The sequence below is a fragment of the Mesoplodon mirus genome, assembly GCF_964341445.2.
Source record: "Mesoplodon mirus genome assembly, chromosome: 11".
In the NCBI taxonomy this organism is placed as follows: Eukaryota; Metazoa; Chordata; class Mammalia; order Artiodactyla; family Ziphiidae; genus Mesoplodon; species Mesoplodon mirus.
The window spans coordinates 61,198,259-61,300,283 of NC_138987.1; the positions used below are offsets into that span (position 1 = coordinate 61,198,259).

Below are 102,025 nucleotides of genomic sequence, written 5' to 3' on the forward strand. Positions count from 1 at the left end.
ATGTCTTTTGTTATGCTACCGAGTGACTTTGAGACTGCACCTAAAGATGGGGACTGGTCGCCAGGAGAACCAACTTTATGATTAAAAGGTTGGAACTTTCAGTCCTAAGCCCCTGACCTCCAGGGAGGGAAGAGGGCCTGGAGGTTGAATCAATTATCGTTGGTCAATGGTTTAATCAATCATACCTATGTAATAAAGCTTCCATAAAATCCTAAAAGAACTGGGTTTGGAGAGCTTCCAGGTTGGTGAAAATGTAGAGATTCAAGGAGAGGAGGGTGGCATGCTCAGAGAGACCATGGAAGCTCCACACCCCTTTCCCCATGCCTTGCCTTATGCATCTCTTCCATCTGGTGTTCCTAAGTTATATCCTTTTATAATAAACTGATGATCTAGTGAGTAAACAGGTTTTCCGAGTTCTGTGAACCACACTAGCAAATTAATGGAACTCAAGGAGAGGGTTGTGGGAACCTCCAGTCTGTAGAGAGTTAACAACCTGGGTTTAAGATTGGCATCTGAAGGGGGGGTGGGGGTGGGGGACGTCTTGTAGGACTGAGCCCTCAACCTGTGGAATCTGATACTATCTCCAGGTAGATAATGTCGGAGCACTGCTTGTTGGTGTGGGAAATCTCCCCCTCCACACACACTGAATTGGGTCTAGAACCTTTAATACCGAAGTCTTTAAAATAAATCATCATGTAATAACAATAACACACATATGCAAAGCTAAATGGAGAAGGGCCAGGAATTCAGCCCAAGGTCTTTTTGACCAGGTCCCCTTAGGCATCAACCTCTTTACAACAGGAAGAGGAAGGCCAGGATTCCTTCACACATTCTCCAAGCACAAAAACAGATATCCGATTTAGTTTGTCTTCATTTTGCCTGGAATGCCCAGTACTGCAATTTTCATTAGTCCCACCAGAGAGCAACCTTTCTACACTTCTGCTCCTACTTGGCAAGAACAGAACCACCTGGTGAAGCTTTCATGACCCAAATAAATTCCCTAGACTCTGCAAAATTACCCCACTTTTAAACCGTCTAGGTAGATCATTTTGAAAAGCCAACAAGATAACGCATTGGAGAAAGGCTTGAGGATTTGGGGTGAGGGTATTCTTTGACCTCTAGCAATAAACCTGACACCAGAGATACTGAGGTGAGTGCCCGCACCATAGAGCTGTGGGTCCAAAGTTGCCCCAGTCAGGTTCTGGGAAGAGAGCACTTTCACTGGGGTGAAGGACCTGCAGTAAGTGGTCTCTGGCTCCATGGCCCTGTCTTTACACAGCCTTGGGAGAACTGAGTGTTGACTTTGTATCAGGGTGGTTCAGGGGCATGGCCAAGTCCCCTGCACCGGGGTAAGACAGGGAGCCTGAGGACTTCCCAGGCTGTTCCATTAGGGTACAGAACTCCCCTTGGGATCAGTGGGCTGTGATAGTTAGCACATCAGATTAATAAAAGACACCCCCACACACCTCATTTAAGTGCCTTATGTACACTGCAGACTACTAGACCAGCATTACAGGGGCTGGTAAGAGTTGCACTACAGAAGAGTAGGAAATAAATGTTTTCCCTTTACAACTGGCCACTAAGGTGGCCAGTTAACACTAAAAAGATCTGCTCTCCTCTTTCTCAGCCCCTATAGTAACTTCCCTGTCTATGCCCCACCTAGCAAGATCAAGTGCTGTTTGCTTGTCTAAAGCCCTGCTACAATGTAAACTCTGTTTATGGATCACCATCTTATCCACATGACCTGTTGCAGGACCCAAGTTCAATATTCGGGGACAGAAAAATAGTACAGTGCTTGGATGCACCCTCCTCTGGGCTGGATCTTCGCACAGCCTTGATCCCCACTTTTCTTCTTTGAGTAGGATTCAGGGACTGATGTCTCCCAGGCCCATCCTGGAAATACAGACAAGCCATTCAGAATATCTGTATTTCTTTATCTAAATCTGGTCTGCAAAAGTCTTTGAGTGCTAGAAACCATCTTCCAAATTCATTTCTTCTTTTAATCACTAAATAAATCTTCTGATACTAATTGTATGAAGCAAGGAGTAAGACACCGTTGGGGAAACCGATATGTGTACAAAATAAAGATACTTCCATTTGTATATGATATATGTGTGTGTATCATATATATATATGTGTGTGTATGTGTGTGTGATGTAGCTGCAAGAGTCAAGAAAGGAAAACCCACCCACCAACCCACCAACCAAATACATCACTCTAGGTCATAATATGTAAAAATCCTTTATTGTTGAGGCGTGGAGAGAGACATCATATTTTTAGGATGCTACAGAAACTCCAGGGCAATCTATAGTCAATGGCTGCAGGGACTGGGGAGACTCACTAGGCAGTTTCTACAGCGGGTGGGGTAGAGGGTTGGAGAAGGGGTCAAAGCACAGGAGTGTTACAAGGATGTGGGAGAGGAAGGGAAATAGGAGTGCGTGCACCTGGGGATTGGGAGAGGGTGACAGGTGTCTTCATGATGCAGCCCAGGAGTCCAGAAGTGGAGTGCTGAGGACCAAAAAAAGAAGAAATCACATCTCTGTCCTGTAAAACTCCCACCAACCACCCACTGGGGAGGCGGGGGAGAAAGGGAGGAGCATCTGTAAGGGAGAAGTGGAGAGAATGGAAGCCTTAACCCTCAGCTATCCCTGTAGCCTTTGAACTAGAGGACTGAACTCTCCTAGCCACAGGTGCATGCGTCTTCCCAGCTTCCATGTTTATCACGCTATGGTCTGAGGGGCCCATGCAGAAAGAAGTACTGGCAAAGTTCATAGCATCCTGGCATCCCTATGAGCCAGGCATACCCACCGCCCTGTCCAATGCACCCTGGCACTAATGCTCCCCTGGCCTCACCCAGTCCCTCCTCCTCTTTCCAGAAACCTCCCAGAGGAAGGACAGGCCCAGGGATCACTTCCTTTTTCAGCAGTTTCACATGAATGAGATAAGATGGCACAATGATCTATGTTGATCCATCTCATCTAACCTCCTTTAAATGCCAGCCCCCAGGGACCTAGTGTCTATTCTTTCCGGCACCTAACAGGTTGAGAATGCACCATCAGTGGTGAGATTATGAGGGCTGCAATTATGGGCCTGGTACCTCTGAAAGAGCCTAGGTTCATCAGAAAGCATTAAAAGTAGATTTCCACAATGCACTTGTTTCTGCCATTTGTATAAAATACTATGGCAAAATTGCACTGTAATTATCTTTATGGCCGATGCATAACGTTGAGGAGTGTATGTCATCCAGATATAGCTGCCCGTATAATTATCTGACCCTCAGCGGGACTGAAATAACAATCAAATGAGAGCAAAATGATACAGTAAGTACCATGTAATCAGTGAGTTATGGTTATTACGGCTTTTTGTACCCTCTCGCCCAACACTGAATGGGGGGCCAGACCCAGTCTCTGGGCCCGAGGAGTCACACACAGGCAGTTTCATTGAGAGCCTGCTCCTGGTCCTTGGGGCTCCCTTGAGACCAATGAGTGTGGGTAACAGGGCCACAGAGAGAGGGGCAGGAGTCTCTGTGAAGACTGAGCCTTCCTGATCCCTCTGACACCTTCAGTGGAAGCCAGTGCAAAGAAAGCCATCAGGGAGCTGCTATTGCTGTGTGTGGGAAGATGGTGTCGAGGCGGACGGTTCCGTGTTTTGACAAGACACTTCCCCGGGGGACTCACACTTGCATACCAAGTGGAAGAGCTGTCAGCCCACTCGGGCCCAGGGTCCAGCCCAGACAGCTCCACGCAGACAGACCAGAGCCCGCCAGGGGCAACACTGGGACCTTCCCCACACCTCCCAGACTGCAACAATCACAATAAAGCCAACACACAGCACTGTGTGCCAGGCACTGTTCTGAACACTTTACCTAGACTCAAAACCACAGCCCTGCAAGATAATACTGTGACCCCTGTTGTTCAGATGAGGAAATTGAGGCACAGAAGGGTTTTGTAACCTGGCCAAGGGACACAGCTAGTGAGTGGCAGATCCAGGATTCAAACTCAGGCCATGCTCATATTCATTACACTGCACAGAGCGATTAAGATATAGTTTCCAGCTACTCCTCATTAGATTTCAGAGTTTGTTGCATTTCTTCCTAAATCACCCTTGCAAATAACTATATAGCGGACCCAGTAACCCGAGATTCTGAATGATCTGAATGGTTTCAGCCTGCCTGGGAAGCAAAATGCTTCACCTGTGAATAGATGTGGTACCTGTAATTATCAGATGATGATCTCTCCACCTTTTGCACAAATCGCAAGAATGGAGTCCAAACAAGAGAAGCTGCTCATCAAAGAAACCCCAGGGGAGGGCTTCCCTGGTGGCGCAGTGGTTGAGAGCCTGCCTGCTGATGCAGGGGACACGGGTTCGTGCCCCGGTCCGGGAAGATCCCACATGCCGTGGAGCGGCTGGGCCCGTGAGCCATGGCCGCTGAGCCCGTGCGTCCGGAGCCTGTGCTCCGCAACGGGAGAGGCCACTACAGTGAGAGGCCCGCGGACCGCAAAAAAAAAAAAAAAAGAATAATTAAAAAAAAAGAAACCCAAGGGGAAACCCCTCCCTTGCCATTTCCTACCACTCAGTCATAAGCGGGGGTCCATGAGACTGGAAAGAGATGAGAAACTCTGTGTGTGTGTGTGTGTGTGTGTGTGTGTGTGTGATCACAGGCAAGCACATACTTCTAAGTGTCAGGCACTGTATTTAGGCCATTAATTATGAGCATTAATACACATAGCATCAGAGGAAATGCTCCAGTGCTCCTCTGGCAACCTACCCCCACACACACGTACACACACACAGTCCCCTCTCCTCTCCCTAAGTCCTTACCTCATTCCACATTGGAGGGATACTTGAAGGTTCCAAAGCTGGGGACGTTCTCTTGGTTCATATCAACAGGAGTGTCTGGGGTGAAGTAAACAGTGTAGTTAGGAGGGAATTTTCTGCATACGACCTTCACCCTGACCCAATAGCAAAGGGCTGGCTATGAAGGACAGCATTGGAAGACAGAGTTGGGAAGTAGAGGGATGCTCTGTTTGGGAGATGGGGGCGGGGGGCGGGGGAGAAGCAGAGCTTGCCTGACCCCCTCCCAGCTGCAGCAGGACTATCTTATAAAGGTCTCCGTCCTGTGCTCCCGGAGAGGGCTGGACTGTGGACCCAAGCCGATCGGGTAGAAGGGGCGGAGGAACCCTCACTGTAGCTAAGAAAAGTCCTGTCTTTCCCTCTGGTGACAAATATGAAGCAGTTGACTTCTGCTACATCTTTGCCAGCACCCTAGCCCTTCCACCGACCTCCATATGTTCCTACCTGGCTGGATGTTCCTCTTGCCCATGAGACCCACAAAGAAGTCATGCATGTCACCTGCAGAAACAGGGCCAACATTTTCAGCAGTGATAGTGAGGGGCTGATACTTTTCCCCAGACATGTGTCAAGACTTCTGAGGTTGGGCTTCTGGTCTCTGTTTCGGTGTCTCACCACAGCTTACTCCCCGCAGTTAGCAGGCTGTCCCCTAGGCCCACCCTCTCTGTCTACCTCTCCCTCCCCCGCATTTCGAGAACTCTCTAAAATTCTCCCACCCAGCAGGTGCCTGGCTTAGAATCTTCACAGCCACCAAGAGACCCTCTTGGTTTCCACTAACCTACCAGTGGAGGGAGACTCCACCATGCCCCGCACACCTGCTTCCTCTGGCTCTCAGTGGCCTCTCCCATTCAGGAAAGGCTGGCTGAGCAGTTGCAGCTGGCATGTTGTTTGCGCCAGCTGAGCCGGGGCCAGCCGAAATAGTCACTGGGCCCTGTGCCCATGGAGCTCTAGGCAAGTGGTCAGCAGAGATCGGGAGGGAGAAGAGGCTACTCACGTTTCTGGGGAAGTGACGACTCCTTAGGACCTGTGAAGCAAGAACAGGCATGTAACTGGGGAAAGGAATCTGCAAAGTGATGATTAGAGGGGGTTCAGATCACAGCCCTCAATAATTCACTAAGCCATCTCCAGTCTCCTTCCCACTCGAAGGGGTCTCCCAGGTCTATTTAATCTTCAGAATCCTGCCCCACACGCCCCTCTGCCCGGGCCTGCTTCCTACCCACGCTAGCCTTGCTCAGCATTTTGAGCAATCCATCCAGGGAGACTGAGCGGCTGTCATAGAGTCTCCGGAGCAACGACGGGGGCAGCTGGTAGAGATTCGAGTCCTTCTGGGGAGAGAAACAAAGAGGGCTGAGGAGGAGGCTCACACCCAATCCACTCACTCTTTCCCCACAAGAAATGGCCTCTTCTTGAGCTCATCACAGCTGAACTTAACATCCTATTTCTTTCAGGATTTCCTCTGGTTTACACTAGAAGAGAAGTAGGTTCTCAAAGTGTGGTCCATGGACCAGCAGCATCGCCGCTGGGAGCTTGCTAAAAATACATAATCTTGGTCCTATGCCAGACCTACTGAGACAGAATCTGCATCTTAACCAGGCCCCCAGGTGATTCATAGGCACAGCAGGGTTTGGGAAGCACGTGTAAAGGGAACACGTTGGGCATCCCTGTAGGCCGACCAACTGTCCCAGTTTGCCCAGGTATGTGGGGCTTTCAGTGTTCAAGCTGGGACAGTCCCAGGAAAGCTGGGAGTTGGTCATGCTATATCCCAAGCTCAAAGGGGACTGACCCTTGGGGCCCCCTCGCAGCTCCTGCCACCTCTCAGTGAGAAGGGTCATTGGTTCTTTTCTCCCTGGCATACCCAGAACCGGTTTGACCAACAATGTGGCTGCCCCACTAAGTGAATGAGCCAGGAATTCCCGCACTCCCAAGAAAGGCTCATCAGACAGAGCTAGTGTCCTCTGGTCTGTGCTCCATGATTGAGTCACAGACAGGACTCGGTCCTGGGGACGGGTGGGGGTAGGCAGTCCGGGCCACCAGCAATCCTGAAATTGCCCCCCCTCTGCACTGTGTCCGTGGATGTTCCTCTCCCTGCGTTTCCCACCACCTCGCCCTCTCTTTTCTTCTCCATCAGCTCTCTGCCTCTGGTTTTCTCTCCCTCTCTCCTCTCTCCCCTGGATTTAGAATTTCACAAAGGCAGCATGCTCAGAATGAAGCCTCTTCTTCCCCTCCACAGATGAACCCCATTCTAGACCTGCTGCCAAACAGGGGTTCTTTCTCATCTTGGTGGTTTCTTTTTTAGCAACTTGGGCACAGCAGGATGGTTGGTGGGCACACATCATACACCCAGTTTATTGCAGCTGCCGAGAGATAATGCCAATTGATCATGTTTGGAGATTTTCACCTTGAATCTCAGCGGTGCCTCTCTCTCCAGAGCCTAGGGGTCCTTGGGCGGCTGAGCACACGCAGATGGGCATTTACCCAGGATGCCCCCACACACATGCCAACCTGGCTGCCCAGGCACACATACATCCTACTCCTGTTCCGTCCCAATTTCCCTCATCCTCTTGGACCTGCAGGGAGAAGGGGCAGGATGGCAATCTCTATTTTATTGACCAAGAGGGGCAAGGTCTCAAAGCAAGTTTGTCTCCGAGGAACAGATCCAGATATTCTGACTGTCTCCAGCTGGAACTTTGGGCTCCAAACACAGTGTCCAGCCCATATCTGGCACTCGCTGTGTGTTTTTTGAACTGGTTCTGGTCTTTTGGAGCTGGTGCAACTACTGCAAGGATGCCAGCCTATCATGCCTTGGGACACCTCACCAGCTGGATGAAGGCTGGTGATCTCTCTCTTCGCCCAGCCCACATCTTCCCACACAGCCACTTCCCCAAATTGTTCAAATACTCTGCGCACCTCCTGTAATGAGATGCTAAACAGATCTGAGCTGGAGAGGCAGTTAGACTTCACACACTGAATATGAAGTAAGTTCCACCTGTAATCATCTTAAAAGTATTCGTACCAATGTAACTGCTGTCTTTTCAAAACCTTGAGAAGACTTCCTCCCTGCTCTCCCCCAGTACCACTACCCTGATAACTCCTACTCTTTTTCTTAGATGAACTTTGGAAATTGGGGCCCAACCTGTTTTGTGGGTTTTTTTCCTATCCTGACTAAGCAGAGGCTAGAGGGGGACATGGGAGAGGAGGGAAGAAAGGGTTGGAATGTTAGGAGCACCTGAGGTTATTGGAGGTGGATGAGCAGGGGATACGGGAATTTCTTTGAATTTTGAAAAAAAAATAATACATATAGCTGATAGGTAAAAGAGCACACAAATGACTATTGGGGAGAGAAGTTTTGACTGTGTCTCATACCATCCAGGAAGTGGAGAGGATCTGCCCCCCTGCAAAGGGACAGAACCTGAGCTGGACCATAGGGAACCTGAGACCACACTACCCTACCCCTCACAGTACCATCCAATCACCAGGTCACCGGACAATCAGCCAACCAAACAACATATTAGTGCCGCACATTTCATGTACAAGGTGTCAAAGGCATGCAGAGGGACAGAGACACTGATGGACATACTGGGAGAACATGAGGCCACTGGAGAGGCTGGGCTGTCCAACCCTCTGATGGGTAACTCCCAACCCGCCCGTCCCACCTTCCTCCCTACCACGGTGGGACAGGCAGAGTGCAGCCTTATGATGCTGCCCAGTACTCTGCCAGGCTGGGTGAGCCAGAGGGGGTGCCTTACCTTGCCGAGGCTCCCACCAGGCACCACCTGTTCCTGTGACTCCTCACAGACCGCCTCAAAGCTCCGAGCCAAGCTGAGGGTCAGGATAACTGCAAACAGCAGGGCACTCATGATGCCTAGGAGTGCAGACAGGACAGAGGGAAGGCAAGGAGGAGGAGGACACAACACAGGTGCAAACACGGGAGACATTCATGACTAGCAGCCTGGCTTGACCCTGCTTCCCCAGCCCCCAACTCTCCCGCCCAAGCCTTAGTCTGGGAGAGTCTCCGAGCTGGGAGGCGCTCAGTGTCCCTGCTTCCCCATCACATATTTCCCCAGGATATGCACCTGACAATGAGCAATGGCGCAATAATGTGGGGGACTCTAGCCTCCCAGGGAAGATAATAGATTTATAGGACGTGCATGGGTCTATTTCCTTAGCCAGCTTGAGGAGGGATCCTGGATGCTATTTTCCAGCCCTAGGTACCCCAAGACTTAGGCAAAAACTTTCTAATATAGGAAGAATCAGTCTGTACCCACAGGCTCCAAACACTCCATCAACCCCCACTGACTCCTTCTGTTCACCTTCCCAGTATCCTGCTCCCCGATCAAAGGCTGCCACCTTTATTCCCTCCTGACTCGGCCCCTGTCCTTTGGTGCCAGCTCCTGTCCATCCAACATTCTGCCGCTTGTGCCTACCTGTGGAGCAGCTCTGAGCCTGGGGCAGATGGTCTGGCAGGATCGGGGAGCTGGCCAGGAGCACTGTCCACTCCCCACACACGCTGCTGGTGCTGCCGTGAAGAGAGAAACAGGGAGTGGAGGGCCTTGGGGAATGTGGCAGGAGCTCTGGCCCAGCTCCCAGATAAAGGCTCTGGGAGGGTCTGGGGGAGCCGGGGGAGGGGCTGAGAATCACCAATCCCAGGGTGGCTGGAGGGGAGGGGGAGGCTGGTGGGGGGAAGAGGGATATAGGCTGCAGCCACACACACACACACACACACACACACACACACAGAGAGCACAAACCCAGCAGTGAGCGGGGGTTATCCAGCAGCCCCACAGTCCAATAGCCCCTGAGCTGTGCATGCTAAGGGATGATGTTGTGTACGGTTTGTCACAAAATTTCCATGCCGGAGCCACCTCAACAGGTGCAGTCCCTGGGCTCTTTCTCCTCCTTGTCCACACACCAGCTCTTTGCCCTTTAAACTTCCAGCCTCAACTGCCTGGCCAAAACAATTTCCGCCAGGTGCTGCTCTGGCCCTTCCACCACCAGGATGAGCAGGCTCAGGTCCCTGACGATTGGGAGGTGAGTCTGGCACACCCTCCAGTCCTCAGTTCTCCCTCTGTCCTCCCAGCTGGAGCTGACCCATCACGTTGGTCCTCAGACCAGTAGGCTTTGTACTTCTCCCCACTAGTGAATGCAGACAACTCCAGGGTCTGCCCCCCTCCACCTCCCCAGTGCCAGAGCCTCTCCCCATGGCCTCCCACCCCACTCTTGACCCCTGAATCAGCCTGACGTCGTGGCATCCTTCCAGGGTTCTGACTTCTATCCTTCCCGCTGTCATCTCTGAAAGGAGGGACGGAGCACCACAGCTGGGCTGTTCCCCTACCCTCACCCCCGCTCCAGCACTGACCTCTTAACTGTTTCTTTTTCTCCTCACAGTTGCATTTTTTTCCACTCTAATCTGTCTCCTGACAGCTCAGGCATCTTCTCCTCTGAACTTTCAAGCCTCTAGTTCACGCCCCACAGTCGAGGGGCCTTATTCTGCTCACTTCACACCCAAGGTAAGAGAATCCCAGGGGAGAGGCAGAGTCAGGATCTGACCCAGATCCAGAGAGAAAAGACCCAGAGAGAAAAACGTACTGCTGTAGGAGATGAGGGGAGGGAAAGTGAAAGCCGGCTCCAGAGCAATCATCACTCTTAGCGTTTATAACGGGTGCAGAATTTGAACATTTGCAAGATGCTTCGGCAGAGAGCAATCCAACTGATTTTCATCACCTCCACCGTGTGAGTAGGAAATACTCCTATTTTTCAGATGAGAGAACTGAGGCTCAAAGAATTCAGTCACATGCTCTAGGACATATAGCTATTGGAGAACAGCCTCAAATTCAGGTTTTTCTCACTCCAAACCTCCCCTTCATTTTACTGCACTGGTCTGTACTTTGACCAGTAAGGGAACAGTTAAGTCTCCCAGAGGGAGTTGGGGGTCCACCTCTCCAAAAGACCTGGAAATTTGGGACCTTGTACTCTTCTACATCTTGGGATTGGGAAGAGAATCATAGCTCTGTTGCATATTTACTACAAAGACTTCCGCTTACCAGCACCTTCCCCAATCACCCTATTTAAAATTACTACCACTCCATTCTCCATATCCCTTCATTTCTTTTCATACATTACATTAAACATACTACAATTTAACTTATAGTCTGTCTACCCCACATCTCACCAGAATGTCAGCATTATAAGGGCAAGGACTTCCGTCGCTTTACTGTTGGATTCCTAGCTCTATAGTGCTTGGCATATAATAGGTGCTCAATAAAAACTTATTTATAAAACAAAAAAGCAAGTCTGAGCCCAGTTTCTTGCATTGCGGCCCGCAATGTGGATCCTCCACAGAGCCTCTCAAGCACTGCTAGGGTCCTGAAATGTTTCTCTCCCTAACCTACCCACCCTGGGGTTTGGGCCATACTGAGAAGTCATTCCGGCTTCACGGGGCCCCATGTTTATCCCCGAGTGAGGGCAGCAGCTAGGTCTCAAGGCCCCTTAATTATGTGAGAGGCCAATGGGGCCTCATTAAAGGCTTCCCATTACCCAGCTAATTACAGGGCTCTGTGGGGCAACCAGGGCCCAGGACTCAGGGCTGGGAGCCTTTAGTGGAATAAAAGGTAGAAGTGGAAGGCTCTTTACATGTTAATGGCATGACTGGTTCATGCCTTTGAGAAGCTCAGATGCTATTCCTAATTGGACCAGGCCATCGCCCACCTCCTCCTCTTCTCCTCACCAATCTGGAAAAGGAGGTCCAAGCTGGGCAGGCTGGAGGAAATTGGGGGTGCAGTAGGAAGAATGTGTTAGACTGAGGGCTAAGAACAAAAGCCTCCTGGGTCCCATCTCTATATCAGCTTCCCTCCCCCACCAACCCATCCATCCCTGCCCCCAGCCCTGGGACTAGGGAAGCAAGGATTCAGCAAAGGTCCGTCATGAATAATGTCCTTTGATGATGAGGCATCTCACAGAGGATGGCAGGAGCCAAGGATGGGGGGAGCAAGGGAATGGCAGGGAGAATTGATCACCTCTTGATCTCTGGGATTAGCAAAGACTTGAAAGAGCTGATGCTAAGTCAGAGAGGTGATGAAGGAGGGAGGCTTCGGAGGGCTAAGGCAGGCTGGGCTTCACTTTGCCCACAAATCAAATGCTAACGGCATGTAAAGCAGGTACTGCAGCTACAGAGAACCTAGGTGTTTTTCCTTTGAACACTTACTCTTTAAGCCACACCTCAGACACTAACTGTCCCTGGCCTAGCGGAGCAGGATCCCTAGCAGATCATCCGTCTGGAGCCCACCCTCTTTATTGCTGGTGCAGGTTGGGGGTGAAGCCAGTAAAACACTGAGCTGAGATGCTTTAATCGGCCATTCCCAGGGGTCAAGGTGGGGCACGTGCCTGTGCGCGCGAGCTGGCCTGCGTTATGTCCACCACATGCACAGCTTGGGCGCAACATGTGGACCCCTTCGACATCCTGGAGGGGTGCCGCGGGCTCCTGGGGGAGGGGTTGGGCCATATGTGACACTGGGTGGAGATATCAGTGAGGAATGGAAGGATGCCGAGTCCTGTGGCCAGGACACAGCCGGGAGACAAGCCACGGCACAAGGAGAAGAGTCCCTCAGAGCCTGGGGAAGAAATGGGCTGAGCCAAGAGGCTGAGCTAGAGCTGGTTTGTGCTGTGAGATGCTCGAATGGCCCCTCTTGGGGGTTAGGGGACTCCAGGATGGCTTGTGCCCCCCAGAGGCTCAAACAGCCTAGACTTTGAGAGAGCTGGACTGACTGTGAGCAGGGGTGGGCAGCAGAACTTCAGCTTTTCCCATCATGATGGAGCCAATTCAAGCCCTATAACACAGGTGGGGAAACTGAGCTCCTATAGGCTTCAGGGGACAAAAACACACACTCCTGAGCTCCAGAAGAGAAGAGAAGCAGAGACAGGAAAGAGGAGGAGGGAGAGAGAGATGGGAGAGTAAAGAAGAGAGGACCCCCCACACACACACCTCCCTCAGCCTAGCATCTATCCACATGACTGACGGGGGGAGGACAGGAAAGAGAGCAGGGGCCCCAGCCCTCCGCCCTCCTACCATTCCCAGCCCGGAGAGCTGACAGTGCCTTCAGCCCTGGGAAAGGAAAAGCAGGATAGGGAGCAGCAGCTGCATATTCTCCTGAAATTGCTTCTGAAAATGACCAGACACTTCACTGTGAAAGTGACGACAATTTGGGCCCTGGGAGCAGGAGATGAGGCGAGAGCGGGGGCGGTCAGGCTCTGGTCACCACCACCCTCTCGGCCTGGTTCTGAGAAGTAAAGGACGGGGGAACTGTTGGGGGTGGCGGCAGGGTGGCAAGAGCCCGAACTCTGGACATGGCTCCCCACGACAGCTCTAACCCCTCACCCACTGGGAAGAGCTGCCTCCCTGGGCCCCATCTCAGCTCAGAGCAGGGTGTGCCAGAACACGGGGCTGGCTTGTGCTCTGAGGGCTAGATTAATCTGCAGGCAAGAGGATGAGCTCATCAGGTCTCCCGCCAGCATGATTACCTGGGGACTGAGCTGCCTGCCAGTGGAAGCTGAGGTGGAGGGAGACCCCAGCCTCAAGGCACAGTGAACTCAGCGGGGACAGGGAAGAGGCAGGGAAGGTAGAGGTCCGAAAGGAGGCAGAGGCGTCCAGACAGAAACCAAAGGCAGCCATTTGTGTGCTCGCATAGAGCGCAGTCTACAGTTTACTGCAAACCCAGGAGCTGCTTGTTCCCCAAAGGTAGAGAGCAGAGTGGGAGAGGCTTAGACAAGACAGAATCTATGAGGAAATAGCCATGAAGGAAGTGGGGGAGGGTGATATTTAAAGCATTACACAAACTCTTACGTGTTAACATTAGTCAGAGCCCACAGCAACGGGGACAACGAGATGGTGTGAGACAGTTGGAAACCAAGAAAGAAATAATGACGATGACACATGGAAAATAAATGAAGATGAGAGGGAAGAGGTCAGTCATAGAGATGGGAGAGTCTGGGTGGGGGGCGTGTCCTCCTGTCAAGTGCCACCAGCTGCAGGCCTCAGCTGTGGGGCAGTGATTAGTAAGATAACTGTTGGCAGCAGCCTGGCATCTCTGGTGTATGGAAAGGAAAGGGGTGCCAGGGGGCAGGTGTGACAAAGCCCAGTGCTGAGCTTGGGGTGGAGGGGGCTATGAAGCCGGGGACCCTGCATTCCCCAGCTCACCTCAGCTCGCATGAGCCCTCCAGCCTTGGGCCTCTTTCCGGGCTAAATCTCCAGAGAATCCCAGTTTCTGCCAAGACAGGGATCCTCACTTCTTCCCTCCAGGGACACACTTAATGAACCAGCTCATTGGCCACCTGCGACCTGAGCCCCATCCCCGACTGCCCCACCCCCACCCCAGTCTCTCCAAACCCCGCCAGAGCTCAGCCGGTCAAGGAGCCCGGAGACAATTTCCCTTCTTTTTCATTCTTATTATCTGCATTAGCTGGCTCCAAGGAGCCTGAGGAGAGGAAAGGGAGGGGGGCAGAGGGTCTAAGTACAAGCCAGTGAAAGGATGGGGGAACAGGGACCCACCCACATGACCAAACGTTTGCAAAGCCTCTTGTTTTATTAGTGGGCAAAGAGGCTGAGGGCGGGAGGAAGCTAAGTTTGGAGAGAGGATTGGAAAGGATTGGGAGAAGCAAGGTCCTCTTCAAGGGTTCTGCACTCTCTGAGCCCCACCTCCCATCAGAAGGTTCAGGCACGGGAGCCTCCCACGAAGGTGGGTGGGTGGGAGTCGGGCTGGTGCTGGTCCAGGAAGAAGAAACTGCTGCACCTCCTCATGGTACAGTCACCTGCAGGCAACGACTCCCCTTCTTCTTGCAGCTCAGCTTGCCATTCCCACCACCCCCAGGGCCCTGGATGACCTTGACAGCCAAGCTGCTCTCCTTGAACCTCACTGAGAACCTGGAGGGGGAACAGACAGAAAGACAAAGCTAGTGCCCTCATCCCCTCACCCCTACTCCTGTATTTTCATGGTGGCTTCCCCTCCCCTTCTTGAGGCAAGTACATCCCCCCACCAGCCCCCTATGTCAGAAGACTCAAGGCCGCAGAGAACTTGGGTGGCCCTGACCTGACACAGTATGCTTCACTTTCTGACAGGACAAATTTTCCCGGTCACAATGACCGCCAGCTTGGTCATCTGCCCCAAGCCATCCCTCACCCCCAGCTCATGGCCTTACTCCTCAGTCACGGTGACTGGAAGCTGCCTCTGCGTGGCATCCAGCACAGCCCGGTACATTTTGGTCAGCAGTTCAATCACATGCTCGCTGACCAGCAGGAAGTCCCCCTTGGAGCCCACTGATGATATCTTAGGAAGGAGAGAAACAGCAGGGAAGGGATTCATTTTTTTCTCCTCAGGAGCACCCTGGGAGATATCAAAGGCCCAGAGTGAGAGGTCTGCTCTCCATGGCCTCCAGCTCGCCCCAGCCCTGTGATGCCCACCACCTTCTCCAGTCTGGGGCCCTGTCCCCACCCAGCTCTGATACCTCACTCAGATGCAAGCTAAAAAGCCCATCCTTGAAGCTGGTGACTGACACCCCGGCCACACTGCTCAGTGCCACGACAGCCTTGGCCTGGTAATTCTTGGTGTCTGAGATAATCACATGCCCCTTGGTCAGAAGGAGAATTCGAGAGGAAGTCTAAAGACAGAACAGGAAAGGGTGAGGAAGGGTTGTGATGCATCCCCACCCTTCCAGCTACCAGCCGAGGCTCTGGATCAGGCTGGGGGAGGAGTTCAGGATATGGGCCTTCACCTTGCCATTGCCACGGTTGACCTTCATCACAGTCTCAGCCACCAGAACAGGCCCTTCCTCCCTGCCCTTCAGCTTCTGTAGCTTGGGGTTTCCTTGCAGCCCAATGTAGTCACCGTGGAATGGAATAGGGACGCTGAGGACACACGGGAGGTACGCAGTGGAGATAAGGTCCTTACCTCCGACCTCCAAGGTCCTTGTACCGCCCCACCTGAGTTCCCATCTTGGTCCTCCCGTGCTCCATCCCCCATCCTCTGCCATACCCTGTGTCTCAGTGGTTCTCAGAGCATGGTCCAGGACCAACATCAGCATCCCCTAGGACCTTGTTAGAAAGGCAAATTCTTTGGCCCCACCCCAGACCTCCTAAAACAGAAACTCTGAGGAGGGCATGCAGCAACCTGGCTGTTATCCAGCCTGCCAGGTGATTCTGAGGCACACTAAAGTTTGAGAACCACAGCTCTGTTCCACCTGGGGAATCTTCTCTTTGCTATTGATGAAACTGCACAGGGTCTGGGAGGCACTCACCTCTGGGGGTATGAAGCCTTCTTGCCCTTGAACAGTTCGCTGGCACAGAGCTTCTCCCTTAGGACCTCTACCTGCTTCGGGGACAGCTGATCCCGGAATCTCTTGCACTGTGACAGGGGAGGGGAAGGAGGACACTTCAGAGAGGGCAGGGGCTGGAGGAGCACTGGGGAGGGGAAGGGGGACTGAGGGATGCTGGGGGAGGGGGATGGAAGCAGTCAAATACAAGCCCCAGGAGGGCTGTGTGCCCACAGCACAGCACAAGGCCTACTCCCAGACAGGTGCTCTAAAGTATTTCTTGAGTAGAAGAACTCTGTGCTAAGTGAAATAAGCCAGACAAAAGGACAAATGTGGCATGAGTTCACTTATATGAGGTACCTAGAATAGTTAAATTCGTAGAGGCAGAAAGTAGATCATACTTCCTGGGGGCTGAGGGACAGAGGAATGGGGAGTTATTGCTTAATGTGTACAGAGTTTCAGTTTGGGATGATGAAAAATAGTATGGAGACAGATGGCGGTGATGGTGGCACAACAATGCGAATGTGCTTAATGCCACTGAACTGTTTACTTAAAAATGGTTAAAATGGACTTCCCTGGTGGTGCAGTGGTTGAGAGTCCGCCTGCCGATGCAGGGGACACGGGTTCATGCCCTGGTCCGGGAAGATCCCACATGCCGCAGAGCGGCTGGGCCCGTGAGCCATGGCCGCTGAGCCTGTGCGTCCGGAGCCTGTGCTCCGCAACGGGAGAGGCCACAACAGTGAGAGGCCCGTGTAGTGCAAAAAAAAAAAAAAAAAAAAAAAGGTTAAAATGGTAAATTTTATGTATTACCACAATAAAAAAAAAAATTTAAGTGGCAGAGGGAGGCAGAAGAGGAAAATCAGGAGGAGGAGAAAAAAAAAAGAAGACAAATGAGAGAGGAGTTGCCTGAGCACCAGGAGAGGCTGCCCAGGCCCCGCTCACCTTCCATTGGTAGAAGAGCTTCTGAAGCTCCTGGTTAGCTGCGTTGAAGTACTTGTAAGGGGCAGCTGGCCACCTTTTGTCCAAGACATTGGTAGACGGCAAATTGTTCTTCAGCCCCAGTAGGAATTTCCGTGCCTGGGTTGGGAGCAGGGGGGTTGGGAGTGGGATGACGAGAAGGCCTCCTGACAGGCAAACTGGCACCCAGATCCCACCACTTTCAGGGAGAAGGCCACCCACAGGGAGAAGCAACAAGTGGCGCTAAGGAGATGGAAGGGAGTCCCCTCCTGATCTCTTTCAGTGTGAATGTAGACTTGAGGTTGGGCAGTAAGAGCGTGAACGGGAGATGGAGGGGAGAGAAGGAGTAGTTCCAAGCAGATACCTTCTACACAGGGTAGTGAGGTGGGAGGAGCAATATGAAAACTGGCCTTAATATTTTGCTTCTGTAGCTTCCTATTCTCGAGGCTCATAATTGCCTACAGATGGCTGCCCCACTGTCTGTGTTAGCTATTGGACAGGTACCAAATCTTCCCTCCTCTCTGCTCAGTCAAGGCCAACACCTCAACCTGGCATTCAGAGTCTTCTACTTAGAGCCCAACCTCATGTCACAGGATCCCCTGCATTATCTCATCCTGGCACACCAACCAGACTGGACTCCCTGACTTGCCCTCTGCCCAGCCCATTCATTATCACTCTGTGCCTTAGCTCATGCTGCTCTCAGCTCAACCCTTCCAACCCAGATTCTACCTATCCTTTGAGATGCAGCTCAAAGCCCTCCCAGATTCCCTGGGCCAGTGGTGTTTCTCCTTTCTTTGAAGCCCCATAGCACTTTGTCTATACACTTGTTTTCGTACTACCGTTATTTGCATGGAAATCTCCCTCTTCTACAGGGTGAGTCTTTGGGAGTCAGGATGCTAGGTCCTGAGTTTTTTCACCATTCAACATCATTGAGCATCTGTTCTGTGCCTGGCACTGTTCTAGGTATGGGGACACAGCAGTGAACAGAGTAAACAAAGTCTCTTCTCACTGAGTTTACATTCTACTGTGGGTGGAGAAGGAGACAGCCCACAAGCAAATAAACATAGACTGTAGCTTCCAATAATTATATATGCTATGATGCAAAAAAAAGCAGAACTGAGACAGGAATGAGTGGTAGCATATTCCAGACAAGAAGGAAAGCTAGTGTGACTGGCTTAAATTGAGCAAGAGAGGAAAAGATCAGAGAGTAGGTTAGCGAATGAGAGATCATGAAGGGACTTGTAGGCTGTGGTAAGGACATTTGGCTTTATGTGGAGTGAAATGGAACACCTTTAGAGGGTCTTAGGGGAAGAGTGACATAATCTGACTTAAGGTTTTACTTTTTACTTTTTAAAATGTAATACAACTTATTTTGAAATTTTTTTAATTTGAGTGAAAGTTGAAACAACATTGCAATGAACATCTGAATAACATATACTTCTCACCTAAATTCACCAGCTGATAATGTTAACATCTTACCCTATCTTTGTGCTCTTTCTAACACACGCACACATAAATACAAATGCATGTAAGTATAGAAATACACACATATGTACAAATCTTGGCTACTATAGCATCCTAAAGTAGTTACAGTTATCATAACATTTTCCTCTAAAGCTTAAGCACGCATTGCCCAAGAACCAGGATATTTTCCTACACAATCATGATTCTATCACCATACCTAAGAAAATTAACATTAATTGGACACACTCACCCAAGAGTAATGTATATGCAAATCTCTTCTAGTGTCCTTTATAAACTTTAAAAAGGTACTCTTTGACTTTGTTTTTATTTTTCTTGATCCAGGATCCAATCAAGTTTCACCCATGGCATCTGACTGTTTAGTCTCCCCCAATCTAGAACAAGGACTCTTAAGTCTTTATATCTCAGGGAGCACCTAGAACCCTGTTTATTTATGGGATAGAATTACTGAAGGTATAGAAAATAACTGGACCTTGAACACTTCCAAATTTTTGGAATTTTTGTGAAAACTTTTTACTGAGATATTAGGTTAAAAAACTAAAATAGAAAAAGGCAGAACACACAGTGTATTGCTGTAACTCTCCAGGAACTATCCAAGCTCTTTGTATCTTCCCCAACAAAGATCTAGTGGGCTTGGTCTAATCACCCTGGAGTCCCCAGTCCTTGGCCTGGTTTGATTTAATTCAATAAACATTCCTTAGCATGTCCCATAATCCCCCATGTTCCAATTGATGTGGAGATTCTGAGGTTTTTCTTTTTTGTTTGTTTTTTTTAGATCTAGAAAGTTCTGCTTTTCCCTATGCAGCCCTCCTGTGTGCAGGTCTACCCAGAGCCATGGGTACCTGGGTTGCCCAGGCCTCTGTGAGTGTGTTGGGAGTGGTGAGGCAGGAAGGGGAGGGGAACAGTCATAGGTGGTGGTTAAAACTAGAGTCAAATAGCTTGTATCCCAGCTCTACCACATACCAGCTATGGAACTCCTACAAGTTATTCAACCTCTCTGGGCCTTAGTTTTTACCAATAAAATGAGGGAAAGAGTATATTTTATTTTAAAAAAACATATACTTTGAATAACAATTTTCTGGGCATGTTTAACTAACCTAGGTAAGAAAACCATGGTGCTGTTTAATTGACTGTAAATAGATTGATATAAGATTGGACCAATACTTGATGTGTACAATTTTAGTATATAGGGTTTTGTGCTTTAAAAAAAAAAAGGTCGGGACTTCCCTGGTGGTGCAGTGGTTAAGAATCCACCTGCCAATGCAGGTGACACAGGTTCGATCCCTGGTCCAGGAAGATCCCACATGCTGCGGAGCAACTAAGCCCATGCACCACAACTACTGAGCCCGCTTGCCACAGTTATTGAATCCCACAAGCCTGGAGCCCCGTGCTCTGCAACAAGAGAAGCCACCACAATGAGAAGCCAGTGCACCGCAACGAAGAGTAGCCCCTGCTCGCCACAACTAGAGAAAAGCCCACGTGCAGCGACGAAGACCCAAAGCGGCCAAAAAAAAAAAAAAGTTCAATTAATTAATTAATTATAAAATAAAATGAGAAATATAAGGGCCTACCTCAGAGGGTTGTTGAAAGCATTAGAGTTAATGCATGTAAAGGGCTTAGCACATCGTAAGTGAGTTATAGGCAAGGCAATGGCAAAATATGGACTAGTCAGAAACACTGGGGCAATCAATGCCCTGTGGTCCCCTATACGCAGACTTCCAGAGTGGGTTTGATTTATTGAAATACTGGTTTAAAGGCAACAGCTCCTGCGGTGACATTCAGCAGATGCCTGATGATATACAGGTGAAAGAGAAGGCAGACTAGAGGTCATTCAGGAGATAAGAGCAAAATCAGATTACAGGTCTCAGGTGTGCAGCAAGAGAGCACGTACTCCGGTAAGGCAGACACCCTGGAGCCTGCCTGAGGAGAGCCCTGGCAATGGAAGAGGCCTAGGACAATGGAGCTTCCCCAGGGAGGGGGAGGAGGACACAGGGAAGACTCAGGGAGGTGGGAAAGAGGCCCAGAGCCTCCATTCCTCAACTTAGCCAAGGGAACAGAGAGGAGCTCCAATGCATCTCGTGTCTTTACGAGCAAAGTCAGTAAGAGTCCTAACAACCATCAAAAATCAAATCAGCCAAGGTCAGTTCTAATTCACTCCAGCCCTCTGTCCAAGATCTCCCACTCTTCTCTCTGGTCTTTCCCAAGGTTTCAATGGAGTGCTGCTCTCCCCCATCTGGTTTCCCTCCAACACTTCTCAGAAGCACTATTGCTATCGGATATATGTCTCTGGAAATCACCCCTCTCTGTCCCTGTTTTCCTCTCACTGGAAACTGTCCATAGTTTGAACGTCCAAGCCTGCTCTTGGCTTCTTCCTGCCCACCCTGACCCAAGTCCTCCAGAATTAAGGTCCTTCCTGAGATTCAGTTTCAGCCTGGCCTGCTACAGTGTCAGAAGAGATAGAAGGAAGATATGATTCCTCCACCTTCATCCCCAACCCTAAAATGAATCTCGGGAGGTTGGGTTACTTAACCCTATGTGTGTCCTCTCTCTGCTCTTCAATGAGGCGCAGCCTCTTCAACTGTTGTTAACCACCTAGCCCCCCCCCCCAGTCTCTTCTCCAGCCTACTCACCATGGACTAGTTGGTGGGTGTGCTGGGACCCCTTCCTGCCACAAGGTTGCCTGCAGTGTCTATTCATGCCAAAATGTGCTCTGATTCTGCCCCGAGGCCCCTAGGCGCTGGGGCCCTCCCCGTGCAGGCTGCTGCCCCGTCCCCTCTGCTCCCAGGGTTTAAGTACATCAGATAGAGGAGGCTCTTGGGGAAAAGCTTTGAGTCACCTCCTCTCAAACCCCACATACTTCCTCTTCACAACCTGTCCCTCCCTCCTCAATGCCCCGTTTCCACCCTCAATCCCCACCACTTACTATGCTCTTGTAGATGAAATTTGACAAGGTGAGGGCAGCCCCTGACCGGAAGTACTTTCGATAATTCTTGCGGGCCTGGCAGGGACATACAAGAAAAGGGCCAAAGTAAAGATAGAGAGTTACACCTGGAAGACAGAAGACAGGCCTAGAAGAGGTTCTACTATTTTTCAACCACACAAAGAACAGAGTAAGATAAAGAGCTGAGACTATACCTGGAGGGAGAGAGTAAAGTCAGACAAGCTGGCAATCAGGAGGACACTCAAAGCAGAAGGCAGAGCTCTGCTGCTAAGTCAGAAACACACCCAAGCATATATTCAGATCTCCCCAAGATGCATCCACACTCCCAGACACACACAGAGCATACCCAGAAACACACCAAGACACAGACATACCATCACACAGAGATGTGTCCTGGGTGTGGGCAGGACCTTCTCTCTGCTACTCTTCCCCACCAGCAGCAGCTGGCATGACCCGGAGGAGCCACGTGAGGGGAGGAAACCCCTCTCCCTTCCCCATTACCTTCCAACCTCTCACAAAAGCCTGGATCAACAATGCTGATGCCTTCATCTTCCCATAGCGTTTCTTTTGCTGTAGAAAACAGTGGGCCTGTTAGAAAAACTCCACCTCCTGAACCACCTCTCCACTTCCCACTCTCCTATTAGAGTAAGGGGGATAGGACTTTGGGGATAACAGGTACCATGTTGCCCCGAAACCAAGAGGAAATGAGGATCTGACTCTTGCGCATGAGCTGGTAGTGGATGCGGCAGCGCCAGCCTCGGTACGTCTTCTGTATGAGTGTGGCCAGCTGCTGGATTCGTAGGCGCCTCTGATCTTCCAGGTAGAAAAGCTGTGGAGAGGTGGAAGGGGGGCACAGAGAGGCTCACCTAGGGGAACCCCACGGCACCAAAGGCTTCCCAGCCAGTGTTTTATTCAATCGTTCCTTAGTCCTCTTATTCATTTATGCATTCATTCATTTAATAAGCAGCTACTGAGCTCTGACTCTTTAGCAGGCATTGTGCTAAGACTTGGAAACTCAGACACCCTGACTCTCAAGGAGTCCTGCTTCAGGCAGAGGCGTTCAGACCAGCAATGCAAGCACACCTAATTCCAGGGCTCAGGGCAGGTAGGGCAGGAACCCAAGAACTCAGTTCCCAGAGATAAAGTCCCTGCAGGGAGACTTCCTCATCCACTATTCATTCCAGGTTCTAGAAGCTCCCGTCGCCCAGCCTCTCACTCAGGTGGGCTCTCCAACTCTTCCACCTTCCAGGCCCACCAAATGCAAATGCACCCTCCAACTCACAGTCTTGGGGCTTCTGATGAAGATCTTTGTCTTCCCAAAGGCCAGCTCCTCTGAGGACATATTCAGCTCCCCCAGGAGCTTCTCGACCCCCTCCCTACAGGAACAGGTGGGGAAAGCTGCCAAAGGGCATCCCAGGGGAGGGTCCTCTCCCACCTTTCCTCTACCCCCTTTCACCCCAGGAGAAGAGTTCAGGGTTCAAACAGACTTCAGAGCCTCTGAAAAGTGATCATTCAATTCATTTCCCCGAGAATCCCTTCACTGAGCTTCAGCGATACACATGGCACCACCTGGTCTCTTCCCCCACAGAGGTTCCCTGCACTGCCCTTTCCTTCTCCCCAGTCTCCCACTGAGTCTTACCGGTCTCCACCGTCCCAGTGAGGCCAAGTGCTCCGGCTCAGCAATCGGTACCTTTCCAGGAAGGACCCGTAGGCCTGGCGGAAGGCATAGCCTGCTCGTCGCACCCGCACATTCTCCAGCAGCCCCAGGTACCGAGCCTGGACGGCCACCAGCTCCGAGGAGAACTCACCTCGCCGCTGATGCTCATTGGGCTTTATACACCTGGTGGGAGGTGAGGCAAGGCCCGGGCTACAGGAGCTACACCCTTGCCAGTGTCACCCATCCTGGTCTCTACACCTCTATTCTGTACACATTCCCGTTAGCTGAAAACTTTCAGAGGAAGCAGACACACTGGCCTTCCCAGTTTCACTCACTATAGCATGGTCCTATTTGACCATGATGCTCTCCCCACTACAGGACTCTCAGCTCCTCAGCTGCCTCTGTTTTTCATGAGGAAAAGGGCTCTGGTATCCTATTCCAGAGACAACCAGCCCCCCACCCCCGCACGGACATGTTCTACCATGCATGGACCCTGCAAGTGTCATCACAAATGCAGCATGTTCCCCTATGTGCCCAGCATGTCACCTGATGTAGTTGGGTTTCTTGGAATACAGGTTCTTCATGAGAATGGCCACAGAACCCTTGAACTGGACCCCAGCAGTTGGGGGGCGTTTGAGAGACGCCTGCTTTGGATCACCCTCAGGAAACAAGGACCGAAGGAGGGAGTGCTGGGCCTTCCACATGGCCTGGGACAAGTCCCGGAAGAGTAGGTCGTTATTCTTGTCGATGAAGCCGTTCACGTTGTAGGTCACCTGTACAGGAACCGCTCTTGGTCTGGAGAGCCCACCACATTGTCTGTCGTGCGCGTGGCCCCCCCAGTCTCACTGCGAAGTGTTCCTGGTTCTCATCTCCCCCCAGTGCCTCCCCCCATTGCCTTCAGCCTGTGCCCAGGCCCTAGTCTTCACCCTCCAGCCCCGCGACATCACCTTGCCCGCATAGTGGCAGATGCGGAAGCAGCTGAGGCCCATGCTGTGGTCATACTGGTGCTGGGCGTTCTGGGTGACTTTGCTCTCATAGTGGCCATGCTTGGAGAAGACTTGGTTCAGCTTTGCTAGGAAGGTGGAGTCACTGACCACCCCAGGCCGCAGGCACTCCTCGTCCAGCATGGCCAGGATGCCTCGTTGATTCTGGCCAGGGGAACAAGATCAGCCCAACCTAGACCTGGTCCTTCCAGACGTCCACATCCTCACTGCCGCCCCTCTGCCCCCTCATCCTTTGCCCTCTTTACCATCCTTAACAAGTGGGGGGGAGGGGAGAGAGAGACAGGGGAAGGGTGTTCAGGCAGTCTGGAGGGAGAGGTCCCAGAGATGAGAGAAAGATAACTTACATGCTCAATGAGGTTACAGATAATGCCATTATCAAAGTAGTCCACCTTCACCCACGGTATGCCCTGGCAACGGGAGATGACAAATTACATGGAGCAGGTCCAAGACAAGTCTCCAACGGTCTCACCAGAACCAGGCCCCCTTTCACCCACCCCACCAAGGACCATCAGAAAGCGGTGTAGTTCAGAGGGGTCCTTGGTGTGGTTTCTATCAATCACATCCTTATCCCTCCAAGGTTGATGGAGAATTTGTGGGATGGGTGGGCAGACGTGTGGGAGGACCCAGAGCAGTTGTGAGAGAGGGCGAGACAGTGCAGAAAGCCATGTAGGTGCTGTAGGTTGGAGAAGGAAGTGGAATATGTTGAGATTACCCCACTGTGGGAGTGGGGAAGGGTCCTTGAGTATGTAGAAGAGCAAATGGCCATACTGTTCTGGCAACAAGCTATGGAACCAAAGCACATAGGTGAGTTTATCATCAAACAACAAAGCTAATTTGATACATCTTCAAAGACCTTCATCAGTGATTCCCAAACTCAAGTGTGCGTCACAATCACCTGGAGGGCTTGTTAAAATACAGATTGCTGGGCCCCACCCCCAGGTTCTGATTCAGCAGGTCTAGGATAGGGCCTGGGAATTTGTCTTTCCAACATGTCCCCAGGGGATACTCCTGCTGCTAGTCCAGGACCACACTTTCAGAACCACTGATCTACATGATACTTTGGGGCTGTATAATTTGTTTTTTAAAAAGCAAGAATGGTATAGAAGCAGAAGACCCATAAGACCATGCATCTCTAATTTAGAGCTTTGCTGGGTATCAGGTATATAGACAGGAGAGCTCTGGACCAGCCAAGGGCCAGACCTCCCAGGCTCAGGCCATTCCCAGGTGTGGTTGGGGAACACGAGCCTTTCTCTTCCTCCTCCCTCACAGGTCTTCAGGAAATGCAGAGCGGAATTAAGTAAAGTTGCCCTCCCACTTCATCCCCAAAATACCTTCCCCAACTGGCTAAATGAACAATCCTATGCAGCTATAGAAAAGCATCTTCATGTACTGATACAGAAAGGTCTCTTGTTAACTGGTGAAAGCAAGATGCAGAACAGAGTGTATTCATTGCCACTTGAATAAATTTTGAGGGAAAATATATTTACAGATTTTTTTGATTACACATAGAAGTCCTCTGGAAGGAGGCTGACTTCAGTTGCCTCTGGATGCGGGGGGAGAACTAGGAAGCTGGGATGGGGTGGGAAGTAGACCTTTCTTTTTTTTTTGCTGTACGCGGGCCTCTCACTGTTGTGGCCTCTCCCGTTGCGGAGCACAGGCTCCGGACGCACAGGCTCAGCGGCCATGGCTCACGGGCCCAGCCGCTCCGCGGCATATGGGATCCTCCCAGACCGGGGCACGAACCCGTATCCCCTGCATCGGCAGGCGGACTCTCAACCACTGCGCCACCAGGGAGGCCCTAGACCTTTCTTTATACACCTTTTTAAGCTTTTTGAATCTTGAAGCATGGGAATGTATATCTATTTGATAATTTAAATTTTTAAAGTAAAAACATACAAAACTAAAAAAAACTTTTAGTTGTGACCACATTGTCTGGAATTCTGCCACAGCAGGTTCCTGAGAGCTCACAGGGAACATCCCTGGGAGGGTTTTGATGACTGAGACTCAGCCATTCACACTTTGGAGTGAATTAGCTCAATCAGAGAGTTTTTCTAACACTTAGCCATAGAAAATGGGCGGTGGGGTGGGGATGGGGTGCGGGTTTTCGCTGACCAGGGGAAGGAGTATGGAAACTTTGAGCCACGGGGCATTTCTGGTGAGGAAGTCTGGGTCATACAAGAGGGGACGGCAACATCAGTCCAGCCCAGAGGAGACAAAAGATTCTGAGACGTCAGAGAAGGGCACCGAAAGGGATGTGGTAGGGTGCCAAGCCCAGGAGAAATGCCCCTTCTAGATTCGGCTCACAGCCTGCCCTGGGCCAAGCACAGCTGTCACTTCACTCTTGTCAGGCCTCTCCCCCACCCCTACCCACCCCGACACCCTTCCATCAATCTGCTCCCTTCCTCTCCTGGCCTGGAGGGCAGGATGGGGAACTGGGGGTGGAAAGCAGAGAATTAGGGCTTCTTGGCAATGCTGGAATATTCAGCTGTGCAAGGGAAACTTTTTGTCCTTAGTGTTCTCATCTGGGGACAATTGAGAGGAAGCTGTGATGAAGGAGAAAGATCTGGCACACGCCTAGAAGTCATCTGAGAGAGGGGAAGCAGGAAGTCCTCGTTTACCTCTCTCTTATATTCCTCTTGCTCCTCTTTCAGCGTTATCTCTGTGAACACCTGCTGTAGCTTCTCATTGCAGTAGTTGATCACAAATTGCTCAAAGCTATTATCCTGTGGTGGGTACACAGGTTAGAGAGTGAGACCAGCTCAGCCCAAGACACTTCCTCCGTCTCAGCCCCACCTCCCCTCTCTCACACCCCGCTTTGAGCCTGCTGCTCCTAACCCTCAGGAAGCAGGGTGCTGAGGTTGCTGAAGCTCTCTCACCTCTAATATTTCAAAGCCATAGATATCCAGGACCCCCATGACCTTCCTTTTCTCCCCAGTGCTCACCTGAAGAGGAGGAAAAGATAAATCTGAGGACTGGCCCTCTACACACCAGGCCAGGCCCCTCTGGGATGTGAGTAAAGCAGGGAGCAAACAGAATTTGGGTGAGCTTGACCAAGCTGGAAAGGAATTGGTGTAATTTTACTCTCCCTCTTCCTCTGTATGCTGAAGGACAAGCAAAGAGTGAGGAAAGGAGGAAAAGGAAGATGTAATAGATTCCAGGAAAATGCTCCCATGGTACAAAGTAGAAAGACGTTAAAATCTTCTCGGAAAAATAACCATCCCTTATATTTGTAGAGCATTTTACAAAAAAATCCTATGATCTTATTTCATTAATCCATCTATCCCTGTAAGGTGTGATTATTCCCATTCTACAGATGAAAAAAAATCGAACTTCAAAAGAGCTAAGCATTTACCCAAATCTAGATTCAAATCCTATGTTACCCTGCTGCCTTCTGGTAACAGATTCTAAATTGATGGCACTTTCACATACGAATTTTTTAATAATAGCTCTATTTTGACCTAATTTGCACACCATAAAATTTACCCTTTAAAAGTATACAACTCAGTGGGATTTTTTTTCCAGTATATTCAAAAGGTATACAACCACCACCACCACTAAATTCCAGAGCATTTTCATCATCCTCAGGTGAAATCTTATATACGTAACCCATTAGCAGTCACTCCCTATTCCCCTGGCAACCATTGACCTACTTCCCATCCCGATGGATTGCTTACTCTGGACATTTCATATAAATGGAATTATACAAAATGTGACCATTTGTGTCTGGCTTCTTTCACTCAACATGTTTCCAAGGTTCATCCACGGTGAGCATGTATCAGCACTTCATGCCTTTTGATGGCCAAATAATATCCCACTGTATGGATATACCACATTTTGTTTATCCATTCATTAGTTGATGTACACTGGGGTTGTTTCCACTTCTTGGCTATTATGAATAATGCCTCTATGAACATTTATGCACAGGTTTTTATGTGGACATCTGTTTTCAGTTCTTTTGGATATATACTTAGGAGTAGAATTGCTGGGTTATATGGTAACCATGTACACAATTTCATCTGATCCTCACTAAATCCTGTGAAACAAGTAGGCATTAGTGTGTCTCATTTCCCAAATCGGGAAACTGAGGTTCAGAATCTCTGTGAAACTGAAAGACCACACAGTTGGTAAGTAGGGAACCCAAATAGATGAACTCAAAAAAACAGAGATGTTTCCAAAACTCTACATTATCGTAAATAAATAAATACACCCTATCCTCCTTACTCCGTTCATCTCAGAACCCAAGGCATGGGGCGGGCAGAGGAGAGTGCTGAGGGAGGAGGGCAGTCTCTCACCTGGATACTCTCATTGATTCGATTCACTAGCCAGTTGAAAAGGCGGCTGTAGATGTTCTTAGCCAGAGCATCCCGAGCGTACTGAGCCTGCAGGGCAGTGCCAACTGGTTAGTGTGGCAGCCACAGAACAGACTCAAAACACAGCCTCCTCCCACAGGGCCCCTCACCTGGACGACATTCAGTGCAGTGACCACTTTTTCTTTGGCCGTTTCCATGGTCCTTGAGCACAAAGCTCTCTCTAGTTCCACTGAATTCAAACCCACCATTTCCCCAATCTCTTGAATACCTGGAGTGATGAGGAAATACAACATGGCCTGAGAGAGGGCTTGCTCCCAGGGGAGGGAGGGAGGGCTGAAAAGTGAAACTGCTGAGAGCCTGCTGTTCCTGGGTCTTACTGGGGAAGTCCTTACAGCCAATCCAGAACATGGCTCTGGAGGAATCTCTGGGGAGGAGGAGGAAAGGGAGATCTTGACAGGCATTATCTCCTTTAATATGAGAATCTCCTGAAATGAGTGTAATTGTCCCCATTTCTGCAAAGAATCCACTGAGACTCAGAGAGGTCCCAGAACCTAGGTCTACCAAACATCAAAACCTCATTCCAATATGCCTCACAGGGAGTTCTAAATGAGTATGTTTGGGGAAGAACTCCTGAGTGGGCAGAGGGGGACTGAATCAGAGTGAGGTCTATTATGCTGGAGATGGTGGAAGAACAGAAATTGTAGCAGGAGATTCAGGGAGCTGGTTGGGTGCAGACCTCTCCCATCACGGATGCCACTTGCTGGTACCCCATTGGCCTGGAACTCGTCTGCCAGTTCCACATTCCCCAGCTTCAACACCAGGGCCACCACCTCTAGCACCTGCCGAATCTCCTCCTTGGAGAACCCAATCACAGTCATCGCACTCTTGGAGAGAAAGGAGAAGTCCAAAGCTGAACTGCGGTGCCAGTCCAATGCCTCCCTTCTCAAAGCCAGAGCCTGGGCTCAGGGCATGGCCTAATGGCCCATCCCAGGTACTCACCTGAAGGGCCTTGAAGTTGGCAGTGTCGTCCATGCCATCCACCCTGGATGCCCCCGGGTTCAGGTAGGCATAGCCATTTGTGTCCCGCTCAAGCTTCAGGGCCTCTGGGAGGGCCAGCATGAGGGAAAAGGGTCAGTACACATGCTTTCTGGAGTCCTCCAGCCTTGACCCTCATGGTCCTTGTCCTAGAGGTTGGTTCATTCATTTATTCAGAGGAGCCATTTTTGTTTTAGGTTCTTCCCCTGCCTCTTTTGTTTTGGGATCACTAATTCCTGTGATGATAGACTACATTTTTAAGTGGTATTTAGGGTTTGGGTGTTCATAATTGTTGAGGTTTTCCCCAACTTTTATGAAAGAAAAGCCTCATTCTACTCTTTTCCCCGCCCTCAGGGTTCCAAACAATAAAAACAAACAAGAAACCTCTCTGTCCTGCTCAGTTCTCAATGGTTCTGGGAGGATGAAGGTGAGGAAAGAAGGGTGAGCACACATCTCCCACCCACCCCCAGCCTCGAGGCCTCGCCCTAGGCCCAGGTTGGCGCACCCATTATTTGTTCACAAAGCACCAACCAAGTGACAGATACTACGTTCCCCAACCCTGACTCCCTTCGGGAAGGTTTTCTCTGCGTGTAGCTGAGCCAAATGGCCCTCTTGTGTTCCCCCATTGTGCATCTCTACCCCAGACCACATCACATGGGCTGGGCTTTGGGGTTTTTTCTGTCCCTCCTACAAATGAATAACTTGTGTGTTGGGACTGTGTTTTTCATCTTCATATTCTGTGTGCCTGGCTGGCATGCAGGAACTTTTTTCTTTTTAATAAATGAATCAAGGGAATGGTCAAAGCCGTTCACCTGAGATGGGAAGGAATGGGTTAATCATGGAGCTTGAAGGGTATCAGTTATCTGCTATTCAAATGATCTGAGAATCAGGGAGTGACCCTCAAACTAGAGTTTAATGGCAGTTTCCCCTGAGACACAAATTTTGAAACAAGAGCCTGCTAAATAGGGGTGTCTGGAAGGAGAAGAGTCAGAAAGGCCCTGGGATGATGACACCAGGGAGGGAGGCCCCACCCAGACTCAACTTAAATCAGTGAGTGAGAATCAGCTAGAGCACAACTCTAGTACCTATGATTCAGACAAATGGAATACAATCAAGACAATTAAGCCAGGAGGGAGGATGAGACCTGTGGGGGCTCTTGAACCATAGAGATCTCTAGGAGGGGGAAAGGAGACAGGCACAAGTCCAGCATAGAATAACCAGAAACCAAAGGGACAGGTTTTTGGGGGCCAGATACCCACAGTGCCCACAGTTAGAGGGGGGATTGAGAGGGGAAGCTCTGGCAGGGCTTTAAGTCCCATCAGACCCTGCAGTAACGCCCAGCCAGAGCCACCTCAGGCCCATCCAGCATCCAGGCTGAGATGGTCTCTTCCCCAAGACAACGTAAGGTGCTCCATGCCTTCTGCCCCTCTAGCCAGCTGCAGAGCCTATTGGCACTGATCACACTGTATTGCGATGTAGCTGTTCATGCATCTGCCATCCCTAGAAGACTAAGTTCTTCGAGGACAAGGTCTCTTACTCACCTCTGTATCCCTAGAAGCTAGCACAATGTTCAAGCATAGTAGGTGTTCAAGAGATGTTTGATGAATGATTGAATGGAACCTCCACAGAACTATCTAAGAAGAGAAAATCAAGGACAAGGTCCTGGGCAAGGCAGATGTAGACCCAGGGCAACTTCAGCTAGAGCTCATTGAAAGTTCTTCAACACTTGTAACATCCTGCCTGCTTTCCTGCTGAGCTATGGATAAAGTCCCTTAAATTGAAGATAGGAGAGATGGTAGATGGAAATAAGTGTTCCATTTTTGAAGCCAGCTTGGGGAAAGAGGAATCCAGACAAGACAGAGAAATAAGAGCAGTGAAGAGGTAAGAAGGCTTATTCCTAGCAATAAAACCCCAGAAAAGGAAGAGAACACAGAGGTCAAGGGATTTGTTCCCAACAATGGGTGGATGAGATTCAGGGTGGGGACTGCCCTGAGATTCAAGGGAAGAGGGCTACAGGGATCCAGAGGGGCCCAGGGGTTCTGGGCATTGAATGGAGGCTAGGGGTGTTCTGCCATGTGTCGGGGGCAGGCACATACTCAGCAGCTGTGGATCTGCTCCAGCCAGTAGCTGATAGAAGATGTGGAAGTTCCTTTCTCCTTTAAGTTGCTTCACCACGCGGGATTTCTCAAGCAGATCTGGCAGAGAATTTGAAAATAATGTTCTGAGGACCTGGGAGGTACTGCAGCTTCCCTCTAATCCTGCCCTCATCCCTAGTGTTCCTAGTGGTTGGGAAGCCTGGTAGTCTAACATTCCTCCTTCCTACAGCAGCAGATTAGCCAAAAGGAACACCGTGGGGCAGGTGGGACAGGTGTTAAGTGGGATGGGGAGACACGTACAGTTTGTGATGACGCCACCAAGGGGGGATCCCTTGAAGTCAAACTCAACATCCATGTATTTTCCCTTCAGAGACCAGAGAGAGAGAGAGAGAGAGAGAGAGAGAGAGAGAGAGAGAGAGACTTGGCTTCCTCCTCTTCTCACCACCCTGTCCAGGAGGGATCTGTGCCTTGTTCCTCCCTCTCAAGGCGCCACACCCTCTTGTCCCAGTCTGGGGAGAGGTTCACTCACAAATCGAGAGGAGTTGTTGTTGCGAATGGTCTTGGCATTGCCAAAAGCTGCGGAGATGAGGAGAGGGGGAATACGATGGCTGAGGCGAGAAGAGGGACTCCAGAGCAGGGGAAGGGGAAGGCCCTCCAACCATGAGGCCGATCTCAGGTTTCTCAGGCTGAGCAAGAACAGCCATCTGGGGAACACTGGGGACGGTCGGGTGGGGTGGGGGTGGAGAGGGCAGAGACTGGACTTCTCACCCTCCAGCACTGGATTTGACTGAAGCAGTTGTTCCTTCACAGAGTTCACCCGTTCCCCTTCCCCACAGACAGCCGCCACGTAACTCATCACCAGTTTACTAGCCTCTGCAAGAGAAACCCTCACGTGGGTCCCCACCAATGCCCTTGACCTCCCTCATCCCAGCACCTCACACCACTCAGAGTCAGAAAAAGCCAGGGAGGAATTTCAGGGGGTGGAGGCAGAACTGGGCCTGGCTTGGAAAGAGACAAGGGGGTAGTTCTAGCAGTGACCCCATGGCTTCCCGCCCCGGGCGCCTCACCTGTCTTGCCAGCTCCACTCTCGCCCGTGATGAGGATACACTGGTCTTTGTCCTGGTCCCTCAGTGACTGGTACGCCACATTTGCCAGTGCATAGCTTGTGGGGAGGAAGTGGGTGGTGACTAGTGTGGGACCAGTCCAGGACAACATCTTTCACTCGACCCGCAACCCCCAGACTCATTTGCCCTCCCCACTTGGACCAGACCAAGGCAAGTGACAGGCCTAGGAAGGGGCCTCCAGAGGGCCAAGGGAGGAAGGGGCAGCTGGAGAACCTCCTTCAGGAGGAAGGAAAGAGGAAATTAGGATGTGTCATCATAGCGAGCTGGGGCCCTGTCACCTCTCCTCGGTCCCTCTACTCACACATGGGGCTTCAGCTCGTAGAAGGTATAGTCCCTGTATCTGGCAATGAACTCTGGGCCATAGATGGGCAGCTGTTGGTAGGGATTCATTGAGACCAACACGTTCCCAATGTAGGTCTGGAGCCAGGGAAGATGAAGGGAATGAGCGAGGGTGGGGGTTGGGGGAGGCACGTGAACTCTCTGGCCACACGGCCGCAGGCAGGGGCACCCGTAAACACTCACATAAATCTCCCCTTTTTCATAGCGCAGCTGGAGGTTCTTGATCAGAGACTCCTGCTCCAGGGGTTCCAGGAGCACAAGGTCCTCCACCCCAATGGACCCTTCCAGGAGAGTCATGTCCAGAGGAGCGACTGATCCTGGGATCAGTTTGTTGATGTCTGCTCAGCTTTAGAGGCCAGTAACTGTTTGAGGGGAGGAAGGCAGAAGGACCTAAGAGAGCTTTCCCCTCCCCCAGTCCTGGCCCTAGAGAGAGCCCCCAACCTGGGAAAGGCCTCTGGACCAGCCCAAGCTAACAGTGGAGGCTGCAGAAACTCCTGGTGGGAGGCGAGGGAATCCTCTGCACCCTGAATTAGGGTTGGTGGGGGTGGGGCAGGACCACCAGGGTAAAGAAGGCACCCAGTAGGCAGCAGCTGGGGGAGCATCCTTGTGCTTGCAGGGGAGAGGGCTGGGGAGGAAAGGGTAAGCAAACTTCATGCCACAGCCAGGCACCAAAAGCTCCCTCCCTCCTGCACTGAGGCTGAGGTCAGGGTCCAGACTCCCTGACTCTTTGTCCCCCATTCTCCTTCTCAACTCCCCACCTCTCACAGCCCCCGTTTCAGTCACCCAGCACACCCATACCCCTTTGAAAAATTGTGCCAGTGTCTTTCCTCCTGTCTCATTGCTACAGTGAGATTCATTTTTTAAATGGGGACTGGAAGAGGTGATGAGCTCAAGGACAGAGACGGGAGTTCCTCCGTAAAAGGCTGGAATACCCCAAAGAAATGAAAATGAGGTTTGTTTCCCCAACAAGCAAGTAGCTGTCAGGACTTCTGCATGTGCCTACACGTCTGTCCCTATATTTCCATGTCCAGATTTTACACCCATGACCATAAGCTTCTGGCATGGACTTTGCCCCAGAGGGACACACCTAGCTTTTTAGTAGCTAGTGGGAATGGGCAAGGAAAAGCAGAGTCAGAGGGGCAGGGGACACCGTGCGGCTCGGCCTCCACGCACTAGGTATATGGCAGGTGCTCCCTAGAGTGGAAGCCCAGCCCTCCTCCGTCTTTCCTGGGGGATTGAGTAGGCAGGGCGACCTGGTGCAGGACAGGACTATTACAGTGGTCAATGCCACTCCCTAACAGGAATAAAAGAGCCACATCCTCCTGTCCTGCATCGCTGAAACTGACTGGGGGAAGGGAGGGAAGCAGGAAGGGAAGGTGGGGCAAGAAGTGGGCACAGGCTGCCTTCTCCCTTCACTCTGCCTTCCCCAAGCTTCGGGAAAAGGGAGCACCTGTCACTTCCTGTAAAGTCACAATGGAGGGAGCAATAAGAATACTGATTATAGCAACCTTTAGCCATCAGGTAGTATGTACTACGGGCTAGGCAGGCTCTAAACACTTTACATACACGAATTCACTTGATGCTTACAATATCCCCATGAAGTAGACACTATTATCATCCCACATTTTCTAGATTAAAAAAAAAAAGTTAAGATTTTAAATAACTTGGTAGGGAAGGGAGAGAAGCAGAAGCAGGGCTGGGAGAAGGCATCTTCTTTGGATTTAGATTTGAAAGGAATGGGAATAAGATTGGTTGGGGGTGGGGAAGAGGGAAGAAAAGCAGCCCCCACATGGGGCACCCAAAGATGTGAAAAGAGGAGTAGAGGCAGGTTAAGGAAGGACTCACCCAACACTGGAACTAGGGTGTAACTTCAGTGTCTCTTGGAGAATGGTGGATGAAATCCCAATTTGACAGGAAGGGGGCATAGGAGTCCCAGGCCCCAAGGCTGGAGAGGTGCCCTCGTTACTGGGAGCTGTCCATGGTGTCAGGGAAGACAGGAAATATTCGACCCTCTTCTTCCCAGTGTCCACGATTCTGACCTTCCTCTGTGCAGCCTCCTCCAGCCAGGGCTCCCTGTGCCAGTCAAGCCAGGCGAGCCCTGAGATGGTGGCTCAGCACAAAGTCCGAGGCTATTCCTGATGAGGGTGTGGCTCGCTTAACCCTTCACAGGCCTGCAGCCCCAGAGGGAGACACTCAGTCGCATGAGAAAGCCCCCTCTAGGTAGGAAGGGGTATCTGGCTGGCCTTAGCTGAGGGGTTCAAGCAGAGTTCTTGCTCCATTGCCCCCAAAATTTGGAAATGAGGGCAGAAGGAGCAGACTTTATAGCCAAGGAAAAGCTTTTTCCAAAAGTCAGGAATATTGTCAAAGAGGAAGTTAGGCTGGGGTGTCTTCTGACCAAAGAAGTAGTACCTCTCTCGAACCTACCCTTCCTATCTTGTTCAGAGCCAGGGGGTATTGATGACATTATTGGAAGAACTAAGCAGACAAAATCCCCAAATTTCTCTCCACTTCCCTCCCCCCATGAATCAGACGCCATCTTTGGACACAGGTCCAAAGATTAAAGTTAGTGATAACACCTGATATTTCATTCATTCAGTGAACTCCCACCTGTGTCACCTCATTGAATCACACCACCCTGTGTGGTAGGCAGTGCAGACTCCCTCCATTAAAAAGGAAAATTAGAGACAAACACCGAGGCTCAGAGAGGTTACACAATGTGCCCCTAGTTCCACAGACAGCACATGGCAGAACCAGGAACAGAAAAATGCAGCTTCCTGACCCTAAGGTGGCCACAGGTTCCAGCCCAAGTCCTGGTATTTCTCCTTTTATTCCTTCTTCTGTGCTAGAATACCGAATAAGACCCTGGGATGCTCTTTCCTGGGCACTATCTCAGCTGGAAATAACTGCCTCCAGTGGACAAGAAGCTTTAAAATCCTATTTCCCAGGGTACCCCCTCATCCACCCAGGAAAATTCCTGAACAGCAGGCTCCCTATGCCCACCGTCTTCCCTCCCAGGCATGCACAAAGAGCAAATTAGGTAATCACAAACACTTAGCTGAAGATAGAGACTTGATTCTCCAACTCCCAGCCACAGCTGCTTGGTTCAAGGTCCAAACTCTATTGCTCTCACAGAAGCACTCTGCATAAACCTGGCCCATCAGCAATTCCATTACCAACCTGCCCTTACATAAATTATTGATCTACTAAATATATATATATTTGAAGGGGATAAAAAGCAAGAGGCGAGAGAGAGAGAGAAAGCTGAGTGGAAGTGACATCAGAACATAATCCCATGTACAGGGAGAGCAGTATCACAGTAGAGGCAGAAATGACTAAAGATCCTCTATTTTGCAGTGGAGGAAACAAACCTAGAGTGAGAAACCACTTTCCTAGGATCACACCACTGCAAACCTGGCAGAGCCAGGACCAGAACACAGGTCTCCTGTTCTCCAGGCCAGGAATCTGCAGCTGCCTACAACTGAGGTTCATTTGTGTCCATCCACAGACTCATTTATCGAGTACCTACTATGTGCTCACATGAGAGGAGTGACTCTGAGATGGCAACCTCAGGCTTAGAAACAATGGCATGAACGTCACAGCTAGGGTGACCAACCATCATGGTTTGTCTGGGACCTAAGATGAGTTTTCTGGACATGGGTATTTGAGTGCTAAAACCAGTAAAGTTCTGGGCAAACGGGGATGAGTAGGTCATTCTAAATTAACAAGGTACAAAATACACATCCAACTCAGCTGGGATTTGAAGATCTGCCAAAGCACTCTTGGGGTGGAGAGGAGGCACAGAGGATGCAGGGTTGTGATCTCCTGCTTCCCAGGCAAAACTGAAGCAACTGGAGCTTGTTGGTCTTCCTCCACTCTGACTCTGAAATTCCCTTCCTTATCCCCCCATTAGAATTTCTAGTCCGTGTAGGGGGAAATGAGGGCACTTTTTTTTTCTTTTTTTTTGCATTGGGTCTTCGTTGCTGTGCGTGGAGTTTCTCTAGTTGTGGAGAGCAGGAGCTACTCTTCGTTGCGGTGCGCAGACTTCTCATTGTGGTGGCTTCTCTTGTTGCAGAGCACGGGCTCTAGGTGCGTGGGCTTCAGTAGTTGCAGCACGCGGGCCCTAGAGCGCAGGCTCAGTAGTTGTGGCGCACGGACTTAGTTGCTCCGCGGCATGTGGGATCCTCCCGGACCAGGGATTGAACCCGTGTCCCCTGCATTGGCAGGTGGATTCTTAGCCACTGCGCCACCAGGGAAGTCCCATGAGGGAACTTTTTGAGGTGACAGAAATGCTCTATAACTGTGGTGGTGGTTACACAACTGTCTCCATTTGCCAAAACTCAGCAAAATTTAAAACTGGTGAACTTTATTTATTGTACAATTTTATAAATTATACTTCAGTAAAGCTGGCAAAGAAGAACTAGAAGCAGCAGCAGCAATTCTAAACCCTTCACTGCTGATTTCTGAGAGCTGTGAGGGCAGCAAATTAATTGGTCTAATTCACACTCACTAGTGCTCCCAGGGACATTCACTTTTTAAAAAGATGTTACACAATAAAAACACAGGAGTTTTCAGACAATGGTGGAGAAGATATTTGGTGGTAGAGGGTCTTTTTGACCCTCACAAACTATCTGGTGTCACTTAGTAACAACATTGATCAAGTACAGTTGACCTTTCAACAACACAGGTTTGAACTCCCTGGTCCACCTAAACTCAAGATTTTTTTCAATAAGTACGTACTGCTACTACATGATCCATGGGTGCCTGAATGTGCAGATGTGGAAGCACAGATACAGAGGGCCTTCAACTGTAAAATTATAGGTGGATTTGCCACTGGACAGAGGGTTGGAGACCCTAACCCTCCCCACCCCCGATTTAAGAGTCAGCTGTACTACTATGTGCCAGGCAACAAGCTAAATGCTATCCAAAGTGAGGTCCACAGACCAGCAGCATCTGAATCACCTGGGAGCTTATTAGAAATGCAGAATCTTGGGTCCCAACCCAGGCTTACTGAAGCAGAAGTCTGCAGTTTAACAAGCTCCCCAGATGATTCCTATGCATGTTAAAGTTTGAGAAGAACTGCTTTACATACCTTATCTTTTTTTTACCCTCACTAAAACCCTATGATCTTGCAAACCTGGCAATTATGCTTTAAGTTTTTATTAATTCAACCATTGATGATCATCCAATGTCTCTTATTTACCTAGTCTGGTTGTAGAAGAGGAGAAAAGATGTCATCAGTGTGCATTAATCTACATAAATTTACATATGATCCACACCCTGTTTTCTTCCTATTTCACCAACCAACCGTCTTTGAAAAATGGACAGTGGATTTCCAGGTATTGGAAATACCTTTTTCCAGTTCAAAATAACTCAGAAGAGAAAGGTACAGAATTAATGCAAATGCTATAACGGATTCCCAGAGCAAAGAAAATAGCCAAAACATAAAAGAAAATGGAAGGTACCAGACTCCTTCCTAATGCAGAAGCTGGGCCTAGTCATAATTGAAGTTTTTTGTTTGTTTGTTTTATTTTTGCTGCATCGGGTCTTCATTGCTGCACACTGGCTTTCTCTAGTTGCAGCGAGCAGGGGCTACTCTTCGTTGTGGTGCGCAGGCTTCTCACTGCGGCAGCTTCTCTTGGTGCGGAGCATGGGCTCTAGGCGCGCAGGCTTCAGTAGTTGCAGCACGTGGGCTCAGTAGTTGCGGCATGTGGGCCCTAAAGCGCGCACGGGCTTCAGTAGTTGTGGCTCGTGGGCTCAACAGTTGTGGCGCATGGGCTCAGTAGTTGTGGCGCACGGGCTGTTGCTCTGCGGCATGCGGGATCTTCCCGGACCAGGGATCGAACCTGTGTCCCCTGCACTGGCAGGCGGATTCTTAACCACTGCACCACCAGGGAAGTCCAAAATTGAAGTTTTTATTCCATGCCCCCTAATACTCACTACAGCCCTGCTCCCTTTCACCCTACATAAAGCTCTTGGCAGGCATCTCATAGCTGGATCCATAGGTCTTCCCCTCGCCCCAATCGAGACACAAAAGAGATATTTTATGCCATTAAAAAAAGAAAAGGGGGCTTCCCTGGTGGCGCAGTGGTTGAGAGTCCGCCTGCCGATGCAGGGGACACAGGTTCGTGCCCCGGTCTGGGAAGATCTCACATGCCATGGAGCGGCTGGGCCTGTGAGCCATGGCTGCTGAGCCTGCGCGTCCGGAGCCTGTGCTCCGCAATGGGAGAGGCCACAACAGCGAGAGGCCCGCGTACCGCAAAAAAAAAAAAAAAAAAAAGGAAAGAACTAAAGTACAGAGTAGCCCCCTGGACCAGGAATAACCTATACATTGTTTTCCTATGAGACAGCACAGTGGTACAACCCTCTGCTCCTGCAAGAATACCCCTTAGAGATCTGGCATCCTGGGAAATCATCCAGTCCAAGGAAGTAGACCAAGACAGACCCAGGATGGGGAGCAGTAGTTAAGAAAAAAAGGAAAATAAATGGCATACAAAACAATTTCATCAGAAAGATGAAACAGAAGAGCTAATTGCTGATTACCTGAAAACAAGAGATCAAACAAGAAAAGTGCATGCTCGGGACTTCCCTGATGGTGCAGTGGTTAAGAATCCGCCTGCCAATGCAGGGGACATAGGTCCAAGCCCTGGTCCGGGAAGATCCCACATGCCGTGGGGCAACTAAGCCCGTGCGCCACAACTACTGAGCCTGCGCTCTAGAGCCCGCAAGCCACAACTACTGAAGCCCGTGCGCCTACAGCCCGTGCTCCACAACAAGAGAAGCCTCCGCAATGAGAAGCCCGTGCACTGCAATGAAGAGTAGCCCCTGCTCACCGCAACTAGAGAAAGCCTGTGTGCAGCAACGAAGACCCAACACAGCCAAAAATAAATAAAATAAAAAAATTTTTTTAAAGTACATGTTCAGGGCTTCCCTGGTGGCGCAGTGGTTGAGAGTCCGCCTGCCGATACAGGGGATACGGGCTCGTGTCCTTGTCTGGAAAGATCCCACATGCCGCAGATCGGCTGGGCCCGTGAGCCATGGCCGCTGAGTCTGCGCGTCCGGAGCCTGTGCTCCGCAACGGGAGAGGCCACAACAGCGAGAGGCCCGCGTACCGCAAAAAAAAAAAAAAAAAAAAAAAAAAGTACATGTTCATTAAGAGAAACCACTATATAGTCTATAAAACTTTATTAAAATTGGGATTACTTACAAACTTGTACAATAAAAATGAAAAAATATATAATAAGACGTCGTTGTTTTTTCTTACAGGAAAGAGTGAAAATGAGACCCATGGCAAAGAGTCATCCCTGATCATTTTGTTGCTTTCAAACATTCATGAACTTATTTTAAATATAAATGACAAATCTTTTAAAATAACACTAAGAAAAAAAAAAAAAACACTAAGGCATTACCCACAGGCTAAAACTTACCCAGTAACTCCCTATTTCACCATCAATTCTAGAAACTTGATAAAGGGAGGCAACTGCAGGCTATAACAGTTCTAACACTCACATTATGAGCTATCTATTACGTTAATAAGAAAAGAATGTTGTCCATGCTGTAGAAAATTTCGGAGAAGGTGGTTTCACCATTTTCAAGTTATTGTCAAGAGTGTGAAAAGGAAGATGAGACACATGGGCGGGGGGTATGGGAGACAAAAGTCCTAAATTTGGGGATACTGTGTGCCACCCCCTTCCCCACTAAAGCTGTGTGTTGACACTGGTGTGAATCCGCTTTGTTTATTCCCAGCAGGCTCTGGCTCCCATCATATAAGGCACCAAACTCCCTCTTCAAGGTAATTAACTGTCTAGAATCCAACTCAATAGCAACTGAATCCATAAGCTAAGTTACCAAGAGATACCCCTGGAACACCACTTTTTTGCTACGTCAAAACATAAACAAGGGCCTCCCTGGTGGCGCAGTGGTTGAGAGTCCGCCTGCCGATGCAGGGGATACGGGTTCGTGCCCCGGTCTGGGAGGATCCCATATGCCGCGGAGCGGCTGGGCCCGTGAGCCATGGCCGCTGGGCCTGCGCATCCGGAGCCTGTGCTCCGCAACGGGAGAGGCCACAACAGTGAGAGGCCCGCATACCGCAAAAAGGAAAAAAAAAAAAAAAAAAAAAAAACATAAACAAAAGGTTTTAGGTGCATTTGCCTGTGCAATGGCTATTTTATGTTTATTACTTGGTTTCAGTGCCTATGTAACATGAAGGCATAATAAATCTGTCAAATTGTCCTCTCCTTGGTTCAGATAAAATTCCTGGCATTTCAATAATAGGTTATTATCTCTTATGTCAGACCTGAGTCCAAAGGAATATTAGAAGGACATTTAATTTCCTTTTCTCCCACTTCAACTTTCACTACTCAATTCAGAGAAAAGTTATGAGTACATAGCTAGGAACCATTTTTATGTAGGCATCCATCTGAGCCCATCGCTTTTTCTGGAACAACAAAAAGATTGAGGGCAATTGCATAATCCATTCCCAAGCCTTTTATGGATATCAGGGCCTGGGGGAACTATCTGGCCTATTTGGGTCCTTTCATTCATCAACTCTCTATTGTATATGTAAAGTGGGGATTGGGTTGAAGGGAACAGTCAATGAAGAGAGGGCTAGGCCCTAAAATGGGATGTATTAGCACAAAATGGAACACTGGGACTCAAAGTCTATCATCAGCAAAATCCCGTAACTAACATAAAGGTCATGAATTTGGGGGAAGAAATAAACTAGTTTTGGTGGGATGAAGTGGCTGATAGGAATTTATTAGAAGATATCAAAGTTGCTAAATTTTCCTTATTATCAGTCATTGGTTCCATGGGTCTTCTGAAAGTAATCTGAGTGGGAAAGTGAAGGGGAAATGTTTTAGGCCAGTTGGCTCTTGTATTCCCATTAATGGGAGTCATGCTCTACACAACTTGGTCGGACCCATTAGGGACAAGAGATTTCTGATGCTGATGGGACCCTGAGACCTAGGGCCAATTTACAGCTTGATATTTGCCGAGCAAGATGCTGACATGGCAGCAGACGTAGCTCCAATGTCCAGCTCATTCCACAGTTATCCCTTCAATCCTTCTTGATGAGATCTGTCTGAGACGAGACTATGCTGAAACTGCAAGAGCTGTAACTGAAAATTAAGTGGGGGCTTCAAGTAGTGACTGAGCCAGCAGACTAAGTGGCCAAAAAGGAGACAAGAAGAGCTCCTAAAAAAGGTTTATGGAGTCAAGCAATCTCCAGGCGCACAGAGGCTCTGAAGCATCTGGGGCAGAGCCACACAGGAAGACAGGGCAAGGACACAGCACACCAGAGGCACCGTCCTTCACTGTCTGAGAGCAGCTCTCATGCTGCAGGACCCATTGTCATTGCCACTGCCTACAGCTCAGTTCTTCAACTACCAGACAGGGAGTAATAAACCGAGTTTGATTTTACTCATCCCAAATTCAAACACAGTGAGAAAAACTCATCTTGAGATGGAAACTGTATATCACAACGGGTTTACTAGACAGAAAAAGACGAGAATCTTTCTCTACTTCACAATGCTTTCTTGCTGAAATAAAGACATGAGTCAGGAAAAGTCACACTGGAGGCAAGTAACCATGTCCCTAAGTAGTTATACGGGGAAGGCACCAAAGTCTCCAGGGAATCCAGAGACCATTTGTACAGCCGAATTATTTTTTCAAATCAGCTTAGGCTCAAATATGCTAAGTCTTGATTTCTATTAATGAGGCAAAAAATAGTAAATTTCAGAGGTCTTAACAGTTCTTTGTAGAGAGATAAAATGTTACCATGTACATAATTCACAAAGATAGAAAGGTTTCCTAATATAAAGCAACTTTAACCCATGGCATCTGTCCAAATACTGCTTATTTTTCACTTTCTGCTATATGTCTATTTGCTGCCAACTGAGGTAGTTGTCACTTTAGGACAGTTTAAAGCTGTGGGAAACGCTGGCAGAAAAAAATCAACTGGCCACCTGGAGGGGAATCTCAGGACTGACATTCTGGAAGTCTGTAATGGAGTCCAGAACCTTTCAACATTATCTGTCCATGGCTGGTCTGAAGGAGTCATTACAGCTTTTTAAAAAATCATCTGCCTTCTCCATGATCATGGTAAGCCAGTCAGTCCAATGCTGTGCTCCTGCCATTAGTGTCTATCTTCCTGAATAAAGTAATTATAGCTTTTTCCAAGGTACGAGGGTGAAGATCACAAAGACAGAACCAAGCGAATGACAGAGACTTGGGAATTTGCTCCCTCATAAATGGCACTGCTTGTTTATAAGGGTACTTTCCAATGGCAAAAGAAAGTGAAACCAATGCCACTGTAATAAAAGGCAGCATGAACCTCTGGTCAGAAATGGAATTGCAAATAAGTACAATAAGTTCATAGAAAAGTGCATCTGCTCCTGATGGCTGAACAAGCACCCAGAGGCATAAGGATTATCTGGAGGTCTATCTCCACAAGCACCCAGAGGCATAAGGATTATCTGGAGGTCTATCTCCTGACAATGCAAATTGCGGCAGCCACATAGCTACAACGTGTATATTGTATCAAGAACCTTCATAGATAGTTTCAGGCTCACAAATTAGCCAGACTTCCGGTGTGGAGGGATACAGGTGGTACGGAAAGGCTGAAAAGAATAGGTAGAATGGGTAGACAAAGGAAGGGAAAGGAAAAAGAGATAGTTTCTTGATCCCACAGCAATTCAAAGATATGTGACCCACTGACAGGAAAAATGGAGAACCTTAAAAAGCATTTAAATTCCCTAAATAAGATCACTCCTTCTAACCAGCAGAAACAATGCTATTATAAACCAAAGGGAAGAGAATATAAGAAATGAAACAAACTGAAATGTACATACTTCAGAGGTGAGGGAATAGACCCTTCCTGAAAGGGCAAATGGGGCAACGAGGACTTAGAAGGGAAGAATGCAAACTTATTTTTAAAATAGAATTGAAAGTTAAATATAATAAAAACCCCAACAGACCTCATCTACAGAAAGGCCTGCAGGCAGGACTTAGAATATCATAGGTATGAGAACTAATCCAAAGCTCAGCACAACACTCCTTGGGCTTTAATGAATAATCCATATTAATAAATACGTAGGGGCCTATGGGGCTTGTCACTCTGGAGCACTTGCTGGCTCTGGAACGAGTTTGTCATATTTTTAAAATGTATTCACTTAAAAAAAAAGACAGACAAATAATAATCTATTTTCCTCTTAAAACAGTTAAAACAAGGATTATGCTAAAGTCACTGAAATAAAAGCAGAAGTAAAAGAGGCTCAGATTTGTGGATTTGTCTCTGAAAGATGCAGCCTATAGTCTGAAAGCATTACTTCACATATAACAGTTATCACTTCCGAGTTTGAAATGCCATGACTGAATCAACTTTCAAAGAGGAGCTGGAATGCCATGCTAGCCGTGGCAATCCAGTTTCTTCGGAAATATAAAGGTGGGCCGAGAACTTAACCAATGGGATGTGTTGGGAATTAGTCACTACTTTATCCACTCTGCTTCCTCAGGACCCCAGAGACCACCAAGACCATTTCCAGAGGGAGGTCTACTCAGGCCTCTAGTTTCAGCGGGAGAATTTCAGCACTATCTCATCCAACTTCCAAGATTTGAGAAGCAATTGTGCAACACATGCAACCTGGACCATTGAGGTACCAAGCCAATCCACATAAAAATAACTGACAACCACCTAAGTCAAGAAGTTGTTCTGTTGTGTGATGGCGGGGTACCGAGAATCTGAGTCCTCCTCCTCAGAGGATGTTTCTTCATAGAGTTCATCCTGGGCAATAATGCTCTCTAACCCATACTCCTGCTCATGGACAGAAACCTCATTTGGTGTGAGGTGGAAAGATCCTTCCACAAAGTCAGCAAATCTGAAAAACAGAAGATAATACTCATTAGGAACCTGCCTTCTGTCCTGTTTTCTTTCAAAATAAGAACAAATTGAAACCCTTGATATGCTCTCAGCTCAAATTATATTGAGTCTAGCCAACACCCTTATCCTTACTCTGGCAGGTAAGTAGACTAAAGCAAGAAATAAGAAAAGGAAAGCTGGGATCATAGGCCAACATCTCCTGCAACCCCATCCTGCTTAATAAGCACTTTTAGTTATGGAAGTTTAGTTACCCTTTTTAGTTATGGAAGTGTTAAAGTTCCTTTAGTCATCCGTAATCCTGATAAGATTAAGGGGCATTATACATTTATTTGTGTTTATGGCCCTATAAACTTTATGCCATCAGGATTCCAAATTGAAACTCCACGTTTCAATAAAAGGGATCCCCTCTCCTAAAAAAAAAAAAAAAAATTAAAAAAACTCAAGAAATCAGTGCAAAACTATCAGAGGGGAAACTTAATATGGTACTAAAGTCTTCTCATCTCAATGCTAAAATCAAAGCTAGAGTAAATAGTTCTTTGAGGAATCGGAGAACAGGCTACTGCTTAACATGTGATATGAGTACCTTTCTCTTGACTACTCCTAGATGAACAAGGAAAACAAAGCCACAAATACAAAATGATTATAGAAGCATAATCTCTCCTAAAACTGAAGGTCACAATTACCCTGAAAGACACTTGGCACTTCTGGCAAAGAGTTTATTTACCTTTTTGGAGACTGGATTCGAGAAACAGTCTTCCAAGCCGAGCAGTCTGGACTGTTGCAGTATTCTCTAAGCTCCTCTAAAGCCTTTCGGGTCTCTACCTCTCCTTGTATCCGATATTCTTCTTCTGTCAGAAGACGAGGGGGGACAGTCTTTTCTGTTGCATTACACATCTTTCTGTGCTCACCAAAATAACATCATGAATGATTAATCAGTAATCTACATCCACCCTTAAGTCTAACTCCCTTCAGTGGGTCAAGCATACAGCAGAGAGCCTGAGCATTAAGAGTCACTGCTCCCACCTTTCTTCTACAGACATCTTTAGTTATAATGTACCCTTGACGTTAGACTATGAGTGACAAGTCAGAGTAGTCAATATTATTCATTAATGTGAACAAATTCACTTATTTTCCAATAAGTGACAGACAAAATATTTATTTCCCAATAAATGGAAAAACCACAAGAAATGATGGCATAAGACTGTGGTTCATTAACTTGGGTCCCCCCGAACTGAAGGCATTACTTTGACTATCTGTAATAGAAAGAACATTGATAACCTCAGAACCTATGACCATTCCATAGTCACCATACAAAGTGACAACATGCTTTGAATTACATCTTAAACTAAGAATAGGACTCCCAGGGGGCTTCCCTGGTGGCGCAGTGGTTGAGAATCTGCCTGCCAGTGCAGGGGACACAGGTTTGAGCCCTGGTCTGGGAGGATCCCACGTGCCGCGGAGCAACTAGGCCCGTGAGCCACAACTACTGAGCCTGCGCGTCTGGAGCCTGTGCTCCGCAACAAGAGAGGCCGTGATAGTGAGAGGCCCGCGCACCGTGATGAAGAGTGGCCCCCGCTTGCCACAACTAGAGAAAGCCCTCACACAGAAACAAAGACCCAACACAGCCAAAAATAAATATAAAAATAAATAAATTAAAAAAAAAAAAGACTGGGGGAAAAAAAAAGGAATAGGACTCCCAGGGCAATCTGAGAGCCAGTGTGAAATAATCTGAAACCAGGTGACCTGAGGCATGCGGTATAAAAGTGATATACTTTGCACCACCTAGTGGTAACAAGAACACATGACACTTTACTAGATGTTTTTATTTTATATATAAAATAACCAGAATTTATAAATGCTATAAAAATGCCTACAGAGAATCTAAAAAGAAGGACTTGAAGGAAATAAAAGTGAAGCATAATACCATAAATTTGCATTAACAAAGAGGCTCCCAGGTCAACACCTCTGTCTCCTTTTGCTGCGACTGCATCCCACATTGCATGTTTCAGTACCAAGTTACACTGCCTTTCAGTCACCTGTAGGTGATGTACAGCCAGTGAATAGGGTACTCCAGGCTCTTAGTACACAGTGCAGTGATGATAATGGCAAGGGCAATGTGTGGTATCTGGATACCGGAATACATGAAACATAAGCCCATCAGCTGCAAGGTCCAAGTCAGCAGGTTGATACTTCGTTCATTCTCCAAGGGCCCATACTTGTAACAGACTGCAAAACTCATGAATCCAACTGCAAGGACATAGCCTATGAGAAGAGTTATCAGAAAACATTCTTTTTAATCTACAGTTGGTAAAAATAATCTGTGTGGGAAGCAGCAGTAAATTCACTATGTCGTGCCTAATGAACCAGGGAAATAGGTAAGATCTTTACTCAATTATTCACACTTTTTTCATTATTCATATATATTAATCTCTTTAAGCTTCTATCCTTTCTACTATCCTGAATTTATTTAATTCTCAAATGGAGAATTAAACCTACATGTTGAACAACTCTAAAATAGTCTGTTTAAAAAACCTAATATATGAAAATCCAGATTAATCTGCTCTCAAAGGATAGATTAAGAGTTACTATCTTTATAACCAAAAGATTCTCACTTTATAGATAAGGTTCACTGTAGAGTCCTTTACTTCTTAAGGTCCTCAAGTGTATTTAAAATATGATTATATTCATAAAGTCAATTTACGGCTTTTCAGAAAGATGCCTATTGTGTAAAGAGAGATGTACTTATAAACACCAACAAATTAAAGTCTTCTCCCTAGCAGCATCATTTTAATTTAAGAGGTGACAACTGTATAGAGGAGTTAGAAATAAGTAAAGAACTATGATTCTTACAAGTTAACAAAATGGCATAGACTATTAAACTCCTGTAAGCAGTAAGCAAGCAACATCTTTTCATGATCAAATTAACTAAAACAGCCTATAAACATATAAAAAGTAAAGCAAAACCAACAACACTTACTTAAAAGATACTGCCAGTAACATCTCCAGATCTCTTGTAAATTTTTAAAAACTAGCTGAATGAGGTACAGAGAAAAGGACCAGCCTCCTACCAGGATAATGTAAATGGGACTTTTCTAGGAAAGAGTAGAAGTGAAAGCAAAAAGTTACTATGGGCTTTCCATACATAAAAGAAACAAAATAGAACTGTGATTAAAAAAAAAAAAATCAACCTACTAAAAATGCACAAAACACATCTCTTAAAAAGATGTCCTTTATATTTTAAATGGTACAGTCTGCAAAGAAAACTGGGAAAATGAGATGCTAAATAACTTAAAAGCCTGGCTATATAATCTATGTAATTAACAAACAGGAAGAAGACTTTAATCCCCCCCACTGTATACAGGATTTCAAATAAAAAGGGAGAGATTGTATGTAATCAGGCTCCAAGTTTCATCATGGAAAGTACCTTTCTGAATCAAGGAAAGAGTAGGACATTTACTTATCAGCCATCAATGCAAATTTTCAGTGCTGTAAGATTATCCAAAAACAATCCTTCAACTATCCAAGCTCATTCTAACTGCATGTGAGGATTCTGCTCCTTACCTTGGGCATAAACTTGGACAGCATAAAAATGATGATTAGTAAAGAGGCCACAATTCCCACACTCATCCCAGTGGAATAGTAGAAGATTTGACTTCTGCAGAGAGAAAATTCATTTCATGACTACGTGTGTATTCTTCATATATAGCACTGTTCAAACTAGACAACTAACCCAGCCAAAAGATAGAAAAAAGGTACAAGGTGAGAGCAGGTATTTGCCCAACACTTGAGATGAGAAAACTGAAGAGACTAGTACAATGTAGTTGCTGCCAGATTATGAAGATTAGTATCAATAAGGGCCTCTCAAATATATCCCAGTAATAAACCTCTGCTTAGTCTCCCGCTCCCATCCCCAGTACCTCTCCCCACGCAATTTCTAATGAGAATCTTTCTTCTGGGAACTGCACAGCTTCTCTAGGGAGAAGGAATAGCCCCAGTAGACACTGGAAACTAGAACTGAACTGATTACCCAGAAGGATAAACCAAACACAGGGTATAGAACAGAGAGCTCCTATTCCTCTTCTAGGTTCTTTCTACCAGATATCCCTCCCTCACTTTGAGTTTCTCTCAGGATCCCCAAAATAAGGAACAATTTCCACCAGCCTTGCTCCAGCTGAACTTCAATTGGTGAGCTTTCATTCACTATTCCACAAATATTCTCCTTGTGTTCAAAGTTAATGTTAATTCTACCTTTGTTCAATGTTTGTTATCTATATGTTTTCTTTATATTTGTACATGTCTGTTTCATCTAACTAGTAGGTTCCTAAAGGCAGGAAATGAGTGGTTGATATTTGTTTCTTTACTTCTGAACAGCATGAAACTCATCAACACACAGCCCTGTAAAAATGAGGGCTAAACATTTCTAACGGTGGAAAGGGTGGTGCTGTATTGGCTAAATCCCATACATGATGGGTAACCTAATGGGGGAATTTCATTATTACCAATCTTATTAATACAAGAAGAAAATAATAATTATAACACATTATTTTTTTAAATTATTGAAGCAGGCAATGGCCTAACCATCCATAAAGGTCCTAGAAAAGGGAATGGCAGCACTTCAAGTCTTTATGATAAAAGTCAAGCAGGGTTGGACTTCCCTGGTGGCGCAGTGGTTAAGAATCCGCCTGCCAATGCAGGGGACACGGGTTCGAGCCCTGGTCCGGGAAGATCCCACATGCCGCGGAGCAACTAAGCCTGTGCGCCACAACTACTGAGCCTGTGCTCTAGAGCCCACGAGCCATGACTACTGAGCCCATGTGCCACAACTACTGAAGCCCACAAACCTAGAGCCCATGCTCTGCAACAAGAGAAGCCACCACAGTGAGAAGCCTGCACACCGCAATGAAGAGTAGCCCCCACTCGCCGCAACTAGAGAAAGCTCGTGCGCAGCAGTGAAGACCCAAGGCAGCCAAGAATGAATAAAAAAAAAAAAAAAAGTCAAGCAGGGTACGTCTGAGCATCCTCATTCTGCCCTCTAGCCTTGAAACCTACCTGCTCAGCAAGTCACCACAAAAAAATAGAATAAGTCCAAGGAGAAAAATGAGGAAGAGTTTGGGGTCAAATCCTGAAATAAATAAAAGACTTCTGCTTAATAGGGGAACAAAACAATTTAAGGCATTATAGAATAAAAGACAATGTTGGCATCATTGGTCAGCTAATAAAATACATGCAAACAGCCCACCTAAACAGCATTTTAAATTCCACACAAAGCCTGGGCACCCTTCCAAAGAGAAAGTATAATTAGGTCTCTGTCTAACCTGTACTTCCCTCAAGAGCTTATTTTTATTTTGGCTTCTACGCTAAGGCTAAAAGAAGCTAAGCGTTGCTTTGGATGGAGCCATAGTGCCACCAGCACTTTATGCAGTCGCCCACAAGGGGTCTCCACCACCCTGGTTGTCAGGCCTTAAGTCACACACGCTCGGATTCAGGTTAGCCCAGAACTTGGGGTCAGGGCCCTCTGCTGTTCTCTAACTGTTGATCTCTGCTTGACCACCACCACCACCTACTTCTCTTCACTACACAAGCACTGTGTTGGAAAAGCCTACACTCAAACATATCTCGCCCAGGGCCGGGGGGCCCAAGCATAGGACCCCTTACTGGCATACCAGACACTCCCACAGCTTTCACATTCAAGAGCTCTGAGTCTAGGGGAAGTCCACAAACAGAACAGGAGTGAGAGGGATCAGTAAATGCAAAAGGAACACCAAAAAACAGGCGGATCCTGTTCAACCAAAGAACTGTGGAACCCTAGGACAGTTAGAAGGGCACAATGTATTTCGTAGCAAAACCCAGGAACATTTCTACTACTTACAACATTACTCTCCTAAGACAGTAGTTACCAAGGAGAGACCAAAAGTCACAGAGAATCCAACAGGATAATGATCCACTTCTTCTGTGAAACTTTCTCAGACACATTCAGAGAAGGGAAAACTCCCAATTAGACTGAATAAGCCTGAAACTGCAGTGATCTTCTTATTTATTTATGGTTCCACATATATTCTTTTGCTTGTGAGGTACTCAGTTCTACCCTTCTTCAGTTTTCACTGTTAACCATTCATGTCTTCAGATGTAGACCTGTACATTTCAAGACATCTGTCTTTGTCTATAAGTGCCCAGAAGACAGGAATACATCTATCTTACTTTGAAGAATACTAGGCATATCAGCTCAGAGCCATTGGAAGTATTAGGAATACAAGTCTTCACAACTCCAGGTAAGGAAGTACTCAGAATGACTATGGTAAAGTCTCAAATCTAGGCCTAAAGGGTTTTATGAGGGGTGGAGGCTCTCTGAACTGTTTGGAGCAGTGGTATATTCAGGTTATAATCAGAACCAAAATGGAGCTGTCCTGTGCTGACTTTTCTCACTAATTATACCCTCGAAAGCTCAGTCCCTTCTCACCATAGAATCCATCAGAAAAACAGAGGTAAGACTTACTCCGGGTCACAGTGACACTGTACTTGGTGTCTTCTTCTATAATCTCAACTTTGAGGCAGGTTTTTGTGCTGTATAGACCCACGTTAACATAGGTGTCATTCAATTTCTCTTTTAAAAAGGAGGAAAAAAAGTTCCAGATACTAAACTGCTCTAGCTCCTTCAGTTTCTCCTCATTCTCCACCTGGGTGACTCGGACCAGTTTGGAACTATTTACCCGAATCTGTAACACAAGTAAAATCGGGATGAGAAAGAAGAAAGTAGGAATTTAAAATTTTCACAAATATAATTAAAAAAAAAAAAAAACCTTTAGAGTAAATAACTAAATCAATAATGGCACCAGCTTTCCACAGGCTTATGAGAAATACAGAGATACAGCAGATAAAAGATAACTGGGCAAATAACACTGCACATGGTACAGAGAGGCAGCTGTTAGAATGTTTTATTGTTAACATGATATGAATCTAGTATTAGGCCAGAACATAGGGGGAAAAAAAGACTTCCAAGCTGAAAGAGTTACCAATACAGCTATTTATGAGAGATCATACAAAGCAAGGGTCTAGAATATTAAGAAAACTGCCAGGCATAAACAGCACCAAAAATGTTTCCCATAATGACAAGCTGAAAAGTTCAACCCTTTGTCACAAATCACTGATTATGGGTAAATGTTGGTTATAATGTGCTCCAGATGGAATATGATCTTTATATCAGACAATGAAAAAAGAGAATTTTTTTTAAAAACCCACGAGCCCACCCTTATGTTTTTGATGTGAACAAATCCCTTATCAGCAACTATGCTTATAGCAGCAGAAACATTTCCAAAGGACTCATTTTGTTCATTCACTACAGCCAGACACTCTGGCTCAACAGTGTCATGAAATAAATGAGACCAAAGTCATTCTATCAAGGGGAAACTTCAGCTCAGGGCATTTATGCGACACCTTGTGTAGAATCAAAATAGAATAGGAGCAGCAAGGCGAGAGTTTACATCCTGATAAGCACGCAACAGTTTCCAGCCCAAAGAAGGCCTAAGACCTTTAAAAAGAAAGAGAGGTGTATGTGTGTGTGTGTGTGTGTCTATGAGTGTAAAAGGAGTGAGGGGAAGAGAAGGAAGTAGTCTCTTGGGGAAAAGGAGGAAGTTTATCTCAGGCCACTTAAAGAAACAGAGAGAGGAACACAAAATAGGCATAAATGCTTTACTGATGAAAACACTGATGAGATTAAGAATAATCATAATCTTATCAAGGTTGTTAATTTTATACATACATATATATATACATATATATATATTTTTTAACTGCATGTGAGAAGGGAAGAAAGTGTCAGTGTACTCACTAATCACAGACAGACAGATATTCACAGAAACTGCCCTTGCCAGAAGCCTCCAAATCATTACCTGTATCTGTGTCCATATATCATGCCACTTTGGGATAAGCACATTTTTATAACAGGATTGTTGACTGGTATTCATATAATAAACTCTGGATTCCTGAAGCATGACCACGTTTAAATCAATTCCGGCTTTATGCAAAGAAAGAAAATAATAAGTAAGTATAATAATAGAAAAAGCTAATAACTATAACTCATTTCATAAAAAGAATTAAACTGACCACTTTCTTAAAGCTGGGGTTAAAAATATCAGCGACTAAGACACAAAGAAGAAAACTGAGATGAGAGAAGAAATAAGGCAGTCTTATTTCTGTCAAATGTAGTTATTTAAATATTACAAACAGTCACTAATCCAGGATAAGTAATAATAAAAGCCACTATTATGTGTTTATTAAGACAGACAGTACGTTGTCTGTCTCATTTAACCCTCCCAACAATGCTGTGAGGTTGGCACTCTCATAACCCCCATTTTACAAATGAGGAAACTGATGTTTAGGAAAGATTAAGTAATTTGTCCAAAGTCACACAGCTAGTAAATAGCTTAACTGAGATTCACACCCAGGTCCTGTTTCTTTTATAAAGGCATAGCTAAAGTAACCCCATCTGGTGACTTTCTCTATCCATATCCTGAGTAGGATGAACAGAATTAGCAACATTTTTTGTATTTAGAGTACTTTAAGCAGATACTAAAAGACTGCAAAGTTGCTTTTTTCCAGCTGTTTTGTTTCATTCAAGTTTTAAGAGCAGCCAATGAACATATGCAGTCCCTCTGATTTTACCAAAACAGATCTCCCCTCAGGAATTTATATTCAATCTCAGCTAATTTAAGGTTTACAAGTGACCATTATCATATCTTCCCACCCAAGCTTGCACAAGCTACCTTCTTTACCACAAAACTTTTCAATATCTTCTTCCTTGCTCTACACTGTACTTACCAACTCATTTAGTGCTACTCTAAGGGGAAATTTAGTTAACTCTTTGGTTCTTAGTATAAAGGTGGGTAGATTTAAATAAACAAAACACCCCAAAACACAAAAACCTCAAACAAACCTTAGAAAGCCAAAGTTACACACACAAAAAAGGCAATGACACCCATCAGTTCAAAATGGTTTTAGAGTGAAGCTCACACTAATTTTGAAGTTAAATTCGGTCTTAAACCTAAATGTTAAGAACGAAAACTACAAAACTCTTAGAAAAAGAAAACAGGTGTGTAAACCTTTGTGACCTTGGACTAGACAATGGTTTCAAAATTTTTTAACTTTTGTGTTTCAGTGGCGACTATCAAGAAAGTGAAAAGATGACCCACAAAGTGGGAGGAAATATTTGCAAATCATATATCTGATAAGGGTCTAATATCCAGAATATATAAAGAACTACTACAATTCAACAATAAAAAGAGAAATAACCCAATTTTTAGAATGCATAAAGGATTTGAATAGACATTTCTCCAAAGAAGATATACAAATGGCCAATAAGCACAATGAAAAGAGATTCAACATCATTAGCCATTATGGAAATGCAAGTCAAAACCACAACGAAATACCACTTCATATTCATTAGGACGGCTATAATAAAAAAGAGGACAATAACCACGTGTTGGCAAGGACGTGCAGAAACTGGAACCCTCATACATTGCTGGTGGGAATGTAAAATGGTACAGTCTCTCTGGAAAACAGCTTGGCAGTTCCTCAAAAACTAAAACACAATTATTATATGACATAGCAATTCCACTCCTATGTATACACCCAAGAGAAGTGAAAACATGTTCACACCAAAACCTGTACACAAATGTTCACTGCAGCAACATCCATAATAACCAAAAAGTGGAAACACCCCAAATGTCCATCAGCTGATCAATGGATAAGCAAAATGTGGTATTATTCATACAATGGAATATTATTCGGCCATAAAAAGAAGTACTGATACATACTACAACATGAACCTTAAAAACGTTATGTTGAATGAAAGCCAGTCAAGAAAAAGTCCACATATTAAATGATTCCATTTATATAAATATCCAGAATAAGCAAATAAGCAGAAAGCAGATTAGTGGTTGTCAGGGGCTAGGAGAAGGGAATGGGGAGAGACCTTTAAGGGGTATGGGGCCTCATTTTGGAGTAATAAAAATATTCTAGGGGGCTTCCCTGGTGGCACGGTGGTTGAGAGTCCACCTGCCGATGCAGGGGACACGGGTTTGTGCCCTGGTCTGGGAAGATCCCACATGCCGCGAGCGGCTGGGCCCGTGAGCCATGGCCGCTGAGCCTGCACGTCCGGAGCCTGTGCTCCACAACGGGAGAGGCCACAGCAGTGAGAGGCCCGCGTACCGAAAAAAAATTCTGGGGATCCCTGGTGCTGCAGTAGTTAAGAATCCGCCTGCCAATGCAGGGGACACGGGTTCGAGCCCTGGTCCTGGAAGATCCCACATGCTGTGGAGCAACTAAGCCCGTGCGCCACAACTACTGAAGCCTATGTGCCACAACTACCGAAGGCTGTGCGCCTAGAGTCCATTCTCCGCAACGAGAAGCCTCCGCAATAAGCCCTCGCACCGCAACGAAGAGTAGCCCCCACTTGCAGCAACTAGAGAAAGCCCGCGCACAGCAACGAAGACCCAACGCAGCCAATCAATCAATCAAATCTATTTTTTTTTTTTTTTTTTTTTTCCGTACGCGGGCCTCTCACTGTTGTGGCCTCTCCCGTTGCGGAGCACAGGCTCCGGACGCACAGGCTCAGCGGCCATGGCTCACGGGCCCAGCCGCTCCGCGGCATATGGGATCCTCCCAGACCGGGGCACGAACCCGTATCCCCTGCATCGGCAGGCGGACTCTCAACCACTGCACCACCAGGGAGGCCCAATCAAATCTATTTTTAAAAATTCTGTAATTAGTCAGTGGTGATGGTTGTACAATACTGTGAATACAGCTGCCCCATGAACAACCATGGTTAGGGATGCCACCTCTCTGCTCAGTCAAAAATCAGCGTATAACTTTAGTTAGCCCTCTGGATCCACAGTTCCGCATCTGTGGATTCAACCAACCAAAGATCAGGTAGTACTATAGTATGTATTTATTGAAAATAAAAATCCATGTATAAGTGAACCCATGCAATTCAAATCCGTGCTGTTCAAGGATCAACTGTATACTGAAGACCAATGAAAGGGTGGATTTTATGGTATGTGAATTATATCTCAATATTTTAAAATTCAGTCTTGATATTGTAGGGGAGGAAAAGTTTTCCTTGACCCTCTTGGGTCCCTGGCTGGGTCCAAAAATTAAACTGACAAAGACATATTAACAGGAGAAAAGCATACAAATTTATTTCATATCTTTTACGTGACATGAAAACCTCTAAGGAAATAAAGACCCAAAGAAACAGACCCACGTACTTTTATGCTAGGTTTGACGAAAAGTGGACATTCGCAGAGGAATGACAGGTTGAGTATGAGGTAAGTGTAGTAAACTGGGGGAAACTGAGCAAGGCCTGTTTATTAGGATTCTTCTTCATGCCCATTTGTCTTCGAAGATAAGGATGCTCCTTTCCTCCAGGTATAGGGAGGACACCTCTCACATGAGGATTTTATGGCCTATTTCAAGGAAGGAGGGCAAAGTGCGGGAGGTCAGAGTGACTTTTCAGCTTTGCTGTTTTCTCTACGGCTTAAAATATTCAATATGCCAAGGTGCCATATTTTGGAGTAGTATGTCTTGAATCTCATCTATCAATCTCTCACTTTTAATTCAATAGTAATTTGGATTTCCTCCAAGCCTATTTTTCATAAAATGAAACCCTTTCAAAATCCTATTGACATTTGTTTCACTAGCAAGCCCAAATATACTGAAAGAACACCCACTCACAAATATGGATCAAGAGTTTATTTTCTTCTTGAGATTGTAAGAGAGTAAGATTATGTGAAGCTTAAAACTAGTGTATTTACAAATAAATTGAAAAAAACCCGAGTCACACTTTATTAACTCCTTCTCTCCCACAGCACCAAGTAATATAACACAACATCTCTTTAAGCCCATTATTATTTTCAAGAGGGTAGTAAGATACAAATAATAGGTCAATAGCACAGGAGATTTGAAAAACTTAATGCCAAGAACAGACATCAGTATTTTTAAACCAATTTTAAAATTCTTCAATGTCATTTTCCTAAAGAAATAAAACTTTTATAAAAAGCAACATTTTGGGGGTAATTCCCTGGCAGTCCAGTGGTTAGGACTCCCGTGCTTCCACTGTAGGGGGCATAGGTTCTATCCCTGGTCAGGGAACTAAGATCTCACGGAAAAATAAATAAATAATTTAACAAGCAACATTTTCTTAAACCTAGTTCTTCCTTTTCCCAAGTTCCACAGCATTCAAAGGAAAGCACTGTAAATAAACAAAGAAACCTCTCTAGAACAGCAACCTCCTACTGAAATCAGCACCTTGGCCAGCCATATCTTTGGAAATTCACTGAGAGGGAAAATACACCAAATCAGCCTAAGGGGATAATCTGTGGAAACAATCACCACTCTAGCTATAGCTTAAATTATTAGAAAAACATAGAACTAAACCAATTACCTTAAATATATACAAGCTGTCAAAATGCTCATGTTACAATCTTGTGCTTCCCATAGCAAAAGGACATACACAACACTTTCCTTCCCCTCCCCAAAGTGAGTTAGCCAGCATGTTAAAAAGCAGAATGAATTAAACATTTAAAAAATGGCTTCTAAGCCCAAAGATCTAGTTCTTCTTGGAAAATGCCTCCTTGGAATTTAGTGAATCACAACTTGCTTATTGTATTTACCCATAAACCAGCTACTTAAAAGTTAGTAACTTCGTATTTACTTATATTCATCAATCAACAACACTGATCATTTAACATCTACTGGTAGAAGGTAATGAAAATGATTCATAGTATGTGAGGACCAGAAAAGACCCTAAAAATTTATGAATAACCACCTCTTCTAATTCTTAAATAGCCTCTATTCATTTCTGTCAAGAGGTAATCCAGTTCATACTTAAAAGCATCTTAAAATGCTCCTTAAAAACTAGCATCTTAAATTAGTGGGCTTAGCAAAGGATTATTCAATGTGATGCTGGTACAACTGACTGGTTATTTGGAAAATAAAATCTATCTAGATACTCACCTCACACCAAATACTAACATTAACCGTTGATTAAAAAGTAAAATGAAAAATAATTAAATTGTACCACAAAATATACATATATAAAAATTTAATTTTGGAGGACTTTTCAAGTACAAAAGCAATGGAAATAAATCTAAAGAATAAAATCAAGTGATCACATAAAAAATATAAATCTTCTATTTAAAAAGATAAAAGGGGCAAACAAATTAAAGTTCTGTAATAAATAATAAACAAATAGGGCTTCCCTGGTGGCGCAGTGGTTGAGAGTCCGCCTGCCGATGCAGGGGACACGGGTTTGTGCCCCAGTTCGGGAAGATCCCACATGCTGCGGAGCGGCTAGGCCCGTGAGCCACGGCCACTGAGCCTGTGCATTTGGAGCCTGTGCTCCGCAACGGGAGAGGCCACAACAGTGAGAGGCCCGCGTACCACAAAAATAATAATAATAATAATAAACAAATAGATTATAAAAATATACATCCTTAATATATTAAAAAGTTCATCAACTGACTTTAAAAGTACACAAACATCCCAATAAACAGTAATCACAATAAATAGGCCAAGAGCAAAGGACACACTCTCCAAAAAATGTAAACTCTAAACAGAAAATTAAATAACTAATGAATATTTGAAAGATGCTTCCTCACAAATAACGCAAGAAATGCAAAGTAAATTAAGATGCCACTTTCAATCTATCAAATTAGCAAAGGTGTTTCTGTCTGGAATATCCAATGCTGGCAAGGGTATGGGTCACAAGCAAATATAGCTGATAATCGTATAAACCGGCACACCTTTTCAGAAAAATATTTTAGCAAGATGTTTCAAGGGTCTTAAATATATTTTAGCTTTCGATTGAATAAATCCATTTCTGAGAATCTATCCTAAAAAAAAAAAAATCTGTCCACAGGATGAAAGTAAAAATAACATTTATGAAGAATTTTAAATGACATAGGAAAATGTTTATGCTACAAAACCAAATGAGAAAACTATCTCTGGCAGCAACTGGTGGCCTCCAGGGAAGAGAACTGAAGTGCTGACAGGTTTATGAATATATTATCAATTCAAAATAAAATTTTAATTAAAAACACGTGGAAACAGACCAGAAGAAAGTGTGCTTTAACGGACTGCCTCTGAATGGAATAAACAGTGAGTGATTTTCTACTTCCTTATACTTAATTGTACTTGCCAAATGGCTAAAAGAACTCCCTGCCTTTTGAAGTACTCCATTCTCTCTTTAGGTAGCTCTCACTTTTAGAAAGTTCTACTCTATTACATGATTGTCTCTTTGTAGCTGCCACCTACATGATCTATTAGGCCACAAAGAACACGTATCCCAAGTTTACCCTTCTCCAAGCCAAAAAGTCCCCATTCCTCTCCTTATTAAAGAAACTTTGAGCCTGCTGATTGAGCACGGACTAACGTGGAAGCATTTTGATATAAATATTATCTTTCATTTCCACAATACACAGCCTCTAAGGTTAAACATCTGGTCAAAGTTCATTCAGATCATATGTAGCCCTTCAAATGTTACTCTGGGCCCTGCCCCTGGAAAAGTACCTTCTTGGTTACCTACTCCCCTCTCCCTATAAAAACCGTTTCAGAAGGACGCTGCAGTTTGAAACTAGTTCTATGGATGCTGAGATAACCTTAAAGCTGCAGCTAAGGATAATCATAAGTGACAGCAAGAGATAGGCAGCAAACGACGGAAGAGGTGAAAGAGCATATGTGTTTACAGGATACGATTCTCCTTAACCCCATGAGTCTCTACTCCTCCAGTGGAAGCTTGGAAACATCACTTATCTTTCTGTTGTGCATTTAACAAGGGTAGAAGGAGGTTTTTTACAAACACCCTAGGTTTTCTGAATTAGAACGGAAAAGGAAAACAATTTCATCCCAGTCCAGAGCCAATTATGCAGTAGCAGGCATCAAGAAAGTTTGCTTGAGGAATGAATAAATTTCCAAAAGAAAACTACTCGATGCTGACTAGCGTTTTTGGAAACGGGAATTTAACGGCTCCAGGTCGGTTCTACAGGGCCGCTTGGAGCCAGGATCTTACAACGGCATAAGATACTGAAATAGATCACTGCATTTCAGTGAACTATAATTATCTGTTCAGCCACCCATGCCGAGTCCTGACAGCAAACGCTCAGGCGTTGCTAATTTTCTGAATGGACGGGATGCTCCGTGGCAGCTCTGCCTGTCCATTCGGTCCTCGGGTCACCTTCCTTTTAACAAACAAACAAACAAAAAAAAAAAATCGAGGAGGCCCATGCAGCAGGACGCTGTCCCCAGGACCGCTTCTCACCCAGTGCAGGCCTCCCCGTCTCCGCCAAAAGGGCTTCAAGCTCCTCCCCACTCTGGGTAGCTCCCGCAGGCCACCCCAGGGCCCTGGTCCCTCAGTGCCGGCGCCCATTCGCCAAGGATGAAGCTTCTTCCTTCGCACCACGCCCGCGCCCATCAGAATAACGGCCCACGCCCTGGGGACGCTCCCCACTTTTCTAAATATAACCCCTCGGCACCCGCCCCCTCGGCTGCTGCTGCCGGGCGGTACCTGAGCCGCAGACCAAGCAGCCGGAGAGGACCAGGAGCAGTCGCACTGCACCACCGCCCCCGGCCCCCCAGCTCCAGGGCCCGGCACCAACTGCAGATAAGACCGCCACTTTCATTCCTCCCGCCATGGTCTCCTCACGCCACCTCCTCCTCACGTGCCTCTCCCCGGCAACCAAGCCGGAACTGGCAGGCCCAGCAGCCTATCCGCTACAAGACCCGCCCCCTACCAACCAATCGGATGGGCGGGGCTTCGGGCATTCAGTCCTTTATGGACCCTATAGTCCCGCCTCTTAGCAACTGATGCGCGAGGGCGGAAAGAAGCAGCTTTCAGCCTATTAGAAAACTGGTTCTCATATTAGCAATGGCGACAGGAAGGTCCCACCCCTTAACAACATGCTTCCGTCTCCAGTTTATTTACAACTGGCGCGATTGATGGTAAGCTTAACCAATAGAAAATCAAAATGGGCGAGCCTTTTTTTTTTTTTTACCAAACTCGGTATTTCCATCGAAATTGGCTCAGGTTCCCTGTTTCCTTTCTTTCCTTTTCACCACGATCTGTCACTGTGGGAAACTTAAGACATTCTGTCCTCCAAAATCCTAAATGATTTAGAAGGGAAGTAACAAAAAACTGTGTTGACAGTTTTATAAGGAATAAACATTAACGTTTAAAAATGTGGTCATATGGGGCTTCCCTGGTGGCGCAGTGGTGGAGGATCCGCCTGTCAGTTCAGGGAACACGGGTTCGATCCCTGGTCCGGGAAGATCCCACATGCCGTGGAGCAACTAAGCCCGTGCGCCACAACTACTGAGCCTGTGCTCTAGAGCCCGTGAGCCACAACTACTGAGCCCACATGCTGCAACTACTGAAGCCCACGCGCCTAGAGCCCATGCTCTGCAGCTAAGAGAAGCCACCGCAATGAGAAGCCCGCACACTGCAATGAAGAGTAGCCCCCGTGGGCTTCCCTGGTGGCGCAGTGGTTGAGAAAATGCCTGCCAATGCAGGGGACACGGGTTCAAGCCCTGGTCTGGGAAGATCCCACGTGCCACAGAGCGACTAGGCCCGTGAGCCACAACTACTGAGCCTGCGCGTCTGGAGCCTGTGCCCCGCAACAAGAGAGGCCGCGACAGTGAAAGGCCCGCGCACCGCAATGAAGAGTGGCCCCCGCTTGCCGCAACCAGAGAAAGCCCTTGCACAGAAACACAGACCCAACACAGCAATAAATAAATAAAAATCAGTTTCTTTAAAAAAAAAAAAAAAAAGAAGAGTAGCCCCTGTTTGCCGCAATTAGAGAAAGCCCGCGCAGCAACGAAGACCCAACACAGCCAAAATAAATAAATAAATTTAAAAATGTGGTCATAGGGTAGTTTTTGTTGGAAGCAAAATGCATGTGAAGATTGAGAAACTTTTTTATTCCTCACAACATCCTGTGAGATAAATAACTTCATTTATGAAGAAGCCAAAGCTAAGACAGGCAAAGGAACCTGCCTAAGATTGCATAGTTCGTTGGGCTGGGCTGTGGTTCCAACCCAAGTCTTACCCCAAAGCCTGGGTTCTTTCTATGCATCAGGCGCTTCCCATTAAATGACTTACATAGTGAGGGCCTAGCAGAATGCCTAGCACATAACAGGTGTTCAGTAAATGTTAGTCAAAATTGAAGCATCTTATTTTTTAGAGGATCTGATAGTGGTGGGTAGGAATACTAGAGATAATGGAGGCTAGTGAGTTAAGGGGGAAGTCACGGAAGGAGGTTACTGCTGGGGAAGGTTCAAGCTTTCAAAACAAGGGATTTTTTTAAGAGTCAAAATGGGGCTGAGCCATGGGCAAGAGAAGGAATTTCATCCTCAGAAAAGTCAAGGCCACCCCTGGCTGCAGTGGTCATCCTATGTCTCTCATATACATACACCACACACTCCCCTAGCTGACCTAAAGAGGTCAGTTATCAACAATAATTAAGCTCGTTGCTACTATGTACCCTTGATATTGTATGAAGAAAATCGTATTTCTGTGGTTTTCCTCCCCAAAACCCCTAAAACTAATCTAAGTATGAGATAAACATTAAAAAAATTCAAATAAAGAGGCAACCTAGGGAATTCCCTGGCGGTCCAGTGGTTAGGACTCGGCGCTTCCACTGCCGAGGACAGGGGTTCAATCCCTGGTTGGGGAACTAAGATCCCACAAGCTGTGTGCGGCACAGCCAAAAAAAGAAGAGAGAGGCAACCTACAAAATACCTAACCAGTACGCCTCATGGTCATCATAAACAAGGAAAATCTGAGACACTAACAGCCAAGAGGAGCCTAAGGAGACATGGAAACCAAATGTAATATGGTATCATGTATGGGATCCTGGAACAGAAAAAAATTAGGTAAAAACTAAGGAAATCTGAGTAAACTATAGACTTTTAGCTAATAATAATGTATCAGGGACTTCCCTAGGGGCACAGTGGTTAAGAATCCGCCTGCCAATGCAGAGGACACGGGTTCGAGCCCTGCTCCGGGAAGATCCCACAGGCCACAGAGCAACTAAGCCCATGGACCAAGACTACTGAGCCTGCGCTCTAGAGCCCGTGAGCCACAACTACTGAGCCTATGTGCCACAACTACTGAAGCCCGCACGCCTAGAGACCGTGCTCCACAAGAGAAGCCACTGCAATGAGAAACCCGCGCACCGCAACAAAGAGTAGCCCCCACTTGCCGCAACTAGAGAAAGCCTGCACGCAGCAACAAAGACCCAACGCAGCCTAAAATAAATAATTTAAAAATAATAATAATGTATCAACACTGGTTCATTAAGGTGGCAAATGCACCATACTAATATATGATAATGATAGTGGAAACTGGATGTGGGGTACATGGGAACTCTCTGTACTATCTTCTCAATTTTTCTGCAAGTCTAAAACTGTTTTAAAAAATAATTTATACACCCACACACCCACCCACAGCCACAGCCACACCCATACACACACTTCATTTTCCACCAGGTCCCAAATTCTCAGCATTCAGAGATTGCTCTTTGGTTTTGAACAAAGTCCAGAGAACAGGGGAACTAATTCCAGAGGATCACTGACCACTGTTTTGTTTTGTTTTTTGTTTGGTTTTGGTTTTGGCTGTGCTGCGTGGCTTGCAGGATCTTAGTTCCCCCACCGAGACTGAACCCGGGATCCGGCAGTGAAAGCACTGAGACCTAACCACTGGACTGCCACTGACTGTTAAAATGTGTAAACAAAGTATACAGTAATGAGATTGGTTGTCCATAAACACATCACACCTTATCATCCAAATGAGTTCTGTCACTTCCAGGTAGACACTCACGAAGCTTTTAGCTTTGTTTTAATAATAAGGACACTGCTCAAAACACTTTGAGAATCATCTTCAGACTCCATAGCACACAACGCAATGAATATTCATTACCTGCAGGTGGATCTGATTTATGCAAATAGCCAAAAGAACTCAGGCCAAGACTGATGAGTAAATGGGGTGGAAAATCTGGACAGTAAATGTGTTTCAGAATTTTGGATTTTAGAAATGTAATATGATACATACACAATATATAAGGCAGCAATCCTAATGGGGTCTGGGACAGCACCTCATAAACAAATTAATATTTCTGCAATAAGAGATATGAAGATCCACATTGGTATAAATGAAAGTGGGATAAATGAAACTATAAATAACCTCATGTAAGTTTAGGTGGTCTGCCACAAAATAAGTTCAGGTCAGATTAGATTCTCTGGTCAAATGAGATATGAAAAATTTTGGTTTTCATAACTTTCTCAATTTAGGAAAAAGACTGCAGATGGTAAATATTTGATGAAGATGCTCCATTTCATTCACTCAATCACCCAAGCTAGAAGCCCAAGAGTCACCCTAAACTCTTCTCGTCCCCCAACCCTTTAGCCAATCATCAAGTCCTATTGATTTTACCTGCTGACTATCCTTTGAATCTGTCCTTTCCTCTCCATCCCACGCCAGTGATTTAGTCTAGCACCTTGTCATTGCTCTCTTGGACCACTTTAGTTTCCTTCAAGCTGGCCTCCTTGCTGTTTTTGCAGCCATAAAACCCTTCCTCTACACTACTCCTAAATGCATAACTGACCATGTCACTCCCATGTTACCAAGTCTTTATTTTTCCATGGTATCTCCTGTGATGAAGTCCATTGCCCTTATATGACCTCAAACATAAAGAAACAAATTTTAACTACAACAGTGCTACTCAAAGTTTGTGACCAATCTGCAATGAAACAATTTCAGAAATTAAGTGTAGGCATTTAGAAACTTTGATAGCAATTTGACAGAGAAATTTTATATTTATTGAATTTAATAAAAATGGGATTTTATTTCATTTTTTTCTAACAATTCACTTTTAGTGTATTTTATAGAGTAGTGGACTCTACCGTGATTGGAAATTGTTGGGTTTTTTTAAAATAAAATTTTATTTATTTATTATTTTTTTTAATTTTTGGCTGCCTTGGCTTTTTGTCGCTGCGTGCGGGCTTTTCTCTAGTTGCTGCGAGCGGGGACTACTCTTCGTTGCTGTTCCTGGGCTTCTATATGGGTGGCTTCTCTTGTTGAGAGCACGGGCTCTAGGTGCGTGGGCTTCAGTAGTTGTGGCACTCCGGCTCAGTAGTTGTGGCTCGCGGGCTCTAGAGCGCAGGCTCGGTAGTTGTGGCGCACGAGCTTAGTTGCTCTGCAGCATGTGGGATCTTCCCGGACCAGGGATCAAACCCGTGTCCCCTGCACTGGCAGGCGGATTCCTAACTACTGCGCCACCAGGGAAGTCCCTGGAAATTGTTTTAAAAATTGGTCCTTTACTATAGTTTGAGAAGCACTGGTCTCTAATATTCTTAATGAAATGGCCTTGTACACCTCCCTGGGCTCCTTTTTAACCACCAGCACACACACACCCCAACCAGCAATAATGAACAATTTCTAGGTTCTCAAACATATCATTCTGTTTCATACTTCCACGTAAATTTAAATTCTGCTCTGATTTGACTGTCCCTTCTTCCTGGAAATCTATTTACACTTCAAAATCCTAGGCTGCATCATCACCTCCTTTGGATGCCTGTTTAAACCAGTCCCTCACAACTCCAAGCAGAAGACATCACTTGCCCCCTATACTTCTATCATTGTTTGTACCCCTATTATGGCACTACATTGTAATCGTGTCTACCTCCCCTACTAGTCTATGAGTTCCTTAAAGGCAGAAGTCAGGATTATTTGTCTTTGAGAGGTGAAGCATCTCTGGCAAGATGACGAAACTGAAGGACAGTACTCCTTCGAAGACTATAATTCTAACATGTTAACGAAAGAGAAAAAAAAAAGAGGATCATTACTTTATATTCATATTTTTCTGTTACCAGCAAGGATTTCAGTTTTACCTTTAGCACCTGGGTATGAATTAATTTACCAGACTAGTGGACATTTTAGAAGGCCAAGGAACCAGATTTGTGAGACCCACTGGAAACTTTAAGAAGGAAGGAGACATGGAAAACAATCGTCTCCACTTGAACAGTTCTGCCCAGGTTCAGCCCCCTCTGGAGTAAAATCTGTGTCAATTGCCCTTTTCAAAGCTGCTCAGGCCTGGAAATAACATCATCCACTCACTCATTTCAGAGGGCCCACTAGAGACCAGATCAGGAGAGGTCCCAGGCTAAAGGTGAAACAAGCAACTATTAATTGAAATGTGTACAAAGAGCCATGGGGCCACTGAGGGATGGGAGGAATTAATTCTGCCTAGAGGAGGTACAAGAAGGAGAGGGACCAGGAAGGTGACATTTGAGCCAGATCTTGCTGTATGAGCTGGATTTGGTCTGGTGAAAACTTGGGGTGGGGGGTCAGTGAGCAGTGCAATCTGCTGGATGAAAATCTACTCATGCCTAGGAATGACAATCCCTCTGGTTGGCAATTTCTTCACTCCTCTTCCACCCACTTTCTTCACAATCTTTTCCTCTGTTCTTGGAAAATGGGGACTGAGGATCGTTTCCCTTCCTGGAAGCGATCAGTGTAGCATTAAACTAATCCTTGATTAAATGGGATCCGTTGCTCAGCTCTGTGAGCCTCTGAGAACACCGACGTGGAAGGAGAGGGGAGGGAAGCAGGTGAGTCAGGTAGGGAAGTGGGCTTGAGCCACACTGGGGAAAACGGGGCTCAAGGCGAAAAACAAATTAAGAATTTTAATTTGCTGCACCCCCTTTTTGTCAGCCTCCCCCCACCTGTCTCTTATCTTTATTGTTTTTCCGTAGTTTCTCATAGTCTTGGTCTCTTTGTCTCTGTTTCTCTCCATTTGCTAAAGGCTGGAAATTCCTTGTTGTCAACGGAAGGGAGTAGGAGGGGAGTTGGAGGTGGTAGGAGTGGGAGGGAAGCGAAGAACAGACCTCTCAGCAGCTCCGGCTGCGGGGGCGTCTCGGCCTCTGGTGGGGCTTGACAAGTCAATGATTTTTTAAATGTACATATTTTTAAATCCACACAGAGGGGCTCACAAACCTAGAGAGAGACAGAGACACACACAACTAGATGTAAAGAAACGTATAAATACATAATCTCAGGGTACAGAGGCACAAACTGGCAATAGCGTCTTAAATCTGCTTATTAACATTTCACAATTTACAAAGTTTTCATATACACCCTCTCATTTGAACCTCACGACAACCCTGAGAAACAAAGATACAAACACTCGGGAGTTTCACTCTCAGATACACGTTCGCACCCAAACAGATTCCTTCTGACCCCTAGGGGAGTGGGCTGGCCCAGTGCGTGGGATTTTTCTCTCCTCGTCCCTCTCTGGCCTAGTACCGGCCACAGTACCGTGGAACTGAGGCCCCAGAACTGGCTCCACCGTTCTCTTTCCTGGGCCGGGACCCAAGCGCCATGAGCCCAGTTGGTTACCGCCCCCTTGCTTCACGCCCTATTCCGCCCTCTTCCCCGCGCGGGCCAGCGTCTCCCTCCGGATCCGGGGGCTCAACACCACCCCAAGGGGGCCCGGGTGGGAGGGAGGGGGGCGCCTCGAGCAGAGGCTGCGTGGGCGGAGGATGTGCGTCACGGGGAGCGTGGGCAGAGGGAGGGCGGAGGCACGTGGAAACCCGGGGCCAGCCGCTGGCAGCCAAGGCTCTAAAATAACCGGAGAGGGGGGAGGGGCGCCCACACACTTAAGAGGGGTCGGGGAGTGCTCCCGGGGAGTGCGCCCGGGGGGACCCCGTGTAGCCGCACCCTCCAGTTGCGGGACGGAGGACTCAGCTCATTTCTATCACTCCCCACCCCCGTGTTTGGGGCTTAATGGCATGGAGAAGAGAATCTTGGCTACCCAAATTCCCCCCCCGTGATGCACCCCTCCTCTCCTGTTCCCACCGGAGGCCTAACGGTCCCCTCACCAGGCCGGAATGTAGAACCAGCCCTGGCCCACGCCACCCACTCAGAAGTGCGGAATGGCGGGCGGGGGTGAGGTTTCGGACTAGGGGGAACCTTGTTTCTGGCCAGTCCGCTCGCTTCCCGCCGCCTCTCCCCCAACCCCCTTCATTTCCTCGGGGCCTAGAGCCACAGGGCCGGTCGCTCAAAGCCCCCGCCCGTCCGCCCTCCCAGGCGTGGGCGGGAGTGTAATGGGAACCAGATGGGGCTGGGAGAAACAAAGCGGGGGGGGGGGTTGCGGGGAGGGGCTAGACTCCTTGAAGGAGCTCCTCCCTCCTACTCCTCTGTAGGGAGCCACGTTGGATGCAGCCGGCCCTTGCCCATCTTCCACTAGACTGTTGCGGGCGAAGTGCCCTAATAGACATCCCTAGAAAGGGTATCTCCCCTCTCCCAGGCTTGCCACACAATTCCTCAGGAGCAGGTCCCCATCCTCAGCAAATAGGGTGCGACGAGTAGAGCAAGGCGGGGTACCCCTCCCACCCCTGCCTGACCTAAAAGCGCTAACAAAACCCGACGCGACTAATCGCCGCGCGTCTAAGTGGTAGCTTCTAGCAAGACCCGCCCATTCCTGTTCGCCAAACTTCGACGGGAACTCAGGGCAGGGATGGAAGGACGCCTGGGTTTCCGAAAACGGCCTCTTCAAATAACTCCTTTTGAGGCTGGGGAACAGCGCGAGGATATGTAAAAGATTCCTGCAGAGCCCCACGCTCACAGACCTGCCTGAAGTGCACACCCTATGGGAATCAGATGCACGCGCGAAAGGAGCCGTGCACCCCGAGTCTCCAACAACTTTTCCGGGCTCGCTCCTAACATTCACAAGTACAGCACCGCGAGGCCCGAGTGTCGGCAGGCAGGCGTCCGCGTAGTTTAGGCGCCTGTGCCCGTCCGTGTGCTTCTGTGTCTTTGTGTACCTGTGCGTGGTTGTGAAATTCCGCTCTCCGCTCGGAGGGGAAGGGGGGTGGGAGTAAGAATGTCGCCGGCTGGGCTCTCACGTGGGTACGTGGGCGCGGAGAAGGCCGGCTGTGCATCCGGCGTGGGCGGCACGGAGCGACCTCGCCCCGCCCGCCGGATCCCCAAGCCCGCCTTCCACAGCCCAGCGTCGGTCACCTCAGTCCCCAACTCGGTGCCCAGGCTCCAAGTCCCCGCCCCCGCCTCCTGCTCCACACCCCCTCCCCCCAGTCTCCGCCTCTCTCCGTCTCTCCGCCGCGGCATCTCTGAGGCCGGCGGAGAGGCCCGGGCGCCCGCCCCCCGCCCCCGGCCTCCGCCCCCGGCTCGGCCCACGCCCTCCGCCCGCCAGGCAGCCAGAGCTGCGCCGGGCCTCGCTCCCCGTGCGTCCTGCGGGGGCGGAGGCACGGAGAGGCGGCAAGCGCAGCCGGGGAGGTGGGGGGGGCAGAGGCACAGACAGAGGCGCGGAGGCTCGAAGAGAGGAGACGTGGAGGGAGGGACGGAGCCCGGACAGCGGCGGACACGGCCTCGCGCGCCCGGAAAAGAGCAGCGCGCGGCAGGCGCTGAGCTCAGGGCACCGAGAGGGGCATCCCCGGTGGTCTGCAGCCGTCCATGCACAGAGCTCCCTCCCCCACAGCCGAGCAGCCGCCGGGCGGAGGGGACAGCGCCCGCCGGACCCCGCAGCCCAGACTCAAGTTAGTGGGCAAAGGGAAGCGCCGGGGAGTGGAGATGGGTGGAGCTGGACTCGGGAAAGGGGTCCGGAGGGCGGAGGTCGAGCAGAGGACGAGGGGAAGCGGGACGGGGGTGGGGGGTGGAGACTGACGGAAAGGGGGTGCGTCTTCGAATTAGGGGCCCTGGGAGCAGGCAGGAAGCTGATGAAGCTGGATGTGAAAGAGCAGTACCTAATTCTCCATCGCCCGTTTATTTTGTGCGCATGACCTGGCATGTGAGCCCCCTGCAAAGAATATGGAGGCTCCCAAGCGCTAGGGGATGCCCTGGAGCTTTAGCTGGCAACAGTGCCGGGGGAGGGCCACTCAGCTGGCTCAGTCCGTTGTCGGCACGGAGCGCGCGGCTCCGGGGTCCGGGAGAAGCCGGCGCCTTTGAACCAACAGAGCATCAGAGGAGCTCTGCAGAAACGGGGCATGCCTTAGGCGTCTCTTTCCATTTCTGTGGCTTGTGGGGGAGTTTCGTTGTGCGGCCCCTCCCTCAAGGGGTCTTGAGTCTCTCCCACACAACCCTTGAAGACGTGGGTGGAAAATGAGGGAGAGAAGGGTAGGCGGGAGCCCCCCGGCGGTGTTCGCCCACAGACGGTAGCACTGTGGGAGTGTGTGGGGGCGGACCGGCCCCGAAGCAGAACAATTGAGGCACTCCTCCTCTCTCCCGTGCCTGAGCTGAACGGATGGGCTTACCTATGGAGCAGGTGGGAAGGTCACTTTTGGGAGAGGGGCCAACTGAGGTGCACTGGGCGGTCTGGAAGGCAGGGGAGGTCCTGGGGAGAGAGAGCAAGAGTGGGCAAAGAATGCCTAATCCGTGGGAAAAGCTGAGCAGAGGTGGGGAAAGGGGAGCAGAGGATGTTCTGCCTAGCTCACTGAGTGGAAAAGGGCAGGGGGAGGGGCCGCACCCCTGTCTCTCAGCCACATAAGCAGGATACCACCAGGGAATAAAGCTGGCCAATAGTGGTCCTACGTGTCTACTGTAGGGAGGATGGGGGTCCTGCATTCACCTCAGTGTGCGAAGTTAACTTGTGTAATGTTGAGACTGCTAGGTGTTTAGGGTGGAAGGTGAGGACTGTGTTCTGGAAGAGAAGTTGGTCCAGCCATCCCAGGGGTGTGTGCTGGCTGGCCTCAGTGCTCAAGGTCTCCTTGCCCCAGGCCAGAAAAGTAAAAGCTGAGGATGGGGGCTTGGAGCCCTTGACTTCGGCAAAAACTGGTCTGGCTTTTGGTACTTCCGGGCAGTCTGGGATAGCACTGGCATGGCTATGCCTCTGAGCAGTGCCTGATTCTCATAGTCTGTGTTCAGGTCTGGGTAGAGAGAGCATTCAAAAGAGGGGAAGAGAAACAGGCAGGAAAGAGAAGACAGTTGTGAGTGTGGGTTGGTACCCAGCAAGGGAACTTGCACTGACTGCCCCCCTCCCTGTGCGCCTCCTTCTCAGGCCCAGTGCCCGAGCCATGGCCCTGCCTCGGACACTGGGGGAGCTGCAGCTGTACCGGGTCCTGCAGCGCGCCAATCTCCTTTCCTACTATGAGACCTTCATCCAGCAGGGAGGGGACGACGTGCAGCAACTGTGTGAGGCGGGTGAGGAGGAGTTCCTGGAGATCATGGCACTCGTGGGCATGGCCACCAAGCCCCTCCATGTCCGACGCCTACAGAAGGCACTGAGAGAGTGGGCCACCAATCCAGGGCTCTTCAGCCAGCCAGTGCCTGCTGTGCCCGTTTCCAGCATTCCACTCTTCAAGATCTCTGAAACTGCAGGGACCCGGAAAGGGAGCATGAGCAACGGGCATGGCAGCCCAGGGGAAAAGGCGGGCAGTGCCCGCAGTTTTAGCCCTAAGAGCCCCCTTGAACTTGGAGAGAAGCTGTCGCCATTGTCTGGGGGACCTGGGGCAGGGGACCCCCGGATCTGGCCAGGCCGGAGCACTCCAGAGTCTGATGTTGGGGCAGGAGGAGAAGAGGAGGCTGGCTCACCCCCGTTCTCCCCACCTGCAGGGGGAGGAGTCCCTGAGGGGACTGGGGCTGGGGGTCTGGCAGCAGCTGGGGCTGGTGGTGGTCCGGATCGACTGGAGCCAGAGATGGTACGCATGGTGGTGGAGAGCGTGGAGAGGATCTTCCGAAGCTTCCCAAGGGGAGATGCTGGGGAGGTAACTTCCCTGCTGAAGCTGAACAAGAAGCTGGCACGGAGCGTGGGCCACATCTTTGAGATGGACGATAATGACAGCCAGAAGGAAGAAGAGATACGCAAATACAGCATCATCTATGGCCGCTTTGACTCCAAGCGGCGGGAGGGCAAGCAGCTGAGCCTGCATGAGGTGAGGACCCCAGCCTCCCAGGATTGCTCTTGACTCCCGGGCCTTGACCTACTCACCTCTGAGAATCCTCATACTCCCCAAGTCTGTTTCATTGCCCCATGACCAGGACCCCAGGCCCTGATCCCCTCCCCTACCAACCTCAGCTGTTGCAGTGCTTCCCTCAACTAAGGGGGAAGCAGAGACACAGGCAAGAGCCCAGCTGTCCAGCCCCATGCCGATCAGGACGCCACAGGAGTGGAGGAGGCCCCGGGCATTCCTAGGAAGCTGTGGGTGCTGACCTCTGTTTTCCTTCCTCAGTAAGCTCCTGCATGGTGTTAAAACCCAAGCAAACATCTGATGGATGAGCCTCATTTGTCTGGTGGTGAAGGGGAGTGAGGAAATCTGGGCAAGGTAGTGGGCCAGTTAGGATTCTGACTGCTCTGGCGGTCCTCTCCACAGCTGACCATCAACGAGGCTGCTGCCCAGTTTTGCATGAGGGACAACACTCTTTTACTGCGGAGAGTGGAACTCTTCTCCCTGTCCCGCCAAGTGGCCCGAGAGAGCACCTACCTGTCCTCCTTGAAGGGCTCCAGGTGAGACCCCCTTCTTCAGGTTCTCCCTAGATCAGAATCCTGCCAAGGAGTTGGGTCATGTCCTGACCTCCAGTTCAGGTGCCTGTAGGCCTGCTTCCCACCCGCCTGCGTGTCCCTGCCTTTGGCCAAGTCCACTTGCCTAGGTCTGGCCCCACCTCCCATCCCTCTCAGGTCCCCTCTGCCCCCCACAACAACAGTGCTTGAGCTGGGGACTCCTGCTTACCCTTCATCTTTTCAGATCCTGGGAATAATGCATGTTCCCCCATCAGATTCTGTGTCCTGTCCACCATGTGTCCCTCCCCAGCCTCACCCTCCTTGTTTCTCTCCATCTTTGCAGGCTCCACCCTGAAGAACTGGGAGGCCCCCCACTGAAGAAACTGAAACAAGAGGTAGGTTTGCTAGGGTACATATAGGAGGTTAGGGCACCCTTCCCCAGCCCCCTCTCTTGCCAGTCCTCATTTCCCCATTTGGGGTATCCACAGGTTGGAGAACAAAGTCACTCTGAAATCCAGCAGCCTCCCCCAGGCCCTGAGTCCTATGCACACCCATACCGCCCCAGCCTGGAGGAAGACAGCGCCAGCCTGTCCGGGGAGAGCCTGGATGGACACTTGCAGGGTGAGTGCGCGTCAGAGCGCTTCTCACTGAGGGGGCAAGGGGAAGGCGTGGGAGGAGGGCGCCAGGAGGCCACTGCCTGGCACAGGGCTGGGAGGCCTGGCTGGGCGGGAGCAAATGGGCCTGGGCCCGTGGGGCTGGCTTTGTGGTTGAGGGTGAGGGTTCCGTTGACTGCGGCCCCCTACCTGACCCGTGCCCCTGCCCACAGCTGTGGGGTCGTGCCCAAGGCTGACGCCGCCCCCTGCTGACCTGCCTCTGGCGTTGCCAGCCCATGGGCTGTGGAGCCGCCACATCCTGCAGCAGACGCTGATGGATGAGGGGCTGCGGCTAGCCCGCCTCGTCTCCCACGACCGCGTGGGCCGCCTCAGCCCCTGTGTGCCCGCAAAGCCACCTCTCGCAGGTGAGGCAGCCAGCAGTGCCATCCCCAAACACCCCTGCCACCTAGGCCCCGCACAGCAGTCCTGGTGTCCTCGGGGCAGTAGCGTGGTGGGGCTCCAGCTAACCAGGCCTTGGGTTGAGGAGGGGGGAACCCTGCAGGCCTGTTCCCAGTGGGGAGCGTCTAACCCCAAGTGGACGTCTGTGAATGGCGAGCTTGGGGAGCAGGGGGACAGAGAATGGGGAACGAAGGGGAACAGGAAGAGCAGAGCCACCAAGAAGGCAAGTTTGGATGGAACTTCTACCAACGCAGCAGGGTGGAGCAGGCCAGGAGTTGGAATTGGAGGAGCCCAGAGGGGGATGCTTTGTGTGTGGATGGGGGAAGCGGGAGTAGGCAAGGAGGCCGGCAGAGGGCCGGGCATCGGCTGGGCTCAGAGTGACGCAGCAGACAAAGCCACCAACCCTAGCTTGGTATTTTTAAACTGTGTGTGGGTGGGAACTGGGGGCGGGGACTGACGGGGGTTCTTCTTGGGGGAGGAGCTGGGAGGCTGGCTTCCTGTGTCCCCCCTGTTTTGGCTTCTAAGAACCCTGTGGGGCATGGTAGGGTTGGGGGGGGCCCTGGGAGGAGGCCAGGGATAAGCGGGGGCAGCAGAGCCTGGGAAGGGGGGAGGGGGAGAGGTCAGAGCCAAGCCGCCCCCACAGCTCCTGACAGAACCAGAAATTCCAGCAGAACGGAGGCGGGAGAGACAGAAAGAGAGAGACACATCCAGAGACAGAAAGCTACACACAGCCAGCAAGGGGAGGGGGCGCACACACTTGGGTATGGAACCGCCCCCTAGACCAGAGGTGGGCAGGAGTCAGGAAATCAAGCTCATCTTCGCAGCCTTCTCTACCCCTACCTCTGTTCTCAGCCCCCCTCTGTCTGCAGCGTCCACCCCACAGCCGCCTAACCTATCCCTTCTGCCTGCAGAGTTCGAGGAGGGGCTGCTGGACCGATGCCCTGCCCCAGGACCCCATCCTGCTCTGGTGGAAGGTCGAAGGAGCAGCGTGAAAGTGGAGGCTGAGGCCAGCCGGCAGTGAGGGGGGGGACTAGCATCCTCAGACCCAGGGCGCCAGGCTTCTGGCTCACACAGACCCCTCCACTCTCCATCCCTGGCATCTAGTCACAACCCTGGATCCTTCCGCTGCCCTTCTCCTGCCTCCCCACCTGCCCCATGGGCATAGAACTATGGGGCTTCAAGCAATAACAAGCAGGGGCCTGGCGAGAGGACACAAGGAGGGTGCACGGTGCCCCCTCACCCTTGCCCAGAGCAAGGAGGCAAGAACTCTGCCTCCAGGGCACTTGGGATTCTCCCCTCCCTTACACAGCACACTCCCATCCTCTCTAGTTAGAATCAGTGACGTGAGCAGTTGGACTCAGTTTGGACATGGGGGAAAGGGGGACTTCCCTGGGAGGGTCCAGCAGCTAAAAATGGAAACGGTTTCCCCCCAGATCTGGGGGCCTGGGAACACTGGACCTGCTCGTCCCCTCTGCTCCTCCATTTTTGTGCTTCTAGTTTGTTTCTTTAATTTAACAAGTGCTGCAGTTTGCCCACCCATCCCCATCTTCCCCCCAAGTCCTCAGCGGTTTTCTCCCTCTTGCCCTCTCTAGGGGGGTGTGGGGTCCCCTTCACCGGCCCCCTCGGGAGGCCTGGGTGGACTCAGGGTCTCCCTCAGCTGGGATCTGGGCCGCAGCACCTGTCTGAGCAGTTAGAGCGTCTTTCTTTTCAGATCGTGTACAGTAGATTATTTATTTTGTTATTTTGGAATAAAATTTATTTTATGGCTTAGGATCTATGACCCCCAAGACGGAGAAAGGGTGGCATGGGGTTGGGGAGTGGAGGGAAGCTGGCGGTGGGTGGGGAAATACAAAAGAAGCAGCAGGTAGGGCCCCCAATACACCACGAGGACCATACACCCGAGTCTGGACCCCAGGCTCAGCCTCTGCCTCTGGGCAGGATTGGAGGTGTTGAGCCACCAAAGCTACAGCCACATAGACCCAGCCTGGGCACAGTCATACTCAAAGCTTAGTACATTTGGGTTAGCACACATCAGAGAGTCCAGTATACTCACTGGTATCTTGTGCAGTGTCTCACACTTCCAAACGTGTTGTCACACAGGCAAAATCAGAGAGGTACGTGTTCTATGTGGCCATAAAACTAACGTGTGTGACATCTATGTATTAACGTCTCAGGTCCACACACTTTCACAGAGCTATATACAAACTCGGCCCTCGTATTTCTGCACAATCTCATGCACATATCCAGAAGCCTCCATCTGACTGACAGGAATTTGGAGCTGATTGGGATTTTTTAATCTGGGCCAAACCTACAGCAGCAGCCAAACGTACAGAACCGCCTCTCTCCCAGGGTCTCCTGAACTGTTTCCCATTACCCCAGGGCTGGGGCCCAAGCCCATACTTCCATCCCTAGCCTCTGAAGCAGTTGTGTACACGTGTCTGTGTGTTTCCACATGTGTGTCCAGAGCCCTGGCTCGGGGCAAGCAGAGAAGCCCTCCGTGCTCTCACCTGTGCTCTGGCCCAGCTCCCTTCCTGCAGCCCCATCTTGCAAGGAGAGGGGTGGGTGGTGGGTGGGTGGTGTGTGTGTGTGCGCGTGTGCGCGCGTGCAGGCGTTTTGGGGCGTGTCTCACTTGGAACCTGAATTTCCCTTCCAGTATTTGGAAAGTGGAGGGCAGGGGTGTGTGGTGGGAGGGAAGGAGTAGATATGTTCCACCCACTGTACATTCTCCTGGCAAAGTCTTTTCCTCCTGACCAGGGAGTAGGTGGGGGTAGGAGGACACCCTCCCCAGCTGCTGCTTGGCAGCACAGGCAGGTGTTCAGAGCAGGTCCATGGGGGCAGGAGAGCTGTCTTCTCTGGGCTCCCCCTCCAGCTGGGATCACCAAGTGGGGTTAGCCCTTAGGTCCAGGTGGGACATTGAGATCCCAGACTGCCCATAGTGGGAGGGCTGCAGGAGGGGTTGGGCTCCCAAGGACCCTCCCTCTGACTCTCCTTGCCCCTCCAAGAGAAGCTTGGTGAGGTCCTGTTCAGTGGGAGGCAGCAAGGGCGGGAGCATGTCTTCACGGACCCTGCAGGGAGGAAGGAGGGAAGCAGTGGGATAGGCATGGCACCCATTCCTCAGCCTCCACCCCCAGGCTGATACTCACCAGGTGCCTTGAGGGAACCCTCCCACCGGCTGCCTCAGGCAGCTCTCTTCTGCCATGGTCACATCTGAGCAGAGCAAGGGCTCGGGGCTGGACACGGCATGCTCCTGAGGCTGGCACGGCAGCAGGCCCCTGCCGGGCCCAGAGAAGTAAGTGAGGTGGTGGCGGGGGTCGGGGGATTGAGGCTGGGAATGGATGAGGAGCATGAGCTCAGGATGGGGGTGGATGTCACTCACTGAGGGTGAGGTTGGTCAAAGGGCAGGCTCATCTGACTCAGGTTGGGCGGCATCTGCAGGTGAGGTCTGGAATCAGGGAGGAGGGCACAGTCAGAAAGGAAAGCTGGACAAGGGCAGGGTGTTGCAAAGTCAAGACCACTGAGTGAGGAAACAGTATTTCCAGCTCCTCATCCTGACGGCAAGCACTGGGCAATCCATTTCCACTTGTGAGCTTGGACTTCTCATCTGTATAAATGCGTATGCATTGGCGATTGGGGGCAGGAGAGAGAGGAGGGCTAGATTAGCTCATTTCTAATGTTTCTTTGGACTCTGAACTTTGCTGGCTCTAAGTACCCATGTCCCCACCCCTACCTCAACTTCTGGGAGGGGAGATGTCATGCCTTGACTGAGAGTAAGCACCTGAGTGCTACCTGGAGAACAAGTGTCTATGCCACTTCAGGGCCAAAAAGATACAAAAATAAAAATCAAGACAGCAGATAAATGACAGTAGCTTTCGGGGGCGGGAGAGATAATACTAATACATAGCTCTTCCTATGAGCCAGGTACTGTGTTTAGCTTTACACATACTATTAACTCAATTAACCTTCACAATAACCCTGTGAGGTAGGTACTGTTATTATTATTCCCTACTTTACAGATGACACATCAGAGTTAAGTAACTTGCCCAAAGTCAGCAAGTGGTGGAGCTGGAATTCGAACCTGGATCTTAACCACTAACACCTCAGTGGAATGGACAGAAGAGACACAGTTGTTGGCTTTTTGCCACCCCGTTCTCACAGAAGAGCCTTCCCTAACAAATGCAAGTGCCCATGCCCGTTGCAGGTGGGTATCCCACCCCGTTCCCCAGAGGTGGCCCCACTTACTCCTGGAAGGCTGGCAGCACATTGACCGATTCTTCCCGGGGAAGGGCTGGATATGAGGGGATGGAGTGAGAGCGTGGTGGGTACACCTGGGGCCTGGGGAAAGAAAGCAGACCCCTGATGCCAGCCCTTCTCCTGGACACCCCAAATCCCTGCCTCAACATGGGGAATCCCTTTCAAGGAAAGGAAATTCCCTACTTCAGCCCCCAGTGCCAGCTCTCCCAGCTGCCCATGCTGAAACAGCCTGCTGGCACAGACCACTCCCAGTTCTGTCTCTCAAGCTTCTTACACCATATCTGGGCCGAGCTGCATGTTCATGGAGCAGTCAGGGACCATTCCAAGATCGTAAGAGGGCATCACGGTAGGCATTTGGGGCTCGGGGGTGGTAAGTGGCTGGTCCCTGGAGGAGGGGAGGATGCATGTGTGACTGACCAGGGGCTGATGCCACCACCCCTTCCCCCAGATAAGTACTGGGCCCCACCCTCCATACCAGCACACTCACCTTTCCACAGTCATCTTGATTGTAGCTGGGACATAACCCCTGCCATCCTTACCCATCTGCTCAGCTGTTGTGGGGAGAAAAGGAGAGCCATGGAGTGCTTCTGGTTTAGGGAGGAAGGGAGGTGGAAAAGGTGAGCATGGCTGATGGGCAGGTAGCAGAAGCAGGGAGATGAAAATGGAGAGAGAAGTTGGGGATGACACACAGCAGGCAGGGAGGGGGCAGCTGGGAGCAGGAAGAAGGTGGACAACGGGAAGGAGTCAGAACTGCCAGCCCCAGCTCACGCTTGTAGTGGCTCCGGAAAGCCTCGTCCTTGGGTTTCTTGGGGTAGAGGTTTTTGAGCTGAGCGAGGTCCCGGATTCGGTCACCAAGTGAGCGAATGGACAGGTCTTTGGCAGAGAATGGCTGGATGTTCTCTATCTGTGGGGAGCCTACAATAGGAATGAGACCTTGAGTCCCCTCTGTCCAGACTTTCTTCCCCCTCCCCAACCTCCCCCCACTATTGGACTCATTCTCAATCTACCAAGGTAAGGAGGAGAGGAGCTAGGGTGAGGGTCCTGAGGGAGGGAGACCCACCAGTCTCCATTCCCACAGAGCTCACAGTGAGAAGGGAGACGTTTAGACCACAGAAGGAGGAAGAGAAGTTGGACCTAAGGAAGAACTTCTTAAAGATCAGGGTTGGCCTCAAGGAAGGCCAGGATGTTTCCTCGCCAGAAGAAACCCCAGAGGGCACAGGCACAGAGGCAGAGGACTGGCTGGGGTGACCTCACCATCCTGGCCCCGGATGACATGGGCAATGGTGATGCCCCCAATCTCTGAATCACTGAACCGAAGGAGGAATGTTCCATCAGGCTCGTTGAGAAGAAGGCTAGTGACGTACTGTTTGCTGATGAAGCCAATGATCAACCTGGCCAGGATGAGGGAGAGGATGTGGGTGGGGTCGCAGGGTGTGGAGTGGGAGCTGGAGGTATAGCTGCTCAGGCCACCTGGGGTGGGGACTCACCGATCTGACCAGTAGCTCCGGAGGCAGCGTTTGGTGAGGTCCAGGACGCCATCAAACCACTGCCAAAAGGTGAAGCCACGACCCAGCAGGATCTCCTGTGGGGAGAGGGGAGTTGGTGGGAGCACAGGAGCCTAGTTAGGGCAGGCATTGGCCTGTGAGTACCTACACGACAGAGTCACAGGACTGAGGGAACCACATTGGACCTGAGACCCCATCCATGACAATGGCCAACACTTAGGCTTACCATGTGCCAGGCACTATTCCATGCTCTTTTCATAAATTAATGTATCTGATCTTTACAAGCCTAGGGAGGTAGGTCCTGGGAGTATCCCATCTTACAGATGAAGAAATGGAAGCCTAGACAGGTCAAATAACTTGCTTCTCACACAGCTGGTGAGAAGCAGAGCTGGGATTCAGCCCAGGAAGTCTGGGCTGGGCCTCCTCTTAACCACTGTGCTCCACACCCTCCTGAATGAGGCCTGGAGGAAGTGGTGTCCAGAGAAGGCAGCTTGCAGGGTGTGAGTGTCCTGCTCCCTTTGCTAACACATCCTCTGGTCGTGTGGGCTTTTCTTCCTTCCTTTTTTAAAAAAGAGTTCAGTGCATGACTGCATTTACCCAGCTGGTCCTCACCCAAGACACCCAGACCTCCTTTTTCCCCTGTTCTTGTAACAGATCCAGTCCTGAGCCACCTTATTTTGGAGGCAGTAAAATGTAGTAGCTAAGAGCAAGAGTCAGAAACACGGTGTTCCATCCCAGACATGCCACTCACTTGCTGGGAGGCCTTGGACAAACCACTTAACCCCTCTGAGCGGGTTCATCCTCTGTAAAATGGGGGTAGTAGTACCTACCTCAAAGGGATGTTGGGATGATAACATACATAAACTGCTGAAGCACAGTGCCTGGCATACAGTAAGCTGTCAACACATGGTAGCTGGTATTATTGCATATGTCCCTGTGGGATTTCATCCCTGCTTTTGCAACAAGACCTATTTTCCCAATGGGTCAAAGTCATTTTGAATCAAAGCTGTGTTTACACACCATCTGGGTGAGTCACGCAGATCACTGGCAAAGAGGGAGGACAGAGGGCCTCCAGACCAAAACGGGGGGATGCCAGAGACCTGAGGGGTTTTCCTGCCTGGGCCATGACAGAGGCCTTCCTGATGAACGTGGTGGGGCATTGTGAAGATCCCAGCGGTTGATCCCTGGGCAGAGGTTGGGGAAGCCCTGAGTGCCCCAGGGATGAAGAGCTTGGGGGTGGGAAGTCCGAAGCTCAGGGGAATGACCTTGTTGAACTGTGACCAGGACACAGAACGGTGCTGGAAGGCCTCCATGCTGAGGCTGTTGTCGGTGAAGATCTTCTGGGCCAGGAAGAGGAAGTGCTCTGGGAGTAACCCCCGGTTGGTCCCCACCTCAGCCATGAACTTGAGGTTAAGAGTTTCACACATCTTCTCCCAGGGCACCCGCTCAGCCACCACAAAGGGCACGCGGTCCTGGGGGGAGGAGAGAAGGAAAGGGAGCCTCAGGCTGACATCCGCATCCCTCGTCAGCAGGGCCTTCATCCTCCCCACTTCCCCAAGCCTGCCCCTCCCCAGCCTTGTCCCCCTGAGCTTGCTCAACAAAGATGGTGCTTTTCCAAAGTAGTCTAAGGTGCTACTGCAGGATAGCTGTTAAGATTGGCATGAAAAGGGGACTTCCCTGGTGGTGCAGTGGTTAAGAATCCGCCTGCCAATGCAGGGGACACGGGTTCGAGCCCTGCTCTGGGAAGATCCCACATGCTGCAGAGCAACTAAGCCCGTGCGCCACAACTACTGAGCCTGCGCTCTAGAGCCTGCGAGCCACAACTACTGAGCCCATGTGCCACAACTACTGAAGCCCACGCGCCTACAGCCCATATTCTGCAACAAGAGAAGGCACCGCAATGAGAAGTCCACGCACTGCAACGAGAGTAGCCCCTGCTCGCCGCAACTAGAGAAAAGCCCGCGCGCAGCAACGAAGACCCAAGGCAGCCAAAAAAATCAATTAATTAATTAATTAAATAAAAAATGAAGTATGAAAAGAAATTGGCAGGAAAAGAGGTCAGAAGTACGAAAACAGGTCTATGAGACGGAGTTAAGGTCACTCTTATTTGAACATGCTTGCCAGCCTGCACCCCACCTCCCAGGTAAGAGCCCCCCCTGCCCCCGCCAACTCCAGGTCTTTCATCACCATCTCAGAGAAGGCGTTGTCCCACAGAATGGTGGCTTTGGCATTGTTGTCTTGGTTGCCGTGGACGATGACCACCAGGGGCAGAGACAGGGCCTGAAGGGGGTGAGGAAAGGGGGTTGTTCTTACTGGGGCAAGGGGCTTCCACAGAGGGCTGGCTCTGAGGGTGCAGGGAAGCTACTGGACTCACACAACATGGTTAAAAACTCATGGTATGTTATCGAGTGCTTTCTGAAGCTCAATTAGGACCTTACTGCAGAGAAGTGGTTATAAGTCAGTGCTATAGAGTCCCCAGGTTTCAAATGCCAGCTCCAACATTCAGTAGCTGTGTGACCTGGGCTAATTACTCAATCCCTCTGTGTCTCAATGTCCTCATCTATAAAATGAGGCTAGTAATAATACATACCTCATAATGTTATTGCGAAAACCACGCGTGTGTGTGCATGTGTGTGACTTAAAACAGTGCCCTGGTCTATGAAAAGTGCGTTAAGTGCCAGTTGCTCCTACACTGTCACTCCCGGGGGCGTGCACTCCGGTTCTTGCTCCCCCCCACTCACCCGGGCCCCCAGCATGCACAAATGCCAAACACACAGGGTATGGGGCAGTCGTGGAGAGTGAGGATGCAGGGCCCCAGTGTGTGGCCTGGAGGGGCACCTGAGGCCCCGCCTCGGGCAGGGCTGGGGCCTCGGTTCACCTGGAGCTGGATAGGGAGTTTGTTGGGGCTGAGCGTGAAGCTGGTGGAAAAGAGCACGGCACACTTCTCCTCGGTGACAGACTCTGTGCCCTTCCGTTCGCACCGCTTGATTTTCTTCAGAAGCTGCGGGGGGAGGGGGGGGGCGAGGGAGAGGAGGGTGAGGGCAGCAACTGCTTCTCCTGGGCTCCCAACACCCTCTCCAAGGAGAATGTCCTGGCCTGAGGACCCCCGCCCACTGCTCCCCAAAGGCCTCACCAGGTTCTTGAACAGGGCAGAGCAGCAATTCCCGGGAATGCTGTTCTCCAGGGGCACGGTGTTGTTAATGATTTCCCCAGTGCTTTCTCTGCCAGGCAAGTCAGAGAGTGGCTCATCCCAACTGGGCCAGGAGTGGCAGGAGCTTGAGTCCACCAGCCAATGGCCTGGACTACTGGCCCCTAATCTCCATCTCCGCACTTGAGTTCTTAAGGGAGAAGTCCCCATCTTAGCCAAATCATGATGCTCCCACCCCATTCCAGCACTGATGGGTCCCTCCCCTTCCTCCGCCTTGACTATCATACAGGGTCCCCACATCCCATGGCCCGCCCTCCGTGTCGTCCCCCTGTTCTTCGTGGTGCCAGTCCCCCAGGCTCCTCTGGCCTCCACCACCCTCCAGCCCCTCTCCAGCCCCAGCTTACGCTCCAGCCCCGGGCCCCTGGGGCATGCTCAGCTCCCTCGCCTGCTTCTCGGTTACCATGTCGGCCCTGACCATCAGAGGCTTGGCTGGGGCCGCCAGGAACCGCAGGCCCAGCAGGAATCGAACCCCGGCCTGGAACTTGGTCTGAGTCTTCAGAACCTGGGGGGGCTGCTTTTCCACCAGGAAAGAGCTAGGAGGAGTGAGGACACGAGGGAAGTTAGCAGCTGGGTCCCTTCTGGTGCCCTCCCCACAGCTCTGACCCTCTTCCTTCCTTGGGGTCTGCTCTAGGCCAGGCTGGGGTCTCATACCTGGTGATGAGGGTTCGCAGGACTTCATCCAGCCGGCTAATCAGCGCTGCCCGGGTCTTGGGCTCAAGCTCCCCACCAGCCGCCCCCACCTCCTGCTGCAGCTGGGAGTAAATGTCCACCAGGCTCTCACACCTGGGGACAGGACAGTGGTCAGGGGGCACAGGGTTTAGGCTGCCTGCTCCCCACCCAGAGCCCCCACCCCTAAACCTAGGAGGAAAGCAGGAGAGTGTGTGTGGAGGGGTGGGATGAGCAGTGGGCGTGGCTGCAAGGCACCTGGGCTAACGGAGTTGTGGGACATGCCTTGGCTCTGGGGAGGAAGGTTCCTTCTCAGTGCCTGGAAGCTCTGTGGAAACCCAGCTGCCTCTTCCCCAGGGCTCTGGTACCCAGGTCAGCTGCCAGCACATATGATGCTTTCGTGCATTTTCAAAGGTGCCCCGCCCAATAGACCAAATAGACTCCCCAGTCCTCTGGGCACGGGGCTTGAAGAGAGAATTGTGGGTTGGAAGGACTCCTACTTGTGCCCCGTCCGCCGGGTGCACGTATACAGGACACAACCTGAACAACAGTGTGTGTGGCTCTGCTGGAATGGGCTTCTCTGAGTCTTGACCCACCCCAAGACCCTTTGGCCTGGTTTTCCTCTCTCGCACCTGTGGGTGCTCCAGCAGGGACAGCAGGTGTCCACCCCCAGCCCCCCACCCTTCCCTGTCAGCCCTGCCCCAACCTCTCCTGTAGTGGGGCCAGGCTCTCCTCAAAGGGTGCGCCATTCCCTGCCAGCTGCTGCTGCCGTTTCCAAATCTGGATCCTCTTCAGCACCAGGGCCTGGGCAGCCTCCAGCTCCCCGACAGTCTCCTGCAGAAACGTGGCGAGGGCCTGTGGGAAGAAAGGGCCTGAGCCAGGGCCACACGCTTCCTCCTCACCCAGCTCTGGAGGGTAGGGCTCTCTTTCTCACCTCTCTGAGGTCTAATCTCCATCCCTCCACAGATTTGAGACCCTCACAGTCTGCCCTTGGAGCTCAATCTCCATGTCCCAGTCCATTACTCACCTCACTTGGCCCGGTCCCATTGGCAGGAGTTTCTATCAGGCTGTGCAAAGACACTGAGGGTAGGGGCAGAATTCAGGGGTGCAGATAGATTTGCGGTTCAGTCAAGGTTGAGATCCAAGAGGGGATCACTCCCACACACTCCCCAGAACCCTCTTAGGGCTCTAGGCCCAGGCTCCCACCTTGGCCTCCCTCAGCCCCAGGCTGCAGGGCTTTGCGGAGAAGACAGGCTTCCCCCACTCGGTGCTGCAGCCTCCGCAGGACTGTGTTAAACTTGAGTTCCTCTTGCTTCCAGTGGAAGGGCATTGGCAGGTGGCGGAACTGCACAGGAGGGAGAGATGCCAGCAGGTGAGACACTCTGCCCAGCCCTTTCCCCTCGGCCTCCACTCCCTAAAGGGGTGTGACTGCCATGCTCTGCAGTAAACAGACCACTTCCCTTGTCTGACTCCCTTCTCTCCTTGGACAGTCCTTCCTGACCTTTTGGAATTTCCTGAAGATAAGACCTCTCTCCTGGCAGAATCAGCTCCGTATCACTTGCTCTCTCCTTCCAAGGCCTCACTACCCTCAGTCCCTCATTGCAAGCTTCTCTGAGCTTAACTTGGGGCTCACTTTGACTCCTTTGGTCATCCTGGGCCTAGAACACTGAACTTTTCCTGAAGTTCAAATTCCTTCTAGTTTCTCATGGCTCAGGCTAAAGTCCCAGGGAGTTGAGCTGGGGTGGGAGGTGGGGTACCACAATACCTGTTCCATAATGGCTTTTTTTTCCCCTTGAAGTATGTGTCTGAAAGTGGCCACCAGCTTCAGGGGGTCCCTCTGATATATGCTCTATAGAAATGAAGGGTGGTAGACAGGGCTAGCCTGGCTCTTACCCATGTCTTTCTCCCCTTCCAATCCCCAGCCCCCCCATTCATGCATGCACTGAAAGGCAGCACAACTGTAGACTCCAGAAGTTTTCATGCGTTTGCATGCTTTTAAAATCTAATTTGCTTGCTAGCTAACAGCTAGCCACAGGAACACCAATTTGCTTCCAGCATCCAACCAATTTTCTTCCAGCATCCAATGCTCACCCCAGCCTTGTCCCCTCCCCTCCTGCCCCACCTCCAGGGTGCTGATGTGTTGCAAGATGGTGCTCCCCTCCCCCTGTTCTCCAGCCGAGGCCTGAAGACGCTGGATAGTGGCAGAAAGTAGGGCGCTGGCCATGTTGCAGCAGAAGGCGTCTGAGCCGACAAGGAATTCCCTGCAGGAAGATCAAGGATGAGGCAGCCTCGGGTCAGGGCTTCCTCTGCTCTACTGTTCCTTTACCCCACAGCAATCAGCTCAGCGGCTCCTTCCTCCTCTTGTCCTCCATCCAAGCCCTCTGTAGTCCTCAGCCATGTCCCTTGTTCCCCAGTTTTCCAGCTGTTGTGGGTAGTGCCCTTACCCCAGCTCTGACCTCCCTCCTCTTTGGCTCAGCCTCCTAAGGGGGTGGGGGACTCCACGTATCAACATGCATAGTCTGGTTGATGTGGCACAGACTCCCAGCTAAATCTGGACCATCGCACACGGAATAACGAGTCCCAAGTCTTGAAATGGGATGAAGAAAATCTAATGAGAGAGAAGGTGGGTGGGGGAGGACCTGGGGGACCAACATGGGGCAGCCAGGACTCACCAGGGCTGGTTCTCCAGCCAGTCACCCAGGAGATGCCGCAGGTGTTGAGGGAAGTCGACATAGAGCCGCTGCAGTTTTTCTGGGGGCATTTTGGAGACCAGACCCCACAGAGACATGATCTGGGGTTTGGAGGGTGCCTGGAGAAAAGGAACAAGCCTACTTGGGCACTCTGAGAGGTGCCCAAGAAAGTTGGTTCTTGTTTGGGGGCAGCCAGGGACCTCCCGTAGACAGCCCTCCCAGAGACCGTCCCCACCACCACTCAGAGCCAGACCACCTCAAACCAGGGACATCCCTAGCCAATGCCTCAGACAATGTAATTCCTTCAACGGTAGACACAGGGGTGATGGGGTGGGAAGAGCTCAGCTGCAGCCAGAGGGCAGGGTGGGAGACGGGGGCGATGGGGCAGTAGGGAAAGCTCTCTGAGAGAAGACAGAGGATGTAGGTTGTAGCTCTAGGCCTGGCTCTGGTTCTGTAGGCAAGAAACCTCCCATCTGTGGACCTCAATCTTCTCATCTATAAAATATGAGGCTTGGATAAAGTGCAGAACTTTCCAAACTTTTTAAAGCAGTAGACAATTTTAGTTTTAATCTGTGGAATCCCAATTATATAAAATTGGAGTTTCTCTGTTGAAAGCAAGTGTGGTAGGCCTGGAATTCTACTGCTTCTTACTTCCCTCTCCCCACCTCCTGACCCCAAAGGTTCCCTGGAGAAACCCCTCAAAATTCCAGGGTTCCATGAGAGAATCTGAAAACTACCTGGCTAGATGATAAAGAAGAGGATGGCAGAGTAATAATAGCTACCATTTATTAAGCACTTACTATGTATGAGGCATTATACTGAGCTCATTACCTCATTAAAATCTTGCAACAATTTTTAAAATATAGAACTATCCTCTTTCACAGGTAGAGAAACCGAGCTCAAGGAGGTTCTCCAACTTGCCGAGGCCACTCAGCAAGCGATTTGAACCCGAGAGAGGATTAACCACCACGTTGTGCTGTTAGGATGCCTTCCAGATCCAAATCCCATAATCCTAAGGGGGGGGCATGGGAGGAGAATTGAAGAAGAGGAGATTGAGCAAAAGGAAAAGTAGAGAGAACTCAGGAAGATGGTGAGAGATTAGAGAAAAAAGTGGGGTTAATAAGCCTTCAGTGAAAAGCCTAGAAGAGGGGCAAGGAGGCTAGAGGGCTACAACGAAGAGAAGAAAAGAGGGCAAGAGGAAAGGAGATGGGAGGGTAGGGGAGAGGGCTGCCTCCCCATTTCTGGGTGGGCCACAGGGTGGGGTGGGTAAACCAGTGGTTTCCCAGGGGTCTCTCAGTTTCCAGTTTCTCAAAATATCCCTCTTCCCAGAGATGACAGAAAGGATGGGGATGGAAACTCCCTGGGTCTCCCCCAACCTGGTAACCCCAAGTTTTCCTGCTGCACTTTTAGCCCCTCCTCTCTCCCACGACTCCCAGAGGGACGGAGAACAGAGGGGCCCCTTTTCTGGAGGTTCCTGTCCCTACCCCCAGTCCCTATCCCCTTGAGCTCTTTTCTCCCAAAGGCAGAATCCTCCCCCCATTCTGCTCAGGGTCCTCTAATAGACCTTTCTCTACATCCACCTTGGGGTGAGGCCCTTTTTGGTTTGTATTTCAAACTCAGGGGAGGACTCCATCTCTCTCTTCCCTCTTCCTCTCCTGTGTCTCACGGTGCTCAGACCTTGGACCTCTCTCCCTACCCTACTGGGGACTGAGGCGATGCCTAAGCCATAGGCAGCCCCCCTTTCCTCTACATGCCCCTGTTGAGTGACCAGGTTCCTGGCCTGGCCCTGGCTTCAGATCTTTCCCACTCCATCCTCAGGCAGCAGGGGGCCAGACTTTCCCCCAGCCACACCCAGTAACCAGGCTGGGTCAATCGGCCGGCCAGGCCAGGGGCACCTGCTGTAAGCCCCCAACACCGGCAGGGAGGGAGGAGCCGCGGCCTGAGGGGGCGGGGCCAGTGTTCCCTTCCCAACCGGGAAGGGAAACCCAAAACCCAACGTCCAGGATCTTCATCAGCCCTCTTCGTGGCCTAAACCTCACCTCAACCCTTACATTCCCGAGCCCTTTGACCGTGGGACCACAGGACCAAGAGTCAAACGAGCTTCTCTGAGTTGCCTAGTGTGTGTCTGCGGCGGCGGGGGGCCGGGAGGCGGGGCCAATTCAGCAAGAGTAGGGTTAACTCCGTGACGTGGCCGCGCCAAAAGTGGAGCAGTTTTGAGGGGGGAAATTCCCCCTCCTCTGGGACACCATGAGGTCTGCATCTGGGGCTCGCTCACCCGCTAGCCACACCCTTGAACAGGAACCTTTTTGGGGGGCCCGGTTTGTCTAGGACCTACTGCCCTCTGGTATCAGCGTTCTAGGGAGGGGCGGCCACCTCCCCCCAACCCAGAAGGCAGAGGGGCACCTCCTTGCCCTCCTTTCCCTGCCTTTACATGTCCCTGGAGGTGTGGGGAACGGGGTGTATGGAAAAAGTGACCCACGGTGGGGAGCGGGGGAGGGGAAGTGCTGGGCCTGTACTCACCCCAGATTCTTCTGATACTTCGAAACTGCCAAAACTCAGTACCACCAGCCACCAACCCCAGCTGAAAGAATTTCTTGGGGACCATCCACTCTGCCCAGGGAGGATCCTGAGAGGCACTCCCCCCAACCCACCGCTCCACATACTCATAGTCAGAGGCCCCCCACCCTCCCCTCCTTGGAGGCATCCCCTCACCTTGCCAACCCCTCTGCTGTCTTCTCCTTCTCTCAGCAGGCACTGCCAGGCCCCATGGGTCTGTAGTTCTGTCCAGCGGGTTCAGGGCTGGCCCTGCTAGCACCCCCCCTCCACCTCCAGCACCAAAAAGAAAAAAAATACACACACACACACACACACACACACACACACACACTCCTCTCCCGTCCTTCCTCTTCAGTGTAAGCAGTGGCTGCCTCAGCCCGCTGTTTCCGGCTTCTCCGACTACCCAGGTCCCTCCCTGGAGTTCTGACGACACAGACAAGGGAAAGTGGGCTGGAGGAGGAAGAGGAAGAAAGTGGGGTGAGCTTGTGTGCCTCCGATACCGGGTAGGGGAGCATGGGGTGGGGGGAGCCAGGACTGGGGCTTGGGGGCCTTGGGGCCAGGCTGGAGGGGAGGCTGATCCCCACTTACTCTGTGCCCCCCCAAAAGCAATCAACTTTCCTCCAGAAAGTCACCCAATATCAAGCCAGAGACGTGCCGCCCCAAACTGCCGCTCCCATACTCAAACTTTCGCAGGGGCGGGGGGGTTTGGGCTCGCAAGGGACTGGGCTCCCCTGTGGCCTCTGGAAAAAGAAATCCCTCTGGGCTCTGCGCTACCTCCAGTGGAGGACCCTGAAAACGGCCAGGGAGCTGGAACTCCTAGGTCCCCCTTCCTTCTTGGTGGGGAACGCCTTAGTGGTCTCGTGACCGCTGATGGGAGGGAGTGGGGGAGGGGAAGCCGAAGCTCACAATTCTGTAGGACTCCAGGGGTCCCTCGGACTGAAAATCGTTTCTGCCCCTCCTCACAGGGTACGTGGGAGACGGCACAAGCTGGAGTTGCTGCCTGTAGATTCCCAAGGGACAAGTTTGCATGTGAATCTGTGGTGCAGCTTTGGTGAAGCTCCTATCTGTTTCTGGGGTAAACACTGAGACACAACCAGAAATAAACACACACATACTCAACTTCCCCAGCCAGAAGGACACCACACACACACACACACACACACGCTTACATACACGTGCAGGCAGGCTCACAGACGTGTCAGCACTCAGAGCCACATGCAGTCACAAGGAGACACACTCACATACACAAGGCTTGCTCAGCTTCTGAGTCACCATCTAGTTATTTAGTGGATGGTTTCTGCAGCTTTTGCTGGAGGAGGAGCTGGAGCTGGCCTAGGGACCCAGAGAGCCCTTCAAGCCCAAAAACCTGAGAGAGGGGTATGGGGATGGTGGAAGGTGGGAGGAGGCTTCTATTTCCCTCCTTTCTTCACAAACAGGGCTGGGCTCGGGGACCAAAGCCAGGCCTATGCTGCCCCCTGGTGTCTGAACTGATTCCCAGAGCCCAGCTCCCCCCCCTCCCCTCCACGTGGATGGGCAAGTGTGTGCAGCGGCGCGCCCAGCCAGGCAGCAGACGGTAGCAGTTAAGAACTTGGCCTCTGCGGACAGGCTGCATGGGTTCAGATCCTGCCAACGTTGCTAACTGCACAACTCTGGGCAGTTTACTATCTGTGCTTCAGTTTTGTCATCTGTAAAATGGAGCAAATAATGGTCTTAACTTATAAAGTTGGGAGAGTGAAATGCAATAATACATGTGAAGGCTTAGAACAATGCCTGGCACATAGTAAACGTTAGGCACTATTTTTATGTCCCAGAATTAGCCAGACAGGAGGAAGACAGAAGGGCCTCCATCCTACCTAGGGTCCCCGGATTTGAGGGTAATATTACCGCCACAAAGGCAGAGGCTATTGGAGGTATGTTTATGTATTTATTGTGTCTGGAAGGCAGCCAGTTGAAAAGGAGGGAGAGCCGGGGTGGAGATGGCAGGCAGGCAATCTGTCCATGGGTTTAAACGGCTAGGATCGCAGCATGCGCACAAAGGCACTCATGACACATCCACTTTGTGTGTGCTCCCAGGTGCCCACTCTGCCTGCAGACATCCACAGACAATGGCTGAATTCAGGCTTTGCCACCTAAGGGTCTCCGGAGGGCCAAGTCCTTCAGAGCTTTGGCAAGAGGAGGAGAGGAGTGAACTTTGGCTCTTTTTGAGGGATAGGAAGGTGAGGAGCACGTACTGGTAGTAAAACAATATTTATTATCACCTTCTCTAACTGATTGCCCTGATGGGGACACTGTGATGTTGTCAAAGGAATTTAGAGGCATATCTGACACGGGTCTGACTCCATTTAAAAGCTTTGTGACTGTGTGTCAACCCCTCAAATGGAGACAAAAGCTATACCTACTTGACATGGCCTAGGCCAGGGTGAGGTGTCGAGGGTGCCAAACTGGAGAAAGCACTCATCTTCAGGTGGTGCAAGTAAGTGGTTGGCTAGACTACTGGTAATGACACCCCCATTTGCATGACCCTGAGAGTGAGTGCTTTGCTTGCCTCACCCTCCTCCGGGTCCCACCATCCCTCCACTTTCTGTAAAGATCGCATGAGGGGGCTTCCCTGGTGGCGCAGTGGTTGAGAGTCCGCCTGCCGATGCAGGGGACACGGGTTCCTGCCCTGGTCTGGGAAGATCCCACATGCCGCAGAGCAGCTAGGCCCGTGAGCCATGGCCGCTGAGCCTGCGCGTCCGGAACCTGTGCTCCACAACGGGAGAGGCCACAACAGTGAGAGGCCTGCGTACCGCAAAAAAAAAAAAAAAGGTCGCATGAGGGAAAGCCGAGGAAAAAAGCATTTTGAAGTCTATGAACTGCATGTTGCAACCCAATAGTGAGTCACAAAATCAGTTTGGTGAGTGTATTCGTTTGCTAGGGCTGCCATAATAAAGCACCACAGCTGGGGGTGGGGTTGTGGGGTTAGACCGCAGAAGGAATTCATTGTGTCATAGTATCAGAGGCCAGAAGTCCAAGGTCAAGGTGTTGGCAGGGTTGGTCCCCTCTGAGGGCTGAGAGAGAGAATGGGTTCCAGGCCTCTCTCCTCGGCTTGTAGATGGCCATCTTCCTGTTAACATGGTATTCTCCCTATATGCAAGTCTGTCTCCAAGTTTCCGCCCATTTTTTACTGCACCACGCAGCTTGCGGGATCTTAGTTCCCCGACCAGGGATCAAACCTGGGGCCCCGGCGGCAATGAAAGCACCGAGTCCTAACCACCAGGCAATTCCCAAGTTTCCCCTTTTTATTTATTTGTTTGTTTGTTTGTTTGTTTGTTTGTTTTTTGCGGTACGTGGGCGTCTCACTGTTGTGGCCTCTCCCGTTGCGGAGCACAGGCTCCAGGCGCGCAGGCTCAGCGGCCACGGCTCACGGGCCCAGCCGCTCCGCGGCATGTGGGATCTTCCCGGACCAGGGCACGAACCCGTGTCCCCTGCATCGGCAGGTGGACTCTCAACCACTGCACCACCAGGGAAGCCCAAGTTTCCCCTTTTTATAAGGATACCAGTCATATTGGATTAGGGCCCACCCTAAGGACCTCATTTTAACTTGATTACCTTTGTAAAGGCCCTATCTCCAAATAAGGTCACATCCTGAGGTACTGGGGGTACCTCATATGAATATGAGTTTTTGAGGGACATATGAATTCAATGTATTAATATACAAATTTTCGAGAGACACGGTTCAACCCATAACAGTGAGCCTTGACCATCACTATTTTTTTTAATGAATTTATTTATTTATTCATTTATTTTTGGCCGCGTCGGGTCTTCACTGCTGCGCGGGGGCATTCTCTAGTTGCAGTGAGCGGGGGCTACTCTTCATTGCGGTGCACGGGCTTCTCATTGCAGTGGTTTCTCTAGTTGCGGAGCACGGGCTCTAGGTGCGTGGGCTTCAGTAGTTGTAGCATGCAGGCTCAGTCGTGGCTCGCGGGCTCTTGAGCGCAGGCTCAGTAGTTGTGGCTCACGGGCCTTAGTTGCTCCACAGCATGTGGGATCTTCCTGGACCAGGGATCGAACCCGTGTCCCCTGCACTAGCAGGCGGATTCTTAACCACTGCGCCATCAGGGAAGTCCACTGACCATCACTTTTTTAAAACAAAGTATGATAGAATAGAAAATATCAGAATGTATCACACAAAGTGAGGATAAGTGATGTCTAATGAAATTTGTTTCTGTTTTATATATTTATCTGAGTTCTAGGTCTTGATGTAAAAGATACTTTTCAGTGCTGGTTGTGATAAAAAAACAAAGCACCATTTGGATGTTGGTAACCATCACATATCACTTTGCATTGCTTTTTAATTATGGGTACATCCTTCTCTGACAAGGACATAAGCTCCCAGAGGGCGGGGACACATATCATCCTGTAAACTCTGCTATGCAGCTAGAAAAAAACAAAATTCATCCTCGCTAGTGAATACAAAAACTACCATTTACTGAGTGTTTACTGTGTACCTGGTGCTGGGCTGTTTTACATACACCCTCTTATATGAGGACTAAACAGTGATGGATTGATGGCAGGAACTTAGTATATTTCACAGACAAGGTGAATGCGCGACACATTCAGGAACACTGGGCAGCACCCTGGGGTTTGTGGAGGATTGAGGGATAGAAGGAAATTTTCATAGAAGAGTGTGGGAAGGTGCTGTGGGCCCCTAGGCAGCTCTGTCTCCCAGGCCTTTTCTATTCTCCCCAAATTTCCATCCACCTTGATACCAACTCACCATTTAGATTAGAGGAAACAGAGGCTATCAGTTGGAAACTCCTCCAGTTTCCTGCTGTCTGCCAACAGGCATTTCATCAGCACCTGCACCGTCCCTTCAGGCTCAGAGCAGAGGGTGTCTCTGTCCCTGCCCCTGCCCAAAGTATGTTTCTCCACCTGTGCTCAGGCCTTCTCCTTCTGCCTCCCCAGGCACTGTTCCATTAATTGTCCCCTGCATCCTCCAAATCTCCAGCCTCTCATTTGCTAATTATTACAGCTCTTTTTTTTCTGGCCGTGCTTTGAGTCTTGCGGGATCTTAGTTCCCCAACCAGGGATTGAACCCGGACCATGGCAGTGAAAGTGCCAAGTTCTAACCACTGGACCACCATGGAATTCCCTATTACAGCTCTTTACCCTCAGCATATAAACATGTTCAAATCCCTCCACCTTTAAAAAAGTGAATCAGGGCTTCCCTGGTGGTGCAGTGGTTGGGAGTCCACCTGCCAATGCAGGGGACACAGGTTCGAGCCCTGGTCCGGGAGGATCCCACATGCCGCGGAGCGGCTAGGCATGCACCACAACTGCTGAGCCTGTGCTCTAGAGCTCGCGAGCCACAACTGCTGGGACCGTGTACCGCAGCTGCTGAGGCCTGCACACCTGGAGCCATGCTCCGCAACAAGAGTGGCCCCCGCTCGCTGCAACTAGAGAAAGCCCGCGTGCAGCAACAAAAACCCAATGCAGGGCTTCCCTGGTGGCGCAGTGGTTGAGAGTCCGCTGCCGATGCAGGGGACACAGGTTCGTGCCCCGGTCCGGGAAGATCCCACATGCCGCAGAGCGGCTGGGCCCGTGAGCCGTGGCCACTGGGCCTGCACGTCCGGAGCCTGTGCTCCACAACGGGAGAGGCCACAACAGTGAGAGGCCCGCGTACTGCAAAACAAAACAAAACAAAACCCAAAAACAAACCCAATGCAGCCAAAATAAAAATAAATTTATTTTTTTTTTTAAAAGTGAATCAAACTGATAGCAAGCAAACAAAAGCAATCCTCCCAGAATCTGTGTCCAGTTAATTCTATAAAAATTTTGTTGGGTGTCTGTTCTTAGGCTCTTATAGCTGAGAGGGGGAGTCAGATTTGTCAACAATGATACAACAGCATAATTGGGGCTGTGATTCCAGTGAAGCACAGGGTGCTGTGGGAGCATGTGGAAGGGGCACCTAAACTAGGTAGGGGATAGGAGAGATCAGGGAGGTGATGCCGGAACTGAATCTTAAAGGAAATTAAGATTCAGGAGTTACTGAGGCAAAGAACAAGAGGAGAGTTAAACCAGGAAGGGGATCTAGCATGTGCAAAGGCATGGATACTGTGGGAGCAAGGTACCTTCTGGAAATGGTAGTAGTTGGCAATGGGGAACATTAGAGGATTTAGGGCAGGTAAGTAATATGATGAGATTTAGTAGAGACCACCCTGGCTGCGGCGTGGAAGATGGATTGAAAGAGTAAGTCTGAAGCCAGGAGAACTGTTCAGAAGGTTAATAGTAATGAAGAAGGAGACCATGTGATGGAGGAGGAGAAGTGAAGCATTGTGGAATCGAGGCCGGTTAGGAAGAGAAGTAAAGACATGAGGAGCCAGTGGGAAAGGAAAGAACAGAGTCAAGGAACTGGAAGTCTCAACCAACCTAAAGATCAGCCTTCCTGGGAGCAAGGGAAAGAAGGAACTGAAGGGCTGGTCAGAGACAAGGGGGTGAGATTTCCGTCGAGTTCTCCTGGTAGGGTGTGGCAGAGGTCACAGCTATGGGAGTGAGTGGCTATGGCAACATGGAGGTGAGCACTGGAGTTGAGGAGGTCAAGAACCAAGAGGCCAGGGTGCCTCTAGACTACCTGCATGAACACTGAAGCCACCTGGGTTTGCTAAAGACCTGAGGTGGCCAGGAAGACAGTGAGTCAGATGCCAAAGTGTTTCTTCAAGGAGACTGGGCAAATGACCCATCAGCAGATGGCAGCAAAAGTAATAACGTTTAGTGAGGGTTCATGTGTTACTTTCATCCCTACTTTTTATATAAGTACTGTACATTTTATCCTACAACAATACTGTGAAATACAACTATGTGCCCAATATGGTAGTCACTAGCCATATATGACTATTTATTTATTTATTTTTGGCCACACCATGCAGCATGTGGGATCTTAGTTCCCCAATCAGGGGTCAAACCCATGCCCCCTGCATTTGGAGTAGGGAGTCTTAACCAGTGGACCAAGGAAGTCCCTGTGACTCTTTCATTTTAATTAAAAAACTCAGTTCCTCAGGTGCACTAGTCTCATTTCAAATGCTCAACAGCCACGTATAACCAATGGCTACTTTATTAGCACAGGCGTGGGACATTTCCATCATCACAGGTAAGTTCTGTTGGATGGTGCTGATAGCACTCATTTTACAGATGAGGAAACTGCAGTGTGGAAGGTTTAAGTAATCTGCCCAAGGCCAAAGAGCTGGCAAGTAAGCTGGGATTTGTATCCAGTTAGTCTGGCATAAGCATTGTTGCCCTTAAGCAGTATGCTACACATCTTCTCAATGGAAGGTGAAATAGCTGGCCCTTAAAAGGAAGAGGAATTTGTATGACTATCGGGGCAAACACTGATGATGCCTGCTCAGCAGTGTGTCTTTCTCCCTTGTTGGCAAAGTCTGGATTATGTACAGGTGTTCCCTCCCCATGCATTTAGGGGATGAATCTCATTGGTCTTGCCAATCATGGTATTTCCACTGTCCTGGCCAATAGGACTTTGGGAGGATCTTGGAAAAGATTTTGTTTTTCTTCGATGTCAAGTCCACATGTGATGTCTGGAATAGCTGCAACCATGTTGCAACTGTGAGGAAAGAGACCATCAACCCCTGAAGACAGAGTATCAGCGTGAAGTGGTAGAAAACTCTTGATGAATCAACCAGCCCTGGATCTGTTCTAAAACTCTTTATTCGATCTCCTTTAATTGAGTCTTCTGGTCCTTGCTGCTCAATGCATCCCTAACTGAGACTTTGGTGGAGCCACATTGACTATAAGAAATGGAGAGCACAGAGCAGGCTGACTGCCCTTGCTCCCACCACCACCTGACTTGTCCACTTGGGAGAATAAGTGATATCTCTTTAAAGAAAAAAAAAAAAAGAGTGTCCTCAGGGAAGAGCCATGTTTCAGACAAGCAAAGAGGGGCAAGGATAATCTGAGCCAAGGGTGACCCAGTGCCTTGTGCAAGGAAGGGATTGGGGAGCAGTGCAAGGGTGGTCAGGAAGAGGAAGCACTAGGCTGAGTGGAGAAGGGTGAACGCCCATTGAGGCCTGCCAAGGATGACAGGATGTGAGCAATGGGGGGGTCAGCTGATCTCAAGGTCCCAAATGTCAAGGTCCCTGCGGCTGTCAGGGGCTTACTGTGGCCAACAGACCTTCACCTCACAGAAGGACAATTAGCAGCCCTGGTGGGTGGGCGAAAGCAGGCGTCTCTGGATGGAGCCAACTGTGATCAGGATTGAGCCTCTGCAAGGAAATTCCAGCCCTCTAACTAGCACTCTAATTACTGTCTTGTCTTTCCCTCTTCCCCGGTACAGCCAAGCTTCTTGGGAAAGTTATTCACATTCCCTGTCTTCCCTTCCTCACCTCCTCAGTACACTGCCAGCTGGCTACTGCCCCCACCAGTCCAATTAAACTGTTCTGACCCATGTCACACATGCCCTCCTAGAATGATGACCTGTCCCTTTTCTGTCTGGACTGCTCAGCAGTATTCAACACTGTCAGCCACTCTTGAATAAGTTCTTCCCCCATTGGTTTTCATGGTCCCTCTCTCCTAGACTTCCTCCTACCTGTCTGGGTGCTCCTTCTCAGTCTCCTGTCTTCACAGGCTACACTTCCTTGTAACCTCATCCACACTCAAGGCTGCAGCATACGAGGGGCAAAGCAATGTAACGTGGTTAAAACCATGGCCTCTGGGGCCAGGCCACCTGGGTTCAAATCCTTGCCCTACCACTTGGTCGCTGTATGACATCTACATCCCTATCAAGATGTAGGTCATTTTCCTCACCCCACCCCCTGGGGGAGCCACTGTTCTAATTTCTTCCACGGTAGCTTTGTTTTGTCTGTTCTAGAATTCATATAAATGGAATAAAACAGGATGTGCTTTGGAGGGAGAGGGATGAACTGGGAGTTTGGGGTTGGTAGATGCAAACTATTACATTTGGAATGGATAAACAACAAGGTCCTAATATATAGCACAGGGAACTATATTCCATATCCTGTGATAAACCATAATGGAAAATAATATAAAAAAAGAATGTATATATGTGTATAACTGAGTCACTTTGCTGTACAGCAGAGATTGGCACACATTATAAATCAATTATACTTCAGTTAAAAACAAAAAACCAGGATGTGCTTTTATGTCTGGTTTCTTTTACTCACCATGTCTTGAGATTTGTAGTGTTGTTGTGTGTATCCATAGTGTGTCCATTTTTATTACTAAGTAGTATCCCATGGTAGAGATATACCATAGTTTGTTTATCCTTTTTTAAAAAAAATGATAGCTACCTGGGCCATAGCCAGTTTTTGGCTATTATGAAGAAAACTACTATGAACATTCTTTTTTTTTTTTTAATTTTATTTATTTATTTATTTATTTTTGGCTGTATTGGGTCTTCTTTGCTTCGTGTGGGCTTTCTCTAGTTGCGGGAATGGGGGCTACCATTGCGGTGTGCAGGCTTCTCATTGTGGTGTCTTCTCTTGTTGGGGAGCACAGGCTCTAGAGCACAGGCTCAGTAGTTGTTGTGCATGGGCATAGCTGCTCCGCGGCATGTGGGATCTTCCCGGACCAGGGCTCAAACCCGTGTCCCCTGCATTGGCAGGTGGATTCTTAACCACTGCTCCACCAGGGAAGCCCTAGGAACATTCTTTGAATCTTTGTGTGACCATACGCTTTGATTTCTCTTGAATAAATAACTAGGAGTATAATTGCTGGGTCATGGGGTAGATATGTGCTTAGTTATATAAGAAACTGCTACATATTTTTCCAAATTTATAGTACATTTTACATTCCCAACACTGTATGAGAGTTCCAGTTGCTCTACATTCTCACTAGCATTTGGTATTGTCAGTTTTTTAAAGTTTAACCATTTGGGTGAGTATGGAGAATTATCTCACTGTGTTTTTAATTTGCATTTTCTTGATGACTAGAGATATTGAGCACTTTTCATGTGCTTATTGGGCATTCATACATGTTCTTTTTTTTTTTTTTTTTTTTTTTTTTTTGCGGTATGCGGGCCTCTCACTGTTGTGGCCTCTCCTGCTGCGGAGCACAGGCTCCGGATGCGCAGGCTCAGCGGCCATGGCTCACGGGCCCAGCCGCTCCACGGCATGTGGGATCTTCCCGGGCCGGGGCACGAACCCGCGTTCCCTGCATCGGCAGGCGGACTCTCAACCACTGCGCCACCAGGGAAGCCCCATACATGTTCTTTTGTGATGTATCTGTTCAAATCTTTTGTCCATCTTTTTAAAATGGGGTGTCTTTTTATTACTGTGTTATAGGAACTTTTTTATGTATCCTGGATACCAGTTTTTTTTTTTTTTTTTAATTTTTTATTTTTTGTCTGCACCACATGGCATGTGGGGTCTTAGTTCCCTGGTCAGGGATTGAACCCATGCCCCCTGCAATGGAAGTGTGGAGTCTTAACCACTGGATCGCCAGGAAAGTCCCAATACCAGTTCTTTGTGAGATCAATATTTTGCTTACCTTTTGGCTTACTTTTTCGTTATCTTAATGGTGTCTTTTGATGAGCATCAATTTTGATGTTTCTTTTATCAATTTTTTTTCTTTTATGGTTATTGTTTTCTATAACATAAGAAATTTTTGCCTACTTCCAAGTCATGAAGATATTCCATGTCTTCACCTAAAAACCTTATGATTTAGCTTGTATGGCTTAGGTCTATCATTAATCTTGAATCAATTTTTGCACATGGCGTGAGGTAGGGATCACAATTTACTTATTTCTCCCATATGGATATTCAGTTGTTTCAGCACAATTTGTTGGAAAGATCTTCCTTTTCCCAGTGGATTGCTTTGACATCTTCATCAAAATTAAATGACCTTTAAGTGTGAGTCTATTTCTGGCCCTCTATTCTATCCCACGGATCTGTTTGTCAATCCTTATGCCAGTACCATAGTGTCTTGATTACAGTAGCTTACAAGTCTTGAAGTCAAGTAGTACAAGTTCTCTGGCACTGAGAATTTTTTTTTGTCAGCATTAGGATTTTAAAACTCCCTGGGTGATTCTAATGTGCTGCCCAAATCTAAGAAGTTGAGAACGTTCTAATGTGAGCCACAGTTTCTAGACTCAGCTTTCCCTGTCACTATCCTCTAGGCCAACATGATAAACTAATTAATATACTTGATCTTACCTCTTTACCTGGAATCCTCTTCCTCTTCAGCTCTATGGCTTGTGCGTTAAGGACTTCATCAATTTCTCACCTGGCTCCCCACTACTTCTAGAAAAAAATTCTAAGTCCTTAGTGTGGCTAAAATCACCCTTTTGATTAGGCTCCATGATACTTCATCCATTATCTTCCCCAATAAGTACCTTAAGCTTCAGCCATACCATAATTGCGTCAAATATTTTAAACTTCTTCATGCCTCCATGCCTTTGCCTGTCCTCCAGCCTAAAACACACTTTCCTTCTGTCATTGTTTATCATCTCCTTCCTCTCTTTCAACATATAGTCTGGTATCATCTACTCTGCCCTGCTTTGACCCTCTTATCTGGAATAGGTATCCTGCCCTGGTTCCCTCTGTGCCATGTACCTTTATCACAGGCATTAAGGCACTTTGTTGTAATTGTCAGTGATTTAGTTGCACAACCCCACTAACCTGTACACTTCTTGAAGGCTGAGACTGTGTGTTTCCATCTCTCGTCCCTAGTGCTTACCAATGTAACTGGCACATATGGGGTACCAGAAATGAAAGAAAACTGGGCTCCAATCTGCACTGTGCTTTGGGGCAGATTCCTTAATTTTTCTGAGACTCTATTTCCATATCTACAAAGTGAAAAGAACACTTATGCCACAGGCGGTTATAAGACTTAAATGAGCTAATCCATGTAAAATCCACTGCATGGACTTGGTATATGGTAAGTACTCAGTAAATCTTGGTTCTCTTCCCACTTTCCACCAGACCCTTCAGACATTCTTCATGTTTACACTTCTTTAGTTGACCGCTAGGTGGTGTCAGTCTCTGGCCTGACATTCAATCCCAGAGCTGCCCCCTTAATGCCCCATCTCAGTGCCTGTTAACGGTCGACAGGAAAGGGAAATGTTTAATAATCTGCTGGGAGATCCAGAATCAGGGAATATCCTCTCCATCAATTTCTTTGCCCACTGTCACCATTCTTGATATCCCGATCATGGATTGCAGAGAATTCCTCCTTGGTTTCCCCTATTTGGTTACAATTCCAACCCAAGGGTTTGAAGATGGAAAAAGCTTCTTTGAATAGAAGTGGGGAGAAAGAGAAGAAGCTGAAGGAGAGAGGGACTATATAATGGGTGCTATAGGAGAAACATGGAGAAAATGCTTCCAGTCACATCCCGTTCGATGGTACTTAATTATGATTGTCTCTTCTACCAGCACAGACTCCCCTAGTCCTAACACTCCTGTCAGCTTACCCACTGAACAATCAAGAGGCCCTAACGCTGGGTGGATACAAGAAGTAAAAGACATGTTACCTGCCCTTAGGGACCACCTTATGGTCTGATGGTGGACACAGAACCCTCGAAATTAAGTGCTGAGTTCTCGGTACTGAGGCTATCTTGAGAGCAAGTTTGGAACAGGAGAGATGGGCAGAGTGAGAATAACAGGAGAGCCTTGCTGATGAGGGTAGGAAGCAAATGAGAGAAGAGTATAATTAAAGGCTCAAGTAGAAATATGCATTCTCTTGTCTTATAGAAACAACCTCAGCACTTCACACATTGGAAATAACCCAAGGGCCTAACAATCCCAGTAGACTGTGGAGTATCCAAGCAAGGAGACTCCAAGTAGCCAATACAAAGAGTGAGCTAGATGGGTGTGTACAATGTGGAAAGGGATCAAGATGAGTTAACTGAAAAAAAAAGCAAGTTCCAGAATAGTATATACTGTATGAGCTCATTTGTGGTTTTAAAAGATGTTTATTTATATTTGTTTATCTTCTTTTTTTTTTTTCTGGCCACACCAAGTGGCTTGTGGGGTCTTCGTTCCCTGACCAGGGATTGTACCTGGGCCCTTGGCAGTGAAAGCACCGAGTCCTAACCACTGGACCACCAGGGAATTCCCTGTTTATCATTTCAAAAAAAAAAACCTCTTGGAAGGAGACCCAAGGAACTCTTAGTATGGAGAGTAGTGGCAAGTTTACTTTTCATCTTGTACCTTCCTATACTCTGAGTTTTGCAACCACTAAGTATTACCATTTTTTACAATATAACGTTCATAAAAATAAACACACATTCACATTCAGGAGATAGCAGAGGTTGGGACGTAGCAAACAAGAAGTGTCGATATGCTGGCTGAGGCCAGATATTGGGAGGCCAGGACGGGGAGAAGAGTTTACGTTTGATTCCATTGTCTATAGGCACCCAGTAGAGGTTTGCCAGCCAGGAAGAGACACAGGGAAAGCAGTTTTAGGAAGATTCACCTGCATGAGATAGGTATCAGGGAGAGGAATGGGGCTGCCCCCTCACAACCCTCTCGGGCTACGTATGGTCACTCCAGCTAGCTTTTTCCTTGCAAAGCTGCCTGAAGTCTGTTTCAATCTGACTTCACTCGGATGACAACAAGGAGAGGGGGTCCTGGGAGAAGAAGGAACCTAGTAGGAGTTCATTAAAAACATTTAGTAAGTCCACCACT

The 102,025-nt window shown here is 49.2% G+C and overlaps 4 protein-coding genes and 1 long non-coding RNA gene across 7 annotated transcripts; 1 reads left to right on the plus strand and 4 right to left on the minus strand.

The window, feature by feature from the left end:
* Positions 1-4,822: 4,822 nt before the first annotated feature.
* On the minus strand, positions 4,823-33,411 carry MYO1A (myosin IA; the record flags this gene model as incomplete). The annotated part of the gene is made up of 34 exons (XM_082635321.1): positions 33,278-33,411; positions 33,057-33,172; positions 32,699-32,793; positions 32,400-32,504; positions 32,161-32,207; positions 31,932-31,995; positions 31,632-31,730; positions 29,500-29,603; positions 29,237-29,384; positions 28,650-28,768; positions 28,483-28,569; positions 27,067-27,132; positions 26,809-26,913; positions 24,535-24,597; positions 24,134-24,334; positions 23,733-23,959; positions 23,169-23,369; positions 22,812-22,905; positions 22,209-22,358; positions 22,031-22,099; positions 21,512-21,586; positions 17,092-17,226; positions 16,135-16,241; positions 15,613-15,745; positions 15,346-15,498; positions 15,040-15,167; positions 14,647-14,764; positions 11,557-11,579; positions 9,276-9,367; positions 8,598-8,713; positions 6,068-6,173; positions 5,846-5,875; positions 5,299-5,352; positions 4,823-4,896 (listed from the first exon to the last, which is right to left on the minus strand). Exons 1-34 carry the CDS (start codon positions 33,389-33,391, stop codon positions 4,823-4,825), a joined length of 3,618 nt encoding a protein of 1,205 aa, XP_082491447.1. The 5' UTR covers positions 33,392-33,411.
* Positions 33,412-40,198: 6,787 nt separating this feature from the next.
* NEMP1 (nuclear envelope integral membrane protein 1) lies at positions 40,199-60,691 on the minus strand. Of its 2 annotated transcripts, none has more exons than XM_082637064.1 (9): positions 60,526-60,691; positions 52,856-52,980; positions 51,463-51,682; positions 50,019-50,091; positions 48,531-48,624; positions 47,947-48,061; positions 47,006-47,231; positions 45,694-45,867; positions 40,199-44,967 (listed from the first exon to the last, which is right to left on the minus strand). In XM_082637064.1, exons 1-9 carry the CDS (start codon positions 60,650-60,652, stop codon positions 44,784-44,786), a joined length of 1,338 nt encoding a protein of 445 aa, XP_082493190.1. In that variant the 5' UTR covers positions 60,653-60,691; the 3' UTR covers positions 40,199-44,783. The 2 variants fall into 2 exon arrangements, with proteins under 2 accessions (XP_082493190.1, XP_082493189.1); XM_082637063.1 differs by lacking the exon at positions 60,526-60,691 and adding an exon at positions 60,280-60,393.
* Positions 60,692-69,178: 8,487 nt separating this feature from the next.
* NAB2 (NGFI-A binding protein 2) lies at positions 69,179-75,288 on the plus strand. Of its 2 annotated transcripts, XM_082636632.1 has the most exons (7): positions 69,181-69,566; positions 71,024-71,897; positions 72,336-72,469; positions 72,807-72,858; positions 72,952-73,084; positions 73,290-73,481; positions 74,427-75,288. In XM_082636632.1, the coding sequence occupies exons 1-7, from the start codon at positions 69,484-69,486 to the stop codon at positions 74,534-74,536; spliced, it is 1,578 nt and encodes a 525-aa protein (XP_082492758.1). In that variant the 5' UTR covers positions 69,181-69,483; the 3' UTR covers positions 74,537-75,288. The 2 variants fall into 2 exon arrangements, with proteins under 2 accessions (XP_082492759.1, XP_082492758.1); XM_082636633.1 differs by lacking the exon at positions 73,290-73,481 and having other exon boundaries at positions 69,179-69,566.
* On the minus strand, positions 69,580-71,015 carry LOC309812690. The gene is made up of 3 exons (XR_014295376.1): positions 70,595-71,015; positions 70,281-70,360; positions 69,580-69,996 (listed from the first exon to the last, which is right to left on the minus strand). It is a non-coding gene; the product is annotated as an uncharacterized lncRNA (long non-coding RNA).
* STAT6 (signal transducer and activator of transcription 6) lies at positions 75,242-88,841 on the minus strand. The gene is made up of 22 exons (XM_082636631.1): positions 88,548-88,841; positions 85,818-85,954; positions 85,268-85,406; positions 84,911-84,994; positions 84,352-84,490; positions 84,173-84,225; positions 83,852-84,000; positions 83,131-83,262; positions 82,824-83,012; positions 82,405-82,492; positions 82,150-82,272; positions 81,459-81,551; positions 80,537-80,743; positions 79,254-79,348; positions 79,021-79,157; positions 78,535-78,681; positions 78,254-78,317; positions 78,041-78,151; positions 77,755-77,847; positions 76,892-76,957; positions 76,659-76,787; positions 75,242-76,580 (listed from the first exon to the last, which is right to left on the minus strand). The coding sequence occupies exons 2-22, from the start codon at positions 85,931-85,933 to the stop codon at positions 76,391-76,393; spliced, it is 2,544 nt and encodes an 847-aa protein (XP_082492757.1). The 5' UTR covers positions 85,934-85,954; positions 88,548-88,841; the 3' UTR covers positions 75,242-76,390.
* Positions 88,842-102,025: the final 13,184 nt, after the last annotated feature.

What these genes read in the sequence shown, in the direction of transcription:
- NEMP1 (XM_082637064.1), bottom strand. Translation starts at nt 60,652, where the DNA reads ATGGCGGGAGGAATGAAAGTGGCGGTCTTATCTGCAGTTGGTGCCGGG. An exon ending in TGTGGTGACTTGCTGAGCAG is followed by an intron (nt 48,625 to 50,018) that starts GTAGGTTTCAAG and finishes TTCTCTCTGCAG; the next exon opens with AAGTCAAATCTTCTACTATT. An exon ending in TGTCCAAGTTTATGCCCAAG is followed by an intron (nt 48,062 to 48,530) that starts GTAAGGAGCAGA and finishes ACTCTTTCCTAG; the next exon opens with AAAAGTCCCATTTACATTAT.
- NAB2 (XM_082636632.1), top strand. Translation starts at nt 69,484, where the DNA reads ATGCACAGAGCTCCCTCCCCCACAGCCGAGCAGCCGCCGGGCGGAGGG. An exon ending in TGAAGAAACTGAAACAAGAG is followed by an intron (nt 72,859 to 72,951) that starts GTAGGTTTGCTA and finishes GGGTATCCACAG; the next exon opens with GTTGGAGAACAAAGTCACTC. An exon ending in CCTGGATGGACACTTGCAGG is followed by an intron (nt 73,085 to 73,289) that starts GTGAGTGCGCGT and finishes CCCTGCCCACAG; the next exon opens with CTGTGGGGTCGTGCCCAAGG.
- STAT6 (XM_082636631.1), bottom strand. Translation starts at nt 85,933, where the DNA reads ATGTCTCTGTGGGGTCTGGTCTCCAAAATGCCCCCAGAAAAACTGCAG. An exon ending in ACAACGCCTTCTCTGAGATG is followed by an intron (nt 80,744 to 81,458) that starts GTGATGAAAGAC and finishes TCCTCCCCCCAG; the next exon opens with GACCGCGTGCCCTTTGTGGT. An exon ending in CAGCTCGGCCCAGATATGGT is followed by an intron (nt 77,848 to 78,040) that starts GTAAGAAGCTTG and finishes TTCTTTCCCCAG; the next exon opens with GCCCCAGGTGTACCCACCAC.